The sequence below is a fragment of the Hydra vulgaris genome, chromosome 12 (assembly GCF_038396675.1).
Source record: "Hydra vulgaris chromosome 12, alternate assembly HydraT2T_AEP".
Lineage (NCBI taxonomy): Eukaryota > Metazoa > Cnidaria > Hydrozoa > Anthoathecata > Hydridae > Hydra > Hydra vulgaris.
Genome location: NC_088931.1, coordinates 24214776 through 24358954, shown reverse-complemented (window position 1 = coordinate 24358954; position 144179 = coordinate 24214776). Strand labels below are relative to the sequence as shown.

Here is a 144179-nt window from a genome sequence, read left to right as displayed (position 1 = left end):
CTTCAAGTGTCAGTATAAAATCAAACTCTTCTTTAGTAACTGGGAGAACAGATAATCTAGGTTTTGTTATTAACCCAAATAACTTAAGTGCTCCCTCTTTGTTTTTTTTGTGTTGAAGATAAAGATCTTTTAACTCTGGAAGTGGTATATATCTTTTTAACATGCGATTGAACTTGACATCGACGGAGAACCATTTTGGATTGTCTTCGCTTGATTTTGGGTCATAGTAGTTAGCTTTACTGTCAAATTGAGTTGCATCAGGATAACCAGATTTAACAATATCGACTAAACCAACAATGCCAGGTTGTTTGCAATTGCTATTTAAAATTTTTAATTTTAACATTAATTTTTAACGTAATTATATTTTCAGACAAAAATAATGCAAGCAATCAAAAACCTTTTACAGCTCACTCTCTATATATAAAATAGATATATATATATACATATATATAAATACACATATATATACATATATATAATATATATGCATATATAACTACATATATACATATTATATATATATATATACATACATATATATATATAAATACACATATATAATATATATGCATATATAACTACATATATACATATAATATATATATATATACATACATATATATATATAAATACACATATATAATATATATGCATATATAACTACATATATACATATAATATATATATATATATAAATATATATATACATACATACATATATATATATATATATATATATATATATATATATATATATATATATATATACATACATATATATATAAATATATATGTGTATATATATAAATATATATATATCATAAAGCAAACATAAAAATTATAAAAAAATTACCTGTGATAAAAAAAAGCTTGATCTCCAACTTTTATTTCATCTCTCAAGAAGTTACGAGATTGGTGGTTTCTTACACCATCCCATACACTTGTTTGGTCTGGCTTGCTTTTTAAATCTTCAATTCCAAACTTTACATCAACTCCATTGTGTATACGAGTTTCAGGCTCTGATTTTAATAACCAATATCTTTTTTCGTTTTCATTAACATCTTTTTTCTAAAAATAAAAATAAAAAATTCCTAATAACATGTTATAAGCAAATGTTATGTAATGGAATAGACATCATTGAAAACTAAATATGACCTAAAATTACATTATCACAAGACTAATAATTGTTTTTCAAAACAAATCGCTTTTCTAATATAATCTAGAGAAGTGAGAGTTATTTACTTTTTCATCATTAACAGTATTTTTAGTTGATTTTTTTTCTTTAGTAGATGCCTTCTCTTCTTCTTGTACAGGTAGCACTTCTGGTACAACTTCTTTTTTATCTTCAGTTGGTTTGGCTTCTTCTTGTTCTAACTCAGGTTCTTCCTTAGGATCATCTTTTTTGGAAACTTTAGCTCCTTTCGCAACTTTTTCACCAACTTTTCTTTTTGATCTTACTGGCGCCATTTAAGAGTAAGGACCTTCAAACTCGTGGTTTCAATGAAATCGGATTGTTTCTCAACGGTTGAATGTTGAAAAGCAACTTTGGCGGTAAAATTGCATCCAATCAACTATTTAGATAAAACATGTGATATTCGGTACGATATTTAAAGATGTGTTTCCACTAAGCATCTGCGTATCGTTATCGAAATATCGAAACACCGATATTTTTAACAATAATGGGTTTCGATATGAATTGCTATGGTCCGATACGTTTCGATATGATTCCGATAAAATATCGTTTGGATTTCGATATGCACGATAAAAATTAATAATCGCCTAATTTTGAATGCCATTTTTTAGATTAAATTGTTAAAAACGGCTTAGGCGGTTAGGAGAACAATCCAACTGTTTAGTTTTGTAAATAAAAATATACAGTGGTGTGACCTAACAAAGTCCTATGCTTTAAGAAAGTCTTAATTTAAGAAATGACAAATTTCGTATATATAAACGAAACATTTGCGGAAAATAATTTTGTTGTTTTAACTTGATATATGGGGTCATGATAATTTCCTAATTATATTGATGTTTTAATCGTTTATGGGTGAATCAATTTTTAGTTACAACAATTATAGTGATTTTTAATTGAAATCACCTGACAATTGAATCAAGTTACTATTCTCAAATCATTCTTTAAGCGATCATCAAATATTAAAATATTTTCACATGCTCTATTTTTTATCAAATCATGTTACATACTGATCGTTTAAATGCCTTATATCCCATAAATCAGTACAAAAACAAATCTATTTTATTTTTTCAAATATTTATTTATTCAAAAAAATTTGAATGATAAATAAATGTCATAGTTATGGAGTTTTTGAAGATTATTGTTATTATTATCAAATATATACAGGGTGGGTCAAAAGTCACTGACCTTTTTTATTTCTTAATATCTTTTTTGTTTCCTAATACTTTTTATTTTTTTAATATTTTTTATTTTTTTCAGATCCTGGAAATTAATTTTGGAGAAATTCAGTACCGTCCAACGTACACAAATTGTAAAATTTTACTATCAAAATCAAGGCTTAATAATTCAAACCTAAAGAGCTTGTCGAAGACATTTCAATGTGAAAGATGCTCTTAGTAGGAATGCAATTTAGAGCATTGTTAAAAGATTTGAAGATCAAGGAGCTGTAAGTGATCTGCCACGTTCTGGAAGACCTAAAGCTGTTTGTACGGATAAAAACAAATAAAAGATACGTGAAAATCTTAAAGAAAATCCAACAACTTCCACCCGAAGAGAATCATTGGAACTTGGAATTTCTCGAACATCTTTAAAAAGGGTTATGACAAGTCTAAATTTTTATCCATACAAAGTGCAACTCATCCAAGAATTGAAAACACAGAACTTTCAGCATAGACCACAGTATGCCGTTCGATTACGAGAACTTGCTGAAAATGAACCAAACTTTTTGGATAAACTAACCATGTCTGATGAAGCCAACTTCCACCTAAATGGGTTTGTCAATAAACAAAACTGCCGCTTTTGGGCAACAGAAAACCTAAGAGCTGTTCATCAGAGAGAACTTCACCCTGTAAATTGCACTGTGCGTATGGTGCGCATTAACTTCGAATGAAATTATCGGGCCATACTTTTTTGAAGATGATGATGGAAATGCTGTGACTGTGACAGGAGAGAGGTACAGAACGATGCTTCAAAATTTCTTATAGCAAACAATTAAAAACCAAATTAGAATGTGGTTCCAGCAGGATGGAGAAACATGGAAGGCGTATGCAGGATGTTATTTTTCACACTTAACGATAAAGTTTCTAAAGCTTACTAAAAGTAAATTTGTGATAAGAATAAAATTAAATTTGGAATAGAAAATCAATTTCCATTGCCTTGACTTTATGATACTAAAATTTCATTCACATAACTGTTAACATAAAAAAGTTATTTAAAATTGAAATTGGTTTTGAGTTGTTTTTTATTTTTTTCAAGTTCAAAGTTTAGAAACGTTTTTACTTTTTTAATTTAAATATTAACTTTTATTTTCATATGTGTTAGTTATTATTACTATTACAATACCAAGATTTAACAAGATTTAACGATAAATATCAATAACTTTCAATAAATGCTGATGAATGTTTCAATATTAGGTATTTTAACCGGTTTCATATTAATTTTTAGACTTACAATGAAGACAAGGCTTATGAGCAGGTCCGAGATGATAAGTTGCCATTAGTGTTAGGCAGTAAAGTTAAGCAAGGAAGACTTTCCGGACCATCAGCAGAAAAGGTCCAAAATCTTAGGCATTGGGTCAAAGATAAGCCACAAGACCGTGAACAGCTTAGAGGAGACTTTGAAATTTTCAAGTTTTTGGCCCGTTTAAATTTATCATTCTCTTTGGTTGAAGCTTTTTAAGATTTTGTTCACTACTGGAACCCAAAAATGAATGTGAAGGCTGCAACAACATACTCCCGGTTCAAGTATGCAAAATTTTAATTGTTTTAAATAAATTTCATTTTGGGGTGGGGAGTCAATTCAATGGGAGTTCAAAGAGAACTAAATTTTTTAAAGAGCTAATTTTTTAAGACCAATCCACACCAATTTTTTTTTGGTTTTCTTAGTAGGTAATCAAACTGATATGTAACGAGAAATAACAATAATAACTAATTTTTTATTTTAATTTTAGGTTGCCGTTGTTGTACAAAAATGTGAAAATCTGTGTGGATGACATTCTAAAGGAGGAATTGCCAAAGACCGCTGGATTTGCAATCTCAACTGACCTTTGGTAAAAGCAGAAACAATGATACATACCAAGCCAATACATTGAACTAAGTGAGTGAAGACTTCTCGTTAAAGATGTTTGTGATTAGAGTTTTTCCATTTTCCGGACAACATACAGCTGAAGCCATTGCTCTTCGTCTGGATAAGTATGTTTTAGTATTTTATTTTTATTAGGTTAAAACTTCTGTAAATTAAGTTAAGCGTTTGAATTTTTTAGATAACTTTTTGTTACAAAAAAGCAAAACCCGCTTTAGTTTAAAATTAATGGCACAAATTAATACTTTTATTTATATCTAAAATAACAACAAAAGTATTAGTTTGTACTTTAAAATATCAAACAGCAAACAACTAATTTTACTTTGCTTTTCAGGAATGTCTCAGAGATGGCCGGAAATAATGGAGTTTCGTCCGTTGTGTGTGTCCATGATTCAGCCACAAATATGAAGGCGGCAATTAACAAGTGCAATTTTGTTGATGCATCTCTTTTGTGTGCTGATCATCTTTTGAATTTGGCAGTTGAAACAACTGTCAAAGAAACAAAAGGTTTGACAGTTTGGATCTTCACAAAGCAATCCAAAGAGCAACTAAATTAAGTTCAAGATGCCGCAAGTCATCTCTGTCTGAGCAAAGAATTAAAAAAGAGGTAACTAGTTTTTAGTTTAACATCCTTTTTAGCTATTATAGCAATATAGTTTATAGTTTAATACAATACAAGCGCAATATAAACTTCTCAGTACACTTTGTGTGACAAAATTTTTCTAATGATAGCTATCATTAATAATTGATAAAATGTTAACACTTAAAAAGTAAAAACATATAACATAGTTAATATCAGTTTTTAATAGTGGTAAATAGTACTAATCACCTTTTATGTTATGTTTCTTATAATTCTATTTTTATTTTTAGCTAAAGCTGTTGCTGTTGATGACAGTGATGTTGTTGGCAAGGATAAGTTGAAATTTATGAAAATCATCACTCCTGTGAAAACACGCTGGAATTCAACTTTTACGATGTTGGAAAGCATTGTAAAAATGTGTCGTATCCTCAGCTCCAGTAGAGACATTCCTGGAAAAGATGACACCAAACTAGCTCCAATAATTTTTCAGAAGATGAGTTCAATCTTTATGATGAAATTTTGCCTATTCTGAGGAGAGTTGCTGAGATTTCAGAATGTTTCTCTGCTAACAAAGAAGTAAGCATTCACCTCGTTATCTCAAATACTTACACACTGAGGCACAAATGCCTGGATTTCATCAAGGCTGGTGGGGCATTACCAACAGCACAAATGTTTCACCAAAAATTGGTGGAAAACTTGGATGTTCGTTTTCCGGATACTAGTTGTCAAAACCTTTTTTACTCTGTTGCCAACTTGCTTAACCCCTTGTAAAAGGAAAGAGCTCTGAAAAAACTGGGTGGATTTGATGAAGCCTATGAGGCACTGATTACTCAATGCAATGCCTATCAGGAATGGATTGCTGCAACAAGATTATTTAATAAACGGTTACACGCTGAAATCCAAGGTCATGTTTCAGAAGATGATCCTTTCTATAATGTTGGAATGGAAGAAGCTCCTGCACTTATGACTTCCTATTCTGGTCCGGTTCCACCTGCAAAGTCGGACATTGTCACTGAATGGGAAATATTTCGAAAACTCCCAGGGGTTGTTGGTGTGGACGTGCTGGAGTTTTGGAGAGCAAATATGTACAAATTTCCACTCCTTGCTCGAGCTGCTTAAAAATGGTTATTTGTACCTGCTTCCTCAGCATCTTCAGAAAGAGCTTTTTATAAGAGACGATTCCACCGGTGGTGGAATCGTCTCTTATAAAAGAACAAAATTGCAGCCTGAACAAGTTGAAAAACTGTTGTACATTCAGCAAAACTACCCTAAGATCCAGATCAAAAGATGGTTTCTAACCAGTCATGATGAAAAAGAAGAATTGTTTGAAGAGGCCTCTACCAATGACTCTGAGAATTCAGCTGCTTCAAGTCTACTTCAACTCTTACATCAGCAGTTGAAATGGATGACTCACTTAAAATTGGTTGATTGCCAAAGTGGCGTCATTGGTCTATTTCACTGCTTAGAGTTTATAAAATTTGCCATATAGTGATTTAGTGACTTCAATAAACCTTGTCTTTGAGATTAAATTTTAATATTTTTCTTATTTTAAGTCACAAGCACAAACCTTAACATGTTAAACATGTCAAGCCAACAGTTTATCAAATAAAACATTGTTATTTTTTGTTTTTAGTTGTTTTTTTCTTCAGCTTAAGTCTTAAATAAATTAAAAAATCAAAATTACAAATAAAGTTTTGTTTATTTCTTTTTTTACATTAAATAGTGACTTGTCAGTAACTTTATTAAAGTTATTTAGGTTTTTGAAAAAAATTATTTTTTTAGTCGGAAAAAGAAATATCGTAATGAACCGATAAGTATCGTTATCGTTTAAGTTACGATATGAGTTACGATATTTATGGTAATTGAATGATAGATATCGTAATGAATCAATAAATATCGAAACTTTATCGTGCAAATTTTTTGGTTACGATATTATCGTAATATAAAAAAACTTACAATACGCACATTCCGATATCTTATCGTATCGTATCGTAAAAAGAAAAGTTTCGAGACGCAGACCCTTAGTTTCCACTTGTCCATTTTCCTACGAAATGCGAATCGGAAAAGAAAATAACAAAAGCAATAAAGTATTCATGTTAGTATGCGAAGTTTGAATTTTAAATTTTCCTAAGCAAAACTACACCTGCTCCTTTGATTATTTTTATCTTCATTTTTCCTTGATGGAGAACAAATATTCAACACATATTCATCGCATTTTTGTTCTAGGTTTAGCAGATTCTATAAATTTATATAGGCCTAATAAACTTGACGAACAATTTTTAGAAGTTCATTTATAAAAAATCTAATTAAAAATTATGGAAACCCCAAATAAAGTAGAAAGTTGTTAAAAACCTAAATTGTTGTCTAATATATTCTAATACTGTGTTTAATAAACTTGTATTTTTTATTTATAGGTTTAGATTAAACATCAGTGGCGGTTTGAGATTTGGTGTTGTTGGGAGAGGGGGCATGGGAATGAGTAGAAGGCGACAAGGGTTTTTTTTTTTTTTTTTTTTTTTTTTAATTTAAGTTTACAAAGTCAGTCGTTATACAATTAAATAAACTGTTAAAATACTTTTACAAATATATAAATATAGCAGACTAACAATATAAACTAGGTTTCCGAAAGAAGATCACAAGGATCTTGTCATCGGGACCTTATAAAATCAAATAATAAAATATATAGTTTTTTACATCTTTTTTAATATTTTTTTATTTACAATAATTGTGAAGTGCAAGGTATTATGAAGAATACATATATATTAATCTTTTACATGAGTTAAACTGTAAATAATATAAACTAGCAAGATATAAAATACAAAACGTTAAAATAACAAGAAATTAAATTTTTTTCAAGTGATTAGTAATATTGTAAAATGTTATCTTGAGAAAGAATAAAATTTTTTGCTTTGTTTTTAAAAAGATGAAGAGAATTAGTTAGATCAAAATCAAAATTTGGCAAAACAAGTTTATTCCACAGGTGTGGCGCACGATAGGCAAGACAGAATTGATTAAAATTTGTGTGACAAAAAGGTTTTTCTAAAAAATTTATGTTTCTAAGTTCGTATTTGTTGGTTGGTTTTAAATTGAAGAGATCTTTAAAGACTGGAGGAGATAGATTGTTTTTCCACATATAAACAAAACATAAAATTTTCAAGACGTTGAGTTCATATATATTTAAAATTCTCATTTCAATAAAGTAAGGTTTACAATGAGAAAAACAATCAGCAAAGTTAATTATGCGAATTGCCCGTTTCTGACAGCGATAAAGACGTTGTAGTTTACTTTTTCCAGTACTTCCCCAGGCAATATTTGCATAGTTTAAGTAACAATGAATAAATGAGAAATAGAGTTGTCTTAAATTTATCTTATTGAGATAATTTCGAGCTTTGTATAAAACTCCAATGTTTTTAGAGACTTTAGAGCATATATAATTAATGTGTTTATTCCAAGTAATGTTCTCATCGAGATAAACACCTAGAAATTTGGTGACGGGATCTCTTTTAATTTCAATATTGTCAATAAAGATTTGAGGCAAGTTTGAGGGTAAGGAGTTTTTTTTCTTAAGCGAATGAAAAAGTGTCCATTTAGTTTTTTCGGTGTTTAGTGTTAGTTTATTAGATTTGAACCAGTGGGATAAATTTTCAAGTTCTTTATTTGCTGTAGCAAAAAGTTCGTTAATATCACTCTTAGAGACAAATAAATTAGTGTCATCTGCGAACATGATGCTCATCAGATTAGTTGCTTTATTTAGATCGTTTATATAGATTAAAAAAAGGAGTGGTCCAAGGATTGAACCTTGTGGAACCCCGCATGTTATATTTAGACAATTGTTTTGATAGCTGTCATTACCAATAACAAATTGTTTTCTATTCGATAGGTAACTTTTGAACCACCTTAACACTTGTTTATTTATTCCATAGTATTTCAGCTTTTCAAGTAAAATGTGATGGTTGACCGTATCGAAGGCTTTCGATAGGTCAATAAAAATACCTAAAGTATATTTTGATTGTTCAAAAGATTTTGAGATTTCATTTACAAATTGGATGATGGCATGCTCCGTTGAGTTATCCTTTTTAAAACCAAACTGATTAGCGTATAGTAAGTTATTTTTGTCAAGATGTTTGTATACTCTGTTACACATAATTCTTTCTAAAACTTTCGAAAATATAGAAAGCACAGAGATGGGGCGATAGTTTGTTATTTTAGATTGATCGCCCTCTTTATAAATCGGAGTCACTTTAGCAATTTTTAATTGCTCCGGAAAAATTCCTTGTTTAATTGATGCGCTAAAAACTTTAAAGAGAACATCTTTTAATTGCTCGAAACAATCTATAATCACGTTTCCGTTTATTTCATCTGATCCACATGATTTATTCTTTTTAATAGATTTGAATGCCCTTTCAAGTTCTTCAGTTGATAAATCAGAGGACAACTCATCAGAGCATACGCACTTATCCAAAGGTAATAAGAAGTCACTAAATAAGGCTTTGGTATTAGGGATCTTAATTGATAGTTTAGGACCTATTTCAGTAAAAAATTTATTAAATTCATGTGATATTGCATTTGGTTCAAATATGACAGTGTTATTAATTTTAATCATTTGTGGTAGAAAACCTAAGCATGATTTTTTTTTCCCAGTAATTTGCTTCATTATTTCCCAAATGCGCTTTGTGTTATTTTTAAATTTGTTAATTAATTCTGTATAATAATTTTTTTTTAAGCTTTTACGAATTTTCTCAAACAAATATTTATAATTTTTGTAAATTTTTTCGTTTGCAGTTGTTTTTGTTTTAAGAAAAGTTATATACAACTTTTGTTTGATTTTCGATGATTTTTTTAATCCCTTGGTAATCCAAGGAGAGTTCAAACTCTTAGGTTTTGCAATTATTTCGACAAAGGGAAAGTTTGCGTCATATACCGAATAAAAAGTTTTGAAAAAAGTTTCATATATGTCATTTGCATTATCATTAATGTTTATATTACTCCAATTTAGTAAAGATAGCTGGTCTTTGAATGAGTTAAAGTTATTCTGATTAAAAATTCGTTTCTTTATTAATTTTTTTTTGTCAATTTTTTTTTCTGTATAGGTGTTAATTGAAACGAAAATGGGAAAATGGTCTGTTATATCAGTTTTTAAAATACCTTTTTGCAAATCATTATTAAAAATATCTGTTGAAATAATGTTATCAATTAGAGTCACTGAGTTTTTTGTTACTCTAGTAGGTCGATTGATGAGGGGGATTGATCCTGTTTCAAAAATTGCGTCATAAAAACATTTTACTTTGTAGTCATTATTATAAAGAAAACAATTCATATTAAAGTCCCCAAGTAAAATACTTTTTTTCTTTTCCGCGTCGCCTTTTTTAATAACTTGTTGTAAAAACATGCTTAGGTTTTCGCTCACGCCACCAGGTGGCCGGTAACAACAGCTAATCAATAGGTTTTTTGTTTTTTTGTTTTCAATTTCAATTGTTAAAACTTCTTTATCGCAGTCAGAAACGCTCAACTCGCTTCTAAGTATAAGCCTTAGTGTTTCATGTGCGTAAATTAAAATTCCACCACCTCGTTTGTTTGTTTGTCTTTCTAATGAAATTATGTTAAAGTGCGGGATTTGAAAAGCGCTATTTAGATCTTTTAAAGTTATCCAAGTTTCTGTTAGGCATATTATATTAAAAAGATTTTTGGTTTCTTCTAAAAGATTTAAAAGTTTTTCAAAGTTACGATTTAAACTTCTTATGTTGAGGTGGAGAATTCTAATTTGATTAGAATTTTTGTCAATAACATTCTTAAAAAGAAACCCTTCTAATTCGCTTGGAAAAAGATACGAACAATCTGAAAAATTCTCAGAATAAAAATTACTGTCGGGATCTAAGTTTTCATCCAAGGAAAAAAATTCTTTTTCAAAGAAATTAAAAGCAAGAGATTCAAAATTATTTAATGCAGCCATGATTGTTTAAAATATGCTCAAAAGATTTCCTTTTAAGAATGCGTATTTTAGTTTACTTTTTTTCTATCATTCTCAAAAATAGTATTTTTAAAGAAAATAATTTTATCGTATCGAACAGAAACATTCTCACCGTTTAAGCGTCTTCGTTTAACATCGGCGAACAATTTTTTTCTAATCGAAACGGTCTCTAGCGAAAAGTCTTCGTTGATGAAAATATTAGTGCCTTTAAGTCGACTCGATTCTTGTAAAATCTTCACTTTGTCTTTGTATCTTTGGAGCTTGATAATTATTGTCCGAGATCTTCCGTCTGTCTTCTGTCCGGTACGATGTGCACGCTCAATTTCTATGTCTTTAATTCCAAGTTGTTGCTGGAAAAACAAATGAACTTTTTCTTCCGTTTGTCCCCACGTTTCTTTTTTATCTTCGTTTAAGCCATCTATTCGCAAATTATTTCTGCGCGATCGATCTTCAAGCTTACGATGTTTATCTTTAAAAATTTCGTTTTCAATTCTTCCATTCTCTAGTTGATTTCTTTGGTGTTCAAATTGTTCTTTAATAAATTTTTCGTTGAAGTTCAAACTTTCAGCCATATCTACAATTTCTTTTTCAAATTTTTTTATTTTAACTATATTTTCGTTAGTGTTTTTTTCGATTCCATCTAATCTTTCATTTATGATTTTAAGATTTCCACTAATAATATCTAAAACTGTTTGTTCGTGTTTTTTGAACATTGCTTCTGTTTCTCTTTTGAACTCGCTAAACATTTCTTTTTTAAATTCATTAAACATTTCTTTAAACAATTTCTTTATTTCTTGTGTAGTTATTGCCATAGTTAATTTTAAAGTTGCGAAGTTGGTTTATAAAGATGATAGTTATATAAATATATTATTAAATTCTTTTTATTTTACAGTTGTAGAGCTTCAAAAAAACGCGTCCGTTCGATTCAAGTAATAATGCGCAAAAAAAAATTATTTATGGCCTATGGTTATGGGCCTGTTACCTCTAGATACATTTTATTTTGAGAATCGCACTTGTGATAAATATATTTTATCCACGCTTTTATGTGCCTTTTAGCATAACTATTAAGATCGTCAAGACACTTAACAATCTAAAATTTGAGTTAGCTAAGTTTACTTTGGTTAACAATTACCATTAAAAAAAAGAAACATTTAATATTATTGCAATGCACAGTGGGCCAGAGGTGAGAAAACCAACTTTTATAATAGAGTAATTTCTTTTTGTAAATGTATTCTAGAGACCTCCAGCACTCTAAAATTGATATAGTTTTTTCCCTACTGTGATTTTAGAGCTCAGTATATCAATTTTACTCTAAAAATGACAATATTTTATTTTTTAAATATTGGTGAAAATATAAAAAATTATAGAAATATGAAGTATGAGGGCAGCAAGACAATTTTACAACATTTTGATTTCTTAAAAGTTTATATTAGTTCATTGACATCATATATTGAAATAAGAAGGAGAAATATGATAATTGATTTTTCATTTTTGCTTTTTTTCAAGGTGTTTTTAAATAAAACATCTCAAAATGCAACTTTTTTAAACACTAACCTTTACACAAGCCGAAAAATTCTAGGCTGCACTAGGCCACACATGTGATCTACTTTGAATTACACGCTCATATATAGATAAAAATTTATAACTTTTTATTATAAATGGTACCCAATCGTAGATTTTGCCTTAAAATATGAAGAAGACGCATAAAGAACAGTTTTAATCATTTAAATGTTGTTAAAATCTTTTTTAAATAGCTCTTTTAATGTTATTGTAAAAATTTATGGAACATTTAATGAAAGAAGAGAGAACAAATAAGGATTTGGAGGCTGGGAACAGATAAACCCCAAAATTTCATTCCTCCCTCACCCTAAACGTGATGGCAACAAGATCATAAAATTTTTTTGGTACTATTCTCAACTAGAATTATATTCATCCATAAATTTTAAGTTTCATAGTATTATCTCTGAGCGTTCAAAATTATAACCATTTAAAATTTTGTAGCCCCCTCAAATTGAGGGGGTTTAAACTTTGTACGGTCATAATTTTTAAACGATAAGAGATAATACAATAAAACTTAAAATTTATTAATGAATATAAGACTAGTTGAGAATAGTAAAAAAAATAGTTTATCAACTTGTTGCCCTCTCGTTTGGGTCGAGGGGGTGGTGAGGCGGAAGCGACGAAACTTTGGGGTTTATTTGTTCCCAGCCTCCAATCATCGCAATTTTTTGCAAAACATTATTATGTAACATAAGTATAAACATACGAAAGTTTGGAGTTTGCCCCATGTCTGAAAGTTATCTCAAACACCAAAAAATGCTGGACCGTCACTGAAGAGAATATTTATTATTTGTATTTATGTATGCAAAAAGTTTTTATTTATGTTAAAAGAAAAGTTTAGTTTAATAAAGAGTAAAAATTAGCTTGTTTACGAGTAAAAAAGTTTTTAAATTTCTCGTTGTGTTAAAAAAGGAAAAACTACATCATCTAGTAATTTCAGTTTTAATGTTGTCTAAATAACTTTTCGAAAACGTCGTTTTCATCTAGAAATTTGTACTTTAAATGTGTCAAATGTGTTTTGTTTATTGAAATAACGCCCATAAAATAGAAAAACAGTAGTTTGATTGTGAAAAATATTTATTTCATACACCTTAACATTAATGTTTTAGACTAAAACAACAGAGAGCACTACACAATGAAATTCTCCAGGCCTCAAACAAATTATGATCATATGATGAAAACGCTTTGCAGCTTCGCTACTAAGGTGTCCAGAATAAGAAGGATTCAGGGAAAAGTCAGACTCTGATTAACATGAGGAGGCCAAGGGGCTCTTAATGTACTAATGCATGATGTATGTCATCACCTAGACTCTTAAATATATTTTAAAAAATATGTTAATAAAGTTTAACTTTGTTGAACGTAATTTGTTTATATTCACAATATCAAAGAAATTGAGTACATAGAACAAATGAAAATTACAAAAATATCTTGACAATCCATGACCACACCTAACTGTGCCATTATAATCACTCCCATGAACCAAAAATGGCCAGATTAAATTTCCTGATTTAAATTACATATATTTAGACATACAACATGTACCATCTAATTGAAAAACCATTGAGATATTCCAGGACCACTCTTGACCACTACTAAAATGACCATTTTGAGTGATCATGACCACTTCTAAAGACCGAATGTGCTCAGATTCGAATTCTCTGACATCAATTATCTATATTTAGATATTGATGCGTACATATCTTTAAAAAAAGCCAGTGCGTGTAGATTTTAACTGGGGAGGGGTAGCCATACGGGTTTGCGCTAAAAACACATTTAAAATATAAAAACAAAGTTAAATTGTTCCACACTTTAACTTTGTTTTTATATTCTAAAAATGTTTTCAAAAAGAAAACACGACTCTGTTTTTTTTTGCCATAAATAAAAAAGAGTTTAAAAAAAATTAATATCTTATAAAATATAAAGTATTAATTAGTTGCACATTCTTACATCAGTGCAGTTTTTACAGAACCTTTTTTTTTTAAAAAAAAAATTCTAGATATAGAGGACTTTTTTAGAAATAGATAATTGTGCCCCCTCCCCCCTCTACTTTAAAACCTGTGTCATCGACCATGTATTTTATATTTGAGTACAATTTATATTCATTTATTTAAATAAATACCTTTTTTAGGTACAAAAGAGAATACGTAAAGTAATATAAAAGCGCCTCTTTACAAAAAGAGTACATAAAAATAACATAAAAACAATAAATCGTACTTAATGAAATTATTTTTATGTTATTTATTATAGGATTTATTGTTTTTATGTTATTTTTACGTACTCGTTTTGTAAAAAAGCGTTTTTATATTATTTTACGTACTTTCTTTTGTAAAAGGCTTCTGACAATAAGATCATTGTGATCTTATTTTAAAAGCCTTGTTTATATTTGTAAAATATGTAACTTATATATATATTACGTCAAATATATACAAATCATTAAAAAAAAAAAAAAAGATGCGGTCCAGCTACCTGTCTTTTTGTGAAACCTACTTGATGAGATTCAGAGCCATTTTCTGAGAAAACCAGGCAACGCTCAAAAATGATATCCTTCAATCTTGCTCAATTTTTTATTTAGTAATGCTGGTAGAAAAAAAGCCTGTAAATTTTTTTTTCTAATTATTTGTAGGTCTTGAGCTATGATCGTTCAAACTTTTGATCTTTTAACACTTGGAGCGTCGTTATTATAATTTTGTGATTTTAAACTAAATTTAAAGCCAATGAAACAACTGCATCCTAATTTTCTTTTTATATTATGGAAGTATAGATAGAACTTTCCAAAAAAAAAAAAAAAATTTGATAACAAAGGAATACCATTTCTTAGTCTAAAAATCATAAACCGAAATCAAACATTTTTTAATTTAGGGGCTACTTTAAATATCTCAAAACATAAAAGGTTCCCTCAAGATATCTTATTCTTTTTGGAAAGGTTATCACGTGTCATTGTAATGGATTAAAAAAATTGAGGTAGTATTGCTTACAAAAATACTTATGAGTCATCAAACTGTCAAAAAATGTTTAAAGTAGCGTTCAAAAATCAGCCATTTTGAGAAATGGGAAAGGTCTTTAGATTTCTTTCTTTTTTTCTTTGTCAAATTTTAAGTAGCAAAAACACGTCCGTTCGTAATGAAAACCAAAATATTTATTCACGTCCGTTAATAATCAAAACCAAAATATATAAAATATTTAGATTGATTGTATGGATTTTCTGTTACTTAATCATATCATTCTTTTTAACCCTATTCATACTGGGTTACGCCTTCAAGTCGCAATATAAATTTAAACCATAATTTTTTTTTCTTTCGCTTAACTACTTTTTCCTAAACTTTTTGACTTTTCAAATTATACTATGTTACACCAACAATAACGCGGGTCTTACAATGTTCTTATTGCTGTCTTGTCGACGACACTCTCCAACATGAGTTTTTAAAAACTTCACTTTGCAGCAATTTTATTGATTAAAACTAAATTTTACCACTTCTGGAACACATTTTTTTATTGCAATGTTCATTCCCATTGTAATGATTAGAAATAATAGAAAAAAATGAATACAATAAAAAGTGTATTGAGAAAATATGAGCAAACAAACGTGTATTTCCGCAGAAGGTGCTATAGCAAATAATCTCAACTTTGTTGAGAATTCTGATATTGAAAGCAATAACTTGTTTAAATTAAATGGAGAATCAGGCATACAAAATTTAAATAAATCTTGCATTTATGTGAAAAAGTCTTTTAGTTTTAAAATTTGTCTCTATTAACTAGATTTTGAAGATGAATCTAATAACGACAGTGACATCGAAGACCGTAAGGATGTTGAGAGTGAGAAATCAAATAGAAATCTTATGCGATTACTGACCTACCAAAGAAAAGTTTAGGCGGTGGTGTTTTTTTTGAAAAAAAAAAGAAATAAAGAAAGAAAATGAAAAACTGAATCAATTGAATTTAAAAATATCAAAATAAAATGAAGAGTAGCAATAAAAAAAAGCCATATTATAAAAAAAGAAACACTTAAAAAGTAAACACTCAAAATTACCATTTAAAAAAACAAACAAAAGAAAATTCGAACGTCGATTTGTACTAAATCGCTACCAATTTTTCTACACTTTTTTTTTCGCCAAAAATAACAATTTTTATTTTACTATTATTATTATTTCTTACTATTCATTATTATTTTTTTAATTTTATTTATCAATTATTATAATTTTATTTTATTTTTAAGGAGTTTTTGTGTTTGCATTTTCGTTTTGTAGCTTTTGTGTTTTGCCTTTTCGTTGCGAGAAAGTTTGTTTTTATTTGTGCTGTTTTGCTAATTGTTTTTTTTGTTTGTTTGTTGTTATTAATTGAGTGTTTTCATATTTTTTTGTCTTATTATTTAATTCATTATAGCTTTATCGTTATTATTATCATTTTTAAATTAATTTATTTTATTTATTATTATTGCTGATGATTTTTTTGTTGTTGTTTTGTTTATTTTATTTACAATCGCGATATAATGATAAGACACCACAAAAATATTTATAAAACTCTACTATTTATACTTAAAAACTATTTATACTTAAAAACTAATTTTTATAGCGAATGAGAGCAAAAGGATTACAAGACTAAACAACATTTAAAAAAATTTATTGTAAACGTAACTCGCATTTTATTAAACAAAAACTGTTTTTTTAGTGCGACAAAATTAAAGACACTTTTGGAAAAATTCATATAAACTGTCATTTATAAAAAAAGACGTCTCAATTTAAAAAAATCAATAGTGGGTACCTTTACCATTCTTTTGAATCACTTCAATCATTCTAGAAGCTAAAGAATGATACAACTCTTTTATGTACGAAATGTCAATTGAATCCTATGTAGATGCGATGATTTATTCAATAGCTCATTTGCATATAATATAAGCACAAGTTTCATTTTTAACAGTTTGAGCGGTCTAGAGGTTACCTGCTAATTTTTTGAGATTACCTTTGCTATTTTGAAAAGAATTTCTAGAGGTTACCTGCTAATTTTAAAACACTTTTAGCCTGATGTTTATTAAACAAATATAATTATTTTAGGTATCGTTTCTTTATTTACAGATATTTTTAACTGCAAATAAAGAAATAATGCTCTATAAATTAAACATTTTGTTGCCCCTGTCTTAATGCCAACGTCGGATTGAGCTCGGGGCTCGACACTGGACTGCCATTGTTATTGTCCATAAAAAACTGCGTCAAACTAATGTCAACTAATCGACTCAACTAAGTTCAACAAAATATCAAGTTAAAAATATTTACATGTCTACAATTGTATAAATTAAAATTAATTTAGCATTATTTTGCCTAATGTGATATTACTCTCTTAGTTTATTTTTTTAATTTTGCATTAAAAGATTGGTAATTTAACGTAATTAAAAATCTGTTGTTTAAATTAGTTAGCATAATTATTTATGCCATGTAATTCAAAGTAAAATAAGTACTGCCACTACCAAAGATTTAGTTAAGGATTTTGATTTTGAGCCATTAGTAATTTTACTTTATACAGAAAAGGTTAAAGGAGCTACCAGTAAATGGTAACAACTTAACAGAAGCACTCCACGTCAACCTTTTTCAGAATAAAAAGATATCTAAGAATCTCTTAAATATCTCAGAAATGGAAAAAAAATTGAAGAATACTTAAAAGAACTAAGGTAAAGCTTCCAAAAGGATCCCTGAAAGCGTTTACCCATATCAAATTAAAGATTTTATTGCAAATGTTTTAAATACATTTTTGAAAACTTCAGAAAATGATACAGTACCTAAAAAAAACTTGTGAAAGTTTACGAAGAAAGTAAAAGGGTAAATATATTGTTCTGTGTGTTTGATTGAACACAATTATGAAAACTTTTGGATGCACCAAATATAAGATCGGGCACAAACAATGAAGGTGTTAGATGAAAATATCTCGTGCAGTTTTTTAAACGGTGAATAGGTTGTCTAGTTTTGACTGTAGAAATGCGTCATACAGTTGCATTTTATAATGAAGTTTACAGATGCGAGAATTACTATCTGTCATTGATTTAAACCAGTATTTACCACAAATTGCTATCTGATATGGCAGTTTGTGGCAAATATGTAAACTTGCAATTAAAACGTCTTAATGGAAATTTTTATCAGGATTCTATGATATTACTGCTGCAAATATAAATGGTTTCTCTATGTTGCCAAATTCATCTTTGAAGTACAAGAATAGAAAGTACTATGTTTAAACGCAGCAAAAAACATTACAAAACCAATTTCCAGTTCAACTAAACAAGGTGTGGCCAACCTTAATTCTCCTAATATCCAATATTTGATTTGAGCAATTTTACCAATAAACAATTGCAACAGATTTCAAAAACACCTAATGATACGACTTGTCATGTTTGTAAAAAATTAGGCAAATCCTTAGTTGAACTAAAAAGATTAGTATCAATAATTCTGCTGACTTGGATACATTTTATGATTTTGAAATTGCTGAAGAAGGTATTATTGATTATAAAAAACGCTTGATGCGTGATTGTCTACAAAAAAAGTTTTTGCTTTCTACCTTCATGAAAAGAGATGAAAAATTCATGAAGCCTTGATGAGAAGACCTTGATGAAAAATTCATGAAGCCTTGATGAGAAGGCCTTGATGAAAAATTCATGAAGCCTTGATGAGAAGGCCTTGATGAAAAATTCATGAAGTCTTGATGAGAAGACCTTGATGAAAAATTCATGAAGCCTTGATGAGAAGGCCTTGATAAAAAATTCATGAAGCCTTGATGAGATGGCCTTGATGAAAAATTCATGAAGTCTTCATGGAAAATCTAAGTTTTGGTTGAAAGACCATTGTAAAAAAGTTCTACTATCCTAGAATTATATAAGAGGTACTTCATCTTCATTCAGTATGAAAATAAGTAACTTTTGAATCAATCGTTTTGATCTTGTTACTAAAATTTGAATAAAGTCTACTTTTGTCAAATGAGAATCCAGTTTTTTCAAATATGCTTCAAATTATCTTTAGAAATATAATTACTATTATTTGGTTGTCAGTGATGGTTACATGGTGATCTGTATGAAGTTTCTGGAGTCAAGAATTATTTCAGGTGGTTAGCTTTTCCTAGTGTTATAAAGTACAAAGACAGTGAAGTCATTTGTGAAATTCTATCACCGTTTCTATTAAAACAGCACGGAAACTATAAGTTTGTAGGAATAAGAGATTCAAAAAGCCTAAAATGAATTTCAAGCAACAATGCATTAAAATAAAAGGATATGGAAAACTTAAGAATATTCATCCTTATGTCAAATGAGAATATTTTGCAAAAAATTGCGGTGACTGGGCGTGGAGACCAATATACCTCAAAAAATACCCCCTATCCTTTATTACCTTAATAAGAGGACAATAATTAATTAAAATACTTTTTTTTACTATCTTATACTTAATTTAAATTTATCGACAGATTTTAAATTTCATCTAATAACCATTTAGTGTTCGAAAGTGTTATGGTTATGTAAAATTTAAACCCCCTCATTTTGGGGAGGATGGAAACAAGGACTGTCCATTAATTACGTCAACAATTTTCCGGTATTTTTTACCTCCCCTTCCCCTAGTCAAAAAGTTGTCAAACTTCTAGAGACCTCCCCCACCCCCTTAAAAATTACGTCAATATTCAATTACCTCCCCCCCCTCCCTTTTCTTTCCCAAAAAAAATTCAAATGGAAAAAAAACAACCATATTTTGAATAGAATAGTTTACAACTAAAACAAAAGAGATTAAGAGTAATCTATTTAGAAAACAATTTAAAAATTACAAATGCTTTGAAAAAGAAATGAATAAAAGTAAAAGGTATAGAAAAAAGTTATTAAACTTTTAGCTTAAAAACATATTTTCAGTTTTTAACTACTAAAACTTACTCCGAACAAAAAAATAAGTATTTCAAATTAATGCAACACTTCAATGTCCTCCTCACTTTAACTTTATAACTAGTTTAACTTTACAGTAAAAGCCAATTATTTTTAATAGAGTTTAATAAAACGATAAATGCGTTTTCCAAACTGTATAAACCAAGGGTCAGCAACCTTATGAGACAGAAGAGCCAAAAGCTGTAATTTACAAAGTTTTAGTATAATTTTCCTTTTTTAAGTAACTAAATATATGTGAAAAAGTAACATTATTGACGTCAACTTGTCTTGACCTCCCCCCTCCCCCTGTCAACAAATGTCAAAAAAATTCAGACCCCCTCCCCCCTATTTCGTTGACGTAATTTATGGACTGCCCAACATTACATAATTATAACTTTTGAACACTAAAAGATTTTTAGATGAAACCTGTTGAAAAAAATATTCTATTACTTCATTGCCTTCAACTTTGTGGTAACAGACTTCAAGAAACGTTTCTAATGGGGTTCGGTGATAAGGCTAATTTATCTACCTCTTTTTCTTCCTTCAGCTATTTAAATGGTTTATTATGTTTTTGTATATTGTAAACAATTTTAAACGGCAAAATAAGCTGAACTAATTACCGCAATATTTTGCAAAGTTTTCTCATTTGACATAAACATGAATATACCCAAGTTCGTTGTTAGCATAATGCTTGAAAGTGCTCTTAAGCATCAAAAAATCTGATCTACGCCAATGAATCAAACAATGACATATTTAAAAAAAAAATGTATTGAGTAATACTGCTGTATATTTTTTTTAGCTTTTTTTTTTTTTGCATTAAACAAATGGTATTATGGAGTTGAAGAAAATCTATACATTCAATCTTAGAAACTTTCCCATTTCTCATAATGGCTGATTATTGAAAGCTAGTTAAGACATTTTTTGACAGTTTGATGACCCATGAGTGTTTTCGCAAGCAATACCCCATCAATTGTAGGTTTGATATTGAGACAAAGGTGTAAGACGGCGTCGAAAATTTTTTTTTTTTTTTTTTGATTGTAGCGTTAACTGCGAATAGCCTCTAAATTAATTCACAAAAGGTGGACAATTTATGTGCACCTTATTTTTAAAATCGCGACATTGGTATTCATGAATTTGTCGTAAATAGCAGACTTTTTATGTTATAATATTGTACTGTCATTATGCTTTGTAACATAAAAACAATTTGTTAATTTATTACTTAACTTAGTAATAAGTTTTAGTTGATAATAAAACTTCATTTACGTTTAGCGAGTATTTCAAAAAGTGGACATAGCACTTTTATGCTTTGTTGTATCAATATAATATATAACGTTACATTTTATTTTCAAAATCTAGTCTGAAAGTAAACAAATAATTTTTAAAAGCCGTAATGAATCAAAAAAAAAAATCCAGTTGACCGTTGATTTGTTTGTCGACGTGATATTAGTGATGAATATTCGATGAATAGGCCGAGAACGAGAAAAAAAAATGAAAGCGAAAGTAAAAAAAAACTTAGAACACGCGGTTTTTTCTGTCGGAGTCTATCCATCTCAGTGTCGTAATTATGTTTAAAAAGTAAGCTTTTCTTTATTATTATTATATTTTTTAATAAAAAATAATAGTTTTTCGACTAGATAGAGAAACTTAAACTCAAATCTTAGTAACTAAATGTATGATAATAAATAGTACTTAATTGCTTCTTTATTCCCGAGAAAGCTTTATGAGATAGTTAATTTTTGAAAATGAGTTTTTCTTTTTTTTAAAATCTTTTCCTAAATACATTTTCTGGATATGCTTTGAGTTTTTAAAAATAAAAATAACAAATGATGCTTTCAAGTAGGCAAGAAAATAAGACTAGTTTTCGTAGTAACTTAAATACTAAAATATCATTAAAAAAGCCTTTAACACATTTAAAAAGTAAAATTATCGAAATCTAACAATTCTAAAAAGAATTTTTTAAGTTTTTTAAGGTTTTAAGTAAAAAATTTTTGATATATAGATTTGTTGAAAAAATTGTAGTCAAAAGTTCGTTTTCTTTAATTAAGTTTATATAACTTTGTCAGTTCTTATCTAAATTTCTCTAAGTTGGTAGCAAAAGAGTGGACTACAGATTGTCCTCTAGCCATCAGACATATTATGGCTAGAGGGGGTCCTCCAGCTCTAATATGTCGGATTACTAAGAAGATACTAAGAAGAACTTTTTTTTTTGTTTTAATAAAGTTTAATTTTATTTTAATATATCATAAATTTTTAATATCAGTAAATTGTATTATAACGTTTGTCAAGACGATAAAAAACACACTTTGATAAAGTTGGAATATTCTACCATAATAGCAAAACACAAACTTCAAAAAACTTGGCACAGTCTATTTATTATAAAAAAAAAATAAAAAATGGTACTCTATTACAGTTGGGAAAAAAGTTCACAAATCTTTAAACATTAAATTTAAAGGAAAAACCATCTCTTTTTAATTTGTGGGATGTCAAAGTCTAATGTATCCCCACCTAGCTTATTTGTCAATTTATGGTCAAGTTGTAAATCCACTGCTTCAAAATCTCCCAGATATAACAAAGAATATCAGTTATTCATTAAAATGGAATTACAATATATATTGTACTTTCATTAAAGATGACACTCTAAGAATCATCATCGATTTCAATCAAACAATAAGTAAACACACTAAACTAGATACAACTTAGCTCAACTTCTTTACAGCTGTTAAATAAATAGAGTTAACTAAACAAATTAAAATAAACAAGGCTTATTTTTTTCTATCAAAACATGATGTTTGTGTTGCAAGTTGTTAAACAGGTTTAACATACAACATTAAGATACAAAGATGTAATTTAATAAGTTTGTAATTAGTAATTTTTATTGTTAATAATTACCATTGTAATAATTTTCAATTAAAACCATACTTTTTTATTACTTAAGATATTATGTTCATTTAAATAACTGAGTGATTTGTTTTTTTGTACATAATACAATATTAAAAATTTTTACTATATCTACAATAGAAAATTTTCAGTTAATAAATATTTGTTAATATTTTAACTATTAGGCAATAAATCAAATTTTAATCAATGTCTTAGCTTATAAATGTCTATCAAGTTTTAGAATTTATTGATGACAAAATCTAGAAATTTACTTATGTTTAAATAAAAGATAAATTTCTGTTACTTTAAATATAGATTTATCGCTAAAGATGAGATATCTGGGACAACTCAAATTAAATCTTCAGTTCAGCGTGGAATACGGGCAAAGATTCTTGAACAATTTCCTGCTATAGAACCTTATATTGATGCAATTTTACCAAAAAAAGAATGCATGGTATTAGTAAAATGGTAGAGATTGTTGCTCACATTTATAAGCTTTTTTTACTAAATATATTTTATATATTTTACGCATACTTTTTTTTTACTTATTTATTTACAAAATATCATATATACACATGCAAATACAAAAACACATTTAGATTGGCAATCTGACATTATACTTATGAGAGAATAAAACTTTTCCCAGTCTTCTAAATTGATTAAAAAAAATAAAAACATAATGTTTACCTTATGTTTTTTTTAGTTTTTTTAAATTAATTTAGAAAAATTAAAGATGACCATGCAAGAGTGTATATATATATATATATATATATATATATATATATATATATATATATATATATATATATATATATATATATATATATATATATATATATATATGTTGAATTTGATAAAGAAGGCTGTGTATAAACTTTTTTGTTTTGAATATACTTTGATATAATTATATATTTGCAATATTTTGCTGACCTATAGTGGTCATCAGGTGTAATCAAAAACGTTACAAAATCACATAAATCAAATTGTCAAAAAAGAAGACATTACAGGCGTAAAATAAAAATAGTTTTTATAAAATAATATAATGGCGTCAGTTAAAATTTGACCAAAATGGTCTCCAAGTTCTCCTGTTTTTATAAATAAATTATATCTCAGTTAATGATATCTCCTCTAATATCTCAATAAAAATTATTTTAGAGGGCACTTATGACTTTATAAATCAAAAAATTAAAAATAAGGAGGAAGGGTGTGAATCCATAAAATAAATTGACTGGTTTCTTTAAAATAAAAGTTAAAAAAGCTCCTTAAAAACTCAAATTCACCCAACTGAATTGTGTCAAATACCCGATTAGCCAACTAAATTCAAAAAACCGACTGTAACTTAAAAATCACCTTGTTTTTAGGGGTAGAACAACCACTTCCCACACACACACACACCCCCCCCTGAAAATCGTCTTTGTATGCAATCTTCACACATAAAAAATCTTTGTTTCTTTAAAACACTCTACAAAAATAATACACAATAAAACTTGTTAATCTAAGAAAGATTTTATTTTGTGAATATTTTACATCATAATTGAGAGAAGTAAATACTAGAAATATGTTATACACAGGCTCAAAAGACAAGCTAACTCGGAAAACATCTACTTTTTTGTTGTTTCACAAAAGTAATGTAAGTAAAAGTAAAAATGCGTGATTCTTAAATTGATAAACGTGATTATAAAAATTATAAAAATTTGACTAAATGATGTGTATTTTTTGCTTGTGGGTCTTTATTATTTTATATTTTTTGTTGAAATATTTAAAGAATATCTAAATACTAGGATAATAAAATGCATATTTTTGAAACAAAAAAATGAATTTTATAAAACTATTAATAAACTCTCTGTGTAGTTAAGGCAATTTTAAAATATTATAGCGTCTGTACGATATTTTGTTGACTACGACGTATTTCCGTTAAACGATCAGGTCTGTAAATTATGAAAAGATAAAAAAAATTTTGCGGTATCATAAAATATAAATGTTTATAAGAAAAAAACCCAGACCGAAGATTCCTTTTTTTAAAAAAAAAATCTCCTTAAAATCACAATTGCTTGTCCAAATTTTAATAAGGTTTTAAATAAATACATTTTTTAGGTGAAATGAACATTATAGTTTAACAATATGATCTGTTCTGATCGTTTATTGGCAATTTTTCTTAGTTATAAGCTCGTTCTTGAACAGAATTCTAGTATTTTTTGTGAAAATTGATAGAAATATTGTGTTTTGACAAATATATATAATTAATATAGGTCAGAACCGATTGAAACTAGGATCAGTAGTAAATTAAGGAACTTTTTCAAAAGACTTCAACTAAATTCATGCTAACGTTGATGAGCAGAATTGATCTAAAGACTCCAAAATGGTGTTCTTTAGTTTCACTATTACGGGTAGTAAAAAGGTTTTGAAAATTATATAAAAAAAAGAAAAGTTTCTTTAAATATTAAAAAAACCTGAAGCAAAAAAAAAAATATCATTTAAAGCTCTTGTTCGGACATAATAAGCTGATAAAACCATGCTAATTCCAAATAAAAAATTCGAATAATTTGGAAATCACCTTGACTACATTGAGCTATAAGTTCATTACAATTTCAATTAAGCTTGAAAATTTCCAAAATTTTTCTGGAAATGTTCAAGCTTTATTGAAATATATTCAAAACAAAAAGTTTATACGCAGCCTTCTTTATCAAATTCAACATATATAAATATCATACAACAAGAATATGAATTTAAAAAATAATATATATATATATATATATATATATATATATATATATGTATATATATATATATATATATATATATATATATATATATATATATATATATATATATATATATATATATATATATATATATACACACAGAGCTCAATTTAATTTCTTATAAAGTCCTGGACAAAATGTCCGATCAAAACTTGTTTAGGTCACATTATGTGTAAATTAAATGTTATAATTAATTTTTTTTTTTTATTAGGTATGTATTTTTTATGATAAATTTAAGTGTTTGAAACTATTTTTCCATTTCTTTCTGAAAATCTTTAAGCATTTAAGAATTTGCGTCAAGAAAAAGCTACAAGAAACTATAGAGTATAAAACAGCAATCTAAAAGAAACAAATACTATACGAAATAGAAAATCTTATTTAAAAAAATAAAAAATTAGAAAAAGAAAAATTCTGTCAAAAAAAAGAATATACCTAAATATTTTACTGTTTTTGTTTTCTTCTTATTTAAGGGTGTTTGTTATTTTCCACTACCATAATTGGAAGAAAGCAGATAAAAATATAATGAAAATAAAAAACATTTTTTGATATACAATTTATTTGTGACATTTGTCAGTTAGTTTTTTAAGGAAACATTTTTTTATTTGCGCTAAAAATATAGACAACTTTGAAATTTGTTTTTAAATGTTGTTGCTAAACTTAACTGTTTTTATTGATGCACAAAATTTCAACAAGTTTTTCAAGAAAATAAATAAAATTATTAATACTAATATTTAAAAATAAAATATTTCAAATATTTTATTTTTGATGGGGATTTTATTTTCAATTGGGGTAGTGACAACCAAATTTTGGTTGTTTTCGCTACCTTCATTGAAATAGTCTGCACTTTTGTTAAATTCACCAAATTGTGCATCTAAACGCGATAGTTATGTTTCCTGATGAACTATTGCTATTGACGATGCTCCAAATGCTTGCAGGCTAGTACTTTCTAATTTACTGAACTTTTTCAACAAAATTTTTAGGAGTTAATTTAAAACTTTTTTTTTAAGTTTTTTAATACACTTTTTCAAACAGCAATCGTTATGTTCATTATCTCTATTATTTTGTAGTAATGTTGGAAATTGGGCTATGTAAATTAAACAGGCATCAAATGTGGTAAATACATTTACAAAAGAAACCAATTCCTTTATTTAATTTTTTCTATCATTTACAAAATTTATTATATAAATAATACTTTTTACAAATAAATAGCAAACAAATAAATCTATTTTCCTATTTTCCTATTTTCCTATAATATAAGTATTGAGAAAAAATATAAAATAAAACAAAGACATTTTTAAAAGCAAAAAGACATGAAAACAAAAAAACATAAGGAAAAAATTAGCAAAATTGCTCATAGTTCTAGCGTAAATACAGTCCGCGTTAAACAAATAGCACACACTATAAATATAATATATTTTATTCATTTTATACTGTTTTAAACAGTAAAATATCTAAAAATAGTCATAATAAGAAAGGTAATAAGAAACTTATCGTTTTTGGCGCCAAATGTTTTCCCGCATCAAAATATGGTAGACTATATGATTTTTTCTGGCGACAAACGAATAGCACACACCAGTCATTTAACATTTGACTGCAACAGACGATTTGCTAACGGTAGGTAAGTAATACATATATTAAGGTAGACCAAAGGGCCATCATATGTGAACTAATCATATGTGTTACAGAGGACTACTATAGGACGTGGAACTAAGTTAAATGCTGAAGAAGTTGCTATGATCAAGGCATTCAAAGCTGCCAATGTATTATGTCTGAGATATCGAGACATATACAACAAAGTCGGAAGGTGATCGAGAAGATTTTGAAGGATACTGATACATATTTGAAAACAAAACCCAACCAAAATTCTTCGATAATAACCAAGTGTGACAAACAGTGTCACATACTACAAGTGGCTGCAAACACCGGCTGTAGTGCTTGATTGATACACGCCCAACTGGATATTGATGTGTCATTGCGTACGATACAAAGAATGTTACATGAAGCCAAACATCTGAGGTATGCGAAGCGTATCTCAACGCTAGCAATGAAGAAGCATCACATGGAGTAATAGTGTATGCAAACAAACATTTGTGGAGTATGATGTATGCAAACAAATATTTGTCTTGTCCACCTGATTGGGGCTCAATTATTTGGTCTGATGAGGAGAAATTTAATCTTGATGGTCCAGATGGATATCAATATTATTGGCATGACTTATGAAAAAAACCCAAGACGTTCTTGTCCAAACAAAATGGTGGTGGTGGTGTCATGATTTGGGTGCATTTTCCAAGGCTGAATTATCTGTATTAAAGTTCTTAGAAGGGAAACAAACAGCTGAATACTATATTATTATACTCTCTGATTACTAAATGCCATATGGGCATGCCGACTATGGACATACGTTTGTTTTTACGCAAGATAACACATCGATACAGAGGGCAAAGACCGTGATGGAATTTGTAACGGAACATAGCATCCAGTTGTTTGATCATCCAACACTGTCACCCGACTTGAATCCAATTGAAAACATTTGGGGTTACTTGTCTCATCAAATGTATTCAAATGAAAAACAATACAGTAACGTCACAGAACTGAAAATGGCAATCCAGATAAAATGGAACAAAATCCCCAATCAACTTCCTCGATGCCTAAGTGTTGCACTCAGGTTATTATGAAGAAAGATAAAAAGATTGACTATTAGGTACGTTTCTACGTCTTAGTAATCTCTAAAAGCTGCTGGAATGACGTGTGTGCTATTGGTTTGGCACATAATGTATTTTTTATTTTATTCATTTTTTGTTTTTTACATGTTTTAAACAAAAACAAAGACAATGTTTTCTTTTTTTTTTGCATTTTATTTCTTGTGTTAAGTTGTGTTAAATATTTATTAATTATTGTGTTAAATTTAATACATTCATACACCTATTTTTATTACTAAATTGTTTCATGAATTGATTTTTTTTCTCAGTAGATAAGTTTATGTTTTTGCCGCAAATTGTTAAAATGCTTTAAAAGTTAAAAGATGCCAACTGCCGTGGTCAGTGTGTCTGAAAAAATTACTTAAAACGAGGACATACAAGGCGTGCGACTGCACACGCTTCCTGGGAAGGCTCGCACATACACACTCTTGCATGGTCATCTTTAATTTTTCCCATAAAATGTAAACATTTTTTTTTTTAATTAATTTAGAAGACTGTGTAAATTGAGTGCTACTTAATGCTTTAAAACAGCCTGTGTAGAATTTAATTGAGTCTTCCCTGGTGACTTCAATGAAACTTAAGTAACATTTTCCACAGCATTGAATGCTTGTATGCTTTAATGTCTTACTTGTGACCACAGTTTTAAGCAATTTGCCATTTTACCCCCTATATTGTCATTTGTATAAATCTATGTCATTTTTAATAGATTTAGGAATGTCATTTGTGGCAAGCAGAGTATGACGCATCTGGCACATCTTATATGCTTTGGTAAATACTTGCCATTACTTTTCAGGTCTGGGGCCCCAGTCACTTATTACTTCACCATAGATTATAACATGTGGAAACAACCAAAAAATGTTTGTTTTTTTTAATTAAGAAACATAGAAGTGTTTTTGTTCAAGAAAATTCTTTTCACAAATGAAATTTGAATATTTTTTTTCTGATTAATTCAATTTTTATAATTCATTATCACAACAAGTTCTTTTGCAATCTGCTTAGTAACTCATGAAATCTATCTATAAATTGTTCATTATCTTTATTTAAAATGTTTCATCAAATACTTAAAAAAACATAACAAAAGACTAAATTGTAAGAAAGCAAACGAAAGGTTATTATGTTATGTTTATGATTTTAAGCAATAAATCATTATGAAAAATATTTATTTTCAAATTCCTTATTTTGAATTCATAAGTAATATTTATTACAGCTATATATTAAAAGATTTTAAACTGGTTTAAAATTTAGTTTAATTGCAAAGTGGTACTTTAAAATGCAATAATATCACAATTTAACTTTTAACAATATAAATATGTAAGCTTTGTTGAGTTAAATTTACTTGCATTACACTTTTCCTTTACCCAATGAAATCTCATAAAAAGCTTAAGACATAACTCTGGCTATAGTAAAAAAGCCTGTAACTAAATCTTAAAGCAATTGTTTTTCAACTATGGTTGATTAGTGGTTAAAACTCACATTTAATGTAGTTGATAATTAAATTGTTTACCTTTGCTTTTTTTTTTTTTAAATGTTAATTCACCTCCCCAAGGCCGAGTAGGCCACTACGAGGAGGCTACTTAATTGTGGTTATAACCCTCTCAACTCTATAATTCCGAAACATGAACCTTGACGAACAAGACCGCTGCGCGGAGAAACAAGCAGTATTACAAGGGATGTAGTGGGGATCGAACTTGGAACCTCTCACTTATGAAGTGAGCGTTCTACCACTGCACCATTACCGCATAAACAGAAAAAAAAGCTTGCTTCTTCTAGAGCTCTAATTTTATTGTAACAAATAACACCAGTTTCAATGATTTCTGTTAGTTAAATTACTTATTTCAATTATGAAATTATTATATTAAAGTTATTCAATAGTTATACTAAAAAAGTTATGTACACCTGTTATGGTAATTTAAATATTTCAGCTTTAATCCAGTATAGCAAAAATAGTAATAATAATAACAATAATAATAATGATAATATTAATAGATTAACAAATAACTACCTTTAGATGCTTTAGCAAGTTTAAAGTCAAGTCAATTTGTGTAGACATGAGTTTTTTCAGACAATTTTTACACCTGGTCAACACTTTTTTTTAATCAACAAATTTAGTTTTTTCAAAATAATGTCCATCCAAAATTGAGGAAAAACCTGGTGTTCAGTTTGATGTTAGGCTCTTGGTTCTACAGTCAGATGATTTTTTCTCTTTGAATTTGAATCTGCATTATTACCTTTTGATGCCATTTTTTTAAACATTTAATCAACCATGCTTAACTAAAAAGTTGTAAGAAAAATCAGCTTATTAAATATTACAATAACTTTTAACCGTTATAGTTTACATAAAATTTTTACTATTGATATCAACAGTTGAATGGCTTCTTTTGCTTTTAAATTTAAAAAATGGCATCCGAAACATCCTTCATCAAGATCAATCCCAAAGCCTGGTACCCATAGTAAAAACACTACAGGAAAATTGCATTCTGATGGAATTGTATTTTTATTTTGTCTTTTGATGAAATTGGTGTGTAGTATTTCTTAATTGCTTTTCATCGTACCCATTTTCAATAAACATGTCAGTTAAAAAATTTATTTCGTTTTGCAAATGAGATTTACTACAGATGGCGTAAGCTCTGTCAAGAAATCTTTTAAATAAAGCTGTTAAAATATTTGGATAGTGATTTGAATGCTGTTTAATTTGAATGTTAGTAATTGCCTCTTTTCGACATATTTTGTACTCATATTTTCCTATTGTATTATTTATAATGGTTATATCAAGAAAGTTCAGCGTTTTTTTCTCGTTTTCAATTTCAGTTGTGTATTGTATTGCTAGGCCGGTGGCCATATAGTAAAAATGTTACTAAAAATGAACTTACGTCGGACACTTGTTTTAACTAGATGTTGTTTTTTTCAATGTAGAGTATTGTACTAAGATAAGAAAAAAGAAACTTCCCCGATTTTAGCCTTGCAGTTTTTAAGAAATTAAGGTTTGGGTCTTTTACCGCAAATGACAAATGGGAGAAAAAAAATTATTGTCAATTTTGTGCAATAGATATTTTTTAAGTATCAAATTAAATGCTGATTACATTTTGCTTAAGAACATTGACCTTAAAATGTATCATTTTCAAGTTTGAGCAGGCCCATATGGGGGGGGGGGTGGAAGTGCTCCCCAATCTAATAAAAAAATTTACAGCTCCCCTTTTCTTGACACTTATTCTTTACTGGCACTTATTTGTCAATGTAATTTAACTGTTAGCATTTGTATATTGTATGGTGTAACAAAAATTGCAGCATCTTAAGCATAAATAGATAAAATAGTATGAATTTAATTTTTTTCATTTATCAATTTCGTTTTCTGGCTCATCAGAAAGCGAAATTGTTTTGTTTGACGAAAGACTCTATGATGGTATTTCATCATTATCATCATAGAGTTTTTTGTCAAATGATGTATTTTCATATGTTTCACCACATACACAAAATTTGGTACATGTGAGTCCATTTAATTTAAAAGAACACCGATTTATGATGCAACCAGATTTACAAGAGCAGTTAACAAATTCAAAAAGTGAATCTGGTGCAGGTGGTAATGTTGTCCAAACTATGTTAACCTGGTCACCATTTATAGACTAGCCATAATCATCAGGCAAAAGGACATTTAGTACACCCTGCTATATATTTTTTCTAATGCAGGCTTGGTCGGAAGCGGGTACAATAGCACTCTATATCTGACCACGCATATGATATTTAGTTGCGACAACATGGCCACGGTTTTTTAGATGCTTTGAGAACATTTCAAAAAGTGCAAAAAAACTTAATGTGACGGGAGACAACTACTAAAAAAATTAACTAAAAAATGAAATGAATTCTTAATGAAAAAACTAAAATAAAATAAATTACGTTTAGAATAAATTGTTTCTAAACTTTTCTCTTTTATAATTTTTTTATTAAATTAAGCAACACTTTTATAAAAAGTGACAACTTACTATTAATGATTGTTTAGTAAAGAAACTTGAAAAGGAGGAAGCGGAACTGTTTCACAATACTGCTTCACAATACTGCTTGTTTATTAATTGAGTAGGCTTTTTAATATATTTGTATGTTTTTTTCTGTATGGACAGATGGTGCGGTGCTGGTTCACTCGTAAGTCACTTTATATAAATGTATGTTTGTGTTTTGTTCAAATCTCTGGCGCAGTGTTCATCCACTTATTTTATTAACTTTGATGATTATTATTTTTTAAATTTTTTTGAAAATGCTGAAAAACTTTGTTGAAAGTTGTTGTTGAAAGTCCTATTTTTATAAAATCTATTGTACAAATAATTTTAAAAGACTTACATTTAAAAAATAAAAATCTAATCTATATTATTGTTTATATAATTATTTATTATAATTCTTAATAAAGCTTAACTTTATATAATTTAAAAAATAAAATTAAAAGTTTACTTTTCATAAATGATCAATAAAAGTAAATCATTGCTTAGTTTAAAACCCCTTTGCTAATATTAAAACATTTGATAAAGGGAGAGTGGGGCACCATGATACATAGGGCACCATGAAACATAGGGCACCATGAAACATTGTAATTGAAACAGTTACTACAAGAGCTATGTTTTGATAAATTTCAACCACACGCAGGCCATCATTAGGCCTGCGTGTGGTCGAATTTTTTTTTTTTTTTTGATGACAAATGAATTCATTAGTTTTTAAAACTCATAAGTTTTAAAATGTCTTATTTAATGTGTCTATCAATAAGTGACATTATTTTGTAAACTACAATCCATAAGCTTTTTACTTCATTAAACAAATTCATTGAAAAAACCAGTCGATATTAAAAAAAAGCAATTGTTTTCTATTAGCAAGTATGGGGTAACTTGATACAGCATTTGTGGGGGGCCCTAAAACTGTAGAATAGTACTCCATTGTGTCATAAACAATTTTAAAAATCATTTCTTTTAATATTTATAGTTGATTCTAAAAAGATTTATGTAAATATAATACAAGGAGATCCCATTTCGATACAAAGCCATTATTTATTGAGACTTGAGAATGACACTTGAAACGATATATTATCTAGTCTTCTGAAATGTGATTTGGACCATTGGATGCATTATTTGAGTTATAAATATTAATTTGTTTATAATTCAAATAAAAATCTGCCTTTTCTCTGTTTTATACTTTTTTTTTTTTAAATGATGCTCGTAGTATGTATCAAGGTACACCGTGGTGGGGTACCTTAAAACAAATTTTTATTTTTACTTCAACTAGTCTCACAAGTTTAACCTGTTATATTTTTTTCATTTATAGAATTTATTTTGTGGGTATAAATTCATTCTACAAATTAAACCTATCGCTTAAAAAAAAGGCATATTAAAAATTTGTTACGAAGCAAAAAACCAAAAGTGTATCATGTTGCCCCACTCTGACCTACATAAGGTTCTTATGAATTTAATTGTTTTAGCATGTTAAATAGTTTCGGACATACATGGAAACATACATAAATTTAAATGTTCTCATATTATCTAAAAAGCTGCGACCAAGTTGTCGTGACTAGATATAATTTGCGTGGTCAGGAATAGAGGGTGATCGCACCCACTTCCCGACCAAGGCTGTAAGTAAGCGTCATAATTTGTACGCTTTATATAGAAGAATGGATGTTAATAATAATTAATGTAGAAAACAAACTTTTGTGTCCCACTGACAACCTCATCTGATACATCTAGTGACATTCCATTACCTCGGAATGCAGTATTCTTTTTTCTTGTGTGCTGTGCAGTATTCTTTTTTCTTTTCTTCAATCTTAAGAACATATAACTTACCCTCTCCTTGAAAAACAGACACTGCAACCTAACATTAACATCACAACCTAAATAATAAGTTCAAGAAACATCAGTTTTATTATGTTTGTGAGGTATAAAATAACTGTAGATAAACAGCACACTTTGATATATTATTTTTGATGAAGTAGCATAGTAGCATATAAAAAACGTTTTTAAGAAAAGTTAATGTTTTCACTTATGTAATTTAATGTGTACCTGTAAAGGAATCAAAGCCAATCATTGCATAACACCAATTATAACCAATCACATTTGCAATTTTATTTACATTTAGAGTGTGTTGTTTGTTTTCACATCCAGTTTCAAAATGAAGGCTTGCAGAGATAGACCAACAATGATATAAAGCACTTACAAAAACATCTGTATTGCGGCTTGCAAAAATAATATGAGCATATGAAACTAGAGCATTCTTACAATGTAACTATAACTTAGTATCAGCCTCCTTGTAGTTGCTACAAAACTCGAGCAATTCAGTACAAATTAAATTTCGGAGGCAGTACATGCTATCCCTCTGTATAATAAATTGAAATTTAACCAATTCTTCTTTGTTACTGCCCAAACTCATAAACTTTTTCCAATCTTTTGGTACTTTTTGATCAGGCCCAAAGATAGTAACATTCTGGACACCAGATTCAGGTCGTTTTTGTTGCTCAGTGTGTTTGATGCTGATTGTCGGATACCTGTCCACTACAAAATCAACTCTGTTCGACTGAGTTTCCCTTAATTTTGGGTATAGGTTTCAGAATTTGCAATGAAGCCATACTGTCTAAAACTAACACATTGTTTTGAGGAATATCTGCTGACAACTTATCGATACATTTATTTTCAAGTACACTTGTAAGTTTTGACTTCATTGTTTTTAGCCATCAAAAGATGCCAACTGAGGCGGGAATATTCTCAACGAATACCTAAGAACTTTTACTTTATTTATATCACGGTTGCGTGCTATGAGCAAACAACAAACCCTAAAATTACAGTCATTTTTAAAACAACTTTTTTTCACTGGATGATTTAACTGTATTTTTGTTGCTTGCAAACTTCTTTAGCTTTAACACTTTTCTCCTTGTAAAATTATCCGAATCATCCGGTTTTTCTCTTAAAAACACAACAAAAATCTGTTATAATTCCTTTATCTGCAACAATCCCAGTGACAATATTTACAAGATCGTTTGTGACTTCATTTTCAAATGGTTTAATCATTGAAGAAATTGTTTCCATTACATCAACAACTAATTTTTCATCTTTAAGAATTCTTTTAATATCCAAATCTTTATGAACCCTTAAAATTGGAAATCAATACTTGCCTTAAAAGATCATAATAACTATAATAATAAAAATGGTATTTACATATAGTAAAATAAAACGACTTATCACCCAACGTGTCTGTCTTAACTTAAAGGTTTCATAAACTGGAGTATGTAATCATTCTCTAGTTTGCATCCATAGAATGATTTAACTAGTAAATAATTTACAACAGAAATGCATGTTATACTATAAAAATAAAATAGAAACCAATAAAATTACTTTATCTAGATTCCATAACAATAATTGTTTGAAAGTAATTTACATTGTTGGGTGTTAATATCTTTTTGGTTGGGATAAAATCCATCTCTGGACAGCTCCTTGATTGAGTGTAATACTAATTATGCCTCCAATAGTTTTACAATCCCTGTTATACATTTGTTCTATTGCCTGGTCACAAGCAATAGCTGAAAAAGAACTAGCTTGGCGCTGAACAGTCCAATTACTCTTAAACTCTGTCAGTAGCCTTTAATTGTAACAGTTTTTGGTAATACAATTTTTGTGTTAACAGTTTGAAAAGAACATCTTGACACATCTCCACTTTTAATTTTGAGCTTGCACCACTTTTTTCCAATGCTAAATACTTTTTTTAAAGCTTTAGACCTGCGCTGTTTGCATTTATTAGGGATATTGTTAAAATGAATCAAACAAAGATCTTCACCCAACGATGCAGCTGCCGTTTTGTTTGTTTATATTTTAACAAAGTGCAACAGAAGTATTTTACGTAATTATTTCATACGAAGTTTTAAATATCATTCTGTTGATTCTATTTTCTGTAAATTATCAGTGATAGACAAATCATAAATCATTATAAAGCGATAATGCACAATAAAGGAAAGTAGAATGATCTTTTGTGAAGAAACTGCTGAGTAAAAAAAAGGCAAGTTTATATTTTTGTGATTTATATACTAAAAAATACTAAATTCAACACAGACATTTCTGTTATAATGTGTCCAACAACATGAAACAATAATCAAGCTTGGCTGCCGGTTTATATAGGATATTGTTGATTTAAATTATCTTGGAATTGTTTTGCTTGTTTAATGTTAGGAAATATTGCATGACTATCGTCAACGTATTGTAAAAATGATTTTAGGTTAAGTGCAGGATTTATCATCAATATCATTTTAATTGCATTATTTTCATGGAATTGTAAAAAAGATTCCATGAGAACCACCATGAAAGAGAGTCTGATTAGGCCTGTCAGATTTATTCTGTCAGGTTTTTATTGTCAGATAGGTTGTATTGTCCTCACTAAGAAATAATTATATAAGTTTAAATGTATTTTTTAAGCAACATGTTTATGGAAAATGGGTACAATGAAAAGCAATTGAGGAATATTACACACTAATTTTATCAAAGACAAAATAAAAACACAGTTCCATCAGAATGTAAAATTTTCCTGTAGTGTCTTTGCCTTGGGTACCAGGCCTTTCACCAAAACTTGGAAAAATACTTCGAAAAGCATGATACAAAGCTTAATTTAAATCAAACCCAAATTTAAGATCTTTATTGACATTGAAGAATGGATTGAAACTGCCTGGTAACAGCAAGCCTGGAACCTAAATAATGAAATGCAACTGTTCCAAAGTTTACGTAGATCAAATAAAAATGCAGGTAATCACACAGATGCATCTACATCAGAAGAGCATTAATGAAAAGAAACTTAATCAATCTGCATTAGCATTTCATAAAACCTTTTGCAAAGAAGATATTGTTCGGGAAAAAACAAGAACATTAATGGTAAAATATAAAAAGTTTTTAAGAAAAAATTAGGGAGGCACTAGAAATTCAAAATAATATGCCAGAAACAGTGAGGTTAATCTTGATGAAAACCAATATGTCAAATCTATGTTTTAGACGCCATTTTTTAAATTTAAAAGCAGAAGAAGTCGTTCAACTGCTGATGTCTATAGTAACAATTTTATATAAACTATAACGATTAAAAATTATTGTATTGTTTAATAAGTTAATGATTCTGGTATCCATAACCTATCCAAAATTTCTTAAATAATAAAATTATTAGTATTGGGAGAAACTGTATTTCTTGATGTTTTCAAATAATATATAATATACTCTCATACAAAATGTCATCTTTGAAATAGATGACATTTTGTAGGCTCCCTAATGAACCTACTGATGGAGAAACAAGCTGCAGAAGAAAACTAAAAATTAGATAAGTGTTTTTACTAATTTATATATATATATATATATATATATATATATATATATATATATATATATATATATATATATATATACACACACTCTTGCTAGGTCAGATTTAGAAAAAAAATTATTTTGAAGACCAGAAAAAGTTTTTTTATTTTATTATTTGATAGACTGCCTTCCCTAACCAAACCCTCAGTCGATGTAGCGACACTTCCTTGTAGCAGCAGGCTATAAGATAGTCGATGTAGCAGCACTCCTTTGTAGCATCAGGCTATAAGATAGTTGGTGTAGCAACACTCCGTGCATGTTTTACAGTAAAAAAATAAAAATAGAGACATTCAGAATGTTTTTAAAAACATTTTAGTTTTTTAATTAGAGTTTTTGTGGTTTTTTAAAAAAACACTAAATTTAATTAGTTTCCACAATTAAATTAAAACATTTTGTTATAATCTAACTTTAATTTTTTCAGTTTAAAAACCATAGACAAACTACAAGCTGTTTTTTACCACAAACAGTAAATTAATGCCTTAACTGTAGGTATATCAGCGTTTCACAGAAAGATGTGCGATCGCACGCAATTATATGACTACGCAAAAAATACTTTGTTTTGACGATTTGACCATGGCTTTTAAAATATTTTCAAAATTTAAAAATGCACTAAAAAAATTTACTCAAACTTATCTAAAAAAAATTTTACTTTAAAAAAGAACAAAAAATCTTAACAAAAGAGAAATTAATAAAAAAACCTAACTAAAAAAAAAACTCAACAAACTAAAATGCTTAGTTTATTTAAAATCATGTTTTTAATTAGTTAGGAATAGTTTTTAATCTTTATTAATGTTTATATAATATTATTGGAAACCCTTAATAAAAAGAACAATATACTTTTAATAATTGGTTAAAAAATACTTACACTTTGTTTAAATTATAGTGTTTTTTTTTACTAATTTAAAAATATCAGTTTCCATGTAAATGTAAACTAGTAAATAATTACGCATTAAAAAACTATTTCATTCTTTGTTTTAACATTTGTACTTGGTTTTTTTAAATGTTTCAAAATATTAACATTTATCATAAAAAGTACATAATTGTATAAATAATAAATTTTAAAAAAAAACAGTTTATTAATACTTAGTATAAAAATTCATTAGAAGTTACTTCATTAAAAAGCGTTTCAATAATATTAAAGCTTTAAAGATCAAATTTATTTAATTGTAACAGCTTTCAAAAACATTTCTCTTTTATTTTCAAAGAAACTTTTTTTATCTTTTTAAATGTATTAACTTAATGATTCTTATATTAAATTCGTTAAAGAGACTTTAATTTTAGAAAGTCATTGTTTATAAAAACAAAATAATTTTTTTTTTATAGTATAAATATTTTTAATATAAAAATTAAAATTTTAACATTATTAAATTAAAAAATTTATATACAACTGTCAGTTATACTTTTAAAAAAAATCATTATCAGCAAATTGTTACTTTATTAAAAGCCTTTTGCTAATATAAAAAAGTATGTTGAGAAGTTTCGATGTAATTTATTTTAACTATGGTATAGTTCAGAATATTTTTATTCAGCGCGTTTTTGAAATGTTTTTTGAAATAGCCGCGGTCAAATCATCAAAGCAAAATTGATTTGCCTGGTCAAATAATTACGTGAAATCACACGTCTTCCAGTGAAACACTGATACATATACACAGACACGCACACGTATATATATATATATATATATATATATATATATATATCAATTATGCTATAATTTTTTATGACAGACATGTATACTGCTACTACCACCCAACAAAAAAACATTGTAAAGAAGGAACAAGCCTAGATCTTGTTTTTGCCTGCCATTTACATGAGAAATAAAGTTAAAAACTAAGAGAGATTTTATTTTCTAATCATTATTTGATTTACTCTTTTTGTAATTTATTTATTTGCTTTTATAGTTGTAGATTTGAAGGTATAAAAATGTTTTTCATTTTTTAGTAAAGAGCATATAGAACTCTTGTCTGTAAAAAATAACTTGGTATTTTTTCGACAGCGTGATGGTCCTTGGATGCCTACTCTAAGGCTGCTACACCAATGTAAGTTACACTGTCTAAACTATGTTATGAAACTACTCTTCAACTTATTCATAATTTTCAAGTGATTTAATGGTTTGTTTTTGCATATAGCATTTATATTGATCTGGAAAAGTTAATACTATTAAAAAATATATACAAAGTTTTATGTGAAAAACAAAGCGTTTTGAGTTAAATATCGATTTATCTAAAGTTTGGACATGACTTTAATTTATGGCCATCCAACAAAACTAACTGAACCTGATGACAAAATACCCTCTGACAGACAAAAATATATGTTAGAACTTGTCCATTTTTTTTATATTGTATTTAATAATTTGGGATCCCTTTAATGACTGTGTACCATAAAAACAATTTATTTAAGTTATCGAAAAGTATTATATAGTTAAAAAGTGTACTTTCTACGATGAATGTAAATGTTTTTAAAACAGTTTGGCTGAGTTTGTATTAGAAGAAAACATTCTATATGAAAAATGAATATTAAAATGTATTTAGAAGTTACACATGACCATTGTGTTTGTTTAATAAATGTTATTTAAAGTGAATATACTTTTACTCCTTATTATTTCTTAGCACATAAAACATAAATACTTTTTCATACTCATAATAAAAGCACTTGATACCAAAGTATCATCATGATACTTTGGTATCAAGATAATACCGAAATTACTATTTTCATAAAAAAAATGACAACTGAAAAGACATCGACTGCAATGATTGAATAAATTACTTAGCTTTGTATTAAAGGCTGATTTTTTTAGATTAAATTATTTTGGAATCATTACTGAAAACAAGATAATTCTGATTTATATGGTTTACATTTATAGTTTATATGGTTTAAGAACCACACTTATTTTTGGATCAATACTAACAATAACTTTACAGCAAAATGCTTTTTAATTTCAATGTAAAAAAAAAAAGTTATTTTAATAGATAACTAAATTAAAAACAATGAAAATTACCTTGAAAAATAGCTGATTTAAAAATTTACACATAAATATTAGCTCCTCAAAAAAGGCTGTGGTCAATGATCTGTACTACAAGTTGCTAAAGAAAATGCCTGTATAGAAGTTCTAAAAAAATTTTCAGATGTGGCTAGTGTAAATGCTCTTTTTGTAAAAGTTACTGACAAAGTTTATGCATTAACGTTCAAAATGAAAGCTGAGCTTTAAAAAGATGCTACCTTGGTTGTTCACAGGGTCAGACTCACAAGAACTGACAAAAAGATTTACAATGATAGACTCAGTACCACAATCTCTAGTTTAGATGTAAAGTAACTCCTTACTGTTGCAACTACTTACTGTTGCAAAAATACCTAATAAAAACTAACATAAATACCTAACAAAACTAATAAAAATACCTAACAAAACTAGGCAGTACCAGCTAAATATCGGCACAACTAATTCGGTATAATTTGTGTTGGTTTTCAATTAGTCTATATTTTTGGCTGAACAACTGTCCAAATTTGCTCTATTTGAAAACTAATTCTCCTTTATAATTATTTATTTCATTTTTCCCTCAGATGTCACTGCTCTTGTATGAATATTTACAAATTTATATGCCAAACTATTGGCTTGTTAGGGTTAATGAGCGGTCATCGAGTACAGCTATTTTTGAAATACAATTACAATATGTCTGGAATAGTTTTTAGAATCAGAAATAAATCCATGCTTATGAGTTATTAAGTGTTTATTCCATTATGGTACTCTGGAGTATGATTGGTCTTGTTTAACCTAAGTTCAGGGAAAAATCTTTTACTTTGGTTACTAACAACAAAGATTTTACTGAATGAAACAAACAGAACCAACCTAAGGATTACACCTATATATATTACATTATTTTGCGATCTTTTTCTTTTTTTTAGATATATTTTCTTTGTTTGAACATATCTTTATTAAAAATCTTTTTTTTTCTGTTTATAAATATATATTTGTTTGTTTTTAAATATATTTTTCTGTTTGTAATTATATATATGTATATATTCTGTTTATAAATATATTATCTTATTTGAATATTATTTCCCATATTTTCAGCCGGGTCTCCTCCTTGTGGTCTAAAATTCATGCTTAAAATATATAATATCTTTTTTTAATACAGTTTTAAAAATTGCTTTTTTTATAAAATTAGGAAATCAGCTGTACAAAATGAATATTAAAAATGAAAACAGTATTTACGGTACCGATTTAAAAGTAAAAATCTTTGACTCTTAAATAAGACTCTTAAATTCAAAGTATGGTGCTGTTTAATATGTACCAAGTTAATCATTTTAATGGGTAACACTAAGAAATATCTTAGTGTTACCCATTAAAATGATTAACAGCACGGCTAAAATACTTTTTAATGTTATTAAACCAATTAGTATCTTGTAACCAATGTGTTTAAAATTTTAGGCGATTTTTGTTAGGTTTTATTTTATAGTATATTCGATTTTATCTAATTTTAATCAATATCCATGAATATTTTTATACTATTGTTAAAGTATTTTATTTAATTATTTACTTTGGTTTTAGATCCATTTCTTTTACCTCATGAACAGGTAGATAAAGGAGCTATTCGTTTTGTATTAAGTGGAGCTAATATAATGTGCCCAGGTCTGACGTCACCTGGAGCTAAAATGACTCCTGTAGAAAAAGATTCTGTTGTTGTATCTTTTCATACTTTTCACACCTAAAATTATTAAGATAGTTTGTTTTAATTTAAGATAGTTCATTTTAACTTTAATAATTATGATAAGCTTTCATAGACTGGCAAACATGATAATATTTATTATTCATGTTTGCCAGTCTATGAAAGCTTGAAATTTTTTTTTTAAGTATCTTAGCAACAAAATTTTTTAATGAAATAAACCAAAAAATTAGGTTTTTCAAATTCATTTGTAGTTGAAATATTTGTGCAGTATAACTTAATACGAGCATGACGAATATTATTTATAAAAATGTTATCAAAATTTAAAGTGGCATGTATTAAATTTTTAGTAAATATATAAGTTCAATTTTTATATTAAATATTTTTTATTTCAAAAAAATATATTCAAATAAAACAACTTAATATTTAAAAAAACAAAAGACTTGTTTAACAATAAATCAAACAAAAATAAAAGTAAAATCTCAACGTCGTCATCGACGTCTATTTGGTGATATTGGAAATAAAAAAAAACTAAGAAATTTACTTTAAGGTAGCAAATAAAAGAGAAGAGAATCATAATAAACCGGACTGTTTTGACTAGTTTGGAAATAAATTAAAAAGTATATATATATATATATATATATACATATTGACTGATCTTAAAATAATTTTGTAAAATGAGCCAGAAAAATTAATTGTTTTATTTAAAAAACTAAATAATTGTTACATTTTTTCAGGTTTTATTAACTTTATGCCATACGACGATTTTTTTTTAATGTTTCATTAAAACATTTTATGTTATCAATTAAGTTAATTTAATTTTCATTTATACATTTTGTATTCTATTGAATATTTAAGTTCCATTAACATAATTACTAAAATTAGGCTATAATGGCTGAAGGTAAAGATCACGCTGTCAGTATAGGATTAACAAAAATGAGCACACAGGAAATGTAAATAAATTTTTTACATGATGTTATAAACAAATTTCAATTTTGGTTCTTATTTACTTAATTATCTATTATTATCTTTATTTTATTAGAGCAGAGAAAAATAAAGGAATCGGAGTCGATAATATCCACTATTTAAACGATGGCTTGTGGGTGATGAAGCAATTGGATAGATAGTTTTTGTTGAGTTTTTAAGCAAAAAGAAAAATGATACAATAATACTTTTTTTTTTTTTTTTTTTCTAATTTTAAATTAGTTTTAAAAGAAAAATATTTAAATAAATTAGTAATTTACCTCAATACTTTTCTTTCAAAACACTTATTTTGGAATTAGACTGGCTTATATAATATTTAGTGATGAAAATTTCCCGAAAATTTCCGCATTTTTAATTTTCCTAAAATTTCCGGATAATTTCGGAAAATTTATATCTAAATTAGCGACATTTGCAATATAAACAATATTATTAGTAACCAAAATTAATACTAATATTATTGATATTTGAAACGATTATAATTTTGCAATCGATTTCTAATTTTATAGTTTAACTTTTTTTAATATAAGTCTTAATTTGATATAATTTCAAAATGCAATTAATCGCACAAATATAATTTGCAAAAATGTTCAAATTTTTACATGTGCATGTTTAGCAGTAGTTAGCCATTTTCATAGAAATAGTAAATAAAATCACACGGTTAACTGTTCTTTTGGCTGAAACCGGTAAAATACTTGGTTTAACTCGAACCATATGCTTTACTTTATGTATATAAAAACACTATGAAAAAACTTATGCGGTCACAAATTCTCGTGACATCCATAATTTGAATACTACAATCTTTAATTGAACAATTAAAAATTAACGAAATAACTTTAGCTTGAGTAATTAATCTGCTGTAAATTTTCTAACAGTTATTAAATAATTTTCTACTAATCTACTAATAAATTTATACTATAAATTTTTACTAATGAATTATTAACTCATTGTTTATACCGATACAATTCAAAAATAATTTACAGCTAAAAATAGTTAGAACTTAAATAAGCAAGATCTGCTTACATGGAGTAATTCAAACAATTTATTTACTGTAGTTTACTGATTAAGACTTTTAAATGTCAATTGAAAAACTATTCAGCGCTATTATCATCTACTGCTGTTACTATAGTGATCAACTTAACTAGTCTGATCAGAAGAAAATACTTCATATTGAAGTCAGCATATTTTCAAACAATTGACAAGTGTTTATATACTCTGAGGCAGCATAAATAAAAAATTTATTTGGTTTTTGTAATATTTATCTTCTCATTTATTTTCTTTAATGCTAACTTATTGAATATATAGCTACAATATTTTAAAACAAGGATTGTTTTAAAATATTATATTGAAATCTCAATGAACTTAACAATATCAAAAATATTTAAATATAGAATAATTTATATTTCAAATAGAAATATCAAATTATAAAATATTTAAATTAGATATTAAAATGGATTCAACAAAGTTTACTAAAACTGTTCCTTCATCATTTGAGTAAGAAATCAACTTCAGACATTTTTTCACAACTGACATACCCATAACGCTCTTTTGCTGCCGATTATCAGGAACTATACCGTTGACAGACGAAGTTGGCGAAATCTCTTCACTCAAAAAAAATTTCTCAAAGTGAAAAAACGAACAGATTTGAATATCCTAAACTCTTATTTAGCAGGTTCTATTATGTCTCTACGAGTAATAACTACACACGCATTAAAAAAAAAAAAGTAGATATACACATACGTACGTATACATGTACCTATAGACATTTACGAGCATACACGAATAAGTGCATACATACGCACGTATACATAACATGCACGTAAAAACTTTTTACGTAAAAGGCTAGCACTCAAAACTAAAGAAAGGGCACTCAAATTTTTTCTGGACCTGAACTGTGTAGTCAGAGTGTGAACTAAACAAATAAAAAACATAAAAAATTTAATCAAAGTAAATAAATTGTTAGTTATAGATGTAGTCAACAGATTTAAAAAAAACAAATTATAACTCAATTAAGAAAACAAAAAACTAACATCTTATTTGGTTAAACAACGTAAAAGAACATCTTATTTTCAGATATTTAGTTTTCAAAATTTTATGGAGGGGATACAAACCTCCTCCCCTCTCCTTCCACAATACTTTCACTAACCAAGGTGAGCAGAGCTTTTCAGCTTTTTTATTAATATTCGACCCAATAGTATATTATATATACAAGATGTGTGACTTCTATTCGAAAAGTGAAGCCGCATAAAAAATGTTCCATAAGGTATCACCTAATAGACGGACTAATAACGGACGTTACTTTGGATTAGTCATAATGACTACTTGTGGCTATGCTCAGCCAACAATATCTTCGGATATAAGAACATTGTATAGAAAAATATAGCATGAAAGTTCAAATAAATAAAAAATAAAACGGTCTTATCACTGGCGGTGCTCTGTGATAAGACCGTAAGGACTTCTTGGGGCACTTAAATAAAATTTAAAAAAAAATAGTGTCCTGAGAGATACTTTTAAAAACATGCATGTCGTTTTGCTTTAAAGCTAAAGGAGCAGAAACTTGCGAACCTTATTTGCAAGTTTTAATTTTTATGTAGAAATAGGCTAGGAAAATTACTAAAAATTTTTTATAAAATTGCGGGTTCTAAACCAAAGCCTAGTCGGCTTGTTTAAGAAGTGGTGGATGAAAAAAATAACCATTTGAGGCTGGTCTAATTTAGGTGCTATCAGGAATGATTTTTTAAAGAGCTACTCTTTATGGAGGGAGAGGGGCAAAAGATTCGATTGTTTTCTCACATAAAAGTGTCTGAATCAGGGCCTTTGAGAAGGGGTTGGCATAGGGGGCAAATTGACCCAAGCGCCTAGCTTGAAAGGGCGCCGGACAATCCTTTTTTTTTTATAATAAGTAGAAAACATTCTAATGATTGACAATGTAAAATCTGCTTAGTTTTTGTGTTTAAAATTGAAACTTTAATATTTGGAATAAAAATGCACAAAATTTTAATTTTAAATTCTATTATTATAATTAATTTATAAACTATTTTTGACAAAAAAAATAGAGTTTAGTTGTAGTTGAATTAGACAGAACCGGGGGTATTTAGTAAGCCTATGAACAGTTAGCCATGCTAGCTCGTGCTTGACAAGTTAAGAGAAGTTAAAGTTAAAAGAGGTTAAAGCGAACGAGACACTTCTTGACTATTTCATGATAAAAAGCGTTACTTTTTCGAGTTGTATTTAACAGCAGAAGCAAAAGAAAAAATCTAGTGTCGCATTTTTTAGGAAAATAAGCCGCCTTGTCTCTACCAGGACCCCAAGAAGTCGTCACGGTCTTATTTCAGAGCACCGTGGAAGAGCATTTGAAAGGAAGTTCACGCGTCCTTCCTTACCGACGTTATAAAACTTGCCCAGAGGTGGCGTTGAACCACAGATCTCTAGTTTCTGAGGCAAGCGTGCTAACCACTGCGCTACAGTAGCTCAAGTTGTCTGAGTTTTTACATCAGGTTTAGAGTAGACGGAATGACTACTTTAAACCCAATAGAATAAAAATTTTCTTTGCTCAAATCGTTGGCGGAAATGTTAAAATTTCAATTCGATGCGTTGGTAAAACTTGTTGAAGCGAGGCTTCTGGTTTACAGTTAGGATAATTGTTGATGTTGATGAAATAAGTATATGGCAATTAAATAAGTATTTGATTATTAAATAAGTATTTGGTTATTAAACTTGGATATTAAATAAGTATTTGGTTAAACAAGTTGATTGATAAATAATGAGTTTTATTTTGTTTTATAGTTAATAATCAAAGGTTAAATAAGTTTTAAATAAATTATATATATATATATATATATATATATATATATATATATATATATATATATATATATATATATATATATATATATATATATATATATATATATATATATATATATATATATGTTACTGTTACCCGCAGTACTAGGAATAAGCTAAATGCTAATGTTTATAATATAATTTAATATTGAAATTCTGAGTTTCATGTGTTACCACAATCATCAGACAAGTAGTAAAAGTTTAATTTTGCTACGATGTATTTAGTAGACGTTACGGTTTATATTTGTATTTCGGACCGTTACGTTACGTTACGGAACGGAAATTGATTAGTAATTTAATAATATTATTGGTTTGTTTTTAGTTAGCTAATAGTTTGTGAAATAGTTATATGTTTAATGTTGTTTAAAATATTTGTTTATGTGATAATGTGCATTATGTATATATTAAAAAAAATTAAAATTGATATAAAAATATATACATAATATTATGAAATATATTACAATAGCATAATATTACAAAATGTGAGTAATTTATTAGTTAGCCTTGACATATATGGAGTCTAGAGATATATAATGCGGGACCTCCTTTACATTCTTTGAAGCAACAAGGTTATCCCCGTGATTCTCAGAAGAGAATCTTTCCTTTAAATGTGTTTAATCAGTCTTTGCTCTATGTTGGTTGGATAGAGGCATACATTCGTCTTACCAGCTCCACTGTAATAGATTCAGAGCTCCAAAAGCAAATCAATTCTAAGACAGCTAAATGGAGAACAATTCTTTGTGAAATTTTGAATGTAACTCATTTCTTGGCTTCTAGGAATTTAGCTTTACTAGGTAACTTATTATAAGGCTCTCTCAATCAGTTTTAATTATTTATATATTTATCGTAATAATTTAGTTATAATTATTATATACAATTATGTTTGCAGGTGAAACAATGCACGTGAATGGGAAAAGAAATTTCTTACCGGTATGGAGCTAATTTGTCGCAGCAACCCCGTCATTGCATACCACTTGGAAGGTGTAAGACGCAATCAACAAGAATTAGTGCCCATTACCTCTCTCCGTCGTCTCAAAATAAGTTCATCAGAAAATTTTGTGGTATTATCCGAAATGCAGCTGTCAAAGAAATTCACGATGGTATCTATTTCCTCATCATAGTTGATGGTACCCCCGATACATCTCACACTGAACTGATAACCTTTGTCGTTCGTTTTTTCCTCTATGAATTAGGAACTAATCGCTGGCAAATCAAAGAACAACTTTTGTGTGTTGAAGTTTTCGAGAAGAAGAAAGAACTCGATATACCCACGCTTATCACTAATGTAATTGCGAGGCTAGGTTTGGGTATTCAAAACTTTCGCGGTCAATGATACGATAATGGATCCAATATGTCAGGTGCTTACAAACCTCGAGCCTTAATAAGACAAATTTATTCAGAAGCTCTATACGTTCCCTGTAGCACTTACAGTTTCAATTTGGCTGGTGTGCACGCAATTGAATTAGCCATTGAGATCAAACTATTTTTTGGAATTGTTGAATCTTTATCCTTATTTTTAGAGCAAGTTCTGCCCGATGGAAGATCCTCACTGAAGCAACAGGAATTTCACTGCATAGACTTTCTATGACGAGATAGAGCTCTCGTACCGACGCAATCAAACCACTAGCCAAAAGACCGAGATAAATACTGGTAGCTCTTAAAAATGCCACGGAAAACCTGAATCTGACCAGTGAGCACCTCAGCCAAGCAAAAGTCTTTAAATCATTTTTTGAACTTGTACTGCTAATTACGATTTGGTACAAAATCCTTACTCAATCGCATTTGACGCAATTTATTGCGTTTACTTGCGTAAACATAAACGCAATACACGCATATAACTGCTTTTATGCACGCATTTAATACACAACTTACGCGTATAAATTGCTTTTACGAAAGTAACTCAAATCCAATTTACGCGTATAAATGCGTTTACAAACGTAACTAAAACGGAACGTACGCATATATATATTTATTTTTTTATTTTTTAATTTTCTTTTACTTTGCTGTTTAATAAAATTTACAAAAAGAAAGATCGTACATATATAATAAAAATTAAAAGTTAAAAATTTACAGGTTGAAAATTATATAGTAAAACACAATATATTACAAATAGTAAATCATATAATAAGATATATATTTTTTCCTTAGCTATTTATTTTTCATTTTTATAAGAAGAAAATAAGAAACAAATCAAAATCAAAATAAGTGAGTAATGATGCCTTTTATCAGTTAAACTATTTTAGGTACTAATTAAAAAAAAATTGTTTAAGATTGAAGTTATTTTCTAATAGAAATCATTTAGATTCTCTTTTAAATTGTTCTGGGGAGAAGTTTAGAAGAGTTTTATTTTTAATAATATTTTTCAAAAAACTTTTCTATATAGATGGTCCACGGTATTAAATTTGAATGAACTGAGTTTTAAATAAGATCTTGGAACAACAAAACTATTAGTTTGAAACTTTGTGGGGTATTTATGCGTAATTTCGGTGAAGTATGAGTGAAATATATTAGGAGATAAACCATGTTTTGACTTTAACATTAGAAGCATAACTTGGTATATGTTAAGTTTATAAACATTGAGTGCATTAAGTTTCATTAAAAGAGATTCACCATTAACAGTGTCAAATGCTTTTGACAAATCAATAAAAACTCCTAATGTATCATTATTCATTATTGAATCATTATTGAACCCATTGGATATACAATTTATAGCTCGACTACCGCATGATCCGTTAAGTGATTCTTTTTGAACCCAAATTGTTTATTATACATTATATTGCTCTCAGTTAAATAACTATTAAGTCTATCATACATAATTTGTTCTAACAGTTTTGAGAGACATGGTAAGACAGAAATAGGTCTATAATTAGACATATTTGTGCCATCGCCAGATTTAAAAATAGGTATGATCTTAGCAATTTTTAATTTCTCTGGTACAATTCCGGATTTTAGTGAAAGGTTAAAAATGTAAAACAGTGACGGTTCAATAATATCAAACACAGCTTTAACAACATTCACGCTAATTTTATATATTTGTTATTTTTTAAGAAGTTGAAGGCATTTCGCAACTCACTTATGTTTAATTTTACTTCTTTCAAAGATGTATTGGTTGATTACATATAAGATTCAAAGATTGAGGTGTTTTTTGGAATTTTATCAGCTAAAGATGGGCCAATATCAAGAAAACATTTGTTGAGCTTTTTAATTATGGGTACTTTATTATAAATCATTTCCCCGTCAACTAAGAGTTTTTGTGGCAAATTTTTTTTGGGACATTTATTTTTACCGAGTATCTGCTTAATCACATTCCACGTTTTTTGTGTGTTTCCGCGTGTTATTTCCAACAAACATGCATAACAAATTTTTTTTTGCGTGTTTCTTTGTTTTTTCAAACATGACCTTATGTTTTTTATATGTTTTATGTTTTAAATACTTTTCATAAAGATTTGTTTTCTCTTTGATGATTTATACAAACCTTCGGTCGTCCATGGATTTAAAAGTAAAATAGAATTTATAATTTTTTTTTACTGGAAACGCCAAATCATAGTGTTTACTGTGCCAAAAATAATTCATACGCATTATTCGCATCTTGAGATTGTAATATAAGATTCCAATCAGTTTTTTCAGATAAAAGATTTCGAAAGTATGATATAGAGTTTTTATTGATTTTTTGTATTAAGATTTTTTGTATTAAGTTGATTTAGAGACAGAACGGTTATATTATCTGTAATTAAGAATATTGGGTAATGATCAGTTATGTCGGCTTTAATTATACCCGATTTTAAGAGGCAATTATGAAAGTTGTTAGTGAATATATTATCTAGTAACGTCGACGAGCTCTTAGTTATTCTCGTTGATTTATTAATTGTGGGAATCATGCTGAATAGGTGTATCTAAAAAACATTGAAGTTTACATTTGAAGCATGATTTAACAAGTTTTAATTATAATCACCAGTTAAGTACACGTGTTTCTTTGAAATGTTAGTTTTGCTTAAAAAATTTTTCAAATGGGTTTGAAATAATTTTAAATTACCTGCTGGATTTCTATAAATAGAATTGATAATAACATTTTTGGTCGCTTTATTATTTATTTCAATGCATAACGACTCGCAATTTATTTCGTCATGGGATCGTCCATAAAGTACGTACGCTCAGAGAAGAAGAAGGGGTCTGCAAATGGTGCATATGAGAAGGGGGCATTAGGTCAATTATAAAAGTATGGAGAAACTAATTTAAAAAAAATATCATAAAATATTCAGTTGGTAGGTTAAAAGTGTAGGTACTTTTAGAGAGGTAGCAAGTACTCAAAAAAGCGTATGGCAAAATAGGGGGGGGGGGGGTTGGATGGGTAGGCGAAAAAAAAGCATACGTACTTTATGGACGACCCCTAACATTGAGATCATTACGCAAAAAAAAGTTTATAGATTTGTGAACAAATATACCTAAACCACAGCCAAAGTGGGTTTTACGCGGTTGGTGAATTGACACGTAATCACTTAGCTCATCATTAAAATTTAGCTCATTGCTTTCAACCACGTTTCCGTGAGTTTTTTTTCTTTAAAGTTTAGTAGTTTTATAATTATAGTTCTTGGTCTAACTGAATCTTTATGTTCTATGTGCTCTTTTAATTTTAATATCTTATAGACCTAAATAATTTTCAAAATTTTTTTTACCTTGGTTTCGCTGTCATCACAATTTTCACCTTCGCTTTCTTTAATTCCATCGATTCTCAAATTATTTCGCCGGGATTGATCCTCTATCTCTCTTAATTTGTTGGTAATTTTAGTACATGCAGTGAAATAATGACGCTCCTTATCCTGTGAAATAATGACGCTCTTAATTTTTTCTTCAATAAGTTGTTCATAAAAGTTTAAACTCACTTTAATGTCCTCAACTTCTTTTTCTATCGATTTTATTTTCTTACTATTTTCACTGATATGTGTTTCAACTTTATCCAAACGTTCGCATAAAATATTTGTGCTCGAACTTATGTTTAAAACATTTTTTTCTTGCTGTTTAATCATGTCTTCAGTTTCAATCTTGCTGTTTAATCATGTCTTCAGTTTCATTCTTAAACTCCTTAAAGTTTAAGGATTTAACTCCTTAAGTTTAAGTTAAACATTTTTTTTTAACATTTTCTTAATTTGTTCAATCGTAACTGCCATAATTATTTTAATATTATATAAATGTTTTATATTATAATTTTAATATTTTTGTTAATACTTAAACTATTTTATATATATATATATATATATTATATATATATATATATATATATATATATAATATATATATATATATAACATATATATATATATATACATATATAGAGCTACATATATATATATATATATATATATATATATATATATATATATATATATATACATATATATATATATATATATATATATATATATATATATATATATATTTTCCGTAACATAAAGTTTACAATAAGAAAGATCGTACATATGTATGCGATACATATGTACGATATGTGATACTAAAATTACTTACTTTGACGCAGTCTTCTCCCCCTTTGTTCTTTGCACCATAAAGTTTAACTTTTTCATTTCATTTTTTTTTTAACAATTGTTTTCATTCTTTTCTTTTGCTTCCTCATTTTTTCAAGCTTAGATAGGGTGGAGCAAGATATCCATAAGTTCAAGTCCTCTGTGCATTTGATTAATATTGTTTAATTCCTTTTTATAATATTGTTTTAGATATTTACATATTCAAAAAAATAATTGGTTTTAATCAAGTTATAACTTTATAAAGGATTTTGTTAGTAACTTACTAGAAAAGTTATAACTTTATATATAAAAATTTAAAACAATAGAATATAAGGAATTAAACAATATTAATCTACCTAGGTCTCACAAATGCACAAGGGACTTGACTTGTATTATTATTATTTGTGTGATTATGATAAAGAAATGTTTGTTTTGTGGCTAATTTATTTCACGATATTCAAAGTATAAAAATTCTAAAAATCAATCAATAAAACTAGTTTATTTGCAATAAGCTAGTTTTGTAGATCTTTTCCCAGCCATGGGCAATTAATTCCTTTGAATAATTATCCCATTGCATATTTTTTTCATTTTATATATAAAAAGGATCGCTTAAAACGAATAATCAACCACAAAAAACACAATGTGATTGATCAGCGCACACGCACATTTTAAAAATTGCTAAAAACATAGGAAAACTTATTTTTCGCTCACAAATTGAACGCAATAATACTCAGTTGGTACTATTATTTTAACGGTACTATTATTTTATACGGTACTATTATTTTAACAAAAGCTATTTTTAGAAAAATGTATAACTTAATACCTTTAATTAGTAAGCTCATTTCAATTATTATAAAAATCTGACTATATTCACTCAATTTAAAAACATAGTACACTCATTCTAAAAGGAGTCATTATAATGAGAATTTAAATTAATTTCTCATTATAATGACTCCTTTTAGAATGAGTGTATTATGTATAATTTAATCGATAATTATTTTTTAAACTCGCTATAAAATGACCTAAAAGCATATTAAATCACGTAATAATTTGTTTTAAGGAATATGTTTAATGGCATTTCCTTATAGCATAAGGAAGTTCCCATAGATATTTTCTTATGACTTAAGGATATGCAGCTTATACATATATAGGGACATGGCACCACCTACCACGACTTTAAGAAAACTTTTAACTTCAAGACTTCTTAACTCCAAAACCATAACAGATTTTTATTTTGGGATTTCGAATTAATATTTTGTACTCAATTATTAACTAAATTACATAATTCGAATTTGAGTAAAGTTATTTTTTTAATGTTATTTTTAATTTTTTGTAAGATCTAGTACGTTTCTTCACCTACCGTGATAAAGCACCACCTACCGTAATCGATTCTACACCTACCGTGTATGAAAAAAATCGAATATTTTAATTTTAGTTTTATTTATTTAAATCAAGAAACAAATACATAAATTTAATATGATTACAAAATAAAAAAGACATTGGTTCTAAAATTAGCTTTTTTCTGAATTTAAACTTTTTTTCTTTTTAAATTTTTTTTAAATGTTTTTTTTTTTTGTCTTTTATTTTTATTTTATTTTGTTACAGCTTGTTTTCTTTTAGATTTTTCTTGTTTTTCTTTTTCTTTCAATTCTTTTTTTACAGCAGCTTCATTTTTACGTTCAATTTTTTTGATATCTTCTTCTTCCTTTGCATTTTCTCTAGTTATTTGAATCTCTAATCATTTGGATGAAGTTACAACGCTTGGTGATCGTTCAACTTGTTTCAGCCTTTTCTTCGTAATTGGTTGTTTTGGTCATAAAAGAAAGTCTTGTAATGGGTTTACATCTTTTATTATTTGTTCATTTGAATCTGATGGATCTGCTGCTGATTTTCTTTCACCGGATTCGTTTCATTATTATCAATTAAGGAATTCAATTTAACACGTTGAATTACTTTTCTATAATCAACATTGTTTGCATTAAATGGGAATATTCCTGTCGACCTAAATCCATTCATAATTTTTTTTTTCATATTTAGATCCATAACAAAATTATTCAACAACATTGGTACATTTTCTCTGCGAATTTCATTAAAATCGTTATCCAATTTAAATTGCCGACAAATGTTCTGCTATTTTTTTTTCATTGGTCCGAAAATTGACACATCTAATGGTTGTAAGATGTGTGTAGCATTAGAAAACTATGAAATCAAATGAATTCTTTCCGAAGAGCAATACATGCTGAGCTGTTTAGACAGATGCAAGCGACGTTCATCCATGAACATATATATATATATATATATATATATATATATATATATATATATATATATATATATATATATATATATATATATATATATATATATATATATATATATATATATATATATATATATATATATATATATATATATATATATATATATATATAGGTAAATGTGTATTGATAGATTTCAAATGTGGTACTAACACATTTTTGAAGTACTCATAAAAGCATTCGGCGGTCATCCAGCCGCTGTAACTTTTACCGAGTCCCCAACCTGGTGGTGCGGTAGCAGCAATAGTTTTTGGCATTCGAGCATACTTGTACAATGTTAAAGATGGTGCAAATTCACCATTTGCATTTACGCAAAATAGAGTTGTAAGGCTTTCCTTATCGCTGTTGTTGCATTCTTCATAAACATTTCTTCTTCTAATGCCAAATATTTTTCCAGTTTTTGGAGCTAACTCAAAACCAGTTTCGTCTAAATTAAAATCACGAGATGGATCATTAAGGTATTGCCCATCATCGCCTAATAATTCATAAACCTCATTAAACTGTTTTCTTATCGATGCTTCAGTTATAAGACCTCTGGCTCGACTAATATGCTCTGCTCGTTTTTGCGATAATTCCTTATGACGACGCATAAATTTATAAAATCAGTTTTTACTTGGGATATCATCTTTAAATGGTGTTTCTATACCTCGCCCTATAAGTATTTATTGTACCGCCTTAATTAATAACTTTTTTGTTATCGCAAAACCCATGTTAGCGCACTGCATTAACCAAGCAACCAATCTATTCTCTATTTCTTCTCCAAGATATGATTTAAAGCCAGAGTTTTGCCCTTTGGGTTGACTTTTACCAGATAATTTGTTGTGTAAGGTACATTAAACTTTTTGCTGACACATAAAATTTTTTCACCTTTATTTAAAGCTCTAAGTGCTGCATGCAGTTGTTCTTCTGAATACAAAAACTTTTTTCGAATATTTTTTTTCTTTTTTGAACCTTGCATCTTTCTAATCGAATTCATTTCACATAATAATAAAGTATAAAAAACATATCAAATAAATACTCCCTAGGGTTAAATTCATTTCACATAATAAATAAAGTATAAAAAATATATCAAATAAATACTCCGTAGGGTTAAATTACCTTTAATTGGTAATGGAGTTGAACTAAAATGGTTTTTTAGAGAGAAAACTTCACAAAATAAAACACGTTTGAAAAAATATTTTTATAAACGGTAAGTGCTAACTGTTATAGTTCCTTCCGTGTAAAAGATTAAACAATGTTATACAAAAAATACTAATATTTTTTGATAAAATTTAAAATATTCAATGTTCTTACAACTATTTTAAACTTTTATCAAAAAAATTATAACTATATAATTATGCAATTATGCAAATTATATAATTATGCAAAATTTTGCACTTGTGCATTGCTTGAGTAAGACGTGAATTTTAAAAGAAAGAAAAAAAAAATTATCCAACTCTGTTTATGAATATTTATTATAATGAAGATTATTGTTAAAGTGGAACTAATTATTGAATAACACTTAAAAATGACATGGCACCACGCACCTTTTTTGTGAGATATTTGTATATCTGAACTCAGACTTGAACACATTCGAATGCAATTTTTTGAAGAATTCAGAAGAAATATGTTCACACCCGAAAAATATTATAATACAAAATTTAAACATGGTGAAAGAAAGCATAATAAGAAGTCTCCGTGAACGTTTGTTTTTTGAAGTACTGGATAGCTTTAGGAGTGAACAATTCAGAGAGATTAACATTACGTTAGACTCAGATAACCCATTGGGTAAAAATCTTCGTAAACGGTACTAAACAACCAAATGTTTAGAAGATACAATTATTTTTTCGATAACTCTAAGCGAAAATCAATTGCACAAAGAGATTTCAAAGACATTAATCTCTTGTAAGAATATAGAACTTGCGCACGTGGACGATAAGTTTCTAACTTCATCATTAAAAGATTTATTACGAATTTCAAAATCAATCCAGATCGAAAATATAGAAATAAAAGTGGAATTAGGTTTGTTAAAAGAAAAGATAATTATACAAAATGAGCTTATTCAAGACCTAAAAGTATCTAACAATAAACTTTTATTGCTTAAAAATCAACCAAGTCAAAACATAAATAGTAGTTCAAATCCACATCATAATAACACGTGTTCAAAATCTATCACTGAAGCTACACAAAACGTCAATAAGTCTTGCGGTAAATTATTTGAAAATATCCATAAAGTATTAAATACTGAAAACGTAAAATCTGATTAAAATGCCCAATATGAAAATAAGCTTTTTAATTATCACACGCTAAGTGAAAATAAAAATTCCAAATTCACCGCAAATGTTGCAAAAGATATTTTTAACAACCTTGTGGAAAACCGATGGCAAATAATTATACAGAAAGCCAATCACATCATGTCAAACATATGCAAAGGTTGCGGCTCAAAAACAACAGACAACAGATAAAACTAAACAATCAAAATTTGGATTTAAAGAAAAACTTTCAAATATTGATAATAATTCAAATAGTTTTATTTTAGTTGGCAAAAATAATAAACCTGCCCGCCAAACAATTATTCTACCCTTCGAAAAAAAACATAAATTATTGGAGCCTATATTTCGAACAAAAATTCCAGGGAATGAAACTATTGCTTGTAATCGAATAATTCGTAATTTTGAAGTTTTTATTGGTGGTGTAAGCAGCCAAATCAACGAAGAACAGCTTCAAAGGTATAATGAAACTGAATTAGGTACCACACCTATATCAATTACATTAAACAGAGAAAATGAATTTAATAGATCACATAGAGTTTCTATAAGTATTTCAGAAAAGTATAAAATTTTCAACCCTTCTTTATGGGATAATATCATTATTAAACCGTTTCAGAAAAGGCACATATTTTCTCATGTGGATCAGCATTTTGTATCTAACTTGAACCAGAAAAAAATTCTTAATTAAAATCTAACCTCTTCACGAAACAATCAAACATCATTGGAAAAATACAAAAGTCAATTAGACATACTTAAAGGAATTATAAATAGCCATGAGGGTAATAGCGAAGTAATTAGTCCGCCTACCTATATAACATATACACCGAAAAGTTACTCGAAACTATAAAAAATGATAACGTTGTGGGTACTTCTAGACATGGAAACTTCACAGGTGTTGTTGCTTATGCTGACCAGATCATTCTTCTTAACTCTACTCTATCTGGTCTTGAAAGGCTGATTACAACATGTAATATTTACAATAACTTAAACGACATAAAGCTCAATGCTGTCAAAACGGAACTGTTGCTTTCCGGAAAAAGATAATTAACTAATTGCAAGATAACCCTAGACGACCATCAAATAGTACCAAATGAAAAACTTAATCATCTAGGCTTTACTTGGGATACTCAAAAATCTATTTTTGCCTCACTCAATAAAACAAATATTAACAATAGGGTATCAAATTTCCAAACAATAGTGCAAACTCTGATTCAATCTGGTATCCGGTTTGTACATCCATCTTCAATTATTTAGTTATATACATCTTTAGCAGTTCCGACGCTAACGCATGGTCTGGAACGCTGTGAAAATAGAGAGTCAACAATGCAAAGACTTAATAAACTTGGAAGAAATGCAATTAAGTCATTTTTTAATACCTCCAAGTATAGCAAAAACTATATAAACTCTCTATTTAAAATTCGGGAGATATCGACTTACATACAACAAAATAAAATAAACCTATTTATCCGTTTATTAAATTATAAAGTAACTTTTGAAATTATCAATTCTCAGCTTAACTATTGTTCATTAAAATATTCATTTTTAGATGATATAAAGGAATTATGTAAGATCCATAAAATAAATATGAAGAACTTAATTCAGGATAAGAAGAAAGTGAAAATTAATTTTAGAAAATTATTTCAGAAAATACAGTTCCTGAAGATACTTATCAAATTTTAGTACAGGCAATTCAATGTTGAAATGCAAAGCAACAGCAAACAATTTTCAAAAATACTCTTCAAGAAAACATTCCCAAGTGATCTACTTTATTCTCTCTTTATATATCTTAAACTATTTTTATGTATTTTTACCTTGTAAACACATTTACAAAGGGCGTTTAATAAAAATAAAAAAAATAAAAATAATAATAAGTTTTAAGCCGTAAAAAAAGCTAGACAAACTTTTTTTTACTGTTAAAGATTTTCTTAAGAAAGCCATAAAAAATCCTTTGCGGGTAAAAAAACATCTCAAATCTTTAAAAATATATCTTTATATATACTTAAAAAATTATTTATAAGTGAAATAAAGTTAGTTTTGTATAATACAATACTAAAGAGATAAATTAAAAAAAAAAACATAAGAAATTTACTGATTTTTTCAAAAACCACGGTAGGTGCTTCTTCACGGTAGAGGGTGCCATGACCCTAGTATAAAAAAAATTAGTTTAGGAAACAAAACCAAATTTTTTTTTTTTTAATTTTTTAATTTTGATTTTTTTTTTTTTTTTTTTTCGTTAGATAAGAAAGAGAAAAATATATTAGCAAAAATGTTTATCCGATTGCTGTCATTAGGCTAACCTAATTTCAGCATGTATTCCAGCAGTTGCACATTCTAGCATCACGTGCAATCCTGTCGGCTTTCTCTATGCTATCTTTCTAACACGACTCCTTCTATCTTTCACTCTAAGATATCTTCGTTTTTCCTAAATACACTTTACTCTTGGCCGTAAAGCGGCTATGACGCTCCTTTTTGGGGGGCTGAACTTGTCTTTGCGTGCCTTGGTATGGTGGTCTCTGTATGGCAACTAGCCGGAGGAGAATAAACCACAATACCAAAACCAAGTTTTACTTAATCGTTTCATAAATATCTAATCTAATATGACTCATCAATCTTGCAAGAGTAAGATCTATCATAAAGATATCATAAAGTCTAGCTCAAAAAAGCGACATAAAGAAGAAATATTGCAATCACAACAGTTGCAATTACAACCTTATTTATATCAAAGTTCGTCTGCATCTAAATCTGGAGAAACAATTTCAAAGAGAACAAGATCTGTAAATCCTACAAAAACGACGAAATCTATTATGCAGACAACAAGTGCAGCGTTGACATCATTATCGGCAAAGTCTTCGAATAATACTTCAGCTTCCAATATTTCTATTCCTCCTATTCAGCAAAACTCGAGATTAAGGTTTCAGGGTTATAGTCTTTTGGCAAACTTATCTAAAGACTCGTGTAATTTGATAAACAAAATGCAAGATTTTGGTCAAAAAACATTTTTCTGAAAAAGAAGTTTATTGTACTTTAATTGAACAGGTATTTAAATTACTTTTTCATACATTTAAAATATTATTAAGAACAATATAGCGTATGGTTTTTATATATTTTAAGAGTATTCTTCATATCTTAATTTCACTACATCTGATACTCGAATAAATAAATCACAAGATGATGTCGAGTTTTTCAGCATATTATGTAATCAAAAGTTTACAGCTCGTATTGGTCGGAACATCCAACATTAAGAAGCATTTACAAAGAAAACACCACGACATTTTGGGCAAGTGGTTTGACTCATACGACACACAAAACAAATCAAATAAAAACCAAAACGTGTTAGATGCCGATACTTTGAACGCTATTAAGTTCTTTATTACATCGAACTGCTCGATTGATGCATTTAATTATCCCTTTTTGAGGAAAATAGTCAAAGTTCCACTTCCTTGTGCAAAAAGTTTTAGAGAAAACTTGATACCAGAAACGATGGCAAAATTATCAAACATAATTAACGAAAAAAATTAGACGATACCCTGATTTTCACTTTATTTAGTGATATATGGGCATCTCCTGAAACGTTGGACTTTATTGCGGTTGGTGCAACATTAACGAACAGTGATTTAAAAAAAGAAATCATCATTATTGGTATGGAACAGATGACGTCACAATGCAGAAAATATTAAAATAAAAGTTGAAAAGATTATCAATACCTTTACCTTTAATAAATCAAAAATAAATGGTAATTTTTTTTTTAATTTTATAGCTTTAGTTACTGTAAACACAATGAATATATTGATTACTTAAGTTATATCTATTTAAAAGCTATTACATGTGATGAAGGGAGCTCATTCGTCAGACTGTTTAAGCAATTATTTGAAAAGTCTTAAGAAGAAAGCGTTGAAGAGACGAAAGGTGGCGATAGTGCATACGAAGATGATCCTTTACTGAACCAAGAGGTTGCCCTTTATATTAAAGAAGCAGATAATAAGCAGCTAAAAATAGGTGAAGATGAAGTCTTAAATATTGAAATTCAAACCTCTGATGAACTTCTTGAAGTGCTATTAACTAATTCAAAGAAGCTTACTTTTACAAATGTTGTTCAGTTAGCCAAAACAGTTGAGGAAGTAAACATCACTTATGACTTTAACGAAGATAATGAATACGATCTTCATAGTGCTGAGCTAATTAAAGATCTTGAAATTGAATTGGGAACATCGAAACTTCCGCGGTTTTGCGCAGCTCATAAAACAAACATCGCTGTACGAATCGCTATTAAGAAACAAAAATATATGTGTCGTTTACTTGCAACGCTTTCAAAGTACGCAAGAAGCACAAATCAATCTGTAAATAGCGTTCAATATCACATAAAAAATAAAGCTAAATTACAAACAAGTTGTGATGGAATTCGTCGGTCAGCTGCTTTCCTAATGCTAGAGAGTAGCAGAATAATGTTACAAAGTGCTTATAAAAGAAATGCAATCGATGCGGAAAATCAATGTCCAATCGAATTAGATAAGATTGAACTATACCTAAAAGTCCTTTTTCCCGCATATCAGCTCAACTTAATTGTACAAAAAAATCTTTCATCGGTTGGTGATGTTTTGCCTGCATTGACTATTATGATTTCAAAATGGAGTAGAATGAAATTACAAGGAAATGGAAAAGAATTTTTGTAACTTGTTAATTTCTTCTTTTAAATTAAAGTTTCAGAACGAACTTAACTCAGGAATTTATCAAGTAGCATCACTGTTGAATATCTCAAAGCTTAAATTGTGGTTCTTTAGACCTGGTTGTCAATTTATTGTTAAAGGTATTTAGTTATTAAGTTATATTAATTAATTAAGACAAAAAAAAGTTTTAAAATTTAGTTTAAAAAATAGTTCTTCAAAACCTAATTTATAAATTTAACTACTTTTATATATTAATTTATTTTATTAAAGTTTGTATTATAACCCAAAACTGTTTAGCAGCAGTAGAAAAGCTACATGAAATCCTGAAATTCTTTACGGCAAATAATATTTATCAAAGTGCTTCAGAATCGCAACCAGGATATGAGCTTACACAAACGAAAGAACGATTAAGTTCAAATGATCAGCAAACATATTCGCTCAGCGGATTTATGCTAGATGATAACTTTTGTCCAGAAGCTCGGCAGCTAATTTACAACTTTATTTACTTGAAATCAAAAGAGAAAAACTTTACTTTTTTAAGCAAATCGAAGAGAAAAGACTTGCAATACCTGTGTATCCTTCTTATGAATTTTGGTTCAAAAATTCTAAAATGCCAATGTTACGAAAGCTATTTGTCATCTTACTAAATTTCTATCATCAGCAGCTTTTATAGAGAGATATTTTAGTACTTCTGGTTTTGTATGTGAAAAGAAACGAGGCAACATGAATGCTGATCTGATTATCAGTTGTTCATTATTAAAAGTAAACTTAAAACTTCTTGAAAGTTTGTAAACTTATAATATAAAGATAATGTATTTTTTGAACTTAAAAAGCACAAAAAAAAAATATTTATAATGCAATAATTTCTATAATAACAATGATTTTAATAATCACACAACGGTTTAAATAAAAAATCTTTGAATTAAAAAACAAAAAGTAACTACTTAATAATCTTAATAATAATAAATATCGCGTTTTCTTGAAAAGATACATTTTTTAAAATAAGTCGCGTTTGCGTCAAGTTCCCAAACGCATTTATACGTGTAAGTTGCGTTTGAGTTACGTTTGTAAACGCTTTTTATATGCTTAAGCTGCGTATTAAATGCGTGCGTAAACGCGGCTATTTACGTAAATTGCGTTTACGTTTACGTAAGTAAACACAATAAATCGCGTCAAATTTGTTTGAGTTTGCGTGATAGATTTTATTTTGGAACGCAAACGCAAAACGCAGTTTCTTTTGTGTAGCTGTAGCTGGACTTCTAGGATTCAAAATTGAACTCGCTGCTAAAAAAAAGCACAAGCCAAAGCGCTTTCACGATCAAGCATCAAACACAGCTAATTTTTACGACAGCCGAACGAAAGAATTCGAAGCGAACATTTTTAATGTTGGTTTAGATTAGTCTAATCCAGATTGCAAACTCGCACGATTTTATCCGTAAGGTGTGAACAAAGAGGATTATCATTAAGGAAGTTTGACATTTTAAAAATACCCGCAAAACAATTTTTAAGCAAGTAAACCTACTGCAGCTACTCAATTAAATCTTCGAGAAGAAGCTTGAACGCCTTTTTCCGTACATTTGCATCTTGCTCCGGATTTTTAGCGTTTTAATTACCTTTCTAGAAGACTTTGTAGATTAACATTTTGTTTATTATTTTTTAAAATAATATTTTAGTTCATACGCCAGTTTTGATTAATGAACCATTTTTCAATCAAGAAAATTAATAGTTAGGCAGAAGTACCATGTGCCTTATTAAAAAAAGACAATTGCTGCGTTTACAAAACTTTATATTTTGTAATTTCTTGGTTTGAATTAGGGGTGCCGTTCTCCATTTTTGACCCGGGGCACCATTGCCGCTCTCGAAGGCTCTGGTATTGCCTGCGCCCTTGGAAACGTTTATACTTTCTTAGGTACTGTAAAATCGCCTAAGTTCGGCTACCATGTAACTTCGGTCATTTGAGAAAAAATATAAAAAAAGCATGCAAAACTCAAATTTTACAAACTTTTTTTCTCAAATAATTTTTGTAATTAGTTCGTAAATATGAATCTATAAATAAATAAAAAAGTTTAAATGCAACCTGCTGAAATAATACTTTAGCAAAACAACAGTTTGAAAAAATGCGTACTAATAAAATTTAAAATAAGCAAATTATTAAGGTAATTGTCATATTTAATCTTTGTATTATTAAGAATCACCAAATTAATTATATTTGCAAAAAAAAAATTAATAATTTTTGAAAATTAACTACTTTTTTTATCAAAAATAGTGAATCTTTGAAATAGTCTAACTTCGGTCATTCACGGATAAACAACGAAGGAGACAATTAGCAGTAATATTGAGAAATATTGATAAGTGTTGCAAATTTAAAATTTACGCGTAACTTGACCTGTAAATTTACCAGTAAAATTTGACATTTTTATGATCGATACACACCATGGTATTTTATTTCAATAACAAATTTGTTCATAATATCAAAATTAACAGACGGTTCTTTGAGTTCTAAAAAATATTAAGCTTGTGTCATTTGTTTTTGGAGATAAAATAACAGCTCCACGACAATTATGGATGCGTTGCGAATCCTGTGACGATTAGTTCTGTGGATCTTGCTGTTCTACTATGGTCATAGTAGAACAGCAAGATTTCCACAAAGCTCATTTTAAGCAAAGTATGTTTTTTTATTAATTAAAAAAAACCTTTTTAAATTAATTGAAAAATATATTTCTAAAATGATAATTTTAGAGTTACTTCTCTTTCTCTTTTCTACAAATACTAAAACGGGCACTGCTCTAAAGAACTAGCGTCTCTTGTGCCATCTACTAAAATTCATTCTCGTGTTACTCGTCATTCGATTGTCTCATCCTTTTTCTGTGACTGTTCCTAAGTGCCTTAAAAACTCTTATTCGTCTAGTTTTTTTCCTCGACATTAGTTCTTTACAATTCGCTTCCTTCATCTTGCTTTCCTGATTCATATAATGTGAAATCCTTTAAGTCGTCTGCCAATCGTTATCTTGCTCTACAATCTTCATCTTTTCTCTTCCAGTAACTTCCAACTTTAATTAGTGGTTGCTTGCAGCCTTGTTGGAAGCGAAGATGTTTAAAGAAAAAAAAAAAAAAAGTGATAATGGCCAAAGTAATAAAATAGTTGACTAATTACAATAAAAATTACAAATACTACAACTTATATTTAAAAAGGTCTTTTTTTATGTGCTCTATCTTGTTTTCTATGGTGGCCCAAAAGACGTTTTTTTGAGCCCGGGGCGATGCCCTCGGGCTCAAAAAAACAAAAACCGAACTTAGGCGATTTTACGGTATACAATAAAAAATGTAAAAAAATTTTTTGTGTATATTATTTTGTTATCTAAAAACCATTTTTTTTTTGCTATTATCTTTTGTTACCTAAAAAGAAGAGGGTTTGAATATGAAATTAGCGCCCTTGGAAACTTTTATATTTTGTTAGGTCTTCAATGAAAATGTAAAAATTCCTTTTTTTGTTGTTGTTATTATTCTTTTTTTATTTTTGTTATTATTTTTTGTTATGGTTAAGATTATTTGATTAAGTTTTAATTTAGGCTGTAAACTAAGTTAAAAAATGTCATCCTAACCTATCCTATCGTAATAAATTATATCTTTTTTGTATATAGCGACAAAACTTGTTAAGCTATATTTTATAGCTTAACAAGTTTTGTTTATGAAAATTATTTTTTGTTTATAAAAAAATAAAGTGTATATTATATACTATATATTTTTTTATCTATACAATATAGATAAAAAAGTACTTATCAACATGTTCTTTTTAAGGTTAGCCTTAAAATATGAAGAGGATATGTTTCATACAATGTTCAATGTACTCAGAATACTAAATTCTCCAGAAAACACAACCCAATCTTGTACCAAATACAGTAACCATTTTAAAGCTGTTTTTAGCCAATCTTGATCCAGTTGAATTTTTATTTTAATCAAAACTTAATTTTGTCAACTATTTAAGATAAGCACTTTAAATCCTTCTCTAGGTATGTTAGATAAAATTTTGAAATTGATTAATTACTAGATTTTTATTAATTATTGCAAAGAGCTCTAATACAGTATTTTGAAGGTGAAATAATTATGAAAATTCAACAATTCTCAGGCCTGTAAGAACAAAAATTATATTGGGGGGGGGCAGTGCTCGATTAAGGGGCCCCGAAATAGTTTTAAGGACCTTTTTTTTTTTTTTGTCATTTCTTTCCAAGTTATTTATTTGAAAATTTATAGGGAAAGGGGGGGGGGCAAATGCCCCTGCTGCCCCCCTGGTTGCTATGGGCCTGATTTTACAAAATCTTATAAGGTTTTAAGTAACAAATTTTTGATATATGGATTTGTTAAAAAAACTGTGGTCAAAATTAGGTTTTTCTTAACCTAAATTGTTATAGCTTTGTTTATTCTTATCAAAATGCTTGTAATTTGGTATCAAAAGAAAGGTGTGAGAGTAGGCTGAAAATTTAAAATAGTTTTTAGCAGGAGGTTTTTAGTATTCAGTGAGCTAGAGGGGGCACCAAACCACTATTAAAAATTCAGTTTTTAAAATAAAATAAGCTTATTTGAAGGAAGTTTGTAATTTATTATATTCAAGAAACTGCCATAATTTGCTTCCAGACTACTGCCAAATATGAGAAGTGTATTTTTGAGATAAGGATGAATAGTGGTATAATGGTTTAACACAGCCTATTATTACAAAGGACTAAATAATATAAAAACTTTTATTTTTTTAAAAAGAGTATATCTAATATTAAATACAATAATTATATTTTATTACTTTACAAAATATACTAGTGGTGTATACATTGACTTAAAGGGAAGGGTGTGTCTTTACCTCTCCAAACTAAAAAAAAATTAAAAAAAGTTTTAAATGTGATTTTAATAAATTTAAATTGACATTATTTAAAATAACAAAAAAAAGTATGTTTTTTTTAACGACATTAGATGCATCAAAGTATCCATGTTTTTAGTAAAGGAGGCATTGTAAACCCCTCTCCCTCCTTTATTCAAAAAAAAAAAAAACAAAAAAAAAACAACTGATTATTAATTTGAAAAAAAATGTAATTAATTTGTCTTAACTTTTAGTTAATGATTAGAATTAAACTTTCAATAATGAAACTTAATAATAATCATTGTTAACGATAGACACAACCAGAACGTAAGCCAAAGTATCAAAATCAAATATCAAAAAATTACAAGTCACACTACTTGCAGATACCTTTTTGCAAGTCACACCACTTGTGGCACCTAATTTGCAAGTCACACAAAAGTGAAGATGGCTACCATGATATCTTAGAATAATACATCGTGGTAGTCAATTTTAACTCTATTAGTGTCTAAAAAAACTAAAAAATTTTTTTGGATCACCTTTGACATTTATAAACCTCATTGTTTTCATAGCCAAAACAATTTTAACTGTGATGCAATCATTACCAAATAACTCACAACTTTCAGATTCTAGAAACTTTCATACTGAACAACAAAGGTGACAATTGTGTCAAGAGGGTGCAAATGATAGTCATTCAGATTTTTGCCCCAAGTTTCACAAATTTGGTTATGGTAAGATGGTTTACTGCGACTCTGACTGACATTGTGTTGGATATATTTGAGATGATTAAACTATGACAATCATCTAATATGTTTATTTAGATTTTCACTATGCTCTCTGCAAGTGGAAATCTAAATAAACTGAAGCCATAAGACTTTTTCATCAGTTTTGGTATGCAATTTTCCATTGTTAAAAAATACAAAATATGTCCATTTCTATACTATATAATTGTTTTAGAAAGCACTATAAAGCTATCAACTAAATATTTTTTGGCTGCTCATAAAATTCAAATGACTTAATTTTTTGGGCCATATAACCTGTGTAGTAGTGATGTACCGATGGCAAAGGCCATTTGAGGCTAATGATGACATGCCGCCGTGGCGTAGTGGTTAGAGCGCTTGCTTTATAAGCAGGAGATCCAGGTTCGAAACAAGCTTTAGACATATTTTTGCGTCACCGTAAGGAAGGAGGCGTAAACTTCCTGGTTAAATGCACTTCCGCAGTGCTCTGTGACAAGACCATTAGGTTTTCTTGGGGCACCTAAAAAAAAATTAAAAAAATGATAAATAAAAAAATGATAGGGATTAATGTATGTAGATAAAGGTAATACCTTAACATTAGGAATGCAATTTGCATATATAAGGTGCGCCTATGAACCAGTTTGGTGTGGCTTATTAGTCAATGCCGATGCAGCGGCCAATGCTGATTATTCAATCGTAGTCACAGGCCAATTAATTGGCAAATGGTTAAGCCAATTAATTGGTTGCTGGTTACCAATAGCATAGGCTAGTAGGTCAAGTCACTGCTGATGTATAGGTACATGTTATATATGTAATTTGAATCCTTAATATTATTATAATACCCTTATATAAATACATTAAATCTATTATTAGCCACAATCGGCCTTTGCCATTGGTACATTACTACTGTGTAGTGTAGAAAAAGTGTTGAAAACTACTTAGCTATTAGATAAATTATGTTTTTCTAGAAAATACATTTTTTATTTTTTATTGTTGTATTAGATAGTTTATCTAATACACATTTGGTGTCATTTAGTGCACTAACCTAATTTTAAATTACTATTATTATAGTTATATCAATACAAAGATTTCACTCACCTTCACACAAAATTTTTTGTGTGAAAGTTATTGAAAGACAATATATTCAAATAAAATAATAAAGATTAAATAATAAAAGCAAAATTAAATAGTAAAATATTGAAAGTAATAAATAAAAAAACTCTAAAATTGTTCTGTTTAGATCAATCATTGATTCAATGAAAGTTGATCTAAACAAATTGTTCAGCAATCAGAAAAACCAATATTTTTTTAAATTAAAATAAACATTTTTAAAAATTTTAATTAAATGATCACTAAAATAAAATAAAAACTAAATAAGTTAATAAAGAACTTAATTATCTAACTGAAGTTAACACTGACACCAGTGGTAGCACCACTGATATCAAGAAACACTGCTACTAGCATCTGGTCCAACCATTTTTTTGGTCATCTAAATTTGATAATATTATATTTATAAAACTAATAATATATAGATATTAAAAACTTTTTTTTATATAAATTATGTCACATACCTATTAATAATAGTAGATATGTATGCTTACATATTATAATAGTATTATATGATGAAAGCTTGGATAAATGATCATTAATATTTACAATTTGCAAATAATAAATTTTCTTTCCCTGCCTCCCTCCCCCTCTCCACTATGCTGGACAGAAAAAAGCATTTGATACCAAAAGTGCTTGTAAAAATAGACAACGTGCTTATAAAATTAATTCAATGATATTTGGCATGTGCATAGAAAATACATAAACTTAAGGGGCTTCTACATTTACTAGAAATAGAAACTACAACATAGTTTTTGATATCAACAAACTCTACTTTAAAGTGTGTTAATCTAATAAAAAATTATATTTTAATAAAGTTTGGTCTATCCTATTTCTTAAAACAACTCAGTGAAAATAAATTCTAAAAAAAAAAAAGGACAACAAAACATCATCTAACCATACCAGCAAAATGCAAAGTTCTAAATATGTGGAACCGAATTTTAGAAAAGTGGGTTCTGTAAAATGCAGATTTTGGCATACCTACCTTATCAGCTTGTATGTTTTCAAATTGGGTAAATCAAACTAATCAAATCAATCAATTTATTTAAAATGACATTTCTTTATTATAAAACAATACACACTAAAAATTAAAGGTAGAACTTTTTAGTTAAGGTAGGATATGTGATATACCCTTAGTAAGGTATAATTTTCTACCTTATAAGGTGGAAAATAATACCTTTAAGTTAGAAAATTGTATGAGAAATAATTGTTTTTAATATAATTTTATACCCTAAAAGGTAGAAAATTATACCTTACTAAGGGTATATCACATATCCTACCCTAATGTAGAAATTTCTACCTTTTTTTTTTAGTGTGTAGAAAGCTAATATTCCTAATTTTTCATAATAAAACGCTTAAACATTTCATTTGTGAAAAACATTTTTGTAATTTTTTCCTCTAACAAAACAATTTTAGAACTCATAAAAAATTAAAAATCAAAAAAATAATATTAATAATAATAATAATAAATCCTCAACTGCAACTGGTTAGTTCTAGTCCTTTTACTTCACAAATCACCACTGATATAACAAAATATAATGTGTATGTATGTTCTAAAATATAACGTAATTCATAGTTATGCATAATTATTTTAATATATTAAATGTTTTATGTATATATAATATGCATATATATATATATATATATATATATATATATATATATATATATATATATATATATAGATATACATATATATACATATCATTGATAATCATGCATACAATGTGTTTGTGTTTATTATATTTTATATTTTTGGTCATAAGTACTAGTCAATTGAAACAAAACCATTGCATATTTAATGATTTTATTTCACTAAATGCTATCCAAAAACTATTTTATTGCAAATAAATTGATAAGAAAGTAAATATATTTTCACGATGTTATATATTATCACAATGTAATCAAAATATTAAACAACGATGATTATGTTATTTAGCATTATTATTATAAAATTTATTACTAATTTTGTAGGAAGAGATTATGATTAATCGAACCAGAGACTTAAGGTAAGAATTTTTCAAAACTATATATGCATTTGTGTGTGTATATATATATATATATATGTATATATATATATATATATATATATATATATATATATATATATATATACATACACATATATATACTTATATATATACACACATATATATTTATATATTTATATAAATATAAATATATATGTATATATATATATATGTATGTATGTATGTATGCATGTATGTATGTATGTACGTATGTATGTATGTACGTATGTACGTATGTACGTATGTACGTATGTACCTATGTATGTATGTATGTATGTATGTATGTATGTATGTATGTATGTATGTATGTATGTATGTATGTATGTATGTATGTATGTATGTATGTATGTATGTATGTATGTATGTATGTATGTATGTATGTATGTATGTATGTATGTATGTATGTATGTATGTTTGTATGTATTGTATGTATGTATGTTTGTATGTATTTAGGGAAATGAATTTTTTGAGACTCTTTAAAAAAGTGAAAAGTTTCAAACCAATGATAATTTTAAAAAATCTAAAAAATAACTTCTACATAAAAAAGCATGAACAAACAATAAAGTTAAACTTTGAATTTCTTTGGCAATGGTCATTTCATCCTAGTTAAATTAAAATGCTGCAAACTAAATATTTACTTGTAACTTGTTATATTTAAATAAGGAAAAAACAAAAACTTTTACAATAAATAAAATTTTAAAAACTTCAAATAAATACTTTGTTTGCTAAAGGATTTGTTTGAAATACTTGAAAACTTTAAATAAATTATTTAATAATTTAATAAATTAATAAATTTTGGTTTTTATGAACTTAAAGAACTAAAAGGATAGTCTCCTTCAAAAAAATTTATTAAATATATAAATAATGTATTTACTATGAGGTGCTTAGAATTCTGATTATTTAAAAAAAAGAAAGCTTGTTGCTGTTTGTCACAAAATCTAAAAAAACGTTATAATAACATAAATTTTTTTTAAACATAATTATGTAAAGGATTTGGATAAATAATTGTTTCCAGATAAAATTTGAAATGGTATATTAATATTGCCATAAAAACAAGGTAGATACCAAGTCTTGTTAACTAATTTTACATTGTCACAGACATTATAAGTGTTTATATTGTCATGTTAAAGTTTATTATAAATAAATGATAATAGAATTATGTCTGCACATTAAAGCATGGCGGTTGGCCACTAAAAGTAACAACTAAAAGTGGAGTCTTCAGAAATTCATCAATTAGATGTTTCATCAACTAGATTTTTAAATTTAACTAAATGTTTAAACATTGACTAGATGTTTAATTTTAAGCAGGCAATATATGAGTTTATAAAATTTATATTTATATATATTTTAAGTATTTCAGTATTTTCTTTATATTTTTCTATAAATTTAAATTGTATACTTGTTACTTCTAAAAACAGCTTGTTACTTCTAAAAACAAATGCACTAATTATTTGCAATTATTTTAAATGAAGAGTTATATAAAACAATTTAATCCTTCATTTTGACAAACTAATATTATTTTTAGTTTAATAATTATAATGTAATTTTTAATAATTATAAATAAGAAAATATAAAAACCTTCTATATATTACTTCATAATTAAGTTTTAGAACTTTTTTAATTGAAACCCTCTTTTCTGTGGTTGCTCACTGTTATTAATTTTTAAACTGGAGTTTTTTTTTTTATGTGTTTTTACTAGATACTCTTCATTTTCTCTTATCTTTTTATGCTTGGTTGTTGTAACTTTTTATGCTTGGTTGTTGTAACTTTTTATGCTTGGTTGTTGTAACTTTTTATGCTTGGTTGTTGTAACTTTGTTAAAAACAAATGTTTTTATTTTATCTTTACCAATTTTTATTTGTAAATTTTTCAGAAATGCATTAAATAGAGTGAAATATTTTATTTATAAAATAGCATAAGTACCTTCCAAACAAATCTTAAAAAAAAAAACAGTAAATAATTGATAAAGCTTTACTGAATTCATTTAAATAATTTATAATATTTAAAAAAAAAAAAAAACTAAAAGCACCTAATATGTTAAATGATATTTTGAGTGTTTTTTTATGATTTCTTTTTAAAATATATTTTGGTTAATGATTTCTTTATATAAATATACTTTATGTTTTTATGATATTTATCAGAACAGCTTTTGAAATTGTTTGTAAACTTCATTAGTATACACTTAGCATTTTTTTGTTTAAAAAAATCTTTTATAATTTGTCTATTTTGTTTTTGTTCAAATACAGATTTTTTGTGTTCAAGGAATTATTGTAATGTAAATAATACTGTTCACTGTATACATCAAATAAATAGAGTTGTTGTAAAATTTATGTAAACACTGTATACATCAGAAAACATAATTGTTGTAAAAATAATTATTTTAATGTAAATAATACCATTCACTCTATACATCAGATAAAAAAAGTTATGTTTAATCTGACAGTATTGTTTATGGTTTTAAGAGAATTTAAAAAATTATCTACTTTTAGTTTATTTTTGTTTATATACTTGTTTGTGGTTATTCAAAAATTAACAATTTTTTGAGATGTGTTTAGTTTATGATAAGTGGTATTTTATGGCAGAGTAGGTGTTATTATTGGTAGGTGATATATTGTTGCAGAATAAATATTGTTTTATTACTGATAGGTAATGTTTTGTTGCAGAATAAGTATTGTTTTATTACTGATAGGTAATGTTTTGTTGCAAAATAGGTATTGTTTTATTGTTAGTTAGGTGAAGTTTTGTTGCAGAATAGGAATTTAGTTACTTTGTTAGATGCAAGGCAATAGTTTGTTTATGAACTTGTAATGTTTTAGAACAGGTCTTTATCACAGGAGACATTGATAATTTAATTATGATTGTTTTGTTCAAAGAAGGATTTTGATTTTTTCAGGAATTTCAAACAAATAATACTCTGTTTCTTTATTTCAGAATGTTTAGTCTTTTACAATAGTAAACTTAGTCTTTTAAAATAGAATAAACAATTTTATTAAAGGACATTTTATTATTTGACAATGGGTGGTATTTTATTGCAGAAAAAGTTGTATAATGTGGTAGTGGTGTAGTGGCTTTTTAAGCAAGAAGATACGAGTTCAAATGATTTTGTTTGTAGAGATTCATTCTTTTGAGTTAAAGGCTTTTAAGACTTTAACTCAAAAGTCATAACATACATAAGCAGGGCTTTATATATGCATTGAATACTGGCCTCACAGTATTCAATACTTGCTACAGGCAAGTTGTGACGATTTGCCTACGCAGATATCAAACCATAAGTTGTCTTCTCTGGCAGAATGATTGATGGTTAGTTATCCCCTTTCCCAGTTCCCCCTCAGCCATTGCGAGGTGAATATATAAAAATATATGTAAAAAGAGTATATAAAATATATATAAAGAAAATGTTTCACAAAGATTTTCATAGGTTAAATGAAATGAATATTTTTATAAAATTAGATTTTTTTTCTTTGTAAAAATATTTAGTTATTATAGAGTAATTAAGAAATGAATCTTTATGAATAATTATGGATAAGATACAAAGACATTTATATGAAAATAAACAACAACATATGGCAATGTTTGATTCATGGGTATTGAGAGGGTAACAGATGGTTTTTATTATAAGTTGCAAAACTTGTGTTGTCTGAATGTTTATTTATAAAAGTACCTTATTTTTTTTAGTCATGGTATATTTGATACAAAAAGTGTATTTGAAACTTTACCCCCTCTTCCTGAAAAGTATTATGAGCCTTCAGTTTTAAATATCAAAGAAGAAAACTCAGATTTTTTTGATTCTAACAAAACTCCTACTGACAACTCATCTGCTTTTGAGCAGTTTTGTCAATCATGGTCCGATAATGGAGAAATTTTTACTGAAAGAAGTAGTGTTTTTTCTTGGCGTCATGATGATGTAATAATATTTATTTAAACTGTTAAATTTGTTATTGGTGTCTTTTCATTAGTAACTCTTTATTTTTTATTTTTTTTTATAAACAGGAGTTTGATAGAGGGGCTGCTTCTCAAGTCCAACAGATATTTCTTGATGTAGACAGTTGTTTATATGAAAGCATGGAAACCAAGCGTATATTTTTTATTACATTTTATTAACTAAACTTTATTTTTCAATATTTCGTTTCAAATAAGTAAAAGAAATAATAACATTTAAAACTATAACTATTTAACTCTCTTTGAAATATACTGATATATATTTAAATATTAACAACCTTTACAAAGCATTGGTTTGATTTTGAGTAAATATTGTTGTTAATTTAATGCTACGTAACTAAATTGTTTTACAACAAACAAAAAAGTAAATTTTTTATTGTTGCAATTAGTCACTGTTTATGAAGTATTTTAGTAAAAATTGAATAACCCATTTTCTAAAAATAAATTTTATTAAAAAAGATACCAATTTTGAGTATATATATATATATATATATATATATATATATATATATATATATATATATATATATATATATATATATATATATATATATATATATATATATATATATATATATATATATATATATATATATATATATATATATATATATATATTTTACCTATATTTGTTGAAACATTTTTGCTGTACCCCCATACAGCAAAAGTGGTCTATTCTAAAAAATGCCCCTGCCTATTATAACATTTCCAAAAATGTATGCTATGTTTGCAAGAAAAATTTGAAATAATTACTCATTTAAATCAGGAAAATTTATTAAATAAAAAATCTGAATTTCTAAATGTAGGCACAAAAATAAACACCTCTTAAAAAATTAAATTAAATTTAAATTTGTATTCTTTTTTCTTATACTAATAGGGCCATTGCATGTAAAAGCATTTAATTTTTATAAATGCAACCCTAAGTCTCAGATTTTGCTGATTTTTACACCACTCAAAGATTTTAAAAAGTTATGAACATTCCCAAAATTTTATCATCTAATTCCAAACGGTTTCAAAGATATGACAATTCAAACTTTGCCTTCAACCAACAAAAATCTGCCATTTTAAAAAATTGTTTTGGTCATTGTTTCTATTCTGCGTGCAATGGAAAGCTGAAAATATGTACACTTACATATTTAGAGGCAAGGAAAATTCAATAAAATAACTGAAAATATTAGAAAAATTTAGCACCTATAATTTTTACCTTTGTTGCAATTTTACTGGTGCAAGTTTATTACAAAAATGCAGATGTAGCTCAATTTTTTTTATTTTCGTTGCATGTCCTGAATAGTTAGATTAGTTACAAAAAATTGTTTTCTTTTCTTAAACAGAAAAAAAAAGTCATTACTACATGGTCAAATTTACTTAAATTTGTTACTTGAAAAACAGGAAAAATCCATCGAAAAAAAAAGTCGTACTCATAGTGCTTAATACACAGAAGTTGATGTTTAATAATTTTTAGAAAATATTCCCACCCACCCTTATTAGGACCCCTCCCCTCGTTTACTAAATTTTACTCAGGGATGCGGAGTCTTAAAAAGGACTCCAGTTTAAAAGTCACAAAAAGATTACTTCCTAGTTTTTAGTATCCAGATGCTCTAAAAATGTACAAAAGCTAATAGACTACTAATAAGAAAAAAAGATTTTTAGTTTTTGAACCCGGATTCCTAAAAAAAAAAAAAATAAATTCAAGTCATTAAATCTTATGAATTTTTTTCTTTTTCCAGATCATAAGTCAACCAACTTGTTTAGAGCTTCTAAACTCCAGAGACCAGGAAAAAATAGAGATACAAAACCAGAGTCCTTTTGGGAATCTGCATCCCTGATTTTACTTGGTATGAACAAAGAAACTGTATCTCAAAACTTAAAAAAGAAAATAATTTTGATGTATTATTTTCTAATTTCTGAGACTGTTCAGGTCATGAAAATTAGAAAATATAAACTCATTTATAGAAATAAAAATTCCTACCCTCCTGCTTATTAATATCCCTGTTCTCACATCAATAAGTTCCTCTCCTATTGATGTGAGAACTATTTTCTTAAAAATATTTTTAGGTAAAAAAACAAAGTTAAATTGTTTATACCTGTTATGATATTCTAATGATTATTACATTCTGACTATGAATTAGCTTTTAGGCACGATTTTATAAACTATTAAATGCCAAGTTAATAAAAAAATAATGCTCCATCATATAAAACATGTTGTGGCACGTATAATGTAGAAAGTGATAAAACAATGAAATGCAGAAAGTGATGGTAAACAACTTTATTAAATATTGATGTTTTTACTAATAATTGTCTCAATCAAATGTTGGCCACTGGTCAATAAAAAAGCGACTGTTTATTATTCATTAAAATTAATTAAAACTTGTTTATTTTAGTAATAAAAATTTAGTAAAATACTTTTTAAAATACATATTAGAAACATTAAATAAAATAGTCAGATTATGATTTTAAATTTCCTCATTGAATTTTTCTACTAATGATATACATTTGAAAAAAGCTTTTTATTTCTGTTTTAGGAAAAACCACAATGCAATGCATTGTGATAATTCTAACTAAATTATTCAAGACAACTTAAAAAAACATTATTAAAAAAAAAAGAGCCTATACATTTGTATTTTTACAATTTAACTCACCCATTGAAATATTTTAATAATTTTTTGAAATTTAGGATTGGATTTTATTAAGTTACCAAGAAAATAAAAGTTAGAAAATAATAACTGAAATTTTTTTTTTTAATTTGAGATACGGTTTCTTTGTTCATAACAAAATTTAACAAGTGGGGGAAGGGTCTCAATAAGCTCAGAGTGAGTGGGAAATTTTTTTGAAAATTATGAAGATTACCACCTTTTTTTCCTATAATTTTTCTAAAATTTCTGTTTTTTAAAGTAACAAATTTAAGTAAATTTGACCATGTTTTTTTTCTGTTTAAAAAAAGACTTGCCTCTGTAAAACTTGCCTCAGTAGTTATTGCAATAAAGTCAAACATACAGGTGTTATGTTCTTTTTAAAAAATTTTAAGTTGTTTTATTGGATTCCTTGCCTCTAAATATGTAAGTGTACACATTTTTAGCTTTCCATTGCACATAGAACACAAATAAAGACCAAAACCATTTTTTAAAAATGACAGATTTATGCTGGTTGAAGGTAAAGTTTGAATAGTCATATCTTTGAAACCAGAGTTTGGAATTAGATGATAAAATTTTGGGAATGTTCATAACTTATTAAAATCTTTGAGTGGTGTAAAAATCAGCAAAATCTGAGAATTAGGGTTGTCTTATCTGTTTTCATATGGATCGCCCAAAAGGTAAAAAAGGATTTTTTTAAAATATAATGTTAACGGTCAATTTTATTGTTTATATATACATATGGGCATTTCCAAAAAGTCATGCATGGAACTTTGCATTTGTTGCATTATTTATTTTGAAAATAATGCAATTTGTAATCAGTATGGTAGCTATGGGTTGCGTCATTATAGAATAAATTAATTTTTTAATGAAGTCATGCACGGAACAGAAAAAAGCAAAAAATAAAAATTTAATAAATGAACCTTATTTTCTATGAAAAGGTATTAGTTAAAGGTGTTTTGTTTTGTTTAGATAATTATACAAGCACAGGCCTTGTTACGAGATTTCACTGCGTAACAAAAACGCGTAACGCATTTCTAAGTAACTCAACTCAGCAAAGATATTTTGTATCGTTAAAAGTTATATTGCGTCACTAACGTCTTTTCAAGTACGCATTGTAATTAAAGTTATTTTATTAAGGCGTTAAAAATCATACAAACAGTTTTTTTTCTCTCACTATAACAAAAGTTTCAAATAAAATCTAAGTACCTATTTGAAAAATCATTTTTATTATTTTTTTCAAATATGAACTAAATTTTATTTTGAAAAAAATATTTTTTTCATAAAACGTAAAATAATATTTGTTTATTTTCTTATAATTTTACAGTTGTTTTTTGGTTATTTTATTAACTGTTAATAAATTTTTTCTTATTTATTTTGTGAACTCTTTTTAATAATGTTTTTAAACAATAAAGAGTTTTTTTTTATTATTTATCAGTTACCAAAAACATAATTTTTGTGATCATAATTTTTTTTCATAAATTAAACGAACATCATTAAAACTTTACGTTTTTGAATTAACAATAAACAAAATATCTTATAAATAAAATATTTACATCAAAATAAATCGTGCATTTTTTAAACTATTATGACAAAAAATAATTTTTATATTTAAAAGGAATTTATATATTTAATTCTTTAAGATAAAACTTTAAACAGTTTATTTTTTTTAACTAATTTTTAACAACATTTAAAAAAAAAAATTAAACAAACTGTTTCTTTAACAAAAAATCTATTAGTTTACAATTGCGGTTAAATGTTTTTATGACTTTATTTCTTCTGAATAAACGTCACATTAACAACATCAAAAGTTAATTTAAATATTCCAAAAGATAAAAGTTTTTGTGTAGCTCAAAACTGCTGAACGCGTAGGCAAATTGCCTTTTCGCAGGCAAAATGGGAGCTGCGTAACGCTTCTTAACAAGGCCTGCAAGCATTTTTAAAGGTTATTACAAAGTTACAGCATTCTATGATGTATCTTTGCTCCACAATAGTAGTTTAAACCAAAATCACGCATGGACAAAAAAGTAATGAATGGAACATGCAAACATTAGTCATTTTTGGATTGTAGTTTTGGAAATAAATTGATTGCGACTATCATAAATAACATATTTATCAACACAATACATTAATGTATTATATTAAAGATAAATAATGTATTATATAGTTAATAATATACTAAAGATAAGAAAGATATAATATCAAGTTTTTAACAATAAGTTTAGTTGTAACACTTTGGCTCGATAATGTGTCCACAGTTACCAAAGTGTGGTTGCGGTACTAATGGTTTTAACTCACACAAGTCATGCCAGGAGTGGTCGTCTACAGATGGGTATATAAAAATGAGTTTGTTTTGCTCTTTTAGAAATTTAATGTGCCATATTATCTATAATTTCTAATACTTCAGCAAGGTATGTCTTTGCTTCACCAGCAGAACGCAATTCTACAAAGACAAATATACGTGGGGAAACAGTATTATGTTTGTACCTTTCAGATGGAGATGATACCCCGTTTATCAATAATGAAGATGATGAGTTCTTAACAATTTTTACCATTTGTGATTGGTTACAAATTGCCATATGAGCACCATCAATATTAAAATAAAAAGAGTGGTGGCGACAAATACCCTTGACTTAAAACTTATCTCATTTGTAATCGAGATGATCTAAAAAAATGAAAATTTAATAACTAAAAGTTTCATATCTACAACTTTCATTTTGAGGGTTTTTCTCTAAATAATGATTTACATCAATTTTGGTATTTTTTTCACTTGCAATGCTCACAAAATTTTGGTTGTTTTGATTACACACAGATCTTGTTGTTTTGATTACACACAGATCTGTCAACTGATATAATATCAATTTTTTTTGAAGGGCATTCATTAACAGCTTGAAATTTTTATGGTACATGCAAAGGCAAATATCGTGGGGAAGATTGTTTACTAGCTTGATATAGAATGGCCACAGATTGTAAAACTGAATATGCTTCTCCTATGGTCATCAGCAAGTGATGAATTTATTTCTACAAGAAAAAATTGTTTACAAAAACTAAAAACCTTATTAAATAAAATGTGATTTCTGCATATAAACGATGTGTCATACCTTCTCTTTTGTTTTCTTATTATTAGCAACATCTTTGCATCCTGGAGCCATTCTACTGATATCTTCTTGCAAATAAAAATCAAGAACTTTGCAATTAACATCAAACCGGCGTAGTCAGGGCCTGATTCTGAAACATCAGAAAGTAGTATGTTTTCACGTTTACAAATTTCTTTTAAAAGGTATTTTCTTTTTCATTTCCGTTCATTGTATTTGTAATAGATATATCTAAAAAGTTTAGTTGTTTTCTTCCATTTTCAAGTTTAACAGTATATTTTATGGAGGCATTTTGTTCATTTAAAGTTTTAAGAAACAATTCTTGCTTTTCTTTCAAAGCGAGCATGGCAATTATTCACATATCTTTTGTAAGTTATTGGTTGGAATGAGTTAACATATAAGCTATATTAAGGGCTCTTTTTTTTATACTTTTCAAATATGCTTCAGCTATGACTACCATCAATGATAAACCAATTGGACCTGAATTAGGTAAAATTTGGATTTATTCATTGTATAAAAAATAACATATGCTTAATGAAAGTTCTATTAACTGGTGTAAAAGTTATTTTAATCCTAGTTTTTAAATTGTCAAGATCATTGTTTAATATGTTAATAATAACAGGAATTGCTTCATCAATTGGTACAGATGGATATAAATTAACTACATTGAATGAAACCTGAATTTCGTTAGGGGCTACCTTCCATTCTTTAGCATCATTGAAAAAATTTCTTGAATTAATTAATCAAGTTATATTTTTATTTAATGTTAGTTGAATAATTTTAACCAGATACTCAGATGTAAATAGATGTAAATAGAAATTCACTTCAGATGTAAGTAGAAAAACATTTCAAAAAATGCAGAACACTAAAGAGCTTGTAAAAATCAAAAATGGTCGAGTTCAGGAGCCACGGAACATTCTAAAACATGCCGTGGTAACTTTGATTGGCTAAATCCTAAGACCTTGGCAGTTGTTCCATAATATAGGATAAGAAAAATTAGAGAATCCCTGGATATTAACAAAGCAAGAGTTCGATATGAGATAGGTATTGGGCAAGGTGTTCTAAATCGAGATGATGGGATAAGGTTAAACAAGGACCCATTTTGACAAAAATTTAACTGATATCATTGTTATATTATTTAATTGGTTTTTAAATTCTTCTTTTTAAATGGTTTGTTTTATGTTATTTTGTAACATTTTATTATTACCTGATGGCGCTGAACACAATAGGTCAGCTAAATATTGTTAATATATTATTATATCAAATATATTTAAAGATAGTTACATGCTGCCTTTTATTGAAATCAACATACATATTATAAACATATTGTATAACAAGAATATGACTTTTAAAGATGTATATATTTATTATTAATGTCAAACTACAACAACAAAGTCGTGAGAAATGGCTATATAAAGACCATATATGGTAGTTGTAAATATTCATTTTTTGTAAATTTGTCATAATTCGTTTTAAAAATGTTTGTTGTTTTTGAGTTTTGACAGTTTACTGGTAGTTGATTTCATCGTTTAACTATCCTGTTTGAGAAGAAGTTGTACGAGATATCAGACTTGTTTTGTTCTCTGGTTAAATAGTTTTGTTGTCTTGTGCTGTGATCATGTTTTTCTTGGCTTAAGCTTGAATAAAAGTTTATTTTATTTAGTCCATTTTCAATTTTGAATTGTTGTATTTGGTCTCCTCTTATACGTCTTTCTTCAAGTATTGTCAGACCAAGGCAGGGGATCCTTTCCTCATATGTTTTACATCTAACTTCTCGGACTAGTTTAGTTGCCCTTCTTTGGATTGCTTCAATTGCTTTGATGTTTTTTATACTATTTGGATTCCATACTGAAGCACTGTACTCTAGATGCAACCTCACCATTGGCGTGAAGAGCATTGTAAAAGTGGTTATATTAATGTATTTGAATGAGTTTTTAAGCTGACCCAATATGCGATTAGACGTTGCTATTTTATTGTTGATTTGCTGGTCCCACTTTAAGTCAGAGTTGATAATGACTCCCAAGTCTTTCTCAAATTCTGCCTTTGATAACTGATGCCCATTTACCTGATAATTGAACTTTGGATTTGATTTACCAATGTGAATTACTTTACATTTGCTTTCATTTAAGGACATTTGCCATGTTTTGCACCATTTTGATATAATGTTGAAATTGTTTTGAAAACTGATCGAATCGTTTTTGTCTTTGATGATCCTAATCATTTTTGTGTCATCTTCAAAAAGGTTTGTTTTTTAAAAAAATTATTTTTGATTTGTGATGTTAAGTCGTTTTTGAAAGTAACAGTACTGGCCCATAAACTCCTAACTGGTTGTCAGAAAGTTTTTCCGTATTTTGTTGACAAAAAGTAAAAATTAAAATGCAAGACCTGATTTTTTTTTTTGTTACTTGATAGACTGCCTGTCCCAACCAAACCCTCAGTCGATGTATCAGCACTCCCTTGCGAGTTAGGCTATTTATCAGTCAATGTTGCAGCACTTTGTTGTGAGTCAGGCTATAAGATAGTCGATGTAGCAACACTCCGTGCATGATTTACAGTAAAAAAAATAAAAATAAAAACATTTTATTAAAAAAAATAAAAATAAAAACATTGTTTATATTATTAAAAACATTCAGAATGTTTTAAAAAACATTCAGAATGTTTTTAAAAACATTCTGGTCAATTAAACTTGCGTTTTTGCGGTTTTTTTAAAAAACGATTAATTTGTAATTAAATTAATGGTTTTAACTTTCTGACAACACGCAAATTTTGGATGAAAGTCAAAAGTAATTAAAAGTGACGTATTTGTTGGCATAAGAATCATTTTTTTCCTTCCGTACTCCCAAATGCAACAATCTATAGAACTATATATATATGTATATATATATATATATATATATATATATATATATATATATATATATATATATATATATATATATATATATATATATATATATATATATATACATACATCCACATATATGAAATGTTAAAATGTTTCAATTGGTTTTGTGATACAATTGTACAATATGGATTTAACATATTGATTTAGGATAATTTATTAATTTTTTTATTTGTTTTTCGTTTTTTTTAGTTTCAAATGATTTAAACAATGAATGTGCAGAATGGACAAAATCTTTTCCTTATTTAAGGTATGTTTTAATTATTATTATTATAAATAATCAACCCTCGGAATTAGGGTCGGCATTCGGCAATGCTGACCTAACTGCTGACTTAAAAGTGTTTGCGGTTGGCAAAAAATCGCCAACCTCGTTTTGATGTTTTATGGTAAGACTTTTGTATTAAATTTTTTGTGCCCACCTGATGCCGACCTCTAAAAGATTGAGGTTGGCAAATTATTGCCTACCTCAATTTTTCTAATTCCGAGGATTGAATAATGTTATATAAGAAATTGTTAGGCAGCTCAATAAGTTAAAAAATCTTTTTCTTGACTTTAAAAGATTGTTACTAGATTGGTTGGTCATCAGCTGATGCCTTCAAATGATTCAGGAACACATATGATAGAAGTACATTCAGAAAAAGATGAATTAAGTGAAAAAAATAAACAACATGAATCCGATTTTGCACAAGACCCGTAATATATTAAATTATTGTGTATTGCTGCAATTTTTTTTTGTATGTGTGTACTGTATAAACATGTATATAAATATATATGCAGGGCTTGTGATGAAGAAAATTGCCAAACGTGTAAAATTATAATATGTTGTCATCGAGCGCAAATATGCCCGCTTGGGGTCAGGGTCGCGAGAGCGATCTTGAAATTTGAAAATTGCGGAAGACTGTGTTTATAATAAGCTTTCTATTTGTTATACGACTTTCATTCATCAATGTTTGAAATAGTATCTACAACAGCGCATTTATACTACTTCAACAATGTAGTTTTTATATTTCCTAACTTCTTGTTTTTTATTTGCGCCAGATCACTATTTTAATAAACTATTTATAGTAAAAAAAAACGCAACCAAACAAAACGCAAGTGTTTAATAAGCCCTGCATATATATTTATATACATGTGTATATTCTTATAATAGTATTGAAGAATAGATATGTGGCTAAAATTTTTTGCTTTCGTTGTTTTGATATGTATTTAAAATGCTGTTAACGTAATATTTATGATTAACGCTTTTTTTATTTCTTGATATTTTTTTAATAATTAATTTTTTTCGTAAATTAATTAATAATTATTAAATATTTTTTTATAATTTCTTATTTAAACTATACAAAAATGATTTTAAAAAAATCTCTATTATGAAAATTTATTTTTATAATATACAATGTGTGGAATAATATTAACAATAAATCAAATAAATCTTACTTGAAGTTTTTACAAAATTAAAACTATTCAGAAGCTTTACCTTTCTTATAGTTATTTCCTAATTTTCTATTCCTATTTCATTTGCACATTTTTATATTCACATTTTGTTCCCACGCGCACTTGGTTAAAATAGTTAAAATTCTGTTATTGAAATTAGCTGTAACGACTTCAAACTGTTCATTCATTATGTTAGTGCAAAACGGAAAAATGCTGACAAAACACCAACAAAAAAAACGTGCAGAAAGCAACTAACAAAATGCTTATATTCAATATAAGTACCTCATATAAAAATATAAGTATAAGGAAGATGGAGTTTTACTGTTAAATCAACAAGTTTTATCATTACCTAAAAAATGTAATTACAAATATTTTATAAAAAGACTATGTAAAAGCTTATTATTTTTTTGTCCCAAACTTTTGAATGAGCGTCATTTTATAATCTCATTATAAGCTGAGTGAGCGTTGTTTATTGCACCTAGAAGGTTTAAAATACTGTTTACGGGCATGTTTTATGAGCGCAGTGCAATCGCGTCTGCTTCATCACAAGCCCTGTATATATGTATACAGTACACACATACATACATCTAGACCAGAAAAAGTTTAAAAACTTGAATAAAGTTTTTTAAATGATAGATTGCTTCCCCAAACCAAACCCTCAGTTGATGTAGTGGCACTTGTAGCAGCAGGCTATAAGATAGTCAGTTTAGCAACACCTCCTAGTTTCAACAGACTATAAGATAATTAATGTAGCTACACCCCATGTATGTTTAAAAAAAACAAAAAAACTCTGTTAATTAAAAAAACTTTCTAGCCATTATTGCGGTTTTGAAAAAAATGATAATGCTGATGTATGATATGATGTGATATGATAATGATAATGTATGATAATGATGATGTATGATAATGATAAAACTGATGTAAATTATAAAAATGATGTACTTCCGCATTATTTTAATTGTTTTAACTGTTAGATGACATTAAAATGTAGCTGAATTGTTGAAGCTGTTTAAATGTTGTTGAAAGAGACTTTTTTTTAACCATAAAAGTCTCTTTCAAATATGATATAAGGATATTTATATATATATATATATATATATATATATATATATATATATATATATATATATATATATATATATATATATATATATATATATATATATATATATACATATGTATGTATATATATATATATATATGTATGTATTTATGTATATATATTTTTATGTGTGTATACACATATATAATATATACATATATATATTTATATATATGTGTATACAGTAACCCCTTCCCTACCCCCTACCCCCCTCTAACCTTTGTTTAGCGAAGTTTAAAATAGTATAGGTTACTGTTATAATTTACAGCTTAAGTTATAATTTAATGTTTAAGTTGAAGTTATAATGTAATGAGCAAGTAAGTTATAATGTAATGAGCAATTGTTTTTAATTAACATGATACTTAACAAAATAAAAGTAGAAACACAAATATTACAATATTTAAACCACTTTAATTAGTTATAGAAAACTATTTAATAAGCTCATGCTGACAATAAAACACATGTTATTTTTAAAGAGTATTGAATTTTTATTTTAAAATACTATAAAACAACAATAAAACTGCATAATTGTTTTGACAATATAAATAGCTTATGTTAATGTAAAACAACTTTGTGATGCTGTTCATATTGATGTTTTATACAGTTAAGTTTTTATTACATTAATAACATAAATATGAGTTTAAAATAAAACAAATTAAATAAATAGAATTATTTAATTAATGAATTAAAACATTATTGCCATAAAATTTTAAACTTCTTTTTGCGCAAAAACATGCTATATATATATATAAATATATATATATATATAAATATATATATATATATATATATATATATATATATATATATATATATATATATATATATATATATATATATATATATATATATATATATATATATATATATATATATATATAGTTTGTTGCATTTGGGAAACACGGAAGGAAAAAAGTGATTCTTACGCCAACATATACGTCACTTTTAATTACTTTTGACTTTTGTCCAACATTTGCGTGTTGGACGAAAGTCAAAACCATTAATTTAATTACAAATTAATCGTTTTTTTAAAAAAACCACAAAAACGCAAATTTAATTGACCAGAATGTTTTTAAAAATATTCTGAATGTTTTTAAAACATCCTGAATGTTTTTAGCAATATAAACAATGTTTTTATTTTTAATTTTTTTAATAAAATGTTTTTATTTTTATTTTTTTTACTGTAAATCATGCGCGGAGTGTTGCTACATCGACTATCTTATAGCTTGACTCGCAAGGGAGTGCTGCTATATCGATTGACAAATAGCTTGACTCGCAACGGAGTGCTGCTACATCTACTATCTTTTAGCCTGACCCGCAAGGGAGTGCTGCTACATCGACTGAGGGTTTGGTTGGGGCAGGTAGTCTATCAATTAAGAAAAAAAAAAAAAATCCGGTCTTGCATTTTAATTTTTACTTTTTGTCAACAAAATATGGAAAAAACTTTTGGACAACATATAAGAGTTTGCAATAGAATATTTCTACTTTAAAAACTATTTTCAAGAAACAAAAAAAAAATTAACTATTCAAAATTTTTACGTTATAAATGAAATTTTTTTCCTCGTTTGCATTATGTTCTTACATACATTTAACTTTCAAGAATGATCTTCGCTATGCCACTGGGTATTATAATTTACACAATTGATCTAATGGTGCATATTATTGACTGCAAAAAAAAATATTCGTACAGTTCAAAAACAATGTCAAATTGATCAAATTCCATAGAAATTAGTATTGAGTGGTGTCTCTTTTGGCCTTGATGACCTTAACTAGACAGTTTGGCATTGAGTTGACCAAATTTTGGGTCTCTTCTGTTGTTATATCATCCCATTATAGCTTCTCTCAAGTCAATTTTTCTGTCCAAAATATACTACAAATTTTCTATTGGATTCCAGTCCGGACTTTGAGATATTTTCTCCACACTTTCTGGACTCCATCCAGTGAGATGAGGTTGTATTTTGACTCACAAAATTTTTTTCCAATATGATATTGGCATTTTTATGTACTTCTTTGCAATTTCCAATCAGCATTTCATTTGTTTAAAAGTTAAAAAAGGTTTTTTCAAATTATTTTATCTCTATATCCTTGTTCTCTAATTGGATTTCTGATTGTTTGAGGAGTCACTGTGATGTTACGATTTTAAATTTTAAAAGCTAATTTAGCTGCTAAAGCAAATCTATTTTTCTTCACATTAGTGATGATATTTTGATCAATTGCACTGGTGATCTTGAATTTTTGTCCTCTACCAGCCACACAGCCAGCTGTTACAATCTGATTATGCTTCTTAACAATTGAGAAAAAGAAGGTATATTTTGACACAAATAACATGAATATTTTGAAATAGTCGTCTCAAAGTCCGGACTAGAATCCAATAGAAAATTTGTGGCATATTTTGGACAGAAAAATTGGCGACCAAGGATTTAGATGCAAAGGCGACTTAAAAGAAGCTATAATGAGCGCATGGAATAATATAACAACAAGAGATCCAAAATTTGGGTAACCCAATTCCAAATCGTCTAGCTGAGACATCAAGGCCAAAGCCAAAGGCCACTTAATATTAATTTCCATCAATTTGACATTATTTTTGAACTGTACGATTATTTTTTTTTGCAGTCAATAATATGCACCATTAGATCAATTGTGTAAAATTCAATAGGTTTGAAAAGCAATTGATTCACCAATACACAAATAGATTGCTAAAGCAATACTTGAAAAGATATCTAAGAAAAAATTTTAAAAATTTTAACGAAACACTTACCTTTATATATATATATATATACATACTGTATATATATATATATATATATATATATATATATATATATATATATATATATATATATATATATATATATATACATATATATATATATATAAATATATATATAATGTACATAGACCTTTTTCGACAGGGTTAAACGTATTAAGACAAGTTAGGCTGAAATTTATAAACTTGGAAAGAGCATGAATTCCAGAAAAAACCTGGGAAACTTAATGAAAAACTTTGCTATTTTTGTACTACTATTTTTTTTTAAATGTAAAAGAAAAAAAGAATGTAAAAGAATGCCTGGTCAAGACATACATTGGCAATATGTAGTTGTTGTTGTAAAACCTTTAGCTCAACAAATATCAAAAATACCTTTAGATATTTAAAAGCAAAATCTTGGCGATAACCTAGAAAGATTATGGAAAATGTCAGAAGAATTTTGAAGAATTTTTAAGCCTAAACTCAGGGAAAAAAGTTTTTTAATCAAAGAATACTCTTAGAATAGCTTTTAAATTTTGAAAACTTTGCATATGTGTGCTGAGTCTGTCGTATTTGTGTATTTCTGATCTGCTTTGAAATGTTATCTTGCTTGTAAATAGTATTCTCAATTATTTGCAATTGAAAATCTTTTAACATGGTTCTTCTTTTTCAATTTAAAACCTGAAATGTTTGCACTTAACTCCAAATTGCTTTTGCTTAATTTTCAGCTGCTTAATGTTAATTTTCAGCTTAATATTAATATTTCTTGATATTAAGTAAAATAAATAGTTATCAAGTGTCAAAAATTTATATTTAGTAAACTCTGTTTAAATTATCTCTTAAAAAACTTTAATGTCATTGGCAAAAAATTAAAAAAAAAATTCAATTTTATTTCCTTTAAATTTTAATGTGAGAAAAACTTGCATTTTATATTAAAAAGGTGTTATAAGAATATTTTTAACTTTTAACTGTGGAAACTCAGGTGATGTATAAGCAGTCTCTTAAAATTTTGCAGTTTTTTTGCTTATGTGTAATTATTCATTTTTTGAATTCGTAGTGATTGAATTTTTAACTTAATTGAATTTGCAACACAATTAACAATATATTCATATTATAGCATATAACAAATAATGCATTTTTTATAATTCAAATCTTGAATATTTAAATTGGTTTTGAATAAAGAGTTTATACTCAAAATAATCATTTATCCTTTTTTATAAAGATTTATTTGCTATATATTGTTATTTTTACAATATAATATATATATATATATATATATATATATATATATATATATATATATATATATATATATATATATATATATATAAATATATAAATTGACACAAAAGGGTTATCATATATATATATATATAAATATATATATATAAATATATATATATATGTTTTTTTTAACAGTTTATTTCAATAACCTCATTAGTAAGCTTTGAATTGCATCAGAAAAAAATAAAACGGTTTTTGAAAATTTTTGTTAAACAAAATTGCACTAAGTGAAAAAAGGTTGTGCCCCCATGATACATTCTTATTGACATAAACAGAATGAGGTTAACTGTTTTACCAACACATGGTATGTTTGTTTCCATATTAGATAATATTTTCATTGGCAAATATTAAAAAATGGTTGTGCCTCCATATGCTGTTATGCCACCACTTCCCAGATATATATATATATATATATATATATATATATATATATATATATATATATACATATATATATATATGTATATATATTTATATTTAATAAAATATAAAATATATAATTGCTCTGTTCTTTTAAGAACATCGAGCACTCTATTGTGTAGAATACTTTTTAAAGTTGTTTAAATATATATATATATATATATATATATATATATATATATATATATATATATATATATATATATATATATATACAGAAAATATTATCTTGAACAATAACTCATTGTGCAATTTGTGGAATTTTGACACAATTAGATTTTCAGGCCATCAAGGTAAACAGCATATAATTTGCAGGCTTGGTGCTAAATGCCCTTTAAAATTGGTTGGTAACAGTGAACAAATTAAATACACAGTTGATAATTGTGTCAATGCTACCGGTACATTCTGGCACCATTCGTAGTTTTCAAATCAATATCAAGTCTGTACAAAGAATGGTGTGTGGGAGGACCACCAAATACCATACTTACAACATCCAAGTCGGGTTTGATGGAAGAGAAATAATTCAATGGCTCACTAAAGTATTCTTACCGGCAATCAAATTAATTCCAGGCAATTAGTTTGGTTTAAAATTGGTCTTAAATTGAGTAGTTTAATCAATTAATCAAATATTTTTTTTAATTAAAGGTATTCAAAGTTAGTGTTGGACCGACACGTCACACATGTTACTTACAATGTTGCACATATTTGCATTGACAATAACATTAGAATAATATGTTTACTGGCTTATTCATCCCACATATTTCAACCATTAGACGTTGGTGTGTATTGTCACGTTAAACAAGTTTGGCACAAATTACTTCCAGAATTTTATGCAGCTAAAAATTTCAACAACTTAACAAAAGAAAATTTCATTCAACTACAAGCAAAACTTTTTAGCTCCGGTGACACATTTACACAAATACAAATAATCGCTGGATTTCATAACACTGGTTTGTTCCCATTTTATATTAGCAAAGTTGATCACTCAAAATGAGAAATTGCTCAAACATTTCAAGTACCATCTCAGCCTACTTCATCATCTTCATCCGAGCCTGCTTCATCATCCTCAACCAAACCTGTTTCATCATCTTCATGCAAGTCTGCTTCATCATCCTCAACCAAGCCTACTTCATCATCCTCAACCAAGCCTACTTCATCATCCTAACCAAGCCTATCATCATCTAACATCAGTCAGCATCAAACTCCAAGGATTTGCCAATTTCAAAATTTAACAACGACACCAGTGACTCCTGCTCAAACGTATTAAATGTTGCAACACTTCACAGAAAGACTCGAAGGCAATTTGAAAAATTTTTTACAGTGCCACCATATTATCACACAAAAAAAACCCAAAAGAGTAAACATTCCGGGAGTTGAAGGCCAGTGTCTAAGTACATCTGAGGTGCTCGAGTAAATAAAGCAAGAAGATGAGGCAAAAAAGTCAAAGCAATTAAAGAAACCCAAGATTCACTTCAGTGAAGCTTTAGATGAAACTAAGCAAGTGCAACATTCAAAAAAACCGAGACAAGACAAAGACATCAAGAGGTGCAAAAGTGTTGTAGAGTTTGGGAAAAAGCATTGCCAACTCAAAACAAAATGTGGTACCAATGTGAAGCTTTTAGTTGCAAGTCTTGGATTTGTCAATCATGTTTGCCCAAAAAATTGAAAATTGGTGAAAAGTTTTTTTACATGTAAAAATGCAGCAAACCTGCTTCTGCCAATGAAACAGCTCAAATTTATTTAATTAATAGTTTTTTTTGTATTTTTGATTAAAATAATTTTTTTGGAAACTTAACTTCTAATAAGATTAGTTTTGATTTTATTTTTAATTAACTTAGCTTGATTAAAATAATTTAGTTTTGATTTTCTTAATATCTTTTATTATCATATATTACTATCAATTATCAATTGCTATCAATTATTATTAAAAATTAACTAGTTTACTTCCCCAATTATATAGGGAAAAGTAAACATTTTTTTTCTTCATAAAAATCAATTTTTTTTAGTTTTCAAAATATTTTTTCTCAATTTTTATATATTTATATAATGTAAAAAATTCTCTATAAAACAAAACAAAAAACAAAAATTTTTTTCTTTAAAAAATTAATTGAATTTGAAGCTAAACCGTTTACTATATATATACCTACCTCAGCTACCCCAGAGAGATTGAAGAGGGTTTATGGATATTGTTTTTAGTTTTTTAAAGGGTTTATGTATCTGTCTTTAAAATCAACTTTTTAAGTTTGTTAAAGTTAGAACTTGAATAAAGAGTAAAAACAAACAAATAAAAAATATAGCAAAACAAAATTAAATTTTAATTAAAAAAATTAGCACAAGAACTATTTAAAATATTCAGATAAACTTTTTAGTTAATTTAAAAAAGATGCAATGTAGTTTGGATGTGTATATGCTTATATGCAGGCCTTGTTTTAAAGCGTTAAGCTGCTGGCAATTTCCATACGCATTACGTACGCCTAGAACGATATCCATTAGTTAGGCTCTAGTATCAGTGACTCTGCAGGTGTTAAGACACACAATTTTTGCCTTTCTGTCCTGCATTAGATAGAGGTGGAGAGGCTAAGGCTATCACTCATGACATTTCTAAAGCTTTTGATAAGGTTTGGCATGCTGGTCTTCTCCATAAGCTTTCTTCTTATGGTGCATCTGGAATTATACTTCCTTTACAATCATTGTATAAAAGTTGTCCTCGATAGACAGCACACTTCTTCATATCCTGTAACTTCAGGGGTTCCTCAAGGTTCTATCCTTGGCCCTATTCTCTTTTTAATTTACATTAATGATCTTCCAGATATTGTCAAATCTAAGGTTGCATTGTTTGCTGATGATACTACCATTTATTCTTGTCTTGATAAGAAATCAACACTCTCTGATTGCTCAGAGAGGGCATTTGAGCTTGAAAAGGATCTCACCTGCTACAGCATGGGGCTCACAGTGAACTAACTTTAATTCAGATAAAACCCAATTTTTTCAACCAATCGTTATCGCAATAATTTAGATCTTCCTATATTTATGAATGGTAATGTACTTGATGAGTCATCTACCTTTCATCTTCTAGGATTAACTCTTAATTCCAATTATTCTTGGAAACCATATATCAAATCCATTGCAAAATTAGCATCTACTAAGGTTGCATCTCTTTATTGTGCTCGACTTTTTCTTACTCCGGATTCTATTCTTTATCTCTATAAATCTCAAATCCGTTCTTGTATAGAATACTGTTGCTATATATGGGGCAGATCTTCCAATGCTGCTCTTTCTTTTTTAGACAAGGTGCAAAAACACATTGTAAACATAGTTGGACCTGCTCTTGCAGCCAAGAAATTTTTTTTTTAACTGAAAACTTTGTTTTTAATTACTAAATTTATTTTATCGAAATTTTTAGTTATAGAAAACTTTGTAAATTATGTTAGTGTATTTTACAAATAGAGTGCTCAATGTTCTTAAAGAACAGAGCAATAATAAATTAGTAAAAAACACTTATCTAACTTTTATCTTCGACTTGAAGTTTCACCATTGCTGGATCATCAGGAAGAGTTACTAAATCTCAAAAAAAATTCAATTTATAGAAAAAAATATTTTACAGGAAGTTATAAATTATTATAAAATATTTTTAATTACTATATTTTTTTGTTAACGGGAAGTTACAGAAAGTAATTATGAAATAATTTTCTTTGGAATGGGGATAGTTTAATTTGGTCATTTGTTTTTATAATTTTTTAAGAGGTATTTATTTTCGTGCCTACATTTAGAAATTAATTCAAATTTTTTATTTAATAAATTTTCTTGATTTAAATGAGTAATTATTTCAAATTTTTCTTGCAAGCATAGCATACATTTTTTGAAAATGTTATTATAGGCAGGGGCAGATTTTAGAATAGACCATTGTAAATTAAAATTTTTATTTTTTTCTTTTAAATCCCAAATATATTTTGACAGCATAGTCTCTTTTGAATATTTTTTGTGTTTAAACGATTGTTTGTGGTTGGCATAACGTTTTTTCCATTCCCCTCGCTTAAGCCAATATATTGTTTATCAGGGTTGTTTTGTGAGGAAACAATGCACTTGTAAATTACATTTTTCGAAAGGCATTTTCCATTTATGATCCAGCAATGGTGAAACTTCAAGTCGAAGATAAAAGTTAGATAAGTGTTTTTTACTAATTTATATATATATATATATATATATATATATATATATATATATATATATATATATATATATATATGTATATATATATATATATATATATGTATATTTTTGAATATAAAGCATAAAAAACAGCTGCGTACAAACTAAATTTATTCTTCGTAATATTTCGATCTGCTTTTGCACAGATCGTCATCAGACGTAAAATATAATAATATATATTTTGCACAGATCGTCATCAGACGTAAAATATAATATATATATTATATTTTACGTCTGATGACGATCTGTGCAAAAGCAGATCGAAATATTACGAAGAATAAATTTAGTTTGTACGCAGCTGTTTTTTATGCTTTATATTCAAAAATATATATATATATATTCACGTACAACAAGATATGACATTGAAACATATATGTATATATATATATATATATATATATATATATATATATATATATATATATATATATATATATATATATATATATATTTATATATTGTAATGATTGATTCGCTTGTAAAATGTTACTTAAAGCTTTAATACTTTAGGCTTGAAACAAAGATTATATAATATTAATAAAGATGATATAATTAAATAATTTAATTCTGATAAAAAAATATATGATTTAATTTAAAACTAATTTAATAATTAAAAATAATATTGCTAAATATTGTTCAATATTTAAATTTTATTTCTTAAAAAAAATTAGCTCATTTTTATTACAATTGTTTTTTTGCTTTTCCCGCAAACAAATTTTTTTTTTTGCTCTAAATTAAATTTTAAATTAACATGTTCCGAGGCTGCATCAAAAATTTGCACAAATCATAAGTTAAACTTTTTTTTATAACACAAGTTAAAGCGCAGCGATTATTTTTTAATTAATGATATATACAACGATATAATTTTATTAAATGGTGTTTAAAAAAATAATCTTTTCTTTCATAACAAAATCGCTAATAAAATAATAAACTTTTAATAAATAAAGTAAATAAATAGCTGTAATTTTTTTTATGTGTTACTCTCTAGTATCTTTAAAATCATTTTTAGTTGCAAAGCTGCAATTAGAAATTCAAGAAATGATTATTTAAAAAAATTTAACATATTTCAATTCATTTATACTAATGTCAAGAAAAAAAAGAAATTTGTTTATGTAAAAATATTACATTTTTAAAAATGTAATATTTTTAAAAATGTTGGACATAATTATTTATATTTTTTTTTTATTTATATTAAATAATTAAATAAATTTAATTATTTAATATAAATAAAAAATTGAAAGAAAATAAACCCTAATAGTTGTAATAAAAAACAAGTTTAATAATATTTAACTTGTTTTGCAGTAATTTAAAAAAGTTTGTCTTTAAAAAATAAAAAATTAAAGAGAATTTTATGGCGAGAGTTCAGTTTAAGCAAATGCATTAAGCATTTTTTATTTAAAACAAGCTCTCTCTCTCTCTCTCTCTTTATATATATATATATATATATATATATATATATATATATATATATATATATATATATATATATATATATATATATATATAAACACACATTTAATAACTAGAAAATACAAATTTTTTACAACTTCAAGTTTCCTGCTAATGTATAAAAATATTTAGCTTGAAGATATATGTGGTAGAGCATTTGCTTTATAAGCAAGAAGTTCCAAGTTCTATTCCCACCATGTTCCTGTAGTACTGCACAATACTACCAGGGACATAGTCAACTTGTTTCTCCCTGCACCTTGGTTCATGTTTCGAAGTTAAAAAGTGGAGAGAGGATTGTAACAATAATAAAGAAGCCTCCTCGATTGGAGTAGCCTTTTTGGCCCTGGGGAGGTGAATAATATAAAAAATATACAAGTGTGAATATATATATATATATACATATATATATATATATATATATATATATATATATATATATATATATATATATATATATATATATATATATACACACACACACACACACAACCCTCGGAATAAAAAAAACATCGGCAATAAATTGCCGACCTGAAACTGTTAGAAATCACAAAACAAATTTGATACAAAGGGGTTACCATAAAACATAGAAACAAGGTCGGCAATTTTTTGCTGACCTCAAACACTTTAAGGTTGGCAGTTAGGTCAGCATTGCCGAATGCCGATCCTAATTCTGAATGTTTAACATTTTTACCCTCTATTTATTTAAATATGGAGCGAATTAAAAAATTAAGTATTGAAAAGTTGTAGGCTAAAATATGTCAGCCCTCATGTTGTTGTTAATAATAATTTTTGAAAATTTGCATACCATTTGTTTGGTATTATTTACTTTTACTAGACAAAAACATTTGAAAAACATGCAATATTTAATGCAATATGTAGAAGGTTAGTCAGTTCTTAAATCTCTTAAGTTACTGTATTATTGTAATTTTTAGAAAGAATCATTTTTATTTATGAAATTTTTTATTTTCAGTCTTCTTGTAAATGGATGTAAGGTTGAGGCAAAAACTGCACCAAATGACACACAGTTTGATGGTAAAAGTTTTTATTTTATTTTCTATTTTAAATTAATATTTGATTTCTAATAAGTTGGAGTAATTTTAATTAATTTAAGATATTTTGAGTTTGTTATTTTATTTATTGAAATTGGTTAGTTGATAGTTGATTGGTTTGCTTATAAAATTTTTTATTTGTATGCCAATAAGGTTTGGCATAATTTTTATTTGTATGCCAATAAGGTTTGCCATATTTGAGACTTGATCATAATTTAAAAAAAAATTATGATCAAGTCTCAAATGTTATTTTATTGTGTTAAGTACAGTATCATGGTTTATTGATACATTATCAATAAACCATGATAGTATTTTTTTTAAAATATTATTTGTTTCTAATTGTCATAAAAAGTATATTAAAAACTTGATTAAATCAAAAAAAGTATTTCTCTTTATAGAAACTTCCTATTTGTATTTGGAGGAAGAAATATTTGCAGCCAATGGTGATATTGAAGAATTTATAGCATATGATTGTTCAACTATGTAAGACTGTTTTATCTGTTTATTTGTTTCATGATTTTTATGATACAGCAGCGTTCAAAAGTAATGGGACAAACAGTTATTGTGCTGTGTTTTGTTTTGTTGTTATATTTATATATGTATATTTGAATACATGTTAACAGTTAACAATTGGTAAAGACATTTTCCCCTGACTTTTTATGTTTGGACCAGTTATGTAAAAGATTTTTCTTTATCATATATAACTTGTTTGAATATATAAAACATTATATAAAACACTAATTATTTTTATTTTTCAGTTATATTATTTTTTTAGTGATGTTCAAACAATAAGCTTTGACGAAAAAAAATATTATAAAGAAGCCATTCCTCCAGTTGCTCCAGCTGCTTCAATTCATGACAGAATCATCAGCGAGTGTTTTGATAAAGTGTGGAATAAAGTAATCTTATTAAATAATCTTATTGTTAAGTAATCTTCCATAAGATTATTTTAGGAGTTGAAATAAAGTTACTTTACAATTTAAACTAATAGAGTTAAATAAATTAAATATTTAAATTCAAATTTAAATATATAAATTTAAACAAGAACTTAATCTTCACCCAATTTTCATCTCATCTTTGTAACAATAAATGAAACTGGTAAATTTAAACAAAATCTTTTTCTTCGTCTAACCCCTATCTCATTTCTGTAACAACAAAAGAAGTTTAATTTATTCAAAATTTAAATCTATGAATAGTTTTAACAAATTATAGCTTTATTTTTATAATTTCAAATGTAATAAATTTATGTCAATAATTTTAGTATGTGTACATTTCTGACATATTTTTTTCATAGTTGGTTTACATTTTTACTGATTTGATGAAACTTTATGCCAAAGCGAAATCCAGAAAAGGTAATATTTTTGAAATAATGTTCTCTTTAAAAAGGTTTTGTGTAAAGAATGGTAGATACATTTTCTTTCCTTTCTTTAATATGAAATCTTCTTAAGAAATTTTATGTGTAAAGAAAGTAATGATAATAGTTTGAGTTTCAATGGTTTTCAATACCAGTAATTTCAAAAATGGTACCAAAACTGTTTCACAGTACCAGTTTTTAAAATTTTAATATTTCGAACTTAATAAAGATTAATGGACTGACATCTCCATTAAAAGGTATATAAATGTTACTTTTCACAATAAAGTTGCTTATAAATTGGGTTTCATTAAAATTGATGGTTTCTGTGATGTTTTCACAACCAAAGAATTAGGGAAATATTGACAGATTTTGGGTTAGATTTTACTTATGAAATCACGTCTACTCACAATGGTGCTGCAGTAATCCAAAAATATGAATAATTAGATTAATAAATTCTAAATATATCCTGTAGAGAATCATCTGTGTCAATATCACGGTATTCATCTGGTCGTAACCAATCTTTTCTACAAAAAATCAAATACCTGTGATAGCCAAACATGTTCCAGTGACAAATCAAACGAAGTAGATGCCAATGAAAGCAATGGAAGCAGCAACAGAACATTTTGAGATGTAATTAAGTCTGTATTTAATAATTCATGTAAACTTAATAAATTTTTAAATTTGTCAACCGTTTGTTGCTGCATATTTCAAAAGCATGTTTTCAAACAAGAAAATAAAAATTGATGCTAAAACTTGACATTAAAACTTGGTGGAACTTTTTGGTTTCTATGATTGAAAGGTTGGTAAAATTTGTAATCTTGCATTCAAAAAGGAGTTTTGGACATTTGGAACAAATAGTTTTTATGAAAAAGTCAATTTTAAAGTTTTAGAAGATATTTAAATGTGTTAAAACCTATTAAATTGGCTGTTAAGGAGCTTAGTAAGGATAAATCAACAATTCTAACCAGTGATGGTAAAGTGTTCATATGTTTTTGTTCAAAAATCTTTCTGAGCAAACAACTAATTTAAGTGTAGGATGCTAGATTCACTCAAAAAGCGGTACAATCTTTATTGTGATGCAAAAAAGATTTAGTGTCACTAATGAGATATTTGCAAAACCCCAATTCAAATACCTCACAATATAATATGACTTCAAATATTCATCAAAGCCAGCAGTTATTTAATAAGCAAAAAATATAATCAAACAAAATTTTACCAAAGTATTGAATAATGCTGATTCCGAATCATTGGATTAAGTTGCTGAAGAAGCCAATAATAATCTGAAGACACAGTTATAACAACTCTAACAAAGATGGTATCGTTCCGACCCAAAATTAGCAGTTCTGATCTTTTTTCGGATATACTAAATGAGTTTAAGCTGTTTGGAATGAGTGGAATTCAAACAGCAAATTTAAATAAGATTGATGCTGCTCTCACAACAATTCATTCCACATCAACATTTAGCGAAAGAACATTTTCTTTTGCTGGTAACGTTTCAACTAAACTTTGAAGCCAAATGAATTTTGATATATTAAATGCATTAATATTTTTAAAATATTATTTTTCAGAAAATTAAATTATTGAATTATTACTAGTGATGTATTGATTAATCGGCAACAGTATCGGCTTAATCAGCCACTTTTTGCATAATCAAAATTGTATCAGCCTTTTTTTACTAATATACCAATTTTCCAACCGATGGCATTTTAATATTTTTATCCTGCATTATGATAATAATTAAATAATAAATAAACTAAACTTTATGCATTACTTAGAATTTTTTTGAGAAATTGTTTATTTTGACTTTGTTTACAAACAAATTTGTTTATTCTTTAGATGATCTTTATAAGCTTTAATTTAACAGCTGAATGTACTTATACTTTTATTACCATAATGTTGTTTTTAGAATAATTTTATTTTGTATAGTTTTATTTTGTCATGCCTTTAATCTTCTGTTGAAATTGAATGGTTGTTCAGTTGTGGAGGACAAATTTATTCTCCACGACAAAATAGGTTGCCTCTGGAAACAGGAGAAATGCTTTTGCATTACAATATTCGTATACACAATTTTAAATACTAAACATTGTTACAACTGCTATTGGTGCTTTTTTTAGGATCTTAAAGTTATTATTTTCTTGGTATTTGATTTTTAAGTCTCTTATTTTATTTTGAGAAAATGCATATATTTCATGTTAAAATTTTTTTTAATTTGTTTTTTTATAAAGAGTTTAAAATTCTAAGTAAACTGTTTATCTTAATACCTTTTTTTTTTTAAATATTGAAATAAAAAGTGTTTCACTAAAATTGTATTTATTTTTTGAAAGTTTTCTTTTCATAGTTAAAAAAACTAAAAAGTGTATATTATTTTAACTGAGCTTTACTAATATCTTTTAAAGGGATCCCCAAGTGCCGAGACAAGTTGTGTTCATGTCATAGATAAACATTAGAAAATAAGTTAAAAGTTAATTAAACTTTCCCAAACAAATTATTGAATGTGATATTAAAAAAAAACTTCTTAATTTTTAACGCCATTTTGTTTCTTGCGAAGGAAGTTCCAGCTCTTTGACTATATTTTGATTAATGCGCTTTATGCTTTTATTTATATTTGATGTCAATACAAAAACTTTCTATCAAAAAGCTTAAATCAAGTTTAAAATGCAGGCGTTTCCCCTTTAGTGGTTAAACAAAAAAATAAGATACAAGTTTTTAATGTCAAATTTATATATATCTGAAAAATGTATATTAGATCATTTTAAAAATGGTTTCTTGAATTAGAAATATAAATTATTATAAACATAAGTTAAAAATATATATAAGATTATTTTTAAATGGTTTCATGAATTTATTAAAAAATAAAGATTTTTAAATCTTTCAAAATTTAACTATGTTGGATTCCATTGTACTTGGTGTTGTATATAAAAAAAATGATTACTTATATTTTAAGAAAAATGTTTATATTGGCATATTGGACACCGGAGTCTGCAAAATTGGATCTATTGTTGCCAGTTGGCAAATGTCAAGGAACTTTTTCTTTTTTTTTTAAAATCTTAGTTGGAAAAATTTTTTTTTGGCCTTAGTTTTAAAGTTCGCTTTGCTTAACTACTATTTTTATTACGTTTTTTCTAACTCAAATACTTAACAATACGTAGAAAGAAAAAAACAAAAACATGCAACAGTGAACATTTTTTATAACTGCCGCAGACTAAATATGAAGAGAAAACCCAATCTGATTGTGTGAAACTGAACTGAGTTTAAAAAACTCTGTGGTGAGCGAAAAAATTTTCTATTGAAACCAGATGTTTTTTTAACAGAAAAAATTATGCAGATTTGAGACCCTAAAATTAGGTTCTCAACTAGAAGTATAATGGTAAAGCAACAAACGCTTTTGTTAATATCTCATTCAATAATTTGTTTGTGAAAAATTAATTAACTTTTAACTTATTTTCAAATGGGTATCTATGATATGAACACAACTTGTTTCGGCACTTGTAGGTCCCTTTAAAATAAAGATTTGGCTCTAATTTGAATCCAAGTATTTTTTTACCAGTTCTGAAAAATTACCAAGTTCAATAAATTGGTTAATTTATTGATATTGGCATTGGTATCGGCCTTTTCCTACGCCTTTTCCTACTTTTTCCTTTTCTTATTTCCATCAGCATTTCCTATGCCATTAGCCTTTTCCTATGCCATTAGCATTTCCTATGCCATCAGCCTTTTCCTATGCCATCAGCATTGGCCATTAATGTGTAATCGTTATATCACTAGTTACTGCTTAAATTTTTTAAATACTAAAAAGTAAAATAAATAGGAAATATAGAAAGAAAAATCTGTAAGTTCTTTTAATAAAGTTTTCTAATGATTTGGCTAAATTTTTTAAATGTTTTTATAAATACCAGTTTATACTGGTAAGTTCTTTTTTGAAAGGTTTTGTTAAAAGATTAAAAAAAAAAGACAAATATCAAAAAAGATATTTTTTGATTTTATTTTTTACAGGATATGGTTCAAACTATTTATCACAATATGATGAATACGATGAAGAAAATGAAGAAACATTTCATGAAATACCTTCAAGATCATCGGTATTGATTATATATATATATATATATAAATTTATATATATATATATATATATATAATGTATGGACACATATATATAGACACGCACACACACATACATATATATATATATATATATATATATGTATATGTATGTATGTATATATATATATATATATATATATATATATATATATATATATATATATATATATACACACATATCTATAAGTTTATTTTTCTATGTGCATATATAGAAAAAGTGCTTGATAAACCATACCAAAGCTGTATATGTACTTGTCTATATGTATGTGTGTATGTATATATACATATATATATATATATATATATATATATATATATATATATATATATATATATAATTTATAATTTATAATTAATTAATTATTTACTTATTTACTAATTTATTATTGCTTTGTTCTTTAAGAACATTGAACACTCTATTTGTAGAATACACTAACATAATTATATATATATATATATATATATACAGTGCTTTTTTTCTAAAAAAACAAAGGTGCCGGAACTCACCTGTATTTTTCTTTATATTTCAAAAATGAGGCAGAAATTAGTAATTTAATTTATAAATAATTTTTATATGTATAGCTGTTGGTAGGCTCCCCCGTACATCATACCCATAAAGGCAGGAACAAATATAAGAAACCGTTTTCCAATAAAAGAAGCTTTTTTTCAAATAATGACAGATGTTTTTTTTTTGGATAGGGGGTGAGTGGGGGAGGGGTCAGTCACTGTATATAAAATGCAAACTTTACAAAACTATAAACTTTTATAACAAATCCCATAGTTTTTTGCAAATTTTCCTTGGACATATCCTCTTGTCTCCTTTCCTTGCTCTTAGTGTCTACTGCTGAATGCCTTCCGCTAAGTAACCACGAATCAACGTACTTTAAAGGATCGAAGCTTGTTAGCGGTGGTCCCACTAATTTAATGAATAACAACGTTGAAACTGTTTTTGTCATTAAAGAAGTCCTTTTTGGTGTGATGATCAGATTCATCTGTGAAAGCCCTCGTTCGCATTCACTCGTTCGCATTCACTCGTTCGCATTCACTCGTTCGCATTCACTTGAGGAAATGGGAATAGTATGTAGAGCGTGTACCAAATGAACTAAATTTTCAGGATGTTTTTTCTGCCAGGTATTCACGGAATCCACGAATCATTTCTCTTTCATTTAACTGTAGTCTTAACGACAGATTTCTGATTTCAGTTTCTCCAAATGTCACTTGTAGAGATGTGACGCATTTTTTTGGTTCTTGTTTTTTTGGTTTTTTTGGAAAAAAAACGCAGGGGTCCGTTTTTTTGTTTTTTTTAGGAAATATTTAAAAATTCATCATTTAAGCTACTAAATTTAACTTTAACGGCAATATTATTAAACACATTTTAATTTCAGATTTATATAGGAAAACAAAGGTTGAATTTGACTAAAATTCTTTTTCTTTTGGTATGTTTAAAGGTAATTGTTAATGTTTAGGTTAACACGGTTATAGTAGTCCTGTATAAAAAATTATTAGTTAACTTTATCTTCCTCTCTTTAATTTTTATTGACTTTATTGTTATATATTGACACAATAAACACTTTTTATCTAAATTTATTATACTTAAATACATTTACTTAATTTTGTTTAATATTTGATATATATATATATATATATATATATATATATATATATATATATATTATTATTATTATTATTATTGTTAATTTACTGTACTTATAAGGTTTTGAGTTGCAAATAAAAAGTTATAGGCAGTTTTAAAAGCTCTTTTTAATAATCAATTATGTTCTTTATTTAATTATATTTAAATTTTAGATATTTTGCATAACATAGTAAATTTTAGTTTTAAAAATGAGTAAAGCAGGCCATACAAGAGGGAGAAATAAAACCATAGTTGCCAATTTATTTATATCCATGAAACAAATTAGCAAAATGGAAAGAGTTAAATGTTCCTTTTGCTTTGACATTATGTCTAAAAATGGAACTCAAATGACTAAGCATATTGAAAAATGTTGAAAATGTCCTAAAGAAATAAAAAGTCTATATGCAAATAAATTAGTTCATAGACAAAAACAGCAAGACTCTTCTGGAGATGCTGAACCAAAATCAAAAAATCCACGATCTGATTCTTTTGGAACATCCTCTTCTGAATCAATTTGTAGAAGTAAAACACCAAGTTCCGTGTCTGACAGCATGACAAAAACTGAAAAGGTGTGTTTTGTATTTTTAAATTTTAAGATTTAATTGAAGAATTAACTGATATGGCAACTAGCTTATTAAATTTTCATGATGCATAGATTTAAGATTTGTTTCATGATTGGCTGATGTACCAATATGGCATTATCTTTTGCAGGAACTGATTGATACACACCTAGCCAGAGTAATATATGCTAGTGGATCATCACTCCACATAAAATAGAAAATGATTTACTTAACAGACTGGTAGACTTTTAAAATATGCATATTATTTTATAAATAATTTTGATATTAAATTTATAACAAACAACACTGAAAACCATTTTAGTAAGCAGAAATAATATATCAGTAAATAGGTTTATAATACTTATATAGTACAGTATATATAATATGTCCTAAACTGTATTGTTGGAACATTAAGCCATTCTGGTGAATATATGGCAAATGAAATAAAGAAAGTTTTAGAAGAAATTATTCCTAATAAAGTTTTGGGCATTGTGACTGACAATGCTGCAAATATGAAAAATGCATGGACTTGTCTAAAAGATGGTTATCCCCATCTTCATTGCTATGGATGCATTTCACATGGTTTAAATTTACTGTTCACAGATTTTTTTAAATTGACAACTTTAAGTGTTTTGATGTCACAAGTAACTGATATTGTTAAAGAGATAAAAAATTCTCATATATCTGTTGCAGCATTTAGAGATATACAAAAAAAATCAGCTGGTGTAGTAACATGCATTTCCTTGAAACTACCTGTGCGAACTAAGTAATACAACTAAAAGTTTAAATATAATGTATATTACAAAAAAAATTGAACTATGTAACTAATTTTATTATACAATCATAAAAAAAGATTTAATAAATTACTTTACTCTAAATTTATTACAGTTATCATAATTTCTTTTTGCTTTATTTAAAGGTGGGGAACAACTGTAGCATGCTTAGGTAGCATACAGAAAAATAAACAACCATTAAAAACATTGGCTATTTCTGAAAACAGTGGACTTAATTCAGCAACAAAAAATATTCTTCTATCAGCTGTTTGGGACAGGGTTGAAGGTTTTTTCAAATTGCTGTCACCAATAGCTGATGCAATAAAGAAAACTGAATCAAATACTCCCATGTTATCTACTGTTGTGAAAACTTTTCACTTCTTGGAAGACCACATTTTTAAAAACTTAACAGTTAGCCCATTCTCAAAAAAGGAAGAAGAAGAAGCCAAAAAAATCTTCAAGAAAAAAAATAATTTTTGTTTAACAAAAATTCACTTGGCTGCCAATATACTAGATCCCAAATTTCAAGGCAGAGTCTTGACTGGAGAACAAAAGGTATTTACATAATTCATAAATGATTCTTAAAACCAAGTTTTACTTTTAATGCCCAAGGCTAAAATGGCTTGGACATTAAAAGTAAAATTTTGGAAAAATTTTGAATAATATTAAATACTATTTTCAAATTTAAAAATACTATTTAAATTAATAAAGTAGTTGTAAAATTATTGAAAGAAAAATCTTTTTATTTTAGATTGATGCATGTGAGGCAATACACAACATTGCTGCTAGAATGCCTGAAGTAAACAAAGAAATTATGATGTTTGACTTGGCTAATTACCAATCAAATGGTGGTATTTTTTCAAAACCTTTTATTTGGACTGCAAGTAGAATAACTCAACCCATAAATTGGTGGAAAGGGTTGTGTTCCTTTACTGAACTGATAAAGGTTGCATCTAGAATTCTTCAGCTACCAGCTTCAAGTGCAACATGTGAGAGAAGTTTTAGCACTTGTTCTAACATTCATAGTGCAAAAAGAAATCACTTAACGACTGAAAGGGCTGGAAAACTAGTTTTCATTTCACAAAATTTAAAACTTGAAAATGTTGAAAACACCAGTTATGAAAATGGTACAAGCATAACTACTCCTCAAATTAATAATGCAAGTGTGAATAAAGTTCCTAGCACTTCAATGCCTTGGTCAGAGTCTGAAACAGTTAATATAGAAAGTGACAGTGACTTTGTTTATGAATCATTAGATGAAGGTAGTCTAGGGCAGGAAGACTTGGACTCAGAAAACACACCTAATTAGAATATCTTTTATAGTTGAAATACATGTTAAAATTACTAAATTATTGAATTTTTTTGCTTAAATATTTATCCTTTTTTTTAATTGAGTATATACTACATTACACAGTGCTACACTACTTAGCACTAAATTAATAACAAATTAAAACTAATAAAACATTATTATTCTAAAATACTAGAATATGTAAATTAAATAAAGTTAAGGTTTTTTTTATAAGGACTTACTGGCAATATAATTCAAAATATGTAACAAACAATGTAAAACTAAATTATTACATAATAAATATTAGGGTTGTCTATTTCTTTAAAGATTTGAAGTCTGATATAAAATAAGCATCATATTGTATATTAGTATATTTAAATTATGAAAAATGATTATTTTGTCATGGACAAATATAGTTTCTGTATATAATGAGTGTAATATTTAGGATGTACAGCAATATTTAAGAAGTAAAACATGACAAATAACATTCTCATACAATATACCTAGATTTATAACTAACTTAATACTAACCTGCCTAATAAATATACTTAATAAATAGCTCTTTAAATTTTTTATTAAAACATTAACTTTAAATTGGTGTTTATACATTATATTTGTGATTATAATGATCATATACTATAAATAGACATAATAAAACAAAAACTCTTCTAAATTATTTACCAAGAAAATTAAAAAACTTGTTTAAAAAGTCAAAAAAACCAAAAAAACATCAAAAAAACCAAAAAACACGTTTTTTTGACCCAAAAAAACGCACAAGGGAAAAAACGCATTTTTTTGCAACTCTAGTCACTTGGTTGTTTATGTTATCAGGCCAATGATTTTGATCTAAGATGCGAGCCCACTGAGCTAATTCAACTTTATTATTTTAATATTTTATTTAATATTTAATAAAATATATTTTATTTAATATTTAATAAAATAGATATAAGAAGAATTTGTTTTGCTTTTTAGTTAGCTCATAATAGGTGCTACAAAAAACAAGAAGAAAAATTTGGGTGGATATATTGGCCTCTCATTCATGCAAGAAAATGTAAAACGTCACAGCGTGACCAATATTTTCTCATTATTTTTTAGTTTTTAGATCAACACCGTGATTCAGCTAATATAGATGAACTGAATTATTAACTTGGCATTAAACAAAAAGTTTAGACATTACTCTTACAAGTTTTATAGCTAAATTACATTTTTTTAATTAAATTTTAAACAGGCGCACCTTTAATTAACTAGTGGTAAACGTCACAGCGTGACGTCACAGTGTGACCAGGCACATTTGGGTAGTTATAAACCAGGTAAATGGGCTGTTTTTAATAAATTTAAAACTTAGTAGAGAGGTATTAAACAAATATATAATTACATCTTCATAAAAATAGTTCTTACATAGTAATCTTCAGAACACGCCCATACTATATCAGTGTCTAATTGCGTCCATATTATATTGCTGTCATATAAACAACGTTTTAAAGTTTTTTAGTGATTTTATCTGTAGACATAAGTTGTTTGACTAAATACTTGGCACTTGAATAGGATTGCATTTGGGTTTTGCCATTACTGTTGTTAATTAGGTTTGCTGCAAATATTTCTGGTTTTGCTGGTGCTTATGTAAATAACTCATCAATTTTAAATTTTTTAATTGTATTTATAATATCTTCCATAGAAACAAAATAGACATTGAAATTAGTCTCATTTTTAACAGCTTCATGAAAGGTTATGGCATCAGTTATTATATATTTTCTCTTGATTATTTTTTGCGTTGCTATTCTTTTAACGGTCCCACCAATAGCATGTACCAATCCTTTCCCATGTGAAGCAGCAAAAAAGTTCCAGAATAATTTTAAATCATGCTGCTCTTCCAACCAGGGTATTGCTGATGCAATAAAATGATATTTAAATTGATTACTTGGCTCGTCTGTCTAAATCTGTAGTATTTTAACACTTGATTCAATATGGTTAGATAATAAATTATGAACAAATACAAGAATAAATTTTTTTGAATGGCTTAAATCATCTGAAGCTATGACAGATGACAAGAATGAATTTTGGTACTAAAATACAGCAGTCAACACAGTAACTTGCTTCTTGTACCAATGTGCTGGCTGCACTTCATCTTGCCACAAAGTTGAAAAACTTTCAGCAAAATTCACTTGAAGGATGGCTGTGTCTGGTTTACTTTGAGGTTGGATCTTATGATCACGATGTCTTTGATTGTTTCTGTTTAATAAAATAATGCCAAAGAAATGAAGATAAAGGTTTTGAAAAGGTGCTGTAAAGATCATCAACTCTTCCCTTTTTTTTAATCTTTTTAATATAATCTTTTCCATTACCATCTGCAACTTTTTCCCATTGGTACTATGTAATGCATTTATTCTTGTCAATTTCATTCAAAACATATAGATTATGAAACTTTGCAGCATCTTTGCATGTAGTACACATATTATTTTAACAATTGTCTTTTTCACTATCACATACAATGCTAAGAGGAAATTCATGTGAATAAAATAGAAAATTTGAATCAAACTTGTGCAGGGCTTCAAGGATAAGAATTATATTTTGATGCCGTTGACAACAACAAACGTTTCTTGACATTGAACTAGACAAAAGCACATGTGGTAGGCGTAAACTAGCAAACTTTGATTTTCCAACTGATTCTTTAGAAAAATCACCTTTAAAAACAGCATAAGCTTCAATAGCATTCACATACAAATGATGTTTTTGCAGTTTTTTCTTGTTCTTTAATCTCACCACAATGGTGTCTCTTTTACCGGGCGCTTGACGGGATATATCATCACGCTGGTAAAAATCAAGAACCAATTTTACAGTTAAAGCATCTAATGCATTTTCACTATTTTTTTTTTCTGGACTAGGGGTTTCATTCATTTTTGTTAAAAGTTTTTGTACAACTTTTGCCGTCTTTGTGGGTGATTTTGGTAGTGCTGGTTCGGCTCTCTTAACAGCTTTTCCAAGAGTGCTTGCAGATTTGTAAGAGGGTGATATAACAGCTACAGATTTTGATTCTGCTACTTTTTGTCTGCTCTTTCTCTTTCAATGCCTTCTTTTTCTCGTTGAGCCTCCAATTTAGCAAGTTGTCTTTCTCTTCTCTTTTTTGAATTTTTTTCTTTAAATGCTTTTTTGCCAAATTTTTCTAACTGCCTTTCGCGATATTTCCTTTGACGTTCAGCATGAGAAAGAGACATATTAAACCCTTGAAAGATTAAAAAAAAGCAACACAATAGTTATGGAGATGGACGTATTACATCCAAGGCTCAATGGAGTTACAACTATCCTTTACAGAGAGGCTCTATGTATCCCAAAACAGAGCCTCAAGGATAACTGAGCAAATGTTGCCTATCCAAAACATACCTATATTTCGTAGTTTTTGTAGAAAACGCAAAGAAACTGCACAATAATCTGCCCGAATAAAGTTGATAAAAACTAAATTGTGGTTTCAGTTAAGCAGTTTTGAATATTGTTTTAAATTTTGTTAAAAAATTGTCACATCGTGACGTCACGGCATGACATAGAAAGATTCTAAAAATAACTTGAGCTAATTATTTTTTTAAACATGTTAGTATTTATTTAGATGTACTAGATAGAGTTCTCATTGCGCTGGAATTTTGAAATCCTAAATTTTATTGGTTGTCTTAGAAATAAAACTATTGGTACCCTAATTGTTACAGCGTGACTATAGTGGTAATAACGTTTGATTAAAATAAATGGTTTTCTAAATTCGTCTGGCAATAAGTATGTTTTTATCATAATTAGCAATGATTAGTGCAGCTAAAAACCTGATTGCAATGAGCAAGACAGTTATTGAATTTTTTATAGGTTCAATTGAACTTCGGCGATCAAAAACGATTTAAATTATCACAAAAACGCCTATTTTTACCTTCTGTTTCAGCCCATATAATTTTTTATGGTAGCGGCATACTATAACAAACTATATATTTTCTGAAAAAGAAAAAGTAGAGCTTTCTACTGATATGTAGTATTATGTATATTGGCTTCGTTTAATTTTTGCATCCTAACATCACTGCTGCGTCATCACATGCTACAGAAACTAAATAATTTTTCAAATATTCATCTTTCATCCCATAAGAAGACATTCAAGTAAAGCAACAAATAGTCTTTTAGTCGTAACACTTTCAAGCTCCACTAAATCCGAAAAATAAATTGATTGGTGAATTCATTCCGCTGCCTTTTACACAGCACTGAATGTACACTATCAGTGTTAATTTCTGGCTTATAGTGGTTGATTCATCAATAATTATCGAAATCTTACTCTTTGACTTTATGACTTCTGCATTTTTTCATGACTTCTAATTTTTTTCCTTATTTCCTTACCTGTATGATTGACAATATTAATGCATGCGTTTGTAGAATGAAGAATACGACCCATTTCAACTCCATTAATTTCTTGAAGATCAATTTCCATTTCAAAATTATTAAAAGACTGATTTCCTTTAACAACTTTATATGCAGTTCGAAAAATGTTTGCTGTTACAATTTTCTCACGCGTTAAAGATTTTAAAATATTGTTTGACAGAGTCTCTTTTTTAGCTTCTTCTACCATCTTTAATGCAGCTTGATGTCCTACAGATTCTTTATGATCAAATATTTTCTTACGTAATGAACTTAACTGTTGCTTTCTATTTTCACCATTCTAAGAAACTTCATTATTGAACCATTCTTTAGATATTTTCATTCCCACCTTAGCTTCTATGCCAAGTGTTTTCACTTTTTGGCAGGTAGTGCAACCGAGTTTTTTTGCCAAAAACAAAGCCACTCGTTTTTGGAACAAAACTCTATTTTTTTCTCTAAAGTCCAACAACTTGGCTAGCTATAATTGGTGTCATTGTCTGCAGAAGGTAAATCTGACGTTGTAATTTTGATTTCTTCTGTTTCTTTTGCATTTAATTTGATTTTTTTCTGAACAGGGGAATCCACTGAGAAGAAACTGGTAATTTTTTTCATAATTAGTTTTGCGTTATTTTGTTTAATTGATATTTTTATATCAGTATTTAAATATATAAATTAGGTTATAACTTTGAATTTAAAACGCTAATAACAGGAAATTCATTAATGATACAATAAAAGTTACTGTTGCAAATACTGTTGTAAAGTTTTTGTTTTAAAAATAGATCTTTTTTAAGTTGCGTGAGGTGTTGTGAGATTAATATTCGGACAAACACTGCACAATAACAATAGAATATCTTAAAAGATTTCTTAAAAACGCGAATGGTTGTGAGATTAATAATTGTTAATCTCACAACCATACGCGTTTTCAAGAAATTGTATGTTTTTCCGATTATAATCAGAAAAACAAAGAACTTGGCGTCATAAAAACGAACGCTATTTAGAAAAGATGAAAATAAATTAAATTCTTCTCGAGCAAATTTTGAAATGCAGCGCTGTAATGTTTTTAAATCTGCAAAGAATGTTTAATATTTAAAAATGAGCTATTTTCATTATATAATAATACGAGGAAAAAAATGTTTATATAAAGCAAAAAAATTATATATATCAAAAAAAAGGTGCATTAACGCTGTTCCGGTGCGTTCCAGGAGAAAAAAAGCACTGTATATATATATACTTATATATGTATATATATATATATATCAGGCCTTGTTACGAGATTTCGCTGCGTAGCGAAAACGCGTAGCGCATTTCTAAGTAACTCAACTCAGCAAATATATTTTGCATCGTTAGAAGTTATATTGCGTCACTAGCGTCTTTTCAAGTACCGCATTGTAATTAAAGTTATTTTATTAACGCGTTAAAAATCATACAAACAGTTTGTTTTTTTCTCACTATAACAAAAGTTACAAATAAAATCTAAGTTCTTATTAAAAAAATCATTTTTATTAATTTTTTCAAATATGAACTAAATTTTATTTTGAAAAAAATATTTTTTTCATGAAACGTAAAATATTTGTTTATTTTCTTATGATTTTATATTTGGTTTTTGGTTATTTTATTAACTGTTAATACATTTTTTCTTATTTAATTTGTGAACTCTTTTTAATAATGTTTTTAAACAATAAAGTTTTTTTTTGTTATTTATCAGTTACCGATAACATATTTGTGATCATAATTTATTTTCATAAATTAAATGAACGTCATTAAAACTTTATGTTATTGAATTAACAATAAACAAAATATCTTATTAATAAAATATTTACATCGTGCATTTTCAATACTTTCATCGTGCATCAATAATTCGTGCATTTTTAAACTTATTATGACTAAAAATAATTTTTATATTTAAAAGGAATTTATATATTTAATTCCTTAAGATAAAACTTAAAACACTTTCTTTTTTTTAACTAATTTTTAATAACAAAAAAAAATAATGAAACAAACTGTTTCTTTAACAAAAAAATCTATTATTTTAAAATTGCGGTTAAATGCTTACGACTTTATTTCTTCTGAATAAACGTCACGTTAACGGTAATCAAAAGATAATTTAAATATTCTAAAAGATATAAGTTTTTGCGTAGCGCAAAACTGCTGAACGCGTAGGCAAATCGCCTTTTCGCAAGCAAAATGCGAGCTGCGTAGCGCTTCTTAACAAGGCCTGATATATATATATATATATATATATATATATATATATATATATATATATATATATATATATATATATATATATATATATATATATATATATATATATATATATATATATATATATATATATATATATATGTATATATGTATATAAGTGTATATATATATATAAGTGTATATATATATATATATATATATATATATATATATATATATATATATATATATATATATATATATATATATATATATATATATATATATATATATATACACACACACATACAGCGGTGGCCAAAAATTAAAGACCACTCTTTTTTTTTTTCAAAATTTATTTTTAACCTTAGTATAATTTTATTTTGGAAAACGGTATCAAAAAAAGAAAAACATTTTTAGAAAGAATTTTTATTGTATTTTATATTTATTATGAAACAATTTATAATTTTTTTACAAAATAATGTTAAAAAATTAAAAAACTGACTAGTAAAAAATATAAATGGGGAAAAAAATTGGACGAAATTTTAAGACCAGTTTCAAAAATATTTCAAAAAGCATTAAAAAAATAATTTAGAAGCGTGTTGTTCCTCCATTTATTTTCAAGCACTTTTGTACTCGTTCTGGCATTGAGTTCATTAAAGTTTTGATTACTTCATCAGGCACATTTTTCAAATGATGAGAGATAAAAGATTTCAAATCTTCCAAATTGTAAAGTTGTCCTTTACCAAGCGTGATCAAGCCACGACCATAAATTCTCTATTGGATTCAAGTTTGGACTATTGGCAGGCCATGAAAGCACTTGAATTTTATTAGAATTGAACCAATCGCTAACAGCATGCGCTTTATGACACGGCGCAATATCTTGCTGAAAAATAAATCCATCTTGCAACTGCCATAAATCAATGCTAGGAATAAGCGAGTTTTCCAAAATTTCGATGTACCTTTTTTTGTTGAGTCTACCATCGAATAAATGAAAAAGGCCAACTCCACAGGCACTCATACAGGCCCAAATGCCTATTGAACCACTGCTTTGTTTTGTTCGTTTCAAAATGCATGATTCATCAAACCGTTCGCTTGGAAGTCTACGCAACATTACGTGACCTTTTCTGTTGTCTACCTCAACATTCATTTCATCACTAAAGACCACACGGCTCCACTGATCTGTTGACCAATTTTTATGTAGTTTGCACCACTCTTTCCTGGCAAATTTTTGTTTTTTATTTAAGCGTGGTTTTTTTGCAGCAGCACGCCATAATTAATTTAAATTGTGGAGGACCCTTCGCACAGTTCTAGGGCTTGCTTTCAGACCATTTGACAGTGTCTATTTCGTAGACAAGTCTGTAGATGATGCTTGTCTGTTTTCTTTCATTAATCTCACTAATGAGCGAACATCAGGGTCATTTGAAATTTTATTGCGTCCAGTCCTATGACGATCATTAATTGACCGGGTCTCTTTGTATCGTTGAATTATGTTAATAATGCAAGAGTGAGACCTTCCGAGCTTTTCTGCTATTTGTCTGATGCTATAGCCTTCTTCTTTTAATACAAGAGCCGCGTATCTGTCTTTTTCTTCGATCTTTGCACACATTTTTGCAATATTTTTATATCCTTATTGCAATTGAAAAAATAAATGTTTATTTGATATCAAAACTCAGGTTTCGACATTTTATTTTATAGCCAACGTAATAAGCAATTAAGACAGTTAAAAAAAATAATGAATTATTATTTTTAATAAGTGCAAATTAAAGATTTGAAAGTGGTTGTTAAATTTTGTTCAATTTATTTAAAGAAGGTTTATAAATACTCATCAGTTTTTTAATAAGTTAAACGCTATTTAATTAGAATTAGATTTAAAAAATTATACCACTCTAATCCGGATGTTTTAATTAACAAGTTATTAAAAAAAAATTAATGTCAATTAGAATCTTCTTAATTTTAATTTAAAGATAAAGAAACCAACTAAAAAATAAGGCCACCGCTGTATATATAAGCTTATTTTTCTATGTGCATATATAAAATATATATATATATAAATATTTATATATATATGTATATATATATATATATATATATATATATATATATATATTTATATATGTATATATATATAATAGAAAAATACAATAGATAGACATATATAAAAGAAAAAATATATATATGTATATATGCATAAATAAACTTATATATATGTATGTATGTATACCAAAGCTGTATATGTACTTGGAAAATGTTGATTGAATTTTCCAGTTATTTGTTTGTGAATGTTTGTGGTTCCCCATCTTTTTTTTCATTCACTTACTGATATGCTAATATATACTTTTTCTAGGGTATTAAGTTGTTGAGACTATAAGTTTATAAGTTATTTTAATTTCTTTGCTATATTCACTATATTTGCCACATCATTTGTCAACTTTTTCTATTTAATATAGGGGAAAATGAAAAGAAACTTTAGGTGAAATTACTTGCATGCTATTTTTATATAATAATGCAATAATAATTTCTCTAATGTAAAAATTTAGCATCAAAAACAAAGTTTGTTAGCAATTTTGCATTAATTTAGCATTTTACTAAATAAAATTTACAATAGGTTTAAACTTTAATAAAGTAAATAAAATAATAAACTATATTAAACAAAAAATTATACAAAATAATAAACTAAAACTTTTTTACTGATTTTTAGTTTCTTTGCTTTATATAAAGACTTTTATAAATGATCAATATATATATTTTAAAACATTTAAAATGTAACTAAGTCATTTTTTCCCATGTGGTTTTCACAGGTTCTTATTCACTGTTTCAAAAAAATCTTTTAATTCCAAATACAAATTTGGTACAGCTGCATAGTTAACTTCTTTTTTTACAGTAAAATATTTGATTCTGCAAGTCTTTGACTGAGCTACCAGACAAAATATTAAACAAAAAAAGTTTGGTATTTTTATACCTTAATCTGACAATGTTACATCTTTTTAAACATGTCATGTTTAAACATGTTTAGACACGTCATGTTTAAACATATCTTTAGACATATCATGTCAGAAGGTATGTTTACATGGAAAAAATACAGTTAAGCATTAGTTAGCCCTTTTTTTGAAGAAGCAAAACATTTCTCAGAATAAAAAAAAATGGCGTGAAAAACATCTTTGAAAATACCTTATGGCATAAGGTTCATAACCCAAATATTTATCAACAATTCAGTTGATGAAAATATGCAACAAAAATTGTAAAAGAGTTAATATTAAAAGTTATACAAAAGATAAAAATACTACTTTTGTTAAGTATACTGAAAGGTTATGGGCAAAATATTTTAGAAAAGTTGTTGCTGATTGAAAGTATCTTCTCAAAAATAATCAAGATTTAATTTATTTCACTGCTTCAGATTTGATTGTTGTTAAAGTTTATTCTTATATTTGTATGATTTTTTTTTTAATTTACTTTTAAGATTCGTTTGAAAACATCAGCTGGGCAAGCAACTTCTTATGACCATGATTTAAAGGAACTGATGATAATCCGCCCTATCTCTCTTCAAGAAAGACTATCATTTCCAAACATGTATGCATTTAAAGTATTGCAACTTTTATCAACTATACATTTACATAAATAGATGTTATATATGAGTTTTAACCTTTTTTTTTTTTCAAAGACTTCGTGATGATGATGTCTCCAGAGAATTAGTTGTTGTAAGAACACTTGTTTTACTTATATTTATTAGATTCTAAAAATTAAAACATAAAAAATTTAAACCAAATAAAATTTAAACTTTTACATTTTTAGAGTCGTCCTGTTTCAAGTAGTATAGGTATACACAGGCAGTTTCCAAAGTCTTCTACATTCAGAAATGCTGAACAGATGTTTCATGATCGAATGGCATCTGCAAAAGTTACAAATAAAAAGTATATTTTTAAAGTGTTTTATTTTTTAAATAAAACTTTCCTAAAAGCTCTTTTAGTTACAAAATTTTCTACCTAAGCGGTTCAAATCATGAGTTGCTAGCTAACTAGCTCAAATTATCGATTCATATTATGCAATCACTAACCAATATGACGGTTGTAATGAGAGAGAGAAAACCGGGTTGTTAGACTATAACTTTTGATTAACAAACATTTGGGATGAGTAAAAGATAAAAGCTTCATCATTAAATCAGTGTTTTACCTAAAATCAATTGGTTAAAATCAATCTAAAATCACTCCATTTTACAACAAGTATATAAATACCATGCTATTAGTTGCATACTTTAAAGTGTTCCTATTCTCTCTTTATCTCCAATTCTCTCTTTATCTCCTATTTGAAACTATTATTTTAAAATGGTAAAACAAATCCGAAGAAAAACAAGTCAAACTAATCTTAAATAAGGACAGTGAGTATTCATTAAACTTCAGATTATGAGGTTTACTGAAAGGCAAAGTTAACTTTGGCTTCTATTTTGGCGCCGAATTTAAAATAAAAATTCAATATATGGTATTCTCAAATTGTTGGTTTTTATAAGCATGTATTTTTTCTATAAATTAAAAAATTACTTTGTTTCACTTGTGATTTGTCATGTTTTGAAATATGGTTTACAAGCTAAGAAATTTTAGTTTATAAAAAATAATAACACAGCAGCTGTGGTGCAGGAATTAAAGTGCTTGCGTTGGAAGCAAGTGATCCAGGGTAGCAAAGTAAGCTCTGGGCATATTTTGCACCACCTGTAAGGAAGGAGGCATGAACTTCATAGTTAAATGCTCTTCCACAGTACTCTGTGACAAGACCCTTTGGTCTTCTTGGGGCGTCTAAAAAAAAACTTGAAAATAAAAAATAAAGTTTTTAAAAGTTTTTAAAAAATTTCTTTTTCAATTAAATGTCTTTTTAAAATATAGTTTGGCTTTCAGTTAAATTTGGTTTAAAAGCCTAAATTCATCTTTCGGTTTAATTCGGGGTAATGGTCTAAATTTATCTTTCAGTTAAATTCGATATATGCATATGATCAAAATTTGTCTTACAGTCAAATTTGAGTATTGAAAAGTTGACTTTGCTGTCCTTGATCTTAAATGTAAATTTTATTCTGATGCCATATATATATGTATTAATGTATATATATATATATATATATATATATATATATATATATATATATATATATATATATATATATATATATATATATATATATATATATATATATATATATATATATATATATATATATATATATACATTAATACATATATATATATATATATATATATATATATATATATATATATATATATATATATATATATATATATATATATATATTAGGTAACCAAAAAAGTTCGTGCGGTTTTTGGTAATTGAATTGTTTTTAGCATTTTTTACAACACCCACATCGCACAAGGCAAGTAGCTTTGTTGCGTAATAGAACACGTGTGTCACGCGCAGTTGCTGCATATATAGTGTAGGCTTGTAACGAGCTTACAGGAAAGGTTTTGTGTAAAGAAAGGATGGCAACCCAACCAACGATTATTCGATCTTGCTTACTTTACGAGTTCAAACTTGGAAGGAATGCAACACAAGCGGCCAAAAACATCTGCACAGCATTTGGAGAAGGTACAGTAAGTGAACGCACAGCACAGAAGTGGTTTCAGCGATTCTCTTCGGGAGATGAGTCCATCGAAGACCTGCCGCGTTCTGGACGCCCATTGTTGGTTGATGAGGATGAACTGAAGGACGCTGTCGAGTCTGACTCCAGCCAAACTTGCCAAGAACTTGCAGTGAGGTTTGCTGTGAGTGTTGAAACCATCCGCCTGCATCTGCATGCGATTGGGAAAGCGTGGAAGCTGAGTCGGTGGGTTCCACACAAATTGTCGATCGACAACAAGAAGCAACGGCTTACGATCTGCACATCACTCTTATCACGCCACAATGTTGAGCCTTTTCTTGATCGTTTATTGACATGCGACGAAAAATGGATTGTGTACAACAATACCAAGCGTTGCTACCATTGGTTGTCCCCCGATGACCCCATCCCAAAGACACCCAAGCCCAATCTCCACGAGCGGAAGGTTTTGCTCTGCATTTGGTGGACTACAGCTGGTGTGGTGCATTACGAGCTGCTCCCAACAGGTCAAACCATTACTGGACTGGTCTACTCAGCACAGCTGCAACGAGTTCACGACCTGTTGCTTGTAAAGCAGCCTGCACTGGTGCACAGGAGAGGAGTTCTGCTTCTCCACGACAACGCGAGACCGCACACCGCTCGCGTGACTCAGGACAAGCTCCAAAGCCTTGGTTGGGAGAGTTTGCCTCATCCACCATACTCGCCAGACCTCTCCCCTACTGATTTCCATTTTTTCCTTTCCCTGGGAAATCATTTAAAAGGACAGCAGTTCCGAGACCAGGACGCGGTTGAAATGGAGTTGAAAGCTTTTATAGACTCAAAGGACCGAGAATTTTTTAGAAGTGGAATAAATAAGCTTGTTTTACGTTGGGAAAAGGTTTTAGATGCTAATGGTGACTATTTTGATGAATAAATGTACTTACTTTTGTCGTTTTGTGTGTTTTTATTATATACGGAAAAACCGTACGAACTTTTTTGGTTACCTGATATATATATATATATATATATATATATATATATATATATATATATATATATATATATTAGGGCAGCCCACAGTACCACATAGATTTTTAAAAGAATCAGTTTTACTAATGGCTGCATAAAATATTATTCTTTTTACTATAAAAATCATTTTTGTTAAGAAAGTGTTTGTGTAGCTCATTTCTAAGTTTTGCCAAGTTTCATTTTTAGTCTGAATTAATTGAATAAAACTAAAACACAAAACGCCCATTACATCTGTTCCGTTTTTTAATTTGTTCAGTTTAATACCTACTAATAATTGTGTATTTCTATTGTTTTTCATGTAAACAAGTATAACATGCATGTCGCATGTTATGCTTGTATGATCCACGTATGATCTTTTTAATATAATTTTTGTTTTACATAAACACCACCAGCTCAGATTAAAAACAATATTTTACGGCAAGAGATCTAACTGAAAGATTATGTTAAGATAGTAATAAGGATAATGCATCTTAAGAAATTTGTTTTGCAATAACTTCCTAATGCAGTGTATTTTTTCAAAAACATGTTTAAAATGCTGAGTAAACTAAATAACGTTTTTAACAAAATCTACTCTCACAAACCTAATTGTGGAGGAGGGTTGAGTAGCTAGGGGCAGTAGATTCAATGATAAAAATTGATTGGGTTGTAATTGTGGGAAAAGGTGAAGATACATTTGAACTAGCGCAGATATGGGGAATGGTGATTAGGTTGGGGTGATGTGGAAGTGGTCATTTTCTTTTTATACTTTTTAAGATTTAGTTCTTATGCAATCATTACCTTTAAACACATTTTAATATCCAGTTTTCACAAGAGAGCTGGAATACGAATTTACTGCATAGTGTTTACTGTATTTTATTTTTTACTGTACTGTATTTTTTGAGTTGTTTTTCTGCTGGTTTTTTTTAATCAAAAATAGTTGTTACTAAGTATTTAAAAGCAGTACTCCAAGTAATACAGGGCGGGGTGATATGCCGACCCGCCACCTTTAAATATAAAATGTATAGCAATGATAAGATAGTATTTTGAAAATACTGAAAAGCAACCCGTTATGTTTTTTTTCCATTTTGTGCACTGCTTTAAAGGTAAAAGGTAAAACACAAAGTTTTTATGGATTAAATTGAATAAAATTGTAATTAAAAACTTATTGTTCCAATAAGTATTTAATTTTTGAATTTGTTTTAAAAATCAACACGTTTTACATAAATACTTTTATATAATTTTTTTTTTAATGAGTTAACCTGACCAAGGCCAGTCTTCTCTGTTTGAAATTTAATGCCAGTACATGAAAAAGTGCTGACAGGATGGTCATTTTTATGTTAGCCTGCACAATTTGAAAACTCATTTTTTTCTGCTATTTGAATGAAAATAAAAACAGCGAAAAGCATGCTTTGAATAAATACTAGATAATATAATTAAAAAAAAAAAAACTGGTAAAAATGCCATTTTTCATAAAAGTCGAAGAAATTAACAAAAATGTTTTGTTGCTATTTAAAACAAAAACCTTTTATTTTTTTAACTAGCGCTTTTTTATGCGCTCACCAAAGTTTTTGCAGGCGTGTTAGCGAGCGCAAAAAGGCTTGAGCGCGAAAGCGCTGGCTAAACAGAGAGGACTGCAAGGCCAAGGAGGCTACTACAGTAAAGGAGACTTCTTTTTTTTTCTTTTATTTTAAATAGTGATTATAACCCTCTCTTAACTCTTTAACTTCGAAACACAAACTTTGACGAACAAGATCACTGCCAGGGGAAACAAGTTAAGTGTACCGCACTCAACTTGTTTTTTAAAAAAAAAAAGTCTCCTTGACTGTAGTGGCCTCCTTGGCCTTGGTGAGGATAGTTCATTAAAAAAAAAAATTATATAAAAGTATTAGAATGTAAAACGTGTTGATTTTTAAAACAAATTCAAAAATTAAATAATTATTGGAACAATAATTTTTTTTCCAGGGACGTGATGGGCTAGAACTTGGAATTTCTTGCTTACAAGGCGAGCCCTCTATTACCATACCACTACCGCATTGGTTATGGTTTATATTAGTCATATGCAATAGTAATATAAGTTTAAACTATTTTAACTATGGCATCTCTTATACAACAGTGAAAATATGAATGAATAAAAAAACAATTTAAAAAAGAAAATTTATTTGTTCAAACAATCAATGAATAATATTTTTCATATTCATTTTCCAAATAAGACTAATTCAGGATAAGACATTGTCTAGCTTGCAGCTCTCAAAAGTTGAAACTAGATGAATGAACAGGATAGAGTTGAAACTAGTTGAATAGGCAGGATAGATAATTTGTAAAAATTCATTTTCATTTGAGATTCTGAGGTTAAAATAGCATGAGTAAAAAGACAGTTATTTTACTGATAAAAAATATTATTCATAACAAATATTTGCTATTTATTTAAATATCCTAATCTTTTTTAACTTTCCTACGAAATTGAAATTTTGACTTATTTTAGGCTAAAAGCGAAAATAATCCTAAAAATCCTTAAATTATGTTGTTGTTATCTCTGTTTTAACATTTTTTTTTTTTTATAGAGCTGTTCGTCTGCAACCTCTCCCGGTTTCAAAAGTACCTAGTGCAAGTATTTTTAATTTTATATGAAAAAATTTTAAATAATTAAAAAAATGGTAATAAGTAAAATCTTAAAGTAGTTCTGCATTTTTTTTTAATTTTTTGTCAACTTTCAGTAAAAAAAATGTTCAGTCTTCTGACAAGCTTAGTTTGACAAAACGTAGCTTTATAAGAATTAAGTCAAAACTAATTTTTTACAATCCTTTTTTTTTTTTTGTTTCTGTTTTTGTTTCAGTGAGTTATCTTAAACATTAAATCTCTCTATTTTATCTTAATATATAGTTTGTTTCTTGATCTTTTGTAATAGGATGCCATTAAATCAGACATTTAGTTGGCTTATGAAGTTTGAACCTATTAACATTTTTTTGTTTGATTTGTTTTTATTTCAGACAATGAGTCATAAACTAATTATTTTCATCTTTATCTCATTATAAACCAATTATTTTCATCTTTGATTTTCATTTAAATTATTTACTGCTGTCATATAGTATATTTATTAAATTTTATTTTTAACTTACTAAATATTTAATACAATTTGTCTGTTCTATTGTAAACAAACTTAATTTTTAGTCTATAAATCAAGAAAGTGCATTGCTTAACGAAATCAGAGGTAAAAGCTTGCAAACACCACAAGCTATCAATCAATTGTGAGATTTTTATAAAATTAAAATACATTTTTTTTTTTAATATAGTATTACTGCTGTATTTTTACTGCATCTTTTGTTTTACAGAAAAGTTTGTAGAAAGTGTATAATATTGTGTTGTTTCTTAGTAGAAACATGCATTTAAACCAGGTGTTAATTTTATTTTTCCTAGCTTTAAAATAAAGCTAAAAAACAGCATAAAGTAGATTCTTAAATTTACACTTTATTCATTTTGATATTAGAATAAAGAACACTTGATGTTGGAAAAAAATATAATCATTATGTATTCATTATTATTGTGACATTGATAGAATTTAAAGTTTTAGATGTTTTTTTGGTTAAATTATTTAAAATTGTATTTTTCAGGAATTCTAGAGTTGTCACATTACCTCCTCTCGAAAGATTAAATATAAATGAGCCAATGGGACGAATAAGGAGTTCAGTAAGTATTAAAAAGTTTTTACATTGACTTTAAGTATTGTTACAATTTGTTTAATAAAATTTTAATAATAAAATTTTAATGATAAAATTTGTTTAATAAAATTTTAATAATAAAATTTTAATAATAAAATTTTAATAAAATTTTAATAAAATTTTAATAATAAAATTTTAATAATAAAATTTTAATAATAAAATTTTAATAAAATTTTAATAATAAAATTTTAATAATAAAATTTTAATAATAAAATTTTAATAATAAAATTTTAATAAAATTTTAATAATAAAATTTTATCAATGTAGAAGAAGAGTATGAGAGTATCAAGTGCTGCTACTAATAACAAGTAAGATATTTGGACCAAATACTAAATATATATATATTATTATTATTATTACTATTATTATTACATATTATTATATGGGTTATTATTATATATATATATATTAGGGTATATCATACTAATAAATGTTATTTTTTTATTCTCTATGTCACTTTTTCTTTGTATTTATAAAGCCTAATGGTTTAATTTTTTGATGAAAAGTAACTCGGAAAAGCAGCTTATTTTTATAATAATATTGTTTTTTCCCCTAAATGTTGATTTTTGTTGATTGATATTTAATGTTTTACCACAGGGTACCTGTGGTATAAGGTGACCTTATACCATGTCCCATAAAACTTTTTTTGGTTTTAAAAGTCTAAAAAAGTACATTCTAGAACTATCAAAATTTAAATCATTTGTTGGTATAGCTTTTTGACAAAACTTAGTAAGAAGTTTTATAAATAATGTTTTCTTATTAAAATATTTTTCCATCAGCCATTATAGTTATTGACTTTCTGTAATTGCAACAATGCGATTGGTTATAATAATGTTTATTAGCTTCTGATTTATAAATTTATATAAAAAACACTGTTAAATTTAATTGAACAGTGTTTTTATAGAACAGTTTGCACATATAAAGTTATTCAAGGTGGGAAATGTGAATGTTTTATTTGTGTTAATGGGTGTAAAAATGGTACTGAAATAGCAACTTTTCCACCAATGGTATCATGTGAAATTAATACAGATCATAATCACAGTAATTTGAATCTTTCCACGAACAATGAAAATCTTGTTCTTTGCAGAATTTGTTTTAACAATTAGAAAAAGGTATTTAACATCCTTGCACAAAGTTAGCTGAGCAAAGAAATTTGATGCATACTGAACAATCCACATCATCTGTAGCTAAAGGAAAAGTCATATCAACTGAGTTCAACAATTTAATAACCCATGTTGCAAAAATAAAATTGAATACTTTTAGCCCTAAGAAGCTTGTTGTTTCTGTTGGAGAAGTTGAACCAAAAACACCTCACTTTTTACACTAAAAACTGAGTACGGATGTAAAGATTTTATGTATACTAGTGTTCACTTTAGTTTTAGCGGTATTACCCTATTGATAAAAATTATGCTAAGGTAAAAACGTTCTTGGATAAATTAAAACTTAGTTCTCTCCATTACTCTGTTTCAGAAGATCTAAAAGTTCTTCTGCTGATGGTTGGAAAGCAGTCAGCAGCTTCGAAGCATCCTTTTCCATTTTGTGAAACAAAATCACTAAGTATGCTGAGAGCTAAGTCTTATTCTCTAACTTCTATGTGTGAGTGGTATAACAAATAGATGACTGCTGGAGGAAACAATGCAAAAGCTAAAAATTTTAGTAACGTAGTTAATCTTCCTTTATTGACTGGAAATGTAACAAAGAAGTAATCTTGGAAATTGTCAATATATCTAGTTTTTCTCAATATACACATATATTATTAGGCATAGTAAACAAATTTCTCAAACTAATTGAAAAAAAACTTGTTTGAAGGCACTAATGAAGGATTTTATTTTGTAAATAGTTATCTATATATAATTAATCTTGCCAGAGTGTCTTATCAAGGTAAACAAAGGTAAGAAGAAAATGGATCCAATTAGTTTCTTAAAAGACTTGATCGTTTTCAAATCTATCTGGATGAGCACAATAATATTGGTCGAAATTATAAGAAAGCTTTGAGAGACTTTAGCAATGTTGATCACGGGTGTTTTGAGAAAATATTAAATCCAAATAATTATACTAAAAGATTTTCACAAAGCTTCAGAGATCTTGGTGCAAACATTTCTCCTAAAGTTCATTTAGTGGAGTATCATGTTGAAGAGTTTATTGTTATGAAAGGAGGAAAGTTTGATAAGTACATATTTAGAAAAATAACAGATAACAACTTTTTTAATTTTTACATAATATAAAAATATTAGTATTAAAAATTTTGAATTAAGGATTAGGATTATTGGACTAAGGATTGGAATCGATTCATCATCAGCCCATATTCATCATTGGAATCAGTCCATCAAGATTTCAAACAATTTTAGGAAGTATGAAAGTTATGACAGCACAACACCTATTTTAATAAAGTCTTGTGAAGAGCTGTTTGTGTGTACAACACAAGGCATTTATAGTTAAAAAAATTAAAAAAAAACTATTTCCTTTATAACTTTAGTTAAATGTACTGTTTTTGTTTTAGTAAATATTTCCTTTTTTAAAAAAACTATTATATTTAGAATTTTTTTCATCACAAATCCAAAGATAATTCTATTAAGCCACTGTATTCCTATTTTATCCTCGTCAATAAAAAAGATAGCTAACTTTTAAAATGTGATAAATTAGTCAATATTCTAACTAGAAAGCCCAAATTTGTTATCAGAAGTTATTTCTAAATCCGATCCACAAAGTATCAATCCACTAGGTTAAACAATCAAACAAATTATATACAACTATTTGATTCACTCAGGTCTTAGGGTGAGTCAGATTAAAACAAGTTTTATAGCTTAGTTCTCAAAAAGCTACCAAAAATTGATTTAAATTTTGATAATTTGAATATGCACATGAACTACTTTCAAAATCAAAAAGAAAGTTCATAGAATATGATATAAGGTTTTAGGTCACCTTCAGGGTACCAGTGTTACCTTATGCTTTAGTAGAATAACATGTTTTTAGTTTATCATCATATTATTTTGTGTTGATTTATGATGCAAAAAGTTTTTCTAAAGTTGCTCATAAAATTGTAAAATAATGGTATATTTCTAAACTCTGAGTTTAAAAAGCCTATAGTTTGTAGTAGTAACTAAAACTCAGTAGAGGTCTGTAAACCTTTATCTAAAACACTCATTCTAAGAATATGCTTGTTGCATTTTGTCCAACAACGAATAACCTCCGTTCTGAGTTATCAGAACAAAGGTTATTCATTGTTGGCATTAATATTGGCAATCAGGGCTGGATCTGAACATCGATACAGTTTGACATTTAAATTTATAGTTTGTGGTAAAAAAACAACTCTTTGTCTTTAAAAATGACAAAATCAAGTACACTTTATGTAAAAACTATTTAATTTTATTAAGGAAACTAATTAAATATTATCATTTTTTAAAAAACCATAAACACAATTTAATAGACCGGAATATTTTTTATTTTTGAAATAAAAATTTAAACATTCTGAATGTTTTTATTTCTATTTTTTTATTGTTTACATACAACGACTGAAAAATAGATAGAACGTGTGAGAGAGAGAGAGAGAGAGAGAGAGAGAGAGAGAGAGAGAGAGAGAGAGAGAGAGAGAGAGAGAGAGAGAGAGAGAGAGAGAGAGAGAGAGAGAGAGAGAGAGTATATTGGTCAGAAAATGATATACTGGCAAGCTGAAAATTTAGATAAACTTAAAAATGGATCGAGTTTTCAGTTTAAAAAAAATTGGCATAGAACGTGCTCCCTCTCTGCATACGTACACATTGTTTATTTAAAAACCAACCTCTTTTCCCTAACACATAAATTTTTCAAAACATTAAAAATAAAAAAAGTTATTGTTAGAATTAACAATTAATGTCACATAACATTGGTAAACTTTGATGATTTTGTTTTAAAAAAAGAAATCGCGTACTTTGTGTGTGTCACATATATATATATATATATATATATATATATATATATATATATATATATATATATATATATATATATATATATATATATATATATATATATATATATATATATATATATATATACATATATATATCTGTGTGTGTGTGTGTGTGTGTGCGTATGTATGTGTATATATATATGTGTGTGTGTGTGTGTGTGTGATATTTTTATGCTATACTATATGTGGTTTGTTTTCGCTTTATAACATTTTAATGTATAATATTTGTCTAAAACCTTTAAAAATTAAAACTTACGTAAAAAAAGATTTTATTTTAGTTAAAGATTATTTTAACGTTTAGTTTTTCAACAAAAATATTATCAGAATACCCGAATAGATTGGAATCCTAGCGTGCTAGTAAATATTTTTAAATATATAATATATATATATATATATATATATATATATATATATATATATATATATATATATATATATATATATATATATATATATATATATATATATAATTATATATATATATAATTATACATGTATATATATATATACATATAATTATATATATATATAATTATATATATATATATAATTATATATATATATAATTATATATATATATATATAATTATATATATATATATATAGATTAGAGAGGGTGAGAGTTGAAATATGGCGAAACTTAATAAACACGGCTTGACTCTAACAATTTTATTATCTTCTCTAAACACAAAAATATGAAAAGTTTACAATGTGTTAAATATGGGTGTCGTAATTTTTTTAATTATTTTTTTATAAAAAGAAACAGCGATGCTCACGAAAAGAATACATTTGCAACACAAGATATAAGGCCAAATACGACGCATTCTCTTGGAGTAAGCTTAAAGTTATAACATGAAAGATTTTTTTATATCTACTAAAATTTAATTAAAAACTGATGATAAAATTTGAATTTTATGAACTTGTTTAGACGGAGATACTTTCAAGTAAAAAGTCGGGTTTGTTTTACAATAATCGGATAACCCATAACGACCATCATTCTATGATGAGCAAAGCCTTTGAAGAAGAAAGTGAAAATGAATTTAATACATTTGTCTTATGGGGTTAGTTTATTAGTTGTTGTTTTTTATTGTATTTTCAGTTTTTACTTTAACTTATATTAGAAGTTAAAGTTTAATTTTAAGAAATTTTTAACAAAAAACATTTATTTAAGGTCAACCATTAATTTCAACTCAAAAATCGTTTTCTCATTTGCCACAGAAAAAAAGTCGGAACGGAAACAAGTAAATGAACTATGAAGCATAGTGTAAATAAATGTAAATAACTAGATTGTTTAATAAAATAAAATTTAAAGAAATGTTCTTTCTTATCTCCTTTCCAAACTTGTAAATATTCTCCTTTCTGATGACTACGTACGTAACGGAGGTGTAATGGAAATTTATCGGAGCCGGTTTAAACTAATATTTTTAATTTATAAGTTGTAAACAACATTTAATAAATGTTTTGGTTTAACTCTTTAATAATAAAACAAAATTGTTTTGGTATCATCACTCTCAAGTTCGATAGAATGCTGCTGCGTCCTAAAATTTAGATCTTCGTTATATCTTTCGATTTGAAATTATTGAAGCTGGAGAAAATCAAGAGATCCGACCTTTTGGAGTATGAGTCGAAGCTCCGTAACGTCTTTAAAATATATGTTATGTGCTATTACGAATTTATTCCGATAAAGTAAAAGTTAAATAAACATTACACCTCCGATACACTTCCGTTACATTCCTACTGCCGACTAACTTTCCAAGTTTGTAAACATTTTCCACCTTGCTGATTAACATCATATATATATATATATATATATATATATATATATATATATATATATATATATATATATATATATATATATATATATATATATATATATATATATATATATATATACATATATATATATATATATATATATATATATATATATATATATATATATATATATATATATATATATACATTATTGGGCAAAACATTTGCAACCATCATCGAACAATGCTAAAAAGTGTTCCTAATTTTACATGTCTTAAAAACGAAACGAACTATACTACCACAGCAAACAGTTCAGGAGTCTGGAGTCATAGCATGCCATGACATGAGCAATCAGCTGACAGGTGACAGCACACAGGCAGAATTTCGTTGACAAGTGCCATTTTGCAGCGGACAAAACAAGTGCAACTTTTTTGGTTTGTTTCATTTTCTTAAGTCTGGTCCGTGTCAACGTCACGGAAGTTTTTTAATAATTAAAGGAAGTATCCAGAAGTTTGCAGAAGCTTCCAGAAGTTTCCAGAACAAGCATCTGGAAGCATCCAGTAGCATCCAGAAATATCCAGAAACATTCAGAAGCATCCAGACGCATCTAGAAGCATCAAAAAGAAGCATCTTGAATCTTCCAGAACAGGTTCACACAGGTGCATTTTACTATATGAGACATATAAATCGACATGTAATTCAGTCAGTATATGGAAGTCAATCAGTCAGTATTATCAAGACAGTTTATCGAAGCGAGTTTTATCAAAGTGTTTTATCGAAGAACATCAATACAAGAAGTGAAATACAACAAGTGTTTCATTACATCAATACAGTCCACATCCAACCAAGACGTTGTGTTCCACAGAGCATTATTGTATCATCACAAGGTAAATGTAACACGGTAAGCCTTGAGAAGCGTGATTATTTTTATTATTTTTATGACTTCAAGTGCAGAAATGGCTCCCGACAGTCTTGGACGGAACTAAGAAAGAAAATTATTGGCGATTACGTAAGTGGAATGTCACAAAAAAGTATTTGTGATAAATATCGCGTGAAAAAATGGACCGTATCAAGACTATGTTCCAAATATCGTTCTACGGGGAAGTTGGCAGCAGATAACAAAGGTGGAAGACCACGTTCCACCACTTCTAGAGAGGATTCTATGATCGTCAGATCCGTCAAGATAGATCCCTTGATATCATCAGTTGAGATACAAAAGCAATTAGAGCTGCCTGTATCGGACCGAACAATTAGACGACATGCTGTTGAAGCCGGATTGTTTTCTCGACGCCCTGCATAGAAACCGCTGATTTCACTAAAAAACCAGAAGAAAAGACTCCTGTTTGCTACATCTCATATTGACTGGAATGTGCAGAATTGGCAAACTGTCCTGTTCAGTGATAAATCGAAGTTCAACATCATTGGGAGCGATGGCATTTGCTGTGTACGTCGACCGGTCGGAAAACGCCTTTATTTACGTTACTGTCATAAGACCGTGAAGCATGGTGGAGGCAATGTAATGGTTTGGGGGTGTTTTTCTGCTAACGGTCTAGGTCCAATACATCGAAACGATGGAATAATGGACCGTTTCATGTATAAAAATATCCTGAAAGATGTTATGTTACCTCATGCTGAATGGAATATGCCAATAAAATGGGTTTTTCAGCAAGACAACGATCCGAAACACTGCAAAAGTAGTCAAGCAGTGGTTTCAAGACAACCACCTATCAGTGATGGATTAGCCGCCTCAATCTCCGGATGTCAACCCTATCGAGAACCTGTGGGAGATTGTCAACCGCAGAATTAATCGTGAAGGTGTTCGTAATAAGGATCAACTGTTTGAAGAAATCCAAAAGGCCTGGGCAGCGATTCCACAAAGTTTCATTGATCACCTGATCGAATCTATGCCTCGAGGATGCAAGGCTGTGATCGACAACAAAGGATTCGCCACGAAATATTGATAGCGAAATACAGCTTGGTCAACATTTTGTCGAGTTGCACTTGTTTTGTCCAGAAGGAAATCAACTTTTTTTTAATACTTTTGATTAATTTATTAACTTTCGTGTACAAATAATAACTTTGTGCTGAATAAAACTTGAAGAACTTTGTCTCTAAACAGTTACATAGTTATTTCTCTAAATTGAAAAAATACAGCACTTTTATATAAAGAAACTAAATTAGCATTATTTGGTTGCACTCGTTTTGGCCGATACTGTATATATATATATATATATATATATATATATATATATATATATATATATATATATATATATATATATATATATATATATATATATATATATATATATATATATATATATATATATATATATATATATATATATATATATATATATATATATATATATATATATATATATATATATATATATATATATATATATATATATTAGGGAAGATCATTGAAAAAATTTTGACTTTGATAATTTGTTGCTCCTGAATAATATGAAGTAGATTAGAAAAAAATTGTTTGATTTTTTTAATGTTTTTCTTTGCCGCCAGGGGGCCTTAAATCTTTGTATTTTTTTATGCTTTTTATTATTATTTGGTTACATAGTAATTTGGTTATAAAATTTAATCTTGAGTAGTTTAAACTGTTGCTCGTGAACGATAAAAGTTAAATGGGAAAGGAAAAAAACTCACTTTTTTTTATCTTCATTTGTTGCTAAAAGACCTTATTTTACCATATTTGTGCATTTTTAGGCTTTTTTTTATTGTTAATAAATTACTTGGTAATGTTTCTTCTAAAATTATTAAATTTTATTTTAAATTGTGATAAATTCTTACCATTAGATATAACAAAAATAGAACAGTAATCAAGTTTTTTTTTGGCATTCTTTTTCCGTTGCGGGACTTATACTGTGCATTTTTAGGCTTTTTATTGGTATTGGAATTTGATCATAATTTTTTCAATTTTTTCCAAATTAAAACTCTGTCTGGATAAATAAACCAGTATTAAATTATAAACTAATCATCTATTCAGTGATTCAAACTAGCACTTTTTTAAATTATTATTATTTATTTATTTTAGGCATTTTTAAGCTTTTTTTATCATTTTAATTTACATATTTATTACTATATTTACTATTCATTACTACATAAATTGATTCTAATTAACACTTTTTAAAATTATTGTTATTTATTTATTTAAAAAAATTTTTTGAAAACTTTAATATTTATGAGTGTATAAAGATTAGTATACTATTAGTATGTAAAGACTGTCGTATTATTAATATTATATAGATTACCAATATCCACATATATATCAAATAAATGGACTTGTATATGATTTATTGAATTTAAATCTATTTTTAGAATTTTGCTTTGCAAATTGAATAAAACTAAGTTTATATTTATTTATAAAAAAAACATGACATCATAGAACAAACCAAGTTAAGGCGTCAAAGACAATTAGAACTACATTATCACACAAAGCAAAGTTAGCTATGTGTTCAGTAGGTCCAAAATCAATTTTCTTTGATAGAAGAAAAGATAAAACTTATTGGGCATTAACAACTTGCAGTAAAGACATAATTACTGAGGAACATATCACATTAATTGAAGAACCTCCTTCAATTTTTCTTAGTCATATTTCTCCATCAAGTGCATCATCAACAAATATCAAGAATGCTGTTATAGATTTTTTTGATGAAAACAAAATATCATTTGATAATGTGATAGCTATTGGCTCTGATGGAACTAATGTAAATACTGGTGTGAACAATGGTGTAATAAGATTGCTGGAACTGCATTTGGGATATCCAGTTCAATGGTTAGTGTGAATGTTCCATTCTAATGAACTACCATTGAGAAATTTAGTATCACAATTAGATGGCACCACTTCAGGACCTACTGCATTTAGTGGCAACATTGGGAAAGCACTTGCAAATTGTCAAGTTTAATGTCAGATAGAATAACTTACCGAACGTTCTACATGAGATTGTGACAAATAATATTAGAAAAGATCAACAGTATCTTTATAAAATGTGCAAGTCAATAGAAATAGGTGAGGTGAAAGAAAGTCTTAAAAAAAAAAGGCAGACCCATTGGTTCCTTCTCGATGGCTGACAACAGCAAATCTAATCCTACGTCTGTATGTTGCAAGCACTTCTCCTTTTACCGAGCTTGTAATACTTACTGATTACATTCTTCGAGGTTATTTACCGGTTTAGTACTTTATAAAATTGAAGCCTCAATGTTACAAGGGGCTAAACACTTGCGGATCCTAATTCAATTCTCTCGCTTCCTTTCTTAAAGCGATCGACTTATAGTTGATAAATGCATTCAAAGAAATGCATATTATGATGACCCAGAAAATATTTTGATATCAATGTTGATGGATGAACGAAAAGAAATGAGAATTAGCAGCTAAAAAAATTAAATTTGCAAGGCGATGCACAGTTTCAAATTCTACAGAAGTAAGTAAATTCAAAATTCCTCTTCTAAATTTTGATGCAGTTGATTACTTTAATCTTGTAAATCGGGAGGAACACCTAACGACTTCACCACCTATGTTAAAAGAGTTAAGTGATGATTTCATTGAAAATGCAATACATAATGTGCAAAAACAGATTTTCCATGCTATTCCCAAAATGTAGAAAGATATGTTCCATTGTTTACAAAAGCAGCCGCATCTGTACCTGGAGAAATGAGAAGAGACGGATACATTACAGCAAAACGTTTTTCTAGAAAGTATATTCCACAATTTGCTTCAAAAAACAATTAGAATATGTAGGAGTAATTGATTAATAAACTCTTCTTTTTTTTCATAGAACTTCTTTAAATAAGTACAATAAAAAAGTATAAAACGGCATTTAAAAAAACTTGTATTGCTAATAAGAAATTCTCTAGTGCTAACGTAATCGTGCTACTGCATAAAAGTTTGACCAGAAAAAAACAAAATTATTGCATTTTTTGTAGAGCAGAAACTTTTATATATCGTATATTGTAATATCAAAAATGACTTATTTTCAATTAGACGGCGGCAAAGAAAGGAAAAAATAATTTTCGTTTTTTATTCTATTTTAATGATATTTAGATGTTAGAGCAACATTATTTTGCTATATAAACTAATTTGAACAAAAAAATAATATATAAACTAATTTGAACAAAAAAAAATGCAACGATGATCTTCCCTTTTATATATATATATATATAAATATATATATATATATATATATATATATATATATATATATATATATATATATATATATATATATATATATACATACATGTTTATATAATATAATAATGAATACAAATTAGTCGATATAACATGTTATATCGACTAATTTGTATTCATTATTATTGTATTCATTATTATATTTAGCTGTTAACAGCTAAAAATTAAATTAAAAAATCAACACGTGATAATGAAATAAGTTTAGCAAAAGATATAAAACATAATTCAAAACGCTTCTATGCATTCGCACAAAGGAAAAATCAAACGCATACAAAAATAATAGCACTTGAAAAAGCCATTGCCAATCTACTAAATTTTAGTTTCAAATTTTTTTTTTTTTTTTTTTTATGTGTTTGTCAAAGAAACCTTGATGTTATCGAATGTTGTTGAAGAAATCTTGATTTTATTTCTGCACAATACTTTAACACATAGGAACTGATGTTATCGCAACCTCTTGGTTGCGATAACATCAGTTCCTATGTGTTAAAGTATTGTGCAGAAAGATTATCTAAACCTTTATCTATAATATTTAAGAAATCGATTCATTCAGGAGAACTGCCAGAATTATGGAAATATGCAAACATTACACCACTTTTTGAAAAATGAGATAAGTGTTATCCGCTTTATTACAGACCTACCTCTTTAACATCGATACTAAATAAGATTAGAGTTCGGACTGTTGTAATTGTAATGAAAACAATAACAGAAACAATAACTATTGTTATTTTATTATTTTTTTTTAGAAACAACAATACCTGCGATTAACAATTTTTGTAATACGGTAATACAATAGCAATATATATTGTATTGCAATTCATCTTCATAATACAATAACAATATCTGAAAAAAAAAGTATTGTAATGACCACTACAATAACAATAGATATTGTATTGTAATTCGTCTTTATAATTCAATAACAATTTATTGTTATTGTAATGTAAAAAATTATTGTAATGTCAAAACTTAGTCATGTGACCAGATTTTATTTATTATTTGTACCCTACTTCAATAGGGTATAACTAATATATGATTATTGATTCTATCTTATTTTTTGAATATCACTTATCCTAGTTGCAAACTTTATATAGCTCTATAAAAGTGAGTTTTATTTGATTTGTTTTTCTTTTACTACTGGGGATAGATATGTATACATAATCAATTCCTATAATTTCTTCTGCTTAGTTTTTTGCTTTTACAACAGACACCAAATGTTTTGGTAACACTTACTCTAGTCTGATAGGTGACGAGTAATCTGAAAATGTAGAAAAAATCGTTACAAAATAAAAGTTCACATGTTTAGACAATATAATATATAATTACCCAAGTAAATGGTTCCCTGATTCCATAATGCTGAAATTTATTACTCATAAGCGGTTATTTGTAATAATAAAAATAAACTATTTCACGCGCTTTACGGAGTTAATCAATTGGTTTAGACGTCATCATCTGGTGAAACATTTCAATATCAGTTTTGACAAAATTTTAAAAAAATCAAAAGTTTCACTTCACATAGTAAATAATTACCTAATTACAAACATATAATAAACTATATATTTGTATGACTTTGAATGAGTATTATTATTGTTAATTCTAAATAAATTATTCTTTAAACATTTATATTATTGAACTCAAAATGAATAAAAAAATTATATGTAATGGTTGCTAAAAACGGGTGCCACAAGCGCCCCTGAATTTAATATTTGTTAAGTATACGTAGAATATAAACTTCTTTGGTTAAAAAAAATAAATATAATTATATATGTAAATGGCTGCTAAAAACGATTTTCACGTACCCTCTGAATTTTCTAGTGCCCAAATAATAATAATTGAACCTAAATACTTTAAAATCAAATAGATATTGGACTTTGAAATAGTATTACAATACACCACAATATTTATTGTAACTGTTTTTCATCAAAACAATACAATAGTTATTGTAATTGTTTTACATCACAGCAATACGATACGTTTTAGGATTTCGATGTATCGTTAGAACAAAAACAATACAATAATTATTGTAACTGTTTTTAATGACAGCAATACAATAACAATAAATAATGTTTTAACTACATCTCTGGTATTAAAATATAATATTATTGTATTGTAATGTGTTATTGTATTTAATTTTTATAAGTACAATAGTCCGAACCCTAAGAAATCCACCTACGAAATAAAAGGCAATCTTTTAAATTGGATTGAGACTTTTTTTAAAAACAGAAAACAAAGAGTGATAATGGGTAAAGTTATATCAAATTGGTGCGAGATCTGTCGTGGTGTACCACAGTTATATACCAATGATCTTCCTGAATGTATCTTTTCAATTGCAAAACTATATGCAGATTAAACTAATATCATATCTGTTATAAAAGAAGATAACGATCTAATTAAAATGCAAAATGACATTGATTTGTTAACTGAATGGTCTGTTAACTGTATGGTTTGGACTGAATGGTTTGTTAACAGGTTGGTCTGAATTGTTAATCGTATGGTTAATAGAGTTTAACATAAGTAAATACACATTAGAAAAAAAAAAAACACAATCAAACAAAACAATCAAGTTTTTTAATAAAACAAGTTTTCTTTTAAAAACAACAACAAAAGAACTGACTTAGGTGTAATAGTTTCATCCAATATGAAATGAAATCATCAGGTTCATGTAGCTACATATAAAACACAAAGAATCTTATGCCTAATCAAAAAAAGCTGAAATGGTAAAACAGTTACCATTAGTTACACATTGCTGGTTTGACTAAACCTGGAATTCGCAGCTCCAGAATTAAGGTTTCTCAAAAACAGGTAGTTTCAGAAAACAGTTGTTTTCTGTTTTACATTTTTCTATTTTTCATGGAATTTACAACAAAATAGTCCGATTTCTTGCATTATTTTTTATTATAGTAAATTTTTAGGAACACGAGTGAATTCAGAGATTCGTCCGAAAGGCATGATCAAATGAGCAAAAGTTTGAGCAAAAGTTTGTTAAAATTAAAAAAACTCGTTCAACGTCTGTGGACGTCGGTTTAATTGTAAGGAGAGCCTCATATAATTTTTGCAAATTTTCTGTTCTTTTCGCTGTGTTCCGAAATAGCAAATATTCCTGTTTTAGCCATTTGAATTCATTGTTGACTGTTGAAAGGGGAGTAACTATTTTCTTTTTCAGCAATAAATCCAACTCTTCTTGAAGATATATTGAAGCTGGACTAGTCTGATGACCAGAATCAGAAGTTTCTTCATCTCCTCGAAAGCCAAAAATTCTTTTTGCCAATTTTCCAGCAAAGAGCAAAGTGTCTCTTGATAGAATATTCGTAGGATCTCTCAGTAGTCCTAATAAGTTCATCACATCGTTATTCCATCTTTCACTCGTTCGCTTCTTGAGATTTTCATATAACTCCTTTCCAACGGCGTTGTTTAAATTAAAATTTAAAGATTTTCCAGCAAAGCCAATAACAGTATCAGCTGTCAAAAGCGTTGAACTTTCATGACTCAGTGTCTTAGCAGCAATTTTGATTGGCTCCATGGCATTTTGCAACACCAACAAAGCATTAAAACTTACCTTGTTGATCAGATTAAGCATACTTAGTTCAGTTAATAATTATACAGGCAAAGTTTTGTTTATGGATCAATCATTGTGGGGATAGAATTCCAACGATGTTGAACGTCAAAATTCGATTTCAGCTTCAAATGCTTGAGTTACTTTTGACAGAAACATTTGATTTCTAACGGTCAAATTTCTGATATATTTCTGATATATTTGACAACATCTCGTGCATTTTTCAAAATAGAATGAAAATCGACTTCCGAATAATCTACTTGCACAACCTCCATGTTATTATTTTCAAAATTGTCAACCTGATCTTTATCATCAGAGTCCGAATTTAACTCACTTGAACTAATTCTGTCGTTTTTCTTATACAAAGTGTCAGTTACTCACAATTGAATGCCATGATTAATGCAATACTGGTCGATAATTTTGATAATTTTCTTATATTTCTTGTTGATTACTGCACCGTCTTGTATTGATTCTACCAAATCTTTTCCAAATTCAATTGAAAAACTTTTCAAGTGATTTGATGTTTTTCAACCATTGCTTCAGCACTGCACAAACCAAAGATGCGAACTAATCCCATGTTGTATGTTTTATTTTCTTCACTACAAAGAAGATTTCTGGTGATAGCTCTAATGGATATTCCGTTTGTGGCCATGTCAGAAACTATTTCATTTCGTTGAACAAAATCAAGCATTGTTTTAGGTTTCTTTTCTTCTGCAACTTTTTCAGGAGGAATTTTTTCATTTTAAGATCAATCAATTCCATGCTTCAATTTTAAGTGAGCCTTTAAGCTCGCGGTAGATCTTCCAGAGCACTTAATGACATAATTGCAGCAATTGCAAACTCCTTCTATATCCTTAGTCAAAGGATTTTGTCGTTTTGTTACAAACTCCAGAAACAGATGACATCTCTATTGATTAAGTGTACATTATGCATACATATATAATAAATATTTTTCATAATAAGAATAGTATCTACTTTCTAGCGAAATATTAAAATAATTAATCACAAATTCAATTAGTTAAGTCAATAATATCAACAACTCGACCTCACTGTTATGTCTTGTATTCTTTTTTATAGGAAAGAGAATCAGTATTATGTTTTTGTTTAACATTTACTTCTATATTATATTAAATTATTACAAGTAGTTATATTATGTTAAAACTAAGCCTAGTCTTTCCTATCGTTGTTCCAACTCTGTCGAATTTAGCGTTACGGCGAGAATTCCTCAAACGGAATGAATCTCTTAAGGGAATAGTTTTGCAATCATTATATAGTTTTTCATACAAAGGGATTCATTTAAATTCATTTAAATTCATATAAAGTTCTCTAAAGGAAACTGCTTGTGTTGCAATCTTTAATGATTATTCTAAACGAGTATTAGAAATTAATGTCCTTAAGGAGTTGGTTTCGTAACAATCGTTACACTCGCTTCACAAAACAAATTTTTTTAAGTTTAATTCATAGATTCATACTTTGTTTCATATTAAAAATCCAGAAATTGTTCAAAAATCAAACTGTTCTTTTTAATTAAAAAATTTTTTTTTTTTTAATTTCCTATTAGAAAAAAATATTTGTATAAAAATCAAAAATAGGAAAACAGTTAGCAAAAAAACTGCTGTTTCCTGTTTTCCGATTTTGGCTAAAAAACAGCTGTTTTACGGTTTCTGTTTACAGCTGTTAGAAATCCTATCCAGAATGGTGTCCAAGTAATAAAAAAAAAATTTTTAATTACCTAAAAAAAAAATTCAAAAACGAGCAACAAAATTAGCACCTAAACTAAAACATACAAATTATACTGAAAGATTGGCAATGTTGGGTCTTACAACATGTACATACATACATACATACATACATACATACATACATACATACATACATACATACATACATACATACATACATACATACATACATACATACATACATACATACATACATACATACATACATACATACATACATACATACATACATACATACATACATACATACATACATACATACATACATACATACATACATACATACATACATACATACATACATACATACATACATACATACATACATACATACATACATACATACATACATACATACATACATACATACATACATACATACATACATACATACATACATACATACATACATACATACATACATACATACATACATACATACATACATACATACATACATACATACATACATACATACATATATACATACATGCATGCATAAGAACAGAAATGCTACAGAAACAGCTAAATATTTAATTCAGCAATTTAATAAAAATGAATGTAAAGTTTCATCATTAACGCTATCAATTCTGAGAGTTAACGAAAAAATCCGGTTTTTTAAAAGACACATACATTATAGCTGGGATAGGATAGTTGTTTTTCAAGTGAAGACTTCAAGTTTCCACTAGCCAGGGCATCACTTCTCCCTGTTCAGCCGAAGATGCCTCCTTCTGTGTCTCCATTAAAGACACCTCCTTCTGTGTCTTCATTAAAGACTAGGATTGACAGAGAATGTCATTCCTGTGAAAAAAGGAAACTTTATAATAAAGCCTTACTTACTCAAAACAAAAAGCTTAAGACAGTAATCAAAACAGTAAAAAAAAGAGAAAACAACAATCAGCAAGACTTTTTATGTTAAGAGAATTAGCCAACTAATTAAAAGAACCTCAAGCCGGATCTCAAAATATCAGTTGAAGGCCCAAAAATTTGAAGTTGATGTTATATCTTTAACAAAATCTTTGAAAAAGTTGAACCTCAAATGCAAAAGTTTGGTAAAGAAAATAAAAGTTTTAAGAAGAAGATCCTGACATTAGAATTTACTATTTTAGATTTAGAAAAAAAACTTAGAGCTCAAGACTTAGCATTGAAAGAAAATGATATTACCATAGACCATCTAAGCTGCAACATCAATCAAATTGAAAAGGGTTCAATTTTTATAAAAGAAAAGAAAAGTTTCAATGCCTCAGTGCGTCTGGTTGTTTACCATTGTCTTGAAAGCTACGTGCCTGTAGATGCCATAGCTAAAGTGATCATGTCATGTGCCCAATCTGTCAACGATTGCGCAGTTGTCCAGAGAAATGGGAGTAATTGCTCTGCTACAAGTGGCAGAAACAATAATAAATACTGATGTTGTGACATTAGCATTTAATGCAACAACAATTAAGGGCAGTCACATAAATCAAGTTCATTTTGCTACTAAGCAAAATGAATTTGATCCTTACACCCAGCATCACTGAATTACTAGGAGGCAAGGCAGAGGACTATGTAAAACACATTACTGATACCATTGAGAATTTAGCCAACACATATCCAGCATATTATAAATTAGAGATTGCTGATATAAGGAAAAAACTAATGGGCAAAATAATGTCAACGCTGACAGGCAGGGCCTCGGTTAACCACACAGCAGTTGTAAAACTAAACAGCATACTTGAAAAAGAGCTGTTAGAGTTAAACTGTCATCTGCATCCACTTGATGGAATAGCCAGTGAGACCAGGAAAGCTCTTCAAAAGCTGAATGATACAATACCAAGTACCACTTATGGGTCAGATTGCTGAGCTGCAAATCTTTTGTACAGCATTTCAAAGTTAAGATCAATGTTTGAATTATGTATTTGATTCAAATAATGTAAACAAACTGCATATTGTTACTTTTTTTTATAAAATCAGAGTTTAATTGCTTGCTATATTTGAAGTCTACATTATTGTATTTCAGATTCAAGGCCAAAGGAGATCTGCTTGGATTTAAATCCTTTCTCAAGCAAAGTGGATTATCTTGCAGTACTTTTCCAAGGTATGTTGGCAACCGATTGCACATACTGTTTTGTTCAGCTGGCATTGTATACAGGTACTGACAATTGGTATTCAACTATCTAGTTCATGCACTTGATTTTCCAATAGAAAATGCATAATTTGTTTTATTCTGTTTTTAGGCACAGACAATTACTAGTCAACTATCTGGAGAAGTACTGCAACAACACAACTTTACTGAGGACATCTCTACTAAGAGATTTCAAGAATGAGGAGATAATGACCCATCTACAAGCCCTTGGACTCTGGGGCAAATTCTTAACTGGACCTTGGATGGCCCTTTTTTATGCAGAGGAAAAACAAAGAAACCATTTTGAATTGGTATTCAATGTTTTTTCTTCTTACAATGTAATTTAAACATTTAATGCATGTATTTATTTATGATCTAAAAAGATAACTTCTTTTTAGGCTGAGTATCTCAAGTCTCCAATTAAGGTTGTGGAAATACTTTGTGATGAGCCGGAGTTTCTATTGTCGTCACAGTTAGATGCATTTGGTCGCCCACTGATTTCTGATGAGACATTGGTTGCGTTACGCATTATTGAAGGGAAGTATTTAAAGCAATTGCTTTCTGTTTTAAAAATGATAGCTAATGCTACAGTGACAGTTTTAAAAAGGCAGCTGTCAAGGTACTTGACTGGTGAACTCTCTACACCGACCCAGTTCATGCAAGATAAGGCAGTTAGTGTCCCTGTTAATAATGTTTGGGTTGAGAAAAAGTTTGGCATGATAGTTTAGGTATTGTACATAATTCCATTTTCTCTTCGCTCTCAGAATACCAAAGGATCAAAGTATTAGAAATGTTAAATAAGGATCCAGTTAAAATTGGAGGAGCTAGAGTTGAACATTTATGGAATGAGGAGGGGAATGATGTAGCTTATAAGGGAAGAATAGTTATGAAGTTACCACCTGTTACTGGAAAAGTTGTTATTTTTAGAATTGCATATTGGAAAGAGGATGAAGAAGAAGATGATGCAGAAGACTTTAAAATACCAGTAGATAGCCTCTTAGCTGACGTTGCTCTTGGTGATTTAGTTTTCTATTGATTCTGCATTTAGTTACCGGTATTTAAATATTAGACAAATGTTTGCAATAGTATTTTATTTTAGTTATGCATTTTAATTTTTTTGTTTTTTTAAACGTATAATTTTTTATGATTAATTGTGTTTAACTTTATGTTGTTGTCAATTTTACTCCATTTTAAAAGATTTTCAATATTATATTAATAATTAATATTCATATGAGCCTCCTTTCAGCAGACTAGTAATTTGTACCTTAAACATAAAGTTTATGTAATGAGTCATATACCTTAGAAAAATTAGTCTTCTTTGCACTTAGTTTGTGAACTATTAATTTTTAAAATGCACCCTCGTCAAAATTCACCTCCACCCCACTTTGTTTTTTGCATCTGATAAGATGAAAGTAAGCTATTTGATCCATAAAAATTGTAATAAAATATAGATCTAATAATGATGAATCACTGTTTTAAATTTTATTACATTATCTCAGTCGGTTTTTTAGTTATGCAGTTTTTAGTGCCAGTAACACAAAATATCGGTCACGGTTTTTCTTAATTTTCTATAGCAGAAATTACCACTTTTACACGCGGAAAAAAAATCATAACTTCCGTCATAATTAACATAGACAGACAAATGATTAACATAGACAGACAAATGAGACGTCATTGGATAGCTCTTATTAAGCTCTATGTAACAATATAAGTTTTGTAATTGTATTATTATATTGAATTTTTTATCAAAGTACCTACTCTAGAGCAGTAGATTCATTTATTACTTTAACTCTGCATTATATTGCTGATGATTATACTTTAAGAAAGTTTGTTATTAGCTGTGAAGAGTTTTCAGAACGCCATACTGCTTAACATATTGCTAATGGAATAGACAAAATGATTGAGTCAGTAGTCGGTTTGAAAGCAAAACAAAAAGTGGAGATAACTGATGCTGCAAGCGACATGATAAAAACAATGACGCTTTCAAAGTATGTAACTTATGCTAATTTGTCTTACGAACATAGGATTAACACTTGTTTAGGTAGAGCATTAAAAACAATGAAACAAAATTTATTTGAAGAGGTTAATGAAGTTCAAGATGCTCTTGACATCTGCATAAAACTTTCTTCTAAAACTCCTCAATCATTCTTAACT

At 27.6% G+C, this 144179-nt stretch overlaps 4 protein-coding genes across 5 annotated transcripts in view; 2 read left to right on the top strand and 2 right to left on the bottom strand.

Moving 5' to 3' along the window:
• Positions 1 to 1556, bottom strand: part of LOC100208142 (thymocyte nuclear protein 1) — a 1716-nt gene extending 160 nt beyond the window's left edge. The window contains exons 1-3 of the mRNA XM_065812644.1: positions 1243 to 1556; positions 854 to 1068; positions 1 to 317 (exon numbers count right to left, since the gene is read on the bottom strand). The exon at positions 1 to 317 is cut by the window's left edge and continues 160 nt beyond it. Of these exons, the coding sequence (XP_065668716.1) occupies positions 1 to 317; positions 854 to 1068; positions 1243 to 1467 (757 nt within the window). The 5' untranslated portion in view covers positions 1468 to 1556. The remainder of the gene's footprint in view (positions 318 to 853; positions 1069 to 1242) is intronic.
• Positions 1557 to 10586: 9030 nt separating this feature from the next.
• On the bottom strand, positions 10587 to 11753 carry LOC136087701 (uncharacterized). Its single transcript, XM_065811134.1, has one exon. The coding sequence runs from the start codon at positions 11628 to 11630 to the stop codon at positions 10848 to 10850; it is 783 nt and encodes a 260-aa protein (XP_065667206.1). The 5' UTR covers positions 11631 to 11753; the 3' UTR covers positions 10587 to 10847.
• Positions 11754 to 21745: 9992 nt separating this feature from the next.
• On the top strand, positions 21746 to 43769 carry LOC100204597 (malignant T-cell-amplified sequence 1). The gene is made up of 6 exons (XM_065812643.1): positions 21746 to 21826; positions 23444 to 23596; positions 39881 to 39978; positions 42486 to 42619; positions 43486 to 43553; positions 43643 to 43769. Exons 1-6 carry the CDS (start codon positions 21816 to 21818, stop codon positions 43725 to 43727), a joined length of 549 nt encoding a protein of 182 aa, XP_065668715.1. The 5' UTR covers positions 21746 to 21815; the 3' UTR covers positions 43728 to 43769.
• A 21715-nt stretch (positions 43770 to 65484) lies between these two features.
• Positions 65485 to 128983, top strand: LOC101241766 (protein FAM149A). Of its 2 annotated transcripts, XM_065812642.1 has the most exons (21): positions 65485 to 65646; positions 70839 to 70873; positions 74570 to 74798; positions 74885 to 74969; positions 83653 to 83710; positions 84031 to 84153; positions 97072 to 97133; positions 97549 to 97633; positions 97926 to 98049; positions 98445 to 98502; positions 102498 to 102583; positions 116881 to 116990; positions 117082 to 117118; positions 117213 to 117331; positions 122565 to 122607; positions 123172 to 123248; positions 123612 to 123687; positions 123987 to 124027; positions 128429 to 128501; positions 128597 to 128729; positions 128840 to 128983. In XM_065812642.1, the coding sequence occupies exons 2-21, from the start codon at positions 70848 to 70850 to the stop codon at positions 128911 to 128913; spliced, it is 1719 nt and encodes a 572-aa protein (XP_065668714.1). In that variant the 5' UTR covers positions 65485 to 65646; positions 70839 to 70847; the 3' UTR covers positions 128914 to 128983. The 2 variants fall into 2 exon arrangements, with proteins under 2 accessions (XP_065668714.1, XP_065668713.1); XM_065812641.1 differs by lacking the exons at positions 65485 to 65646; positions 70839 to 70873 and adding an exon at positions 74349 to 74489.
• The last annotated feature ends 15196 nt before the right edge of the window (positions 128984 to 144179 follow it).

Excerpts from the sequence above, each read along its gene's own strand:
- LOC136087701 (XM_065811134.1), bottom strand. The coding sequence starts at position 11,630 with ATGGCAATAACTACACAAGAAATAAAGAAATTGTTTAAAGAAATGTTT.
- LOC100204597 (XM_065812643.1), top strand. Across the intron at positions 39,979-42,485 it reads TCTAAGGCTGCTACACCAAT|ATCCATTTCTTTTACCTCAT; the intron begins GTAAGTTACACT and ends CTTTGGTTTTAG. Across the intron at positions 42,620-43,485 it reads TAGAAAAAGATTCTGTTGTT|GCTATAATGGCTGAAGGTAA; the intron begins GTATCTTTTCAT and ends TACTAAAATTAG.
- LOC101241766 (XM_065812641.1), top strand. The coding sequence starts at position 74,413 with ATGGATAAGATACAAAGACATTTATATGAAAATAAACAACAACATATG. Across the intron at positions 97,134-97,548 it reads AAATGACACACAGTTTGATG|AAACTTCCTATTTGTATTTG; the intron begins GTAAAAGTTTTT and ends TTCTCTTTATAG. Across the intron at positions 117,119-117,212 it reads TCTCCAGAGAATTAGTTGTT|AGTCGTCCTGTTTCAAGTAG; the intron begins GTAAGAACACTT and ends TTACATTTTTAG.